Source organism: Erythranthe guttata, chromosome 5 (assembly GCF_056151865.1).
Source record: "Erythranthe guttata isolate IM_541 chromosome 5, IM_541, whole genome shotgun sequence".
Lineage (NCBI taxonomy): Eukaryota > Viridiplantae > Streptophyta > Magnoliopsida > Lamiales > Phrymaceae > Erythranthe > Erythranthe guttata.
The window spans coordinates 12,499,039-12,637,584 of NC_142537.1; the positions used below are offsets into that span (position 1 = coordinate 12,499,039).

At 33.7% G+C, this 138,546-nt stretch overlaps 6 protein-coding genes, 2 long non-coding RNA genes and 2 pseudogenes across 10 annotated transcripts; 9 read left to right on the forward strand and 1 right to left on the reverse strand.

Moving 5' to 3' along the window:
• Positions 1–12,819: 12,819 nt before the first annotated feature.
• On the forward strand, positions 12,820–13,280 carry LOC148770654 (uncharacterized). The gene is made up of 2 exons (XR_016031262.1): positions 12,820–13,014; positions 13,182–13,280. It is a non-coding gene; the product is annotated as an uncharacterized LOC148770654 (long non-coding RNA).
• A 20,558-nt stretch (positions 13,281–33,838) lies between these two features.
• Positions 33,839–34,872, forward strand: LOC148770655 (uncharacterized). The gene is made up of 2 exons (XR_016031263.1): positions 33,839–34,071; positions 34,290–34,872. It is a non-coding gene; the product is annotated as an uncharacterized LOC148770655 (long non-coding RNA).
• A 7,498-nt stretch (positions 34,873–42,370) lies between these two features.
• On the forward strand, positions 42,371–44,479 carry LOC148770656 (labd-13Z-ene-9,15,16-triol synthase, chloroplastic-like; annotated as a pseudogene). Its single transcript, XR_016031446.1, has 2 exons — positions 42,371–43,232; positions 43,648–44,479. The product of XR_016031446.1 is annotated as a labd-13Z-ene-9,15,16-triol synthase, chloroplastic-like (transcript).
• A 24,136-nt stretch (positions 44,480–68,615) lies between these two features.
• On the forward strand, positions 68,616–70,793 carry LOC105976277 (labd-13Z-ene-9,15,16-triol synthase, chloroplastic-like). Its single transcript, XM_088818829.1, has 2 exons — positions 68,616–69,582; positions 69,997–70,793. The coding sequence occupies exons 1-2, from the start codon at positions 68,683–68,685 to the stop codon at positions 70,624–70,626; spliced, it is 1,530 nt and encodes a 509-aa protein (XP_088674955.1). The 5' UTR covers positions 68,616–68,682; the 3' UTR covers positions 70,627–70,793.
• Positions 70,794–73,241: 2,448 nt separating this feature from the next.
• Positions 73,242–74,312, forward strand: LOC148770657 (uncharacterized). Its single transcript, XM_088817973.1, has 3 exons — positions 73,242–73,708; positions 73,797–73,903; positions 74,020–74,312. Exons 1-3 carry the CDS (start codon positions 73,242–73,244, stop codon positions 74,310–74,312), a joined length of 867 nt encoding a protein of 288 aa, XP_088674099.1.
• Positions 74,313–77,802: 3,490 nt separating this feature from the next.
• LOC105972480 (uncharacterized) lies at positions 77,803–80,132 on the forward strand. Its single transcript, XM_088817974.1, has 4 exons — positions 77,803–79,158; positions 79,198–79,268; positions 79,368–79,767; positions 79,856–80,132. The coding sequence occupies exons 1-4, from the start codon at positions 78,106–78,108 to the stop codon at positions 80,027–80,029; spliced, it is 1,698 nt and encodes a 565-aa protein (XP_088674100.1). The 5' UTR covers positions 77,803–78,105; the 3' UTR covers positions 80,030–80,132.
• An 8,343-nt stretch (positions 80,133–88,475) lies between these two features.
• On the forward strand, positions 88,476–102,056 carry LOC148770658 (uncharacterized). The gene is made up of 16 exons (XM_088817975.1): positions 88,476–88,502; positions 88,580–88,605; positions 88,687–88,847; positions 88,935–89,025; positions 89,125–89,249; positions 89,344–89,428; positions 89,520–89,601; positions 89,768–89,826; positions 99,001–99,146; positions 99,248–99,301; positions 99,408–99,783; positions 99,926–99,998; positions 100,080–100,337; positions 100,487–100,605; positions 100,738–100,841; positions 100,996–102,056. The coding sequence occupies exons 1-16, from the start codon at positions 88,476–88,478 to the stop codon at positions 102,054–102,056; spliced, it is 2,847 nt and encodes a 948-aa protein (XP_088674101.1).
• A 376-nt stretch (positions 102,057–102,432) lies between these two features.
• LOC105968282 (uncharacterized) lies at positions 102,433–103,200 on the forward strand. The gene has a single exon (XM_088817976.1). It carries the CDS (start codon positions 102,433–102,435, stop codon positions 103,198–103,200), a length of 768 nt encoding a protein of 255 aa, XP_088674102.1.
• Positions 103,201–103,236: 36 nt separating this feature from the next.
• Positions 103,237–103,989, forward strand: LOC148770659 (uncharacterized). The gene has a single exon (XM_088817977.1). The coding sequence runs from the start codon at positions 103,237–103,239 to the stop codon at positions 103,987–103,989; it is 753 nt and encodes a 250-aa protein (XP_088674103.1).
• A 21,267-nt stretch (positions 103,990–125,256) lies between these two features.
• LOC105958406 (labd-13Z-ene-9,15,16-triol synthase, chloroplastic-like) lies at positions 125,257–127,589 on the reverse strand (annotated as a pseudogene). The gene is made up of 2 exons (XR_016031448.1): positions 126,642–127,589; positions 125,257–126,070 (listed from the first exon to the last, which is right to left on the reverse strand). The product of XR_016031448.1 is annotated as a labd-13Z-ene-9,15,16-triol synthase, chloroplastic-like (transcript).
• Positions 127,590–138,546: the final 10,957 nt, after the last annotated feature.

Below are 138,546 nucleotides of genomic sequence, written 5' to 3' on the forward strand. Positions count from 1 at the left end.
TTATAATCCATGAAGTATGTGGCCGCAGCTGTAAGTGTCGTGAGTACAGAAATATGTTTCTCTAAGTTAAACACGAACGGATTTATATAATCAAGAACGTCCACAGAGTTATTGAACTCATAAAGAGGTCTCAACGAACCAATGCCTCTAGTTCAATCGGGATATATATATCGAAGTGATCGTATTGTATGCTAACTATATCACACGGTTCTTGCAAGCACTTCATTTGTATCTAGGGAATCATGACGCGTAGTTTCTAGACGCCAATCTTGATTTTTTGGGTAGTTAAGTGATAAGGGGCATAAATTATTTTCTTAAGCCTCGAATAAGATACCGACGCAAACGTGCGCTACAGATAGGCTCGTATGTATCTTATTCTGAAATCTCGGCACATAAAGTTTTAATTTTCAGAAAATACTCTGAAATTGAGAGATTTCCCTGAGTCATCTCGGCGAGCTCATTCTCAAAAAACCGCAACCGCATCGTATTCTTTTGAGTGAACAACCTTTCAAGTGTCTCCCACACATGTTTTAACGATTTTTCCTCAAGAACAAGCTCGATGTACTCCTTGCTGATAGATGTCCGCAAAGCAAACAAATATTTGCCGCATTTTATCTTCCACTTCCTCTGCAACTCAACATTCTGTGGTGTATCTTCTGGAATTACCGATTCATCACCAAAGATAAGATCCTACAAATCTTGCCCTTGTAGATAAGCTTCCATACATAACTTCCAGTAACTATAATTGTTACCATCAAGCTTATCTACAAATGATGCCATGCCTCTACTATTCATCTCACTGAGTAATAAAATCAAACACTTGGTAGGAAACCAAGCTCTGGTACTATGTAAAGAATAAAACTCAACAAGCCATATATAGAAGAAAGAGAATAAATTTATTATTCAGAATAGTAGAGAAAAATTGAAGTGATGAAGAAACTCAAGTTACAGACTCTGACTTTTATAGATAAATAAAAAATAACTAAATACCTAAATAAACTCGAACCACTTTGACTAAACTATAAACGTGCTTCTTAAATAAAATGATAAATAAAATAAACTCTGACTTATTCATAAATCCTAAAGACTAAGATAGATTAGTAAGTTTGACTAATTCTCAACACCGTCGCCTACGGCGGCGAGGAGCTGTAGTACTGTACTATTTCGTCGAACCATCGTGTGGCTGGGAAAATGCGGGTTAATCGACAAGAGGCATCTTCCGGTACTGCAGAAATTTAACGCCTGGTGCGCGCTTGTCAGAAGTGAGTTTGCAGGTGATGGAGTTGAGAAAAATTGACGAAGAGGAGAGGTGTGTGGTGCCCCCACAAACCCGATTCTGCTATAAGAGAGTGGTGTATATTGCGGGGAGTGGTGGTGGTTTGGTGTCCCCGGCCGTGGACGATGGTCGAGAACGGTGATGGTAAAGTTTGAGAAGTTAAAATTAAATATTATTCGATTTATTGTTTTGGTTTATACTTTTTTTTTAATTAAAAAAAAGAAAAAGAAAGAAAGAAAAGAAGTTGGGCGCAATTCTGTCCTTTCAGACAACAAAAAGGAAGAAAAATTGCAGAAACAACCAGTGAGACACACAATTTGCGATAATGTGGATTTTTGCCTTTGACTAATAAATAGGGGGTATTTAATAATTCTTTTACGACAGGTGGGAAACGCGCAGTTGCGATTTTCACAGTGGTAGCAATTGCAATAAGCTCCTCTATTTAAGGATATTCGTAACAAACTACTTAGAGAAACATAATATAGTTAAGTGTATTCTCTTAGGTTGTTTTTTCGCACATTTGGAAGTTGTCTCTCGTGCACGTGTCTTGTTCACGTAGGTGCACATCGGTACACGTTATGGAGAGTTTCTGTTTTTTTCTCGATTATTTCCATTTAAATTGGATGGTTATGGCAAGATGATTATGCGGGATAGAGAATATAGAAAAAAAAGAACGACCGAGTGAATATAGAAAGGTCAGCCAATGAGTATATAGGAGCACCAAGGACCGAACCAACCCACATTTTGTCCTTCATTCTTTCTTCTGTGTAATTCAGAAAGGTGAATAATCCATAATGGTTCTTCATGCTTCTTCAAACTTTGGATTTTTGTCTCTCTTTATGCAAGATTCCTTCAATTGATATCTTCAAAGTTCTTAACTGATACTAGATATTATATATTATGTATCTTTTGAAATAATAAACTAGAATAAGTGTATTGAGGAATATTCTAGAAGGTTAATTCATATTTTAGCTTATTCATGTATTTGGTTTTAATTAAAGTTCGTGTACTAGTTAAGAGGGGAAGAATTAAATTAAATATACAGTAATACATGTACTAGACTAGATTCATGTTGGGAAAATCTAGCCATTTGGAACAAGTCAAGTTTTCAAGATTAATAGAATTCTCCTATTCTTCTCCACTTCTCATGCGTGTGTGTGAGTGTTGAGTGAGTGTGCTCTCCATTTTTCTAACAGTTACAACAGGGCTTATTCACAGTTGGTTCGTCATAGGTAATTGTTTATTCACTTATTTGTTCAATTTTATTCTTATATCTCAGTGTCTTCTATTTTGGTTCAATTGTCATAACCAAAAGTCGATAATCTCAACAATAATTTGTTGAATCATTCGTCTTCAATAAAATGTCATGAAGTTAGTACATTATGGCTTCTTATATAAGATATATACCTTTCTTTTGAGCCCTCGCATTTTGTTGTTCTGTACAATGCAATAGTAGCAAATTGTTCGGACCAAATTTGATAACGGGAAAATTCTGCTTCTTGATATGCACAGAAGAAGTTTTGCTGCTCATACATCAGTTTGGTATATTATATAATGCTTGTTTGAATTATTTGTACCTCCATATAAATGTTTTTGCTCATTGGATCTAGCAGAAAGTGCAGCTGCACTTCAGAAAGTGAGCGCAATGTGTGTGCATTTCTTTCATTTGCAGTTTATGTGCATATTTGGAGTATGAAATGTGTATTTTATTATGAATACAATCATCAAGTAATTGTAAAATGCTACTTTCCTTGTGGATTCTTTTTGGCTAAATCCAAACATTCTTGATTTGGTAAAATAAAAGATTAAAATCAAATTAAGCAACGGTTTAAAGATATCTTTTAGCTTCGGAAAATGCACATCAGCTACCATTATCATCCACTTCAGTATTGCGAATGAACACAAGTTGAAGGAGACTGTGGAGTTATCACCACCAGAAGAAGATTCAGCTACAATTACCACTTTACCCCGGAGATAATTACGTTACATTCTCTCGTCATTCAGTATTTAAAACATTAGCAACTCCAATGATCGGCTCCAATTACGACTTTACCCCCGCTTTCGCTGTTTCACCCTCATGTCTGCCCGGAGCCAAAACAGAGCCCCGATTCTTCATCTAATGTGACAGCAAGGATCGGCACACGTGAATTTACGAGTTTTTACTGTGAGGGGTTCGATGCAAAACACAAAGATCCAAAATTTGTGTATAGTATATTTAGACTCAGGAGAAGTTTCAGCCATAAATTAAAGCCACTTTTGCGAAGTGTTTATGCATTTCTTCCGTGTGCAGTGTATGTGAATATTTTGAGTATAAAATGTGTAATTTATCAATAAAATGTTATTAACAAGTACAGATAATTAGTTAGAAAAATCATGCCAATTAGGAAGTTGTTTGATGTGTTATATGTTGGATTGTGGTGGCGTTTTCACCTATTTCTCCGATGTTTAGAATGTTCAAGACTCATTTTTATTTTTATAATATGAATTGCACCATACAAATACCTTCAAATGTTGCCCAAATAGTTGTCGAGTTAACTTTTGAGTTTCTCGAGTGCCGAGATGAATTATCGAGCGAAAATGCCGGTTTATTCATTTCGTCTGGTTTTTCTTTTGGTGCGTATCGTCCAAGCATTCGATAGTAAGGATGGTTTGCAAAAGCTTCTTAATCATTTGCAAGATTGTGTTTCAGTGCACCGGTATATGAAAGCACACCTTTTGTTTGTGGATTCCATTTTGCGCGTCTCAAAAGTTAGGGTTTCGTATAAGATGTTGTTTTAAGCAATGAGGCATTGGATGCTGTATTTTGTCGAAGAGGCAAAATTATCACATTTGGATGGTTTGTGCATGTGTTTTTCGTGCGCAATGTGTGTGCATTTGTTTCGTCAACATAGTGTAGTGAATGTGCACATTTTGAGTATGAAATGTGTATTTTATTTATAATCATTATTACTATAAGTACATATAAATAGTTACTTAAAATAATATTATCAAGGATAAAATAGTTATAACATGCTTAAAAAACTAAATAAATAATTTACATAAATAAAAATATTAAATTTGAACTTTTATTGAAACAAAAATCTATAAAATATATAAATTGAAACATTATACTTTAGAATTTTGACATTTGGCATCCACGTTGGCACTCTAGTCATCGCATATGTGGCATTACATATTTCATTAATGCCAAAATGAGTTTTTTAGTCCTGTGAGGGTGCATTTGGATGGAGGGATTTGGAGGAGAGATTTAAATTCATAATAACAAATCCCTTGAACTTATTTAGATTGAGGAATTTGGAGATGAATTTCAAATCTGCATCCCTCCTTTTTAGTTGTTTTGGAGCAATTGAGGTGGGTTTCAAAAGACTCCAAATTGGAGTATTTCAAATATCTTCCCCAAATCAATCCCCCATCCAAACCCCTCCATCCAAATGGACCCTAAGTTTACTAGTTGGGATGTTTAGTCCACCACATCTCAAAATCATAATTTTAGTCATGTAAATTACAAAAGTTTAGAATTTCGGTCATATGACGTGCTATAACGCGTAATTCAATGATTGGTTTGAATGAGTTGGCATTTAATTAATAAAAATATATAAATTAAAACTAAACTAGATGATGTGACCGATGCATTGGATGATTTCGGAGGGAAATAAAATATATCATCAAATTATTTTTTTTTACTTGATGAAGGAAATAAGCACTTTTTAGTATTTAATTTTTTAATTTAAATTTCATAGTGTTCAATTGATAAAATTAGTAATTAAGTATATTATATTACTCCTATATATGAATATTTGTTACTCGATAATGCATTTTATATTTTGATGCTCTAGAATGCTTTTTTTTTTGTACATTTAATTTAACAAAGCTAACGAAGCTTTAAATATATTATATTAATTTTTTGGTTAATTAGTAAATGTGTGTTTGATTTTTTATAATAATTTTAACTGTGCATGTCATTTATACAAAAGTTTCAATAGCAGTATTTTTTTTCTTTCTTTTTGGTTGAATTTTATTTCTTGTTCACTTTCATTGTGTTCGCTAGGTATAGATTTGTACAAATAAAATATTTAGATAAATATAAATTTAACTACTATTTTTATCATTTAAAAACTATGAAATATTAATTAAACATTAGTTATTAAGTAATAAATAAATATGATGGTATATTTTAAGGGATAATTAGCTGGAACCCCCTTATTTGGAACTTATATGGCTGGGGATCCATTTTGTTAGTTGATTATAGCTATAGGTCCCTTGACCAATAAATTTAATATAAATTAAATTAAATTATTTTTCTATTGACATTAATACCCTTAATTATTATTTATATTAATGTAGTTAGTTATTGAATATATGAATAAAATCCCACATTTCACTCTCCCATTTAACTCCTCTATCTCTCTCTCCTCTCCCTCACGTCTCCCCCTCCCTTTCTTTTCTCTTCTCTAACTCCTCTTTCTCTCCTATCAATCACGTTTATCTCTCTCCTTTTTTTATTTTTTTATTTTTTTTATTTTCTATTTTATAACAGCAAAAATAAATAGCAAAATTGCAAAATACTTGTGTCAAGTTACAACAACAAATTGCAAAATACAATTAGCAACATACAAACTGCAATTTATAACAACAAAAATAAATAGCAAAATAAATATAATACGGAATCACCTACCATATGTCAAAAATATTTGTTTACAGATGTCTTTTCACAACAACACAATATGGAACTAATGATAATTTACTCAAACATCAGATGTTCAAGTTTATTCTTCCTCGAACAATATAAAATATTTTTAAAATATAAAATATGAAATAAAAGATGATATAACAAACCAACAAACCATTTTTATTTAGGAATAAAGCAGTACATTAAATACAAAATCTTGTAAGATACAAATCAATAGATACAAGCAGTGTTGCAATATAGTCTATAAACAAACTACAATCTATCATAACTGATTATGGCTGGGTTGATGTCATAACGGACATAGTCTCGACGTCCGACTGAATTCACAACTTCCAAACGTGTCAGTAGCATCAACCTTTAATGAATCTCTTGGTCGTTTTCTTCTGGCCTATAGTTGCAGCGACGGTAAAATACAAGTTCAACCAAAAAAACTTCCAATTAAAATATGCACAAATTTGCATCAATGCATATTACAATATCAAAACGCATCATAGAATCCCGATAGAGAAATACAATATTCGAAGTTGCAACAACGAGATGCAAAAAAATACAATTACTCGTAATATGCAATACATTATGAAACGGCAAAATACAAAAGATAAAAAGAAGCCACACACGCATTAACTTTAATATGAGCTTAGGAAAAGAACCAAAAAATATGTGAAACCTTTCATAGTTATTCCCAAAGAAGAAAAAAAAAAACTAATATTAATTTGCAATAACGAGCTGCAAATTAAAATATGCAGAACTGCAAAAGTGAAAATGAAAACCGTCTAAAGGGACAACATCAACAAACTTCAAGTTGCAGACAACAACATAAAAATATAAACTTCAACAACATCAACAAAATAGTGGCAACAACAACCAAATAATAATATGCAAATAACTATATCCAAATACAATTGTCAACAACAAACTGCAAAATGCAAACGATCAATGATAATAAGTTATTTTCAACAAGTATTTTGTTATGATAGATGAAACCATTTGTTAAGACACCAAACTGCAAATATTACAGTAAAATGCAAGTTATACTATGTGATACGCGTTTTCCTCACGTATAAATTACCGCAAGTATACGGTATCGCATTTTGCAGAACAGTGGTTCCGGATATCGATCCACAGGGACCTTGTAGATTCAAATGCTGAGTAGTGTAATTATATTATCGTTATATTATCTAGCCGATCGTAAAAAAGTGGATTGGTGAGAAACCCTAATTTAAAAGCATGCAAGAACGTAAACATGCAAATATAGAATGTACGTAAAATAAAGTAACGACAATTCAACGCGGGGGGACTTTGATTTAAAAGGGACTTCTAGGGCCAAATCCACCTAGGTATAATCAACAACGATCGACAAATTCACCATCTAAAATTATGTTCCTATTCGTTAACCCAGACGCTAATATACTCTAACCCCCGTCTCCAGTGTAGCTAGAGTCTACCCACAGGTCCGACGTCTCCGTTCAGAACCTGCTATTAAGAGAGCATTTAGGTCAAGTCCTTAAGGGCTACCCGAAGTGCATCACGTCTCCGTTTCCACACCCCGGGCTATGTTTTCCTAACTTCAAACAAGAAATCCTCTCTCGAGTTCATTCCTATTTAATATCAGTCTGAGAGCTGATCAACACAATCAGAAGCATTTAATACAGGAAAACATAAACGAAATCAAAACACGACAAATAGAAAGTAGAAATGACGATCGAAATCAATAAATACAAGGCTTCATTACCCTAGAAGAAAATGTTCTTAGTTCATAACAAACATAATATCAAAAGAATGTACAAAGGAAATGAAGAACAAAACGTAAAGAAATTGCGTAAGAAAAAACCCAAGTCGGAACCCCCGTTGATGATTCCCGCGAAGAACCGTCGAAAACCGTAAAAAGTCGAAGAAGAATGAAGAGTGAGGGCTTGCTTCTATTTATAGTAAATTGCAAAGCTTCCTCAAGAAGCTTTGCAATTTAAAATATCTGCCCTTGAAAAACGTGCCAGATCGCGATCCAATAAAGCCAGATCGCGATCTGGCTTCTTTAAAAAAAAAAACGCGAACCGCCTCCCAGATCGCGATCCAGGAAGTGCGGATCGCGATCTGGGTCTGAATCTTGTCTGCCACTGGAATTTGTCACCAGATCGCGATCCGACTTTCCTGGATCGCGATCTGGGTCTGAACTTTGCACACTACTGGAATTTGCCCCCAGATCGCGATCCGACTTTCCTGGATCGCGATCTGGGTCTTAATGACCACTTTCTCGGCTTGAAAAAATCGGTTTCGCTTCCAAATGGCTTCGACTTGGCAACAAAAGCTAACAAAACCTAAAAAAGGAAATAAAACAAGAAACGCAATAATATACACAAATAAAGCCGAAACTCGGACGAACGAAGACCAAAACTCGAAGATTTGATAAGCAATAATCGTGCAAAACGAACACTTATCACTATGATAACAACAAAATTGAAATGAAATATAATATAAAAGCATAAGCAACACCCAAAATAAACAGCAAAGTGCAAAATGTACAAAAAACAGCAAAATCAAGGGCAATACCCAAAATAAACAGGAAAGTGCCAAAGTGCCAATTGTAATTTCAAATAAACAGCAAAGTGCCAAAGTGCCAATTGTAATTTCAAATAGAAATACACAGATTCAAAATTGCAACAGAACTACCAACAATACAATAGGTTTGCAAAAATTGACATGGCACCAAAGTTTAATGAAATATACAAAATTCAATATACAATACAACAACAAGTGCAAAACACATAATAAACATCAAAGTGCAAAATAGACATAAAAAGAGCAAAATAAAAAACAAACAAAAAAATATTATTTGCAGAAAACAAAGTTATTACCTGGGCTCGTAGGCTCCAAATCTATGTCTTTGACTTCATTCATAAAAACACCCATTGTATTTCGTCAATGAATCGCGATTTTAAAAAAAATACAAAAAAATGAAATATATAGCAAATTACCTGTACGTTTCCGATTGTGCGCCATCTTCTCGGTTTCAAAACCTACATCAATCTCAGCAATAAGGTGCTATGATTACAGAGTTTTGGTTGAACGAAATGGAGGAGAGTTTTTGCATGTTTCAATTTGACGAGATTTGCAGATCCTTCTCTTCCGTGGCAGTTTACAGAATTACAGTTCTCCGTCGATCTGAGAATTAGGCCTATTGGGTAAATTGAAAGAGAACGATAAGTGAGTAAATTGAAAGAGAACGAGGCAGTTTCTCCCTTCGATGGCTGTGTGAAGATATACAACATTTTTTGTCGATTTGAGAATTAGGGCTATTGGGTCAATTGAAAGAAATGAGAGGTAAGGTTTTGCAGTTTCAATCTCACGAGATTTCTTTGCCTCTTTTTTAGCTAAAAAATCTGATTTGGTGAATAATTATTTTTAAAAGAAATTTTCCTATTTTATTGCAAAGGGCAAATCAGCCAAAAAAATTAATAGGGGGGTTTAGAAAAATAGGACTTATGACTTGGACTAGGACCTATACAATCTTAGAGTGGAGGGTTTATAAAAAATTACCCCATATTTTAAAGGGTTAATATGCTAAGAGTCCCTTAAATGAAACCTAATTTAAATTAAATGACAACCTTAAATTTAATCTTTTAATTAAATCCCTATTTTGAAATAATATATGACCCACATCCCTAATTTTTATTTTATTCCTAGTTTGCCTTTATACCCTAAATATAATATCCCACGTTTATTCAACTAATCATATTTTTTTTTTGTTTTCTCTCTCGCATCTCGCCGCTCCCTCTCTCTCTCTCGCCTCTTCCCCTCAGATTTTTTTTTTGTTTTCTATCTCGCCTCACGCCTCTCGTCGCTCACTCTCCCTCTCGCCTCTTCTTCTCCCTCTCCATCTCGCCTCTTTATCTTCCGGCAAGGCGTTGTGGTGGTCAAGACGACGGCGAGGGGTTGTGGTGGTTGAGGCGATGTTGGGGGTTTGTGGTGGTCGAGGCGGTGTTGGAGGGTTGCGGTGGTCGGCGGTGTTGGGGGCTGCGGTGGTCGGCAGTGTTGGGGCTGCGGTGGTCGGCGGTGCTGGTAGTCGTCGGTGTGGGGGGCTGCGGTGGTCGGCGGTGTTGGCGGCTGCGGTGGTCGGCGGTGTTGGGGGCTGCAGTGGTCGGCGGTGTTGGGGGTTTGTGGTGGTCGGTGGTGTTGGGGGCTGCGGTGGTCGGCGCTGTTGGGGGGCTGTGGTGGTCGGCGGTGTTGGCTCCTAGGGTTTGACGGCTGCTGTGTTTACGATTAGGGTTGGCGGTGTTGTTGGCTGCTAGGGTTTGGTAGTACACCGTAGTAGACTATAGTACACTGTAGTATACTATAGTATACATGGTATACTACAGTATTGACAACAAATAAATTAAAAAAAAAAAATTAAAATATATGTAGCTTGAATTAACAAAAACGAAAAATAATTTTTTTTTTCGTAATTTTCAATATCATGTAGGATTTGTTTTTTAATAATAGTGTAAAAATGTAAAAATTATAGTACACCATAGTATACCATAGTGCACCATAATATTTTTCAAATTTGCTGAATTATCTAACAATTTTTTTTCCCGTACTTTCCAATAAAATATAAAAAAATAAGGAAAAAAAAACTGTTTATAATAATATAAAAAATGTTAGAGTGAAAATTGAAAAAATAAAGATGATTGAAAGGGCATTTTCGGAATAAATTTTATAAAGGATGTGAAGCAAATGTTTAGTTGAGCTTGTCATTTAGTTCTAATTAGTTTTATCACTAGGGACCTATATCTTAAGACCCCTATTTTAAATATGCTAAATATTAAAACATAACAAAAAGTAAATATATAAATAAATACGTTAATTTTTTCCCATTATTTTGGCATTCAGGATCAAATTTCCTTCTAAAACCATCCATTTCATTAGCCACATCATCTAATTTATTTTTAATCTTTTATTTTTGGGAAAATGAGTGACCCTAGTATTAAAAATATATATGAGTAGGTCCAATGAATTTTTTCGCCCTAGTCAAAAATCCAAATTCTGATCTTAATTTGTGAAACCCTCCTAGAAAATTTAAAGTACATATTTTGCTATTTTAGTTGCCCTAACCGCATTAACCGTCTCTCTCTTCCACTCACACCCACATTCACCGTTACATCTCTCTTTCTATCTCTCTTCATCTCTCCCTCTCTCTAACTCTCTCTCGCCAAATATCTTTCAATTGTATTTCCTCGTGCCGAAGAAAATCATCTCTGATGGCCAAATCAAGCTCGGCGAAATCGGCTGGAATTGTATTTGGAGCCTTGGCTTTCGACTGGCTCGCGATAGAGCTCGCGCTCAAGTCGTACCCGGAACCCGAAACACGAAAACTTGTATTTTTCATCAAAGAACCTTCCTAAATTAGAATCTCAACTATTTTAATATTTCTAAACTAAATATAATTTCTTTAAGAAAATTATTATTGTAAATTGAAAAATGTATTATTCTTACATCCGTCACAAATAGAAAATGTGTCTTTAAAGAGAAATAAATAGAAAAAAAAGATAAATAAAAAGAATAATAGGTAAGATTAATTAATATTCAAATTTCAAGTGTCAATATTTTGACAAGGAGACCTTAACATAAGTAACACAAGAAAAAAAAAAAGTAATAGTTTTAAACGAAAAATATGTAGAAAAATCATTAAAATGAAAATTGTTTCAACTATCACAATAAAATAAGAGAAAACTTAATATGAGCATGTATGAAGTTATATATAAAAATATTTTAGTTATGTTGTTCTTCATTTTATATTCGTATTCATTTCAATTTTTAAAATAATTTTATTTTAGTATTCATGAATACATAATCAGAATATTATTTTTTGTACTCACTTGATCTTACTTAATATTTTTTTAATTTTAACTATCATATCTAAGTCTAATTTTTATTATTATAAATTTATATAATATGTAAAACCATACTACTAGGTGCAACGCAGGTGGTGCTTGCTAATATTTATAAAAATTGTCTATATATGTCATCAGATTACCATGCACTAAATTCGACCTTATCTTATTTCTAACGCTCACGTCATTCTTATCTAGAACACGGAAAATCTTATCATCTCTTTAAACGAAAGGAGAATTTTTTGCCTATATATTGGTTTCCCACATTGTTTCTCTGCAACTTTCATTTTGCTATTTATTCAGTGTTAGACTAGGTTAAGAGAGAATGCTTATAAACTAAGCAATCACTTCTTCTTTACTCGTTCAGGAGCAGTTGGCCAAAACCTTGCCATCGGAGATTTGTGCTGTAAAGATCTGGTAGTAATTAATAGGCCACACAATCTGTAAATTTACTTATTTATGACCTCTCATTCATTTTCGATTGAAGCACATTACTTGTTTTTTTTTTTGGGCATTAATTATCAATATAACCGTAATTCAAGTACAATTTCGCGGTCCTTCCGATTCAAGTATGAAACTAGAACCTTTCGAATTGATTTTCGAAATATTTGATTTTTTTCTGAAACAATTAGCCTAATATTAATTGTATGCACACATGTTTTAGGAGCATAGAATTTTCTAATACATTTTTGGAAAAGTTTAATTTTTTTGGGAAATTGGAATTTCTGGAATTTTTTTATTTATAATTTCCATTTCTAGTCCAAACATTTTCAAGAAAAAAAAATCAGAAATTGGGCTGTGGAGAATGAAACGAAAAATATAGTTCCAAATTAAAAAAAAAATATTGATCGGATCGAAGGAATTCAAAAATTCCATTACGATTTCCTCCACCGTTCTGTATATAAATATTTTTTTTTTACTGAGATACGTGTATATCAAAAATTGATGAATGCTTTATCTTGTATAAGTAGCCATGGTTGTAATTTTCAGTTATATTCATTTGACAGTTTGTACCCATGGCTGGTTCAATGGGAGGTCAACACTCGAAGAGAAAAATAAAGTCTAATTCAATCGGGCAACAAATCCCGATGATCGAACCAAAAGACAAGAATCCTCAGTCAAAATATATGCAACTCCTCGTGCACTCAACCTCGATTGAATCGAACTGCATGAACTAGGCAATGAGAAATCAATATATGTTTCTTGTAAATTTAATCAACTTAATTTTCCTCTGTTTTGCATCAAATCTTGCAAATTTTATTTGCTATACGTATTTTTTACTAACATATCTGGTTTATCTTGTATAAGTATTCATGATTCTAATTCAGTTATATACATTTTACAGACTATGGCTTTGGCTCGTTCAAAGGGAGGTAAACACTCGAAGAGCAAAGGCAATACTTAATCGAATAGGTCTGATTCTGAATTGAATGGTGATCCATCATTAAAGAAGGTCGGGATAATGAAAAAAAGATCAATTTTCACGCATGCATTATAGTCTTCGTTTTCGACTCTTCTGAAGTTCCCTCTAGTTCCCTAATCTCGGAAAATTTATTTGCTAGGCATATTTCAGAGAGAATCATTCCTATTTGTAAAAGGAACATGTTTCTAGGCGTTATTTCCTATATTTGGATCTCATTGCACAAAAAAAGAAAAAAAAGGAAAAAATAATAATAAATAAACCTATATTTGGATCTCATTGCACAAAAAAAGAAAAAAAAAGGAAAAAATAATAATAAATAAAAACTAACATTGAAAATATCTCTATAGTTGTTCGCCCTATTCCTCTCTCTCTGATCAATCCCAAATTCAGGGGTGTATTTTCTTCACAATTATGAGTTTTATCGATTTTGATTAATGACCGGTGAGATTAGAACGAATTAGATTAAATTGAACTAATTCCGAACTGGTGAACTAATTAATTTGTTAATAATATTTCTGGTTCTTTAGATTATATGTTGTATTGAATTTGTTAGATTATGTTGTTATATGTGAATTGTCTATTAAGTCTTTTATTTAATAATTAAGTTTCTTTAAAGGATAAAATTATATTTTTTCTCTTTACTCAACCCCTACATATTTAATCGTGGGGAGGGGTGTTATTAATTTCATGACGTAGTAGTATTTAATTGTGGACTCCGCTCTAGTAACGGAGTTGAGTAATGTTGAATCCTACCAACCAAACATCTTGCTAACTCCTACAATTTAATTAATCTTAACAAATAGTTGCAAGCAAACGAGGTACAGTGTGTATGTATGTTATTAGACCTAATCTCAGGGAAAATCACTCTAATTACATAATAGTGGTCTAAGGTAAACATATAATTTCAATAACATCAATGGTCACTATAATTACTCATTTACCTTTTACTCGTAAGAAAATTATTGGTAAGATAGATAACTATAATGACTCATGTCACAAAACATATCCTATTTAAATTTTCAATATCAACAAAATATAATATGATGATGGTATAACAACACTGATATGCCTAATTGGGCTAGCCCAATATGGCTACAATTTCTCTACTTACTGGGCCACGAGCCCGATTTAGAAGAACACTATTACAAAAGCTCAATCACCTTCAAATAAAGTTTGAGCCCAACAAATTAACCCATGTCCAACCAACAAGGTATAAATAACGATTTAATTCATTTGTTAAAGGTACGCCCTATTTATCTAGGCAATTTTACAATTCATATGTTGTCAATTACTTCTACTATCCGCACGTCAGACTTGAACGTCAGAGGGGTTTCCGCCGGATTAACCCCCGGCCTAGTTCACGTGTTCTCTGTTCGCAGGTATCTCAGGCCCATCTAGCATGTGAGAAGTGATCCACTTTACTCTCTCATCTCCCTCTATCTCAACTACTTAAGGTAATCTATTTGTAGCATCATCATAATGGCAAAGTCTGTGGGAAGGCATGCAAGATAACGTAGCGCGCATGATGTCCCTGAGTCATCTACTCGGAGAGAACATGCCAATGCTAACAACCTCCCATCTCGTGGAGGCTCTGGCTTGCGACCTCATCCTCGTAATCAGCATCCACCTCATGAGGTACAGATAAATCCCCCGTAGGATCCACCACTCCCCGCTCCTCGCACGGTTCAGATAACCGAAGAGGCCCTTCAACACATGATTACGGAAACTTCAGCTCGTGCTGCCACTGAAGCAGTGGCACAATACATCGCCACAACGGGAGTCCACGCCCCCCTTGCATTGTTAGAGTATGTGACCAATAAGCCAACTAAGTGTTGTGTTTTCTCACGCTACTCGTAAATAATCTATTTCAAATTAATGGTAAAATGCCTTTTGGCATTCTATATCTCTTATCCCATGCAAGTAGCATAGATATAGTCCTAACGAGTTACTCTATTACTGTGAGTTGATCTAGTAGAATCGTGAGATAACTCAGCAATGTAATCTAACTGTTAAACCTTGTTTCTAGTCGATGGGTTACGCCAATAATGAGGATACCGGTCTTTCCCTTTTTAGACTAGCACTTAGTGTATGTGTACTGCGTCTCATCAGTCATCGGTGTTGTGACATCGGCATACTTGAGTGGGTGCTCATATTAGATGAGTTCACTGAACTCCCTCGCCTAGAAATCTATAAGTGGTTCCCAATCATCGAGTAATAGGTTTCTATGATATAGTTGTGCACCATTAGTCCTTAAGACCCAGACATCACCGTGACTTCACTAGAGGACAACTGTATCGTGACCTGTCCCTGAGTCCCACCGCGGACTGCTCCAAGGGCCAACGTTCGTGCAGTCCGAAATCTAGTGTGAAGTCTGTGCATTGTAGTAGGGGATTCGAGCGCTTGAGTAGTCATGGATGTCCTGTGTGTTCTGTCGGTTTGTAATCCATGGAATCTCCGGCCGGAGTTAATAGTGGGGTGATTAGGGAAATGTGTTTCTCTAAGTCACACACGAACGGATTATAACACCTAGAACGTTCGCACGGTTATTGAACTTAATAAGAGGTCTCGGTGGACCAATACCTCTAGTTCAATCGGGACATTTGCTGCGAAGGGATCGTACTGTACGTTAACTATATCACAAGGTTCTTGCAGGCACTTCATTTGTATCTAGGGAATCATGATGCGTAGTTGCTAGACGTCAATCTTGATTCGCTGGGCACCGATTTGATCGGCGATTGAGTAAAATGAGTTTTACCCTAATCGGGACTCTTGGGAGGAGTTCGTATAAGAAAAATGTGTTGTTCGAATCACAAAGAGTTGTGAGCCCACGGCTAGCTTACACCTGAACCATTGAGGGTCATACTTCTCGTGTAACATAGATCCTTGAAAAACAACAAGCATAGATGAATGTGTTAATCTTTGCGTAGTTGGATGTCAATATGATTGAATCTAAGATTCGTAATTGTGGATTACGAGTTGGAATAAACGGAGAGAAAGAGATATGCGTAAATTTAGTGAACTTTCTAAATTGGGAAGTTTCCCGATTTAGCAGGTCCACTAAATTAGAAGTTTCCAAATTTGGAAATTGAAAATTTCAAAGAGGCACTCGTATCGACGAGGACTTTATGCTCGTCACAAATATAATTTTGTTATAATTTTGTGGACGATCGTTTATAAGAAACGAGGCCGACGAGGGGGTGGGCTTAATGGATCAGTGGGTCAAGCCCAATGACTTAAGCCCATGAGGGTTATGAACCCTACTATAAATACAACTCATATGATGAGTTGAGATCAGATTTTACAGCCCCAAACCCTAGCCGCATGAAGCACGGCCGTCCTCCGCTTCACGGCTGCAGCCCCGCTGCTGCACCGCCGCACCGCCGTCGCGCCGCCGCTCTGCCGCCGCCGCCGGTTTCTTCTCTTTTCTTCCTCGTCTTTATTCCCGTTGTTTTCTAACTCTTCTGTATCTAGTGCTGCAGTTAGAGTGGGTCTAGTTGTACGAGGTGAAACCTAATTGGAGAGGAAGAACGCAACTCCACCACCGCCAGCCCCGCATGCGCCGTCGCCGTTGCCACGCGCCGCCGCCGCTGCACCTCATGTGCCGCCGTCGAGATCAGATTGGACCAGCTGCTGTTCGGTCGGTTCTTCGCAGCCTTGGAGTTGTTTAATAGCAGCTTGTACGTGTCTTAGTTTATAGATTTCGATTCGTCGAAATCTCACGCTTGAAGAGGTAAAATCGAAAACCTCTGCGAATTAATTCATAATTGGATTATGTGGATTAATTTGTGAGCATGACAATTATATGAAGAATGTATGTTTTCGATTTCATGATGTCGTATGCAAGCATGCTCGTCTTTGTTTTTCGTTTTATTTCATTTCGATTAAAATATGAAAAATTACCATGTGTATGGCGGAAGCGTTAAGCTACGTTCAATTAATTGATTTATGCATGTAATCGAACATTGAGTTCGATTAAATTTTGTTTTCCGCTGCGTATACATGCATCGATCCCCAACAGTCCACCCGTGGCACAACGACCTCCACCGACACCGGATAACACATCCACCTCAGACCCTAGGTCTCGGATGCAACAATCTACTCATCGCCATAATGCACGAACAGGGCGACAAGACCCACGTTCACCTTCAAGAGGCAACGCCTCTCGCCAACGAGTACCTCCACACAATGCTGGAGATGATGAGATTAAAAGTCGCGTATCTCGCTCAAATCACCTTCCCCACATTGGTTATCCTATTGGTAGAAGGGAAATACCTCCATACTACCCTAACGAGTAAAGGTCTCGAGTCTACCACAGTACGATGGAACTAGTGACCCACATGAGCACCTTGAAAAGTTCTACGCCATGGCAGATCTATATGGCCCAACTGATCTGGTGATGTGCAAGATGTTTTGCACAACGCTCTCTGAACGAGCATTGAGCTGGTTCAACTCGTTGCCCACTGGGTCAATTGAATCTCTCTCCCAACTAACGGATCGCTTCACCGACTATTTCGCTATCAACAAAGAGTACGCTAAGACTCCCGCGTACCTCTTCACTATCACCCAAAGAGAGGGTGAAACCCTCAGCAACTATATTCAATGATTTGTAAAGGCAGCTCACGAAGTTCCTAACGTTGGAGGAAGCATGCTCTCTGGAATCATTCAACAAAACTTGAATGAAGGTATTCAAGGAATCTATTGCAGAAAGACCTCCAATCACTTTGGAAGAGCTACTAAGTCGCGCTGAGAAACACGTGTGCATCGAAGAGGATACGGCCCTCCCTCCTCCCAAGAGGAAAAGACATGACGATCACTTCAACACCCGGCGACGAGATGGCCGACGACAATCATCGACATCTCGTTGACAATCTCCTTCTACGTCCCTGGACTTCCAATGATTTCAATGACACTTGGAGTCTCTCGAGCCCATAACATTGTGAGTGATCGTATCATCTTAAACTGGGGGGCTATCATAACTTAAGGATGATGCATCCCCTCACCTCTCCACATCAATTAGACGAAACACCTACATCATCTACTTAGTACAAGTTTAGTTATTTCGAGCGATTCGCTCCCTTCTTGTTTAGTTACATTCGCCTCAAGTAGGCCTGTAACCTTCACATTTTCAAGCAATGAATAAAACAAGTTATTTCCCTTACACTCGATGTTAGTGCTCTGCCACTATATAATTATTAGCTCAAGTCAACATTAACCCTGTGAATATTTAGAGATGTTATGATAATCTATATAGTCTGGCCAACTTGATTTCATAAACTTCTCTATCTGTCTTCATTGGGTCCTACATTTAAAATATGGCCACGGTCCTAACATACTTACGATCCATGAGGTCTAACAAGGGGCACGATCCCCATCAAAAAATCTTGAGAGACTGATCCCCATCAAGTACATCACGCACAATGCTAAATGTAAACACATATAAGTAACGTGTCAAACCAATGACAATGTCATACAATATAAACGTCAAATGAAATTGTAGTGGGCAAACCCATCTACTTCAAGTATGAAGAAAAAATAAAGGACCTACAATTTCGCGCCCCTCGAGCCACAGGCCATTAAAAAAAAACGAGCACCTTGGAATTTGGATCGCGCATAAAAAAAAGGAAGAGGTAGACTGGGCGCGTGCAAAGAACGTGCGCGTGGGGTGTCGCACGTTGTGTCAGTCGCGCGCCTCGGTTCTCGCACGCGATAATAATTGAAAAAAAAAAAGAAAAAAGAGAGATAAGGGCGCGTGCGCAGCAAGCGCGCATGACATCACACGCTTCTCAAGCCCCTGTTGCACAAATTCTCTCTCTTCGCCTTGGGCTTCATGCACAGCTCCTCCTCACAGAAGAATCGCGCGGCTCTCCCTCTTACATGGCAGTCGCGCGGCTCCATTACCCGGCTCGCAAGCCTCCTCCCCTCCATCCAATCGCGCGGCTTCCAAGGCACTCAAATCGCACGTCAGCTCATTTCCAATCGCGCGTTAGCTCTCAATCGCGTGCAACTCCCAATGCAACTCGTCAAATTGCACGTGGATTTTAATGCGCTCCACTAAATTGCGTGTGAATTCCAATGCGCTACACCAAATCGCGCGTGGATTCCATTTCGCCACACCAAATCGCACGCGCACTCTAACGGATAAATAAAAAATATTATTTCTCCACACCATGCCAATGATTAATGGAACACTACAACACCGATCTACTCTCGACACGATCCGATATCCTTTCCGACTTGGCTCCCACATTGACTCGAGAGTGGGGGCTAATGATATGCCTAATTGGGCCAGTCCAATAACGCAACAATTTCTCTACTTACTGGGCCACGAGCCCGATTTAGAAGAAAACTATTACAAAAGCTCAATCACCTTCAAATAAGGTTTAGGCCCAACAAATTAATTTCTGCCCAACCGACAAGGTATAAATAACGATTTAATTCATTTATTAAAGGTACGCCCTTTTTTTATGAGCATAAAAACCAACTTCCATTAGATTATTTCAAAAGGAGGGAAGTGTTACAAAGTCTGTTGGTACATCTAACAAAAGAGCAAAAACGATCCTTATACAAGGGTTCAAAAAGACAAGCTGAAGCAGTATCAAAAAACACAGCTTTGTCAGGATCTAAAGATGCACCAAGTTTAGCAAGAGTGTCAGCAACACCATTAACTTCCCTATAGCAGAACATTATGTTGACATGCTCGAATTCTTTAATCATTTATGTTGCGGCCTGGAGCAGCGTAAGCATTTTGGTGTGATGATTCTCCTTCCTGTTAAGAGAAGATAATAGATGAGATGAATTCGTTTCAATAAGAATCTTATCAATATTCATATCTTTCGAGATTTTTAATCCCATATAAAAGGCCCAAACTTCAGCTTTATTATTCGAAGCAATACCAATATTCTTAGCAAAAGCAGTAATAAAATCACCAAAATGATTATGAATAACCCCCCCTATACCTGCCATACCTGGGTTATAAAGAGACGAGCCATCAATATTAAGTTTAAACCATCTCTCAAGAGGCGGTGACTAGTTCAGATTAATATTATGTTGGATGGTATTAACCTTCGGATCTTTAGGTACCAAGTACTTGCCTGTATTTGACCAAATTTTTGTATTATTAATAGGTTTGTTTTGGAAGATAGCTTCGTTACGAGCTTTCCAGATGAGCCAAAAAACAACAGCAACTTTGTTCGATAGAGTTGGTTGGTGGGATAATGAGTAGAACATATTACATAAATGTAACTTGTTTTTTTGAAAGAGGTTGGGAAGTTTTAAAAATAAAGGTTTGAAACACGGGCATTGTAGGCAGATGTGAAAGACATTTTCAGGTATTTTATTACAAAGAGGGCATATATTAGATTCTAAGATTTTCTTTTTGAACAGAAAATCCACAGTGGGGATGCTATCATGCGCAAGCTGCCATATAAAGAACTTGATTCTATGACAGACGTTAAGATTCCAGATGCTATTCCATGGGAGGGATGGGTTGATTAAAGGATGCAAAGTATTCATAACGTAAAAATACGCACTTTTTATGGAGAAATTGCCGTTGTTGGTGAAAGCTTATTTAACTGTATCATTATTTTGAGTAAGAGGGATATGAGTAGCAAAATTTTTATTTATGATGTATGTGGGAAGCAAGTGAATTATAGAAGAGAGGTCCCAAGATTTTTTAAGGTTAATAAGGGATGCTACTTTCAAATTTCTGAATTCCTATGGAATATGAGAAATATACTCTACAATGCTGAAATTATCCAGCCACTGATCAAACCAAAAATTAATGTTCTCACTTGTGCCAAGAATCCACATGCAGCACTTGTTAATCCATAGAATGGTTTTCCAAACGATGCTATGATGGTTTTTATATTTAGGGGCATTCAGGAAATTAAGATTATTAAAATATTTATATTTCATACATTTAACCCAAATAGAGGATGAGTCGTTAAGAAGTCTCCATCCTAACTTCATTAAGAAGTTTTGATTAAGATAGTGGAGGTTCTTAATCCCAAACATTCTTTGGATTTGGGGAGGCAAATATTACTCCAATTAATGGGACATTTTTTATTAGTATTGAAGAGTGAATTTTGTCGATAGTACCAGATGGGATTTTAAATGAATTCATAGTGTAGTTAGGGATAGTATTAAGAACATGTTTTATGAGGGTATATCTCCCTCCATAGGAGAGGTATTTGTTATACCAATTTGATATTTTAGTTTGTGTTTTGAAAATGATGTCATAAAAAGTCGTTTTAGTAATTCTTCCTATAATCATAGGGAGACGAAGTTATTTATCGGAATTGCTTCCTTTCTTAATGTTAAGGGAGGGCAGAGCGGATCTCACGTTGCCGTTGATTAGGGGTGTTTTTAGAGAAGAGTACTTTGGATTTATTCCAGTTAATGTGAAGACCGGCATCGTCCGCAAAAGCCTGGAGAGTGTCTTGGATAAATTTAACAGATTTCGCATTAGTTTTAGAAAACATAATGCAATCATCAACAAAATAAAGAATGGGGATATTGAGATCATTTTTCGAGGATTTTAGGGCGTCAAAGTGGTTATTATTGCAGCCCTCAATGAATTTTAAAACTAAAAGGTTAAGACATAAAATAAAGATATATGGTGAAATAGGGTCTCCTTGCCTAATTCCTCTTTTAGGTTTCCATTTTTCCGAGATTGTGCCATTGATAGTAATGGAATAAGAGACAGTTTCAATACAAGTCATGATCCATTTGATAAGTTGGCTACGAAGGTTAATTTTATGGAGAACAAGGCGAATGAATTTCCATTCCAGTTTATCCTATGCTTTATCAATATCAATCTTTAAAGCCATGAACGAGTTTTTAGTAGATTTGGATCTCTTGCTATGAAGTAACTCATGGGCGAGCATAATGTTATCTGAAATGTTTCTTTTAGGAACAAATGCGTTTTGGTAAGGGGATATAAGGTCATTAAGAAGAGGACGCATCCGATTAACAATAATATTCGAAATAACTTTATAAACCACATTACAAAGGCTAATGGGGTGGAAGTGGTTAAGTAAATATGGCTTTGGAACTTTTGGAATAAGAAAAATTCTAGTATTGTTAAGATAGGGAGGTAAGACATTATTTTCAAAGAATTCAGTTAGGCTAGAGGAAACTGAATTTCCAACAATGTTCCAATATTTTTGGAAAAATGACCATTTAACCCATCGGGACCCGGGGCTTTTTCCTGTCCGATTCTTGTAAGGGCATCCCATATTTCATTTCCAATTATGTTTTTTGTGAGATTTGAGTGAAGATTGATATCAATCGTAGGACATTCAATATTGTTTAAGTATGTGGGATCATTATGATCCGAACAAAAAAAGTTTTGGAAATGGTTAATGAGTTTTTTTTGGATATCACTTGATTCGTATATCCATCCAATGTCTTCAAGTTTATAACTTTGGATCATATTTATTCTTTTCCTACTGGTAGCAAATGCGTGGTAAAATTTTGTGTTATTGTCTCCTCCTTTTAGCCACACTGTTCTGGATCTTTGTTTCCAATAGATCTCTTTTTGTTTTAGGAGGCATTTGTGTTCTTTTTGGAGATTAAGCAGGTTATTATGCATGGATAAGGTATAATTATTCTCAAGAGACTCGGTAGTTTTATCTATGAGAGTGGTGATATCATCAATTTTTTTTTTTTCAATGTTGCCAAAAACTTTATTTTTCCATATTTTAGCTTTAGACTGAAAAATTTGACAGTGGTTGTGGAGGGATAATGTGTAGATTGGGAGAGGAGGGCTCCATGATTCTTTAACTATGTTGATAAAGTCTTGGTGTTTAAACCAAGCGATTTCGTATTTAAAAGGTTTTTTATTTGTATGGTTTTGGTCGTGTGTATCAAGGAGGATTGGAGAGTGATCCGAAAAGCTAGAAGTAAGATGGTAAATTTTAGTGTTAGCATAAAGATTAATCCAACCCTGTTTAGCTAATGCTCTATCAATTCTTTCATAAATAAACGATTTACCAAAACGCTTAAGGGTGGCCACTAAATCCCAAATCCTAAGGCCGCAGTTTAAGACAGGTTCGGAAGTTATTGATTTTATTGAGGGATGCTGATATTTCCCCCCTTTTCTCATTTGCATGTAGAATGCAACTGAAATATCCAATAGTTATCCAGTTATAAGAAAATGAGTTCACAATGTTTAGAAGATCGTTCCATACCTATGTTTGCCTATAAGGGCCAGGGTGATGGTAGACAGCTGACACCATGAAATGAGGGGTACTTGGATTGAGAGATGCCAATGCACGTATAGCTCTGTCAGTGACTCGCACTCGGGATAGAGTAATCTGGTGAGAGTTCCATAGCATCCAGACGCCGCCTGCGAGACCTGAAGAGCAAACCAAAATGTGGTCATCAAGTGGAGATTCTGGGCGATAAAACTTGCTCGATTTGCATGCATTTTAGTTTCCAGTATGATAAGAATGTGGGGGTTGTATCGATTTATGAGGTCTTATGTGGCAGTGATAAAAGTAGGGTTATTAGCCCATCTACAGTTCCAAGAGAGGATCACATTTGGATGAATCTAGGACAGGTTCGTTTGGGTGCATTAATGTAGTCTGGGGTGGGTGGTGGCCGTTTTGTGGACTTGTGGGCATCATCACCAGGCGGTAGTTGAATTCCATCATGTCGAACAACACCTCGGGTTCTTGGCCTATTTCCTACATTATTTGACGCGCCATAGGGGGGCGTATGAAAAGATGAGGCAAAATGTGAAAAGTCTGAAAGATGTAGACATGGGGTCCCAGGGAAATGAGGCGGTTTCTCAGGCTGGTTGGAAGGGCAGGTGGTAGAATGGGGGGAGTTATGTGGGGTGGTCGTGGATTTGGTTGGCGAGGAGTTCTCGGCGGAGGCGGTGAATTCAAAAATCGGTTCAAAGCCCGGTGGAAAGGTTGGTTCATCATCCTGGTCGGTCTTTGGTTCTGGCGGTTGTGGTTGTGGGAGATATTGCCGTTTTGCAGTGGCATTGATCTGGGAGGTGTTAACTGGCCGTTCTGAAGTATTTGTGGTAGGTTTTGTTGGGGATCAGGCACGTGTACGCAGCGGAAAATAAAAATTTTATTTTATTTATATAAACTAATTTATATAAACAAGCATGTGCACAATAAATTACAATTAATTGCGTACCTTTTCCCTTCTAATCACCGACAAACATGCTCGCATATATAATTAATTCAAATGACATAAATTAAATCATCATAACATGCTCGCGAAATTAAATCAAATAATTAACATGCTCAACGAACGATTCACATAAACACATAATCGAACATATAGATTCATGTGATTCAATAATCAATTAACATACAATAATCTCAATTAATATAAATTAATCAATACATGTATATGAATTAGGGAAAACAATATGTTACCCTTGAAGCGTGAATCGAACGAAGACTCGAGAAGATGGCTAGCTGCTATTCCCACTCCTACTGATCCAACCTGTTTGCTGATATGAAATTACAGCCCTGCTCCGACTTCAATATCTCGATTTTTATTTACCATATGGACAATTCCTTCTGTAAGATTGTATATTTATTAGTCATGTGCTTCTATCAAAATATCACGTCCAACCGATCACCGGTTGATTTATAGCTAATTTTCTCGCTGGACTACACAGAAAATCCGAGAGCAGTTTTTCAAAATTGCCTTCTCGCATCACCGGCTTGTGGCGGCGCGTGGGGACGACCCTATTGGCGGCGTTGGCGGCATAATAATCTTCCTCCTCTTAGGTTTCACCTCGTATATTCAATCCACTATCCACGCAGCACTAGATACGTGATAGGCTAAGTACAACGAAGAAGAACGAAGGGAAAAGGAAGATGCCGATGCGACGGCGACTGGCGGCGGCGCAGCGGCTAGTGGTGGAGGTAGGATTTCGGATGCAAGGTGGACGGCCGTGGGGAGATAAGCTAGGTTTCAAGCTTGTGTTATGTCGTTTTTTGTGTGTCTTTCACAAGACATATAAATCCTATGTATATGCTCATTGTGAAAACCCTAACAGGCCTTAAGTTGGGCTAGGCCCAACAACTTAAGTCCACTCTCTTTCTCGGCTCGTTTCTAACAAACGAATGCTCACAAAAAATATAACAATTATATTTTGACAACGAGCACAAATTCTCGCCGCTACGAGTACCACTTTGCAATTTGCCAATTTCCCAAATTGGAAACCCTAATTTAGGACTTGTCCAATCGGGAAACTTCCCAATATAGAAAGTTCACTAAATTTTCGTCGGATTCTTTTCCTCTACTTATTCTCATCCGTAATTAACAATTACGAATATTGGACTCAATCACATTGACTTCCAATTACACTAAGATTAACTAATTAATCTTAGCTCATTGCATTAAGGATCTCAAGTACACGAGCAGTGTGACCCTCGATGGTTTAGGTGTAAGCTTGCCGTGGGCCCACAACCCATTGTGGTTTAAACTCGTCCCTAGAGTTACAATTAAGTTGAATCTAGTTTCAACTTAACTACCCAACGAATCAAGATTGGCGTCTAGCAACTACGCGTCATGATTCCCTAGATACAAATGAAGTGCCTGCAAGAACCTTCTGATATAGTTAACGTACAGTACGATCCCTTCGATACATATATCCCGATTGAACTAGAGGCATTGGTTCGTCGAGACCTCTTTATGAGTTCAATAATTGTGTGGACGTTCTTGATTACATAATCCGTTCATGTTTGACTTAGAGAAACACATTTCTCTAATCACGACACTTTCAGCTGTGGCCACAGACTTCATGGATTATAAATTGCATGAACACATACGATATCCATGACTAATCAAGCGATCGAATCTCCTACTACAATGCACAAACCTCCCACTAGATTTTGGACTGCACGAACACTGGCCCTTGGGGCGGTCCTCGGTGGAGCTCAGGGACAGGTCACGATACAGCTGGTCCTCTAGTGAAGTCACGGTGATGTCAGGGTCTTAAGGATTAATGGTGTACAACTACATCATAGAAATCTCTACTCGATTATTGGGAACCACTTAGAGATCTCTAGATTGAGGAAGTTCAGTGAACTCATCAACTTATGAGCACCCACTTATGTATGCCGATGTCACAACACCGTTGACTGATGAGACACAATACACATACAATAAGTGCTAGTCTCAAATGAGAAAGTCCGATATCCTCATTAGTGGCGTAACCCGTTGACTAGGAACCATGTTTAACAGTTACTATACTTAACTAAATAATCTCACGATTCTACTATATCTACTTATAGTAATTAAGTAACTGTAAGAACTATATCTATGCTTATGCAAGGGACAAAGATATATAATGCCAAAGGGGGTATTTATCATAATACGAAATAGATTATTTACGATAGGGGTGGCAATTTGGATCCGGTTCTATGGATTCAATCAGATCCGGTTCGGTCCACATGGATCCAGTTTGGGTTAAATCTAGTAGGAATAAACCGAATCGAACCAAGTTGTAGTTTTTAAAAAACTGGATCCATGTGGATCCACTTTAGATCCATTGAAAGTTGAAGTAAAAATAAAGTGGGTCATATTAGATCCAATCAAAACCCAATTACATACTAAAACAATTTTCTCAAAACAAAAGTCAAACATTATTTTATTTTTATTTTATTTTATTTTAATTATGAATAATAATCAAAATCATTTTACAACAAATGTTAGTGTGTGTGTGTGTGTGTGTGAGAATATGTGTTAGTGTGTGCGTGTGTGTGCAAATATGTGTTAGTGTGTGTGTGTGTATGAATATGTGTAAGTATGTGTGCGTGTGTATATCTGTGTGTGCAAATATGTGTTTGTGTGTGTGTGTGACTATGTGTAAGTATGTGTGTGTGTGTGTGTCTGTGTGTGAAAATATGTGTTAGTGTGTGTGTGTAACTATGTGTAAGTATGTGTGTGTGTGTGTGTGTGTGTGTCTGTGTGTGAAAATGTGTTAGTGTGTGTGACTATGTGTAAGTATGTGTGTGTGTGTGTGTCTGTGTGAAAATATGTGTTAGTGTGTGTGTGTGTGAATATGTGTAAGTGTGTGTGTGTGCGCGAATATGTGTTAGTATGTTTGTGTGTGTGTGTGCGAATATGTGTTAGTCTGTATGTGTGTGTGTGTGAATATGTGTAAGTGTCATTTTATAGCAAATGTTAGTGCGTGTGTGAAATGTGTATGCATGCGTGTGAGTATGTGTAAGTATGTGTGCATGTGTGTGCAAATATGTGTTACTGTGTGTGCGTTTGAATATATGTAAGTATGCGTGTGTGTGCAAATAGGTGTTAGTGTGTGTGCGTTTGAATATATGTAAGTATACGTGTGTGTGCAAATATGTGTTAGTGTGTGTGTCTGTGTGTGCACATATGTATTAGTGTGTGTGTGTGAACATTTTTATGTCTGTGCGTGTCTGTGTGTGCCAATATAGGTAAGTGTGTGTTGTGAATATGTGTAAGTGTGTGTCTGTGTGTGCGAATAAATGTGTGAGTCTTTGTGTCAATATGTGAGTGTGAAAATTGATGTATAAAACCACATGTGTTAAGATACACATCTCTAAAAGTTGAGATATTCAACTTCATAAGTTGAGTTAAAGATGCAATGAATCCATGTGGATCCAATCCGGTTTGGTCTTAATCTGATCCACATTAAACCCATTTATATAAGTTGATTTTGGATTCAGTTCCTTTTGGATCCGATCCACATGGATCCGGATCGGATCCAGTCCAAATTGAAAAATTGCCACCCCTAATTTACGAGTAGCTTGAGAAAACACAACATGTAGTTGGCTCTTGGTCTCCTACTCTAACAGGTTTTGGGTTTGGTTTTGTCTCACTAGGGTGATCGGAAGAAGTTGTAGTGTTTGGGGGAGGGGTGGTTGAGTGTCTGGCGGAGAGGGTGTTCTGGGTGGAGTGGGGAGTTTTCCGATGGTGGTGTGTTCATGGTGTATTTGATTTTCAGGTTTTTCTTGGAGCTTTAGGGAGGGTTGAGTTGATGGAGGAAGGGTTATACTTTGCATGGTATTTAAACAGGCTTCTTGAGGGTTAGTGCTAGGTACTGTAGACGCATCATCATGAGTTTCACATTTTCTCGAAAATTCAACCGTCGCTTTTTTATTTTCATACGAAATATATTTTGGTGGGTTTCCAAGGTTTGTTTTTTCTGCAGTGGGCTTTTCGGTTCTCTTTGTCTCTTTTTTATTTTGTTTTTTATTCAGAAGATTTGGACATCTTCTAGATTCTTCTTTTTGTCGCCACGTGGTGTCGTTTTTTATGGACTTTGTTATTTGATGGCACGTGTCTCTGGTTGGAAATTTTGATCCTGTGCTGCCGTTCTGGTCGTCGGGGGTGGTTGTGTCGCCGTCGTCTTTTTGTTTAGTAAACGGATCTCCTTCCATGCATGCAATCCCCGTCTGAATAACCTCTTGAATATCGGTGGTGTTTAGAATTCCGAACATGTTATCATTATTTCTTTCATATTCATTATTTTCTGACCTCGAGCTTTTCCCATTATCGGGACTCGTTTGGTTTTTCATTTTCCATACTTGGGTGTTGTGTTTACTTTGATCTTTATTATTCCTGTTCTATCCTTTTGGGTATGAACTTAGCAGATTTCTAGACGGTCTTTTACCTGTTCTTTATCTATCTATTATGCTCCATTCGTTTTTATCTTCTAGCTTATGTGTGGTTGTGTCTTGGTGTGTGTTGTTATTGTTTGGTTCCTCTACTTGTGTTATTTCTCTACACTGATTTGGAAAGTGACCTATGCGTCTGCAGGAGGAACAAAAACATGTGTTGAGCTCATAAGATATTTTCTGTTTGAAATTATTTATATACACAAAGGGAGGGAGGGGCTTTGCAGTTAGAACTTCTATACAAACTCGTGCGTATCTTCCTCTTAACATTTCGTCTGTATGTATATCCATTTTTATAGGCCTGCCAATCGCATTTGCAAGTTTAAATAATGCAGCTTCTTGGAAGTATTCGACTGGCAGATCCGGAAACTGGACCCAGATAAAAAGTTTTTCTTCTTTAAAATTTTGTTTTCTGAAATTTGGTTTCCATTGAAAGGTAGCAAGATAGTACTGAAACATATACCACGGGCCACCCGCTAGCGCCATGAAGTATTCCTCTGCTTTAGAAAATTTTATCACATAAAATCCTTCTCCGAGGTCTGTAGTGTCTAGAATATCCTTAGTTTTCCATATTTTATGAAGTCGAAAATTAATATCCACAATAGATTTTTTGAGACCCATAGTTTGTACAATAAGGCTTCTCTTCCATGGTTTCCTTATTTCTGTTAATTCATGATCTGAGAAAGAGATGTGTGGGACTTGATAATTTCATGGTGGGTACTCTTCCTCAGCATCCATTGGAGAGTCTTCCTCAATATATTTTAACCATGTAGGAAAATAGACATGTTTGGATGTTGTCAAAAGTCTATGTTTGTAAGATATATTCTCCTGTGAAGAGGGATTAGCACTAGTTTTCAAGAATTCTGTTTGAATACCATGCAAAGAGTAACCAGGGGGTCGGGTGTTTGGATGGGATGATTAGGCTGACGAGGTAGTGAGGGGGTGTGATGTTGGTGGTATAGCAGGTGTTGTGGTTTTTGAAAGGATGGTGGTATAGGAGGTGGAGGTGGTTCCACCGGTGGGTTGGAATAAAGGTGTTGTAAAGATGATGATGAAGACGGTTCCATTCTAGAGAGAGAATTTTTCAACTCTGTTTCTCGGGGATTTTTTTTTAAGGTACGCCCTTGTTATCTAGCTAATTCTACAATTCATATGCTTTGACTTGAGCGTCAGAGGGGTTTCCGCCGGATCAACCTCTGGCCTAGTTCACGTGTTCTCTGTTCGCAGGTATCTCAGGACCATCTAGCACGCGAGAAGTGATCCACTTTGCTCGCCCATCTTCCTCTATCTCAATTACTTAAGGTGATCTATTTCTACCATCATCAAACACCATTGTAATAATCAGATTATAAATCATGCACCAATTATTACTTGTTAAATAGTTAAATCGGATATTACTACATGAGTTTCACATGTCATATATGAGATGACTAACTCAAGATACTAAAATAACTATGTCCTACTGTATGGAGTTGTCTCTAGCTTCCTGTTTTTTAAAGCTATTTTATAATTCATCTTTCATTTAGTGGTATTAGGGGTGAAAATCGGACGGAAAGGATCAACAATGATCTTTTTCGGAAACTTTTCAACTTTATTCGGGATTCATAAATCCATTCTGATTTCGGCATACCTCGGAATAGGCGGAATTTCGGAAAATTTAGAAATTGCATTATTTCAAATAATTGGAATTTTTAGAAATTTTTTCTAATGTTTTTGTAATTTTCCGGCAAGAATGAAGAAATCCAAAAAAAAAAGTTAAAAAAAATGCAATGTAAACAAAAACAACATAAATCGTTCAACTTCTTGCAAAATATGAATAGAAAAATATTTAAAAAAAGCCACCATAACAAATAAAAAAATAGTTCTCGCAAATGTTCCTATGGTCTCAGAAATGTAAATGGTATTTTATATATATATATATATATATATATATATATATATATATATATATATATATATATATATATATATATATATATATATATATATATATATATATATATATATATATATATATATATATATATATATATATATATAATAATAATAATAATAATAATAATATATGTTTCGGAACTAAAACCAGATCGGATATCGGAATTGTGGAAATTGGAATTAAAAAGAAGGTTCCAAATTCATATTTTTTTATGGAAATCGGTGGAATTCGGAAATTCCTTTCCAATTTTCACTCCTAGGCAGTATGAATTTCGATCTTGAAAATATTTACTTCACTTTATTTTATATATTATTAGATAATATAATATTTTTCATCATTGAACCTCTCCCTACACTAGAATCTCAATTATTTTAGTATTCCTAAACCAAATAAAATCTCTTTAAGAAAATTATATTGTAAATTTAAAGATATATTATTCAGACACTTGTCACAAATAAAAACTATATCTCTAATGAAAATTGAAAAAAAATATTTATAAATAAAAAAAGTAATAGGTAAAATTAAATTAATATTCAAATTTCAAGTGTTGATATTATAACCATGGAGACCATAACATAATTAACACGAGAAAAAAAAACATAATAGTTTCAAAAAATATTTATGTAGAGAAACTCAATAAAATAAAAATTGTTTCAACGCAACTATCACAATAAAATTAGAAAAACAGTGTGTATATATATATATATATATATATATATATATATATATATATATATATATATATATATATATGGCAAATTACCAAAACCCCCCTGAGGTAAGCCTAAATAACGAAAATCCCCCCCATGTTCTCGTAATTACGAAAACCCCCCTAAGGTATGCAGACGTCTTACGAATCGCTCTAACGGTGTTAGACTCGATAGAATCTTTTTGATTCTCCCGAATATTCCTCCGATAATACCAATTTTGCCCTTGTACACGAAATTAACCTTAGGGGGGTAATTGTAAGCATTTTATTTAATGAGGGGTCATTATGAATGTACAAAATACTTATTTTTCTTAAATTAAACCCAAATATAATCAATCATTATGAATGTACAATGTATTTTTATTGGATTAAAAAAAATCAATGAATGAGATTTCAAAATTTAATTATTTTTTATATATAAAATTAAATATTTTACAATTCGAGAAATACAACCATGCATCATTCAAGCTGAAAGCATAAATCCGTATGAATACTCCTCTGGATAAATAAAATCAATTAAAATATATAAATAAAAAAATATATAAGTGTCTGCAAAATACTTATTTTTCTTAAATTAAACCCAAATATAATCAATCATTATGAATGTACAATGTATTTTTATTGGATTAAAAAAAATCAATGAATGAGATTTCAAAATTTAATTATTTTTTATATATAAAATTAAATATTTTACAATTCGAGAAATACAACCATGCATCATTCAAGCTAAAAGCATAAATCCGTATGAATACTCCTCTGGATAAATAAAATCAATTAAAATATATAAATAAAAAAAATAAAAAATTATAATATCAAATTATCAATACAAATTACAAAGTAATAAATAAATTTATAAAAGCAATAAATCATGAACTGAAAAGGAAGTCAGGGGGGATTTTCGTTATTTAGGCTTACCTCAGGGGGGTTTTGGTAATTTGCCCTTTATTTTTTACATATTTAACAGAAGGATATAATAGACATTTCACGTTTTCGGTTAAAAAAATTCGGTCAACCGTTAGTCAAGGGGGGTTTTCGTAATTACGAGAACATGGGAGGGATTTTCGTTATTTAGGCTTACCTCAGGGGGGTTTTGGTAATTTGCCCTATATATATATATATATATATATATATATATATATATATATATATATATATATATATATGTGGGCTAAATACACTTTGCACCCCTGTAGTATAGCTCATATAACACTTACCCCCTTAAAGTATCATTTGTAACACTTACCCCCCTCCACATTAATTATTTTATATTTTAAAATTTAAAAAATAATAAACATAACAATCTAATAATTAACGGTTCATAGAAAATTGAAAAGTAACTAAAATTAATTGTTGAAAAAAAATTAAAAGTAATATATATTGGGTAATAATGAATGAAAATATATTTAAAAAACTTACTGAAGTAAAATAAATTTAAATACTTAAGATTTCTAATAGTTATGTATTGATTTCTTAAAATTTATCGATAGAGTATTTTTGATTAATTGGTCCAACAACAATTAGATGTCATTTATTGAATAAGTATCCGACGCAAGATTATATTTTTAAATTTTGAAATATTGTATTTTTTAACAGATATTTTTAATTGTATAATTTAATTATTCTTTTAGTTATTCCTTTAATAAAATAATTTTTTTAAGGTGTTAAAATTTAGGGTAAATTACAAACACCCCCCCTGAGGTATGGTCAAATTACAAAAAACCCCCTCTTGTTTGGATAATTACATCTACCCCTCAACTATGATTTTTTCTTAGACCTCCACCTTTATGATGCCAAATTCAACATAGTCATCTAGATTCCGTGAAAGGTGCTCTAGTTTGTACTCTTTTTGTGTAAAAAATACAGTTTTCGATGCACCACAAACTGATATATACAAGCTAAAAATCACATATTATGGTCATCTTGCTTAATAATGTAGAGTTTGAATGGGATGAAACGGGTACAAAAGTGATAATATTCCATATAATCTCGAAGATTCCACTAAATTTGATGAGTTGAGGGGGTGGTTGTAATTATCCAAACAAGAGGGGTGTTTTTGTAATTTGGCCATACCTCAGGGGGGTGTTTGTAATTTACCCTAAAATTTAAAATACAAATTAAATTGTGCTTGAGGGGGTAAGTGTTACAAATGATACTTTAAGGGGGTAAGTGTTACATAGGGTATACTTTAGGGGTGCAAACTGTATTTAACCCTATATATATATATATATATATATATATATATATATATATATATATATATATATATATTATAAGGCATTAAATTTGACCTTATCCATATTTCTAATGCCCACGCCATTCTTATCTGGAACACGAAAAATATTATCATTCCATTTAATGAAAGGAGATTTTTTATGCCTATATATTGGTTTTCTATATTGTTCCTCTGTTCATTTTGATGTTTATTCAATGAGTGTGAATTATAATAGGTTAAGAGAGTAAGCAATCACCCGTTCTTTGGGAGCACTTGGCTACAAAATTCTGACCATAGACTTGTCCTGGAAAGATCTGGTAACTAATTAGGCCGTAAATCTGCTTTTGATAAATTCTATTTTATATTTTCTAATTCTCATTCGTTTTCAATTGGATGCATTTTTTATTATTTTTTGGGAATGTATTTCTTAAAAAAAAATTGTTCATCTCGCATATGTTTAAATTTTACATATATAGCTTCGCATATGTTTAAATGCTTTATCTTGCATAAGTTATCGTGGTTATTCATTTTACAGCCTACCGCTCAGGCTCGTTCGAAGGGATTCGGTAAACACTCCAAGAGCAAAGGAAAATCCAAATCAAATGGCACTACCAGTAAAATAAAAAAGGAAGGCGTCAAGTATTTAATTCTAAGTTTGCTTTGGCACAATGCCACAATCGAGCAACAATACGGGTGGACCGAATAATATCAAGGACAAGAATCCTCAGTCAAATATAAGCAACGAATTAAGTTCAAATATGCTAAAGCCATAGATTCGTTGCTCATATCCGCACATTGGACGCTTTGACGGTGCGTGCTCGATTTCGAACGATGCGTGCTGGATTTCGCAACCAAACCGACCGATTATTTTGTGGGATTGATTGCAATGGATAATGATGCGGATATGAAGGGCTCTTCAGCTAGGATATAAGAAGTTGGTGAGAGAAATAATCCAATTGATGGTGATTATGACCTATAGTTTAATCCGAATTCGAAGCCGAATAGGAATCGGAATTGTGATGGGGAATATGATCGGTACATGATTGATCTGGGTGAAGAAGAATCAAATGGGAATGATTTTGATGAGAATGTGAATGAAGATAGAAGAATATGATGGTGATGAGAGTGAGAGTGAGAGTGATTTGTCGCTAAATATATACATAAGTGAAGATGAAATTACTGTGAAGTACTACAAAGTTGTGAACAAAATATCTACCAAGGACCTGTTTGGTTGAGGAGATTAGCCAAAATTAACTAAATAGTAAAGTTTAGTTTTATGTTTGGTTAGCCCTATTATTTCTGGGTCGATCCGTCAAAATAATTTTATCATCGCATATCTTAGCTAATTAAGAGATAACTGCTGACTTGAAATTTGAACATTAATTAATCTTATCCATTATGCTTTTTATTTATCTCTTTTCAATTTTATTTAGAGATACATCTTCTTTTGTAAACAGGTCATAATAATATACCTTTTAAATTTACAATAATAATTTTCTTAAAGAAATTATATTTAGTTAAGGAATGTTAAAATAGTTGAGATTATAATGTAGGAAGGTTCATTGATGAAAAATATTCCGATAGGGTTCTAACGGACTATTGGTTTCAGAAAGTGGTGGAGACAACAAAGAGCTATGGGTGATTTAAGAAATGTTCGGGAATGTTCGGGGAGTCATGTCACCCCATAGCTCTTTGTTGTCTTCACCACTTTCTGAAACCAATAGTCCGTTAGAACCCTATCGGAATAACGTATCCAATTCATTATCCCATTAGAGTTTCTGACTACGTCTCAGGGGGCTGAGTGTAATTATCGATACCACAGGGACCTTACAGTTATTCAAGCATACCTCAGGGGGGTGTGTGTAATTTACCCTTAATTAAATTATCTAAAAGTACATATAATAAAGGGCAAATTACCAAAACCCCCCTGAGGTAAGCCTAAATAACGAAAATCCCCCTCACGTTCTCGTAATTACGAAAACCCCCCTTGACTGACGGTTGACCGAATTTTTTTAACCGAAAACGTGAAATGTCTATTATATCCTTCTGTTAAATATGTAAAAAATAAAGGGCAAATTACCAAAACCCCCCTGAGGTAAGCCTAAATAACGAAAATCCCCCCTGACATCCCTTTCACTTGATGATTTATTGCTTTTATAAATTTATTTATTACTTTGTAATTTGTATTGATAATTTGATATTATAATTTTTTTATTTTTTTTATTTATATATTTTAATTGATTTTATTTATCCAGAGGAGTATTCATATGGATTTATGCTTTTAGCTTGAATGGTGCATGGTTGTATTTCTCAAATTGTAAAATATTTAATTTTATATATAAAAAATAATTAAATTTTGAAATCTCATCCATTGATTTTTTTAATCCAATAAAAATACATTGTACATTCATAATGATTGATTATATTTGGGTTTAATTTAAGAAAAATAAGTATTTTGCAAACACTTATATATTTCATGAAGAGTATATATTTATGAACCCCCTCATTAAATAAAATGCTTACAATTACCCCCCTAAGGGTAATTTCGTGTACAAGGGCAAAATTGGTATTATCGGAGGAATATTCGGGAGAATCAAAAAGATTCTATCGAGTTTAACACCGTTAGAGCGATTTGTAAGACGCATACCTCAGGGGGGTTTTCGTAATTACGAGAACGTGAGGGGGATTTTCGTTATTTAGGCTTACCTTAGGGGGGTTTTGGTAATTTGCCCTATAATAAAACAAAATTAAGTCTTTCAAGATCGAAATCAATATCGCTAAATAAAGATATGAATTACAAATATGTAGTAATAAAAAAACAGGGAGCTAGAGACAACTCCATACAGTAAAATATATGTATTGGGCGAATTGCATATAACCCCAAGGAGGATGACTTATTTGCACTCCTACCCAGACTAAAATCACTCGTACAAAGACAAAAAAAAAAAAAAAAAAAAAACTCATCCCCTTGGCTCTTGTTCAAAATACCCCTCACAATATAATTTACATCAGCTTTATCCATCATGTCCCAAGTTAACAAATATTACACATTAACCCCATATTTTTATAAATATATCACATTAACCCCATTTTCACAATTGTTTTCATGAATTTTTTTCTTTCCAACCGCTAACTGGGGTTAACCGCCAGTCTCCGGCGTTGACTTTGTTTTTTTTTTTTTTTTTTTTTTTTTTGTTTTTTTGGATTTTTTCCCATAATTGTTTTTCCCGTCAGTCGTCGGCATTGACATTTTTTTTCTTTAAATCACTACATTAATTTTACTGTCAAACAATAAAATTAGTGTCTGAGACAGTAATATTACTGTCTCATACAGTAAAATTACTGTTTGGGACAACAATATTGTAGGCTAAGACAGTAACATTAATATTAACACAACAACATTACTATCTGAGAAAATATTATTAATTTTCAGATAGTAATAATACTGAAAATATTTTTAAAAACGTTAAAAAGAAGTTCAATGTCGGGGATTGTCGGTCATCGACAATGAAGGTCAGAATTGGTAATTGGTAAAATTGGGGATAAATTAGGGTATAGATCATCAAATTGGAGTTGAATTGAGGTTTCAGGGAGTTAGGAGAAATTTTTGTGTATATGAAAAAGTTTTCTTTATTACAAATAAGTTTGAATGAGGTGGATATATTTGCAAGACAAATAAATAGGATATCCGTCTTCTTTCAATCCATTGGAAGGCTTTAATATCCTTAAATAGTGTTTAAGGAGTGTGCTAAACCGAGCTTAGTTTTATGGGACATTATATATTAGTATTATTGTGTTTAATGCAATATAATTTATTTAAAAGATGTAGTTATCCCAAATTTTCAATAATTATATTTATAAAAAAATTTACAAAATAAAGATATCCAGGATTTAAAAAAAACAAAGATATAAACTAACTGAAATGTTAAATGTCATTTTAATTTTACTAATATCATGTTGACTTCTAACATGATTTTGACCATGTTTTAGGCTAAATTATGCAACTTGAATAAACAAGATTGAACGTCGGATGAGACAATTATGCATGAATGGATTACACTTTGAATTTTAGACGATGTTCATTGATTCATTCATATCGTTTTCATCCAACATCCAATCTTGGTGATTCAAGTTGGATTAGAAAGTTAACTCATTAAAGAACTAAACATTCAGTTTGAGTTTTGCCAAATTCAACCTTAAGACGAGTCAAAATCACGTTTGAAGTCGAAACTGTATTATTAAAAATGAACGACGGCATTTATCACATTGCCATAAAATAATCATGAACTTTAACTCAACTATTTCATTTATATTTGCAGTCAACCAAACTAACAAATAAATTATTATAACTAACGTAACTTACGCATTTCAATAAGTTATCATTAGTATATATAATTAACAATATATAACTTTTAGAACACTTTTATTTAGTCACAGACTTTTTTATATTCTAATTAGTATTGTTTCTATTACTTTCTATCAAAATTCTTAAAATATTTTGAATTAAATTGTAAAATAATACCATTTTATATAAGAATAAGGACGAATGGCAAAAAGGCCTATCAAATGAGACTTAAATGCATTTTAGTCCAAAAAAAAAAACAGTCTCTCAATTAAACTCGTACCTTCCATATTATAATTTTTATTAATTCCACCCATTATGCTCTAACTTCATTAATATTACACATTGACCCCGGATTTAAACAAATATATTACATTAACCCCCAAAAATATTTTTTTTTCTGAAATGTTTTTTTTCCGGTCAGATTCCGGCGTTGACTTTTTTTTTTTTTTTTTGAAAACTTCTTTTTTCTTGAAATTTTTTTCCGGCCGGTCAACCACCATTGACCGCTGGTCTCCGGCGTAGACATTTTTTTTTTGTTTGAATGTTTTTTTCCTTAGAAAAAAAATATTTTAATTAATATTACTGTCTTGGCTACTAAATTACTGTCTCAGACAATAATATTACTGTTTAGGACACATATTATGAATATTATTTTGCCAAATAGTAATATTGTTAATATTATTGTCTAAGACAGTTAGCAGCCAAGGCAGTAATATTAATTCAAATAATTTTTTTTATGGAAAAAAAAAATCAATTAACAGTTAAATTACTGTCTCCGACAGTTAAATAACTGCTGGAGACAGTAATTTAGCAACGAATACAGTAATATTAATTAAAAATATTTTTTTAAGAATAAGAAAGTTAATTAACAGTTCTATCTCCGACAGTTAAATAACTGCTGGAGACAATAATTTAGCAACGAATATAGTAATATTAATTAAAATATTTTTGAAGAAAAAAAAAGTCAATTAACAGTTAAATTAGTCTCCGACAGTTAAATAACTGCAGGAGACAGTAATTTTGCACCCAAGACAGTAATATTAATTAAAATATTTTTTTAAGAAAAAAAATAATTATAAAAAAAAAAAAAAAAGTCAACGCCGGAGACCCGGCGGTCAACGGCAGTTGACTGGCCGGAAAACAAATTTCTGCCGTTGACCGCCGGAAAAAAATTTCTGGGAAATTTTTTTTTTTTTCAAAAAAAAAAAAAAACAAAATCAACGCTGGTCAACGGCGGCGGCCGGCGGTCTCCAGTGGTGGCGGGTCAAAATTGAGGTCAAAATTGAAATTATGGTTAAAATTGGTTAGTTGATGAAATTGGGCTAAATTGGGGTGTAAATCATGAAATTGGAGTTGAATTGGGTTTCAATGAATTGGGGGTAATTTTGGTATATATAAATGGATTTTCCTTATTTGCAAATAAGTTTGAATGGGCTGGATTTATTTGAAAAACAAAAAAGTTGGATGTCCCTCTTTTAATTAAGTGGTCTTGTCATGGGCCTATTTGCCATTTGCCCTAAGAATAAATCCTATATAGGAACATATCTTAGTATTGTTATCGTTTAATGGAAAATAATATATTTATGCAAATTTTCTAATTTTCAACAAAGTACGTCCTAGGATTCGTTATGTAATAAATAGTAAAAATAAGTATACGGTTTCTTCCTAAATTTCCTGTAGTTGTTTCATCCATGTTTTCTAATAATGTAACCTAGGCTAATAAATGAAACATTTAACTCCAAAACTAATTATATGGAGAATTTTTCTTTAGTATAATTTTATTTTATCGTTAATATATGTTGATTATTCAATATTCATTCTTTGATGAAATATCCCAAAATGTCTAACTTAACTCAACAAAACTTCTACTACATCTATTAAGGAAAAAAAACGTAAATCACGTTCGTAGCACGTGGTACTTACTAGTATAAAAGAAAAGCAGAAAAATCATTCTTTAACTTAATCGTTGGAGCTTCTACATCAGGAAACAACCTCCTGGTATTGTAGGTTTGACGGCCGACCCAATTCCCTGATGAAGTCAAAACTTAAAAGTCGACGTTGCCAGACCAGGCTGATGTCACGACCCTCGTCATCACCACGAGAAAACGGAGTCGGATCACTATTAAACACATTGAAGCTCAATCCATTAACCTTATACTACAGTCTTACAACACATTATATTTAACATATAGAGTTAATTGCATTTACTACCCTTATGAAAATCACAACTGTGCGATTCCCCCCTGTCATAAAAAAATTAACAAATACCCCCCTACACTTACATTTAGACTGCACACTCAACCCATTTATCTTTTCCCCTTTGACCAGACATAAAAAGACCAAAATACCCCAAGGAGATTTGTTATATTACATGTTCAAAATATTTTCATTATGTTTAATTTTAATTCTATTTCATTTTTATTTAAATAAAATACACAAAAATATTATTGAATTAAATATAAAAAAAATAATTAAAAAATAAATAATGTTTTAGCCTGTCCTCAGCCACCCATCCAAAATCATAATAACTCTTCACCCACCGCCATTGTCTGTTATTTTTCCCACTTCAAATCCAAACCCTAGTAGCTCTACTTTCAAGACCAAACCCTTGACAAATAATAATCCATCCCTAACTCAAGACCAGCTGCTTTTGTCGCCGCCGCCCGCCGAGCGATAATCTAGGCCAAATTGTTCCATATTCGCCTCCGCCTCCGCCTCCAATAACTTTGTCTTTGCCGTCGCCGCCACCGAGTGACAATCCAAGTCTAAGTGTTCCTAATCATTATAATGTAATCTTCTTTCCTCGTTGTCTTCTATGTTCTTCGCCATGAACGTGTTTACTGAGCAACCCAAATACCGGTGACAACAAGAACTGTGACTATGAAGATGAAGATATTCGTTGTTTTACCCACATAACACCTTTTTTTTTAATATTTATCTTTTTTGATTGGATTTTAATTAAGTTCTAAAAAATTGCAATTTAACCTCCCTTAAGTTTCTGCAATTTTTAAATAAAAATTCAATTTTGTTCCTTAACTTTCAAAACTATCTATTTAAGGACAGGAATGTTTTTATTGCAAAACCCCTGGGTATTTTTGTCATTTCATAGGCAAAAGAAAAGAAAAACTCGCACAGGCAGCGAGTGAGCCTCACGATCTGCCCTGAGGGGGGCTTTTGCCTTTGAATAATAAACATAGGGGGTATTTGCTAATTTTTTTATGACAGGGGGGAATCGCACAGTTGCGATTTTTACAGGGGTAGTAAATGCAATTAACTCTTAACATATAAGTCCAACCTTTGAATTAATGATATAAACTTTCTAGGGTAAATTCTACTTTACCCCCTCGTACTCTGCCCAAGAACCACTTTACCCCCTCGTACTCTCAATTTTATCGATTTACCCCCTTGTACTTGTACAATTTCCCAATACAACCCTCTTCGTCAACTTTTTTCGATTTTGACTCTAACGCCATTTGGTCAAGAGTCAAAATATTGACGTAAATATTGATTTTTTTCGATTTTGACTCTCGTGATTAGAAAAGAGAAAGTTTCACACATTCATATTTTTTTTTCTTTGCACTGGGTGGAATCGATCAATTTTTGGGTCTTGATTTTTACTAAGTTAGGGGTTCAATTTGGGGATATCTTGGAAGTGGAAGTGGTGGGAGAAGAAGAAATGACAATATTGACTGAGGAGAAACGACGTGTTATAGGCAGTGGCAATTTTGTAATTTACAGATTTGATTAAACGGCGTCAGAGTCAAAATTGACAAAAGTTGAAGGAGAGGGTTGTATTGGAAAATTGTACAAGTACAAGGGTAAATCGATGAAATTGAGAGTACGAGGGGGTAAAGTGATTCTCGGGTAGAGTATGAGGGGGTAAAGTGGAATTTACCCAACTTTCTAAAATATATAAACTTATGTATCATTGAATTGGACGTCAGATCAATAATACAGCACAAATTAATGACTGGTCATAAATGAATGTCATACAAATTATTGAACAATGGCTTAAAAAATCTCAACTACCAGATGCTCATCATCTTGAGATTGCCAAGTTTAATTTATAAATAATTTATTAGAAGTTGATGATTCAAAACCATATAAATAATAAATATTCAATATAGATATAATATTTTTCCATGTTTAACAAGTCATGATGTATTACAAGTTTTCTTTGACTTTATATCCGATATATATATATAACCCAAGCAGTTAGAGAAGTAGCCCAAAAGAAGAAAAAAAGAAGTAACAAATAATGGATGGGCTGTATGTAGTAGCACCTTCTCAATCTCAATTTTGTTCATGTCCATTTTATGGTACACCAAAACCTCACAAGGTAGAAGAACAAATCCTCCCCTGCCACCTGGTCCCCTCGGGCTTCCAATCCTCGGATATTTGCCGTTTCTCGGCAACAATTTATTCCAAAAATTCACGGAATTGGGACACAAATATGGTCCAATATACAGTATCTCTCTCGGGAAAAAATTCTGTGTTGTAATAAACTCACCATCACTCTGTTTTCGCAAATCGCGACATTCCTGCAGTAGGAATCGTTGCGACTTACGGTGCGAACGACATCGTCTTCTCCGAGCTCAATTCAAAGTGGCGAGCGATGAGAAAAATATTCGTTCAAGAGATGATGAACGCCAAAAGTCTCGATGCATCCTATAATCTTCGCAAGGATCAGGTTAGAACGGCAGTTAGACAAGTCCACGCTAAGATTGGAATGCCCGTCGAGATCGGACCGTTGATTTTCCGGACCGAGCTAAAGGTCATGATGAACATGTTGTGGGGCGGGAAATTTGAAGGCGAAGAGGGCGAAAGAATTGCGTCTGAGTTTCTGGCCGTGGCACCGAAGCTTGTTAATTTGTTCGGAAAGCCGAATATTTCCGATTTCTTTCCAATTCTTGCTGGGCTTGATATTCAAGGAGTAAAAAAACAGATGGAGACTTATATGCAAATTGTCGACAAGATTTTCGAAACCGTTATCACCCAACACGAAATGAATTTATCCGGAGAAATCAAAGAAGGGAAGAAAGATCTTCTCCAAATCTTGTTGGAGATTCAAAATAAGAAAGATTCAGAGATGTCAATCAGTCGCGCCGCAAACAAATTAAGGCAATATTTATGGTACGTGCCTTATTCTTAAGTTACAATTCAGGTAGAAATTATTCGTATATCACTATGTATATCATTTATTTGAGAAAGCCGTTGAACTAAGTTGATTTTACTGCAACTATCCATAATTACCAAAAACCCCACTGCTGTTTGTTTCCGTCTTGCATTGTCCCCTTGTGGTGCAAATTTTAACTTACAATTTTTGATTTCATGGAATATTTCACAAAATACCAACTTTAACCTAGGGGGATGGTAATATTTATTTCATGACAAGGGTAATTGTTTTTTTATTCTTTAAATTAAATATGACCATTTTGTATCAGAGAGGATCTTTGGTAATTGAGGGGTTTTTTGGTAATTAGACCTTACTTCAGTGTTTTCTTTAGCAATTTACCTCATTCAAAAGATTTGCTTTGTCGAATTTTAGGATACAGTGACAGGAGGGACCGATACTACGGCTATAACACTTGAATGGGCAATGGCCGAACTTATGAATAACCCGGTTGCGATGAGCAAGGCGCAGAAAGAATTATCGGAAGTAGTGGGATTGAACGACATTGTTGAAGAATTCCATATTCCAAAATTGAAATATTTGGAAGCAGTTATAAAAGAAACAATGAGGTTACATCCAACAATACCTCTCTTGATTCCAAGGTCTACTTCGCAATCTTCCACCGTCGGAGGATATACAATCCCGAAGGGTACTACGGTCTTTATAAATGTTCGGTCTATCCAAAGAGATCCTTCGATTTGGGACAAGCCATTGGAATTTAGTCCGGAGAGATTTCTTGACGACACGATTGAGAAATGTGATTATAGAGGTAACTATTTTCATTATCTACCGTTTGGATCGGGAAGAAGGATTTGTGCCGGGATGCCCCTTGCGGAGAGAATGCTGATGTATTTGCTGGCCTCATTTTTGCATTCTTTCGATTGGACATTAGGACAAGGGAAAACACTTGATATGTCCGAGGCGCTTGGGATTGTCCTGAGGAAAGGTACACCGTTGATTGGTGTTCCAAGTCCTCGGTTATCTGTTTCAGACCTATATGATTAGTCACACGTTGGTTAAGAATAATAATTGTTGCGGTACTTTCGTTCTGTTTCTGTGATTTTATTGCTAAGTACTGTTTTATTGTTATGTAATTTTACTATAACAAGAATACGTTGTTTTGATAAAATATAAATGTTATTAGTATTCATGTAATATAATAATGTATTTAAGGGTAATTTTGTATTTTGAGTGTTTTAGTAAATAAGAAATAAGATCTTAAAGAAAAAAGGTTGGGTTGAGGTACTTTTTTAAAAACATCTTATAAGCTTCCTAACAGCTTATTTTTGAAAAATAAGATATTTTCTAAAATTTTTACCAAACACTTTTAAACAGTTTATGATGTTTTAAGGAGCATATAAGCTTAGCCAAAGAGGCTCTAAGTTTCTAATGCTTCATTATCAAGAAAGACCTATAAAAGCCACAATTTCTTACAACATTAAGGGGGGACAAAAATTGGGCACAAAAGAATAAGAAGACAACTACGAACAAGGCGGAGATCTGACGGGGATCTGACAAATCTACAACATCATTTTCTTCTCTTATTTAGAACTATGCTCTTTTATATTTTTATGATGTTTTTCGTAGGATTAAGTAGTAGCTAATTTTCATCTAGAATTTTGTTGGAAACCCTATGTGGCGATTTTGAACCTACTTTTCTAATATTATGCAAGCTTGATTTATTGATTATTTCTTCTATGTGATTTTATTTAGTGCATGAATCTGGTCAATTTATTTTGCATCTTTTCTTCAGACCTGTGACCCGATTTTGACCTTGTTTGAGTCCTAATTAGGGTAATTTGTGTGAGATAATAATTGTAGTCCGTTGAAATAGCTTTCCAATCCACTAAAATCAGGTGATTTAGAGACCGAATGAGAGGGATATGCTCGAAATAGTGGACACTGTCAAAGCTGTTGGGGGATTCCTTCTTCCAATTTGATTTTAATTCTTTAGTTGCAGTTTTCCTTTCTTTTTGATCATTTTCCCTTCATGTCCACCTAATTCACGATTTCACCAATAAAATAGAAAATCTATCAATTAAAGCACGAATATAATTAAATTTAATCAAAAGATCCACGTAAAACAAACGTATTGAGTGTAATTACTAGACTTAACAGAAAACTGTCATCATCTAACAACTATGAATCTCTCCAAATAGAGCTATTATTTCTTTAACATGTTGTCGAGTCAAAAGGATGTTTGGCGAAGTTGCCGATGTGCGGAAACCAAGAGAGTAATTGAAATATATCAAATTTATAAACTTTTTTCCAGAAAAATATGAAGTTTATAATTATCTTTCATAATGAAAGGAACGGAAAAACCGACTTGGTCAAATTTCGTTTTTTAAATCCCATGGTTATTGTCTCATAACAGTCAATCTATAGGAAGATATGTCACAAGATGAAAGACGCGATCTACAAAAACATATTCGTTAAAATCTAGTCATTATAGTCACGAATTTCACAAGTATTTGGGTATGTGTATTTTCTACCAAAAAAGTGTTTACGACAAACATATACGATAGTATTTCAAACAGTTGTTTTTAAATATTATTATTGTCGTTAGGGAAATTGCAATTGCAAACTACATTTGCATCAATATTGTAACTAAACTCAACAAACCAACACACTGATCAGAAATTTATAGTTCACAAATATTAAATTACCAATGTAATACATGTACACACTTAATGAAAAAAAAGTACTCAAACAATTTACTTTACATCAGAGAAAAAAGAAACACTAAGACAGAAATAAAAACAAACGACAATCAATTCAAAACAACATTAGACAATTGAGATTCAACGAAATCCCAAAAACCAAAAAAAAAAAAAAAAAAAGAGAATTGTACTAAACAGTAAATAAGTATCCTTCATAGATATAATAAGGGTAAATAGCACTCAAACTCCCTGTGGTTACAAGTTTTTTGAGATGACCTCCTGTGCTCGTAATATCAGCACATAACCCGCATGTGGTTTAAGAAGCCTTCATTTCAAACAGACGTCTTAAATGCCGTGGTTTTTTTTTTTTTCTTCTTTTCCTTGACTTCGGACGGCTGTCTGGAGTTTTATCACATTTCTCGGATGGCCGTCCGAGATCTTGACCAGTCCTTCTGACGTTGACTTCTGCAATGTTGTCCACCTTTTCTTCTAAATTGCAGTTTTTACCCTTAATGTATTAAATTCTTCACTTCGTGCCTAAAACACAATAAATCAAAACATTAAGCACCCAATATCAATAAAATACACCTTAAAACTCTAATTATAGGATACAATTAAGTGTAAAAATATACACCTAACACACCCCAAACTTGAACTTTTGCTTGACCTCAAGCAAACTAATCATAAGCAACGAAATCAACTAATGCATCTCATCACATAGATTAATGACCAACTTTATGTTTTCAGAACTTGCAATTGTAGTGATAATTCCTAAACATTCGCAAGCTTGTAATTCGAAAGCACTTAGTTACTTCCCATTGTCAAAAATCACAAATCATGCATTGCTTCAAGCATCCAATATTTAAAAATTAAAAATAGAAAAAAATTATGCTTACATACATATGTTTGACTCCAAAAATACTCACCAAATTCTTCTACTCTACTACTACCGAATATTAAGCTATTGGGATCATTGGGGCTTTTTGGCTTTCAATTGTTAGGCTTTTTGGTGGGAGAATTATACTTTTGGTCCCTCATGTTTGGCCCGATTTCACTTTTGGTCCCCCTTGTTCCAATGTGAACAAAGTTCACCTCCAAGTTTCATTATTAAATACTTTTGGTCCCCACCGTTACATGTGCGTAAACAAGTAACGGAAAACACTACTATGGGGTGAAAATTGAAATTTTAAATTTTTTTGGGGCTAAAAAATAATTATAAATTTAAAATAGACTACTTATAATTAATTTTTTTATATAAGTATAATGAAATTTATTTAGTTAATTTTTTTATTATTAAAAAAATAATCGTGAGTAGTATGATTAAAACTAATATTAAGTATAATTCACAATAATTTATTTAGTTGATTTCTTTTTTTTATTATTATTAAAAAAAAAAAAAAAGACCCGATAGGGTCACTTCGGATTGTTTAAAACCATTGTAGAGGTACTCATTTTCCTTGTGTTAGTCCCTCAAGGTTTCAACGATGCCCCAAAACTATTTATCATAGTGGAATAACAAAATCTTCTTGGCCCAAAAAAAAATTATCATTAAAAAGTTAATTGTAAGTAGTATAATTATAATAAAATTAAGTATAATTAAAAATAATTTGTTTAGTTAATTAATTTGTTTGCTATTATTTTTTTTATCGTAAGTAGTATAATTAAAAATAATATTAAGTATGATTAAAAATAATTTGTTTAGTTAGTTATTTTATTCTGATATGTTAAATCCCACACCAATTTTATCAAATCATACACACAATTGAAAAATTTTCTCTCTCTAAAATATCATCTTCTCCTTCCATCCTTCTTCTTTTTCCCTAACGTTTTTCACAAAATCACACACTAAAAACGTCCGTTTCATTCCAAGTTCGAATTTGAGAAAAATATTCATGTGTTCAAACTAAAATAAAGTTGGAATTTGAGAAAAAAAATCGTATTTATATGAATTTAAATAATTAAAAAAATAATGAAATTGAAAAATATTAAATAAACCTAAACTCACTTTTTATGATTATTCACGTGAAAGATAAACAAATTTTGAGTGAATTGAAAAAAAAATCATCATAGAAAAAAGTTAGAGAGAATATAAGTAGAGAGAGATTTTTTTTTTTTAATTTATGTGTGGGATTTAGTAAATTTTAGTGTGAGATTTAGTATGCCCCTATTTTATTATTAGAAATTTAATTATAAGTATTATTATTATAATAATATTAAGTATAATAAAAAATAATTTGTTTCGTTAATTTCTTATTTTATTATTAAAAATTATAAGTAGTCTATTTTAAATTATTTTCGGTTACTTGCGGGAAAATTATATTTTTCGTCCTCATACTTTACCCACCTTTTCAAATTGTCCCTAAACATTTTGGAGTTACAAAAGTAGTCCTTAATCATGCCATTTTTTGACAGAATTCGTCTGCCGTTAATTTTTGCAGTTAAGTTGGATGGAAAATGGCATGTGCCTCTCACATGCCTTCAATTTACAACACTGCATGAATATGGACTTTTAACAAAACGCATTGCGTCTTGTTAAAACAGATTTTTCGTAATTAAAACTTGATTGAAATTCGAAATTATATAAATTCTAAAAAACAAAATCGATATATATTGCTTTAAAATATTTTGAGAAATGTTATTTAAACAATTGAAATATTGTTTTAAAAAAGATGAAATATTGCTTTCAAAATCAAGATTTTCGTAATTCAAATGAAAACATTGTTTAAAAAAATGAAAATTTGATCCGAATAGGCGGAAGAAACCTCCATTTCAATCTTTACCCTAATTTAATAATGTAAAACTTGATAAATTGTTTCGAAATATTTTTAGAAGTATTGTCTAAAATAATAATATAATCTTTTAAAACTGGAATTTCTTGAATCCAAATGAAATTATTGTCTGAAATAAAATAAAAATTCTGATCGTAATAGGCGGAGTAAGAAAACTCAGTTCCAATTTTCACCCTTATTTAATAATCTAAAACTCGATATCTTTTAAAAATAAATTCAGAAATATTGTTTTAAAAAACATAATATTGTCTAAAAAAATAATATCGTGTTTTAAAATTGGAATTTTCGGAAATTGAATGAAAATATTATTTTAAAATAAAATAAAAATTTGATCAAACTAGGCAGCATAAGAAAACTCTTTTCCAATTTTCACCCATATTGAATGGTTTAAAACTCGACATATTGTCTCACAAATTGGGATTTTTGGAATTGACTTGAGGTGAAAATTGGAATGGAGATTTCTATTTCCCCAATTCCTATCGGGTTGTTTTATTTTTGTTTGAAACGATATATTTTAATTGAATTCCAAAAATGCCGATTTTGGTACAATATTTTAAATTTTTAAACTATATTTTTATTTTTTAAACAATATTTCCGAAACGGGTTGATTTTTTTGGAATTTACGTGATTTCGATTTTATATTAAATTTTAATTAAAAATAATAATTATAAAAAATATGTTTTAACAATACACAAGGCGTCGTGTTGAAAGTGCATTTTCATGTAATGTTGTAAATTGAAGGCATGTGAGATGCACATGCCATTTTCCATCTAACTCAACTGCAAAAATTAACGGCGGACCAATTCTGTCAAAAAATGGCATGATTAAGGACTACTATTGTAACTCCAAAATGTTTAGGGACAGTTCTGAAAAAGTGGGTAATGTATGAGGACGAAAAATGTAATTTTTCCGTTACTTGCTAATGGACATGTAATGGCAGGGACCAAAAGTGTTTAAAATTGAAACTTGGAGGTAAACTTTGTTCACTTTGGAACAAGGGGGACCAAAAGTGAAATCGGGCCAAACATGAGGGACCAAAAGCGTAATTCTCCCAAATTTTGGTTCAAAGTAGGAAATATGGGTATAAGTAGCTATGCTTCTCGAATTGAGGTGTTTTTGCCAAAATGTGAAAGATAGGCCTTTGAAACAATGAATTCACCTCTAAAGATTTAATGAACTCGATTCTCAAGAGTTCAAAAGGTTCTACTTTTACTCTTGGGAGAATGGATCGAGCTTTCAAAATAACTCAAATCTTAGTCCTCTTTCTCTCTTCCAGTCTCTTCTTTTATTCTTCTTCTTCTTCTTCTTTCTTTTTTTATTTTATTTTATTTTATTTTATTTTATTTATTTTTATTTTTATTTTTATTTTTATTTTTATTTTATGTTATTTTATTTCTTTCGAAGAGAAAAGAAGGACATTAATGAATTTTTCCAACCAAACTCCAAGGGGTAATTTCTTTATCAAGTATTGCTAAAAGAAAGAACACCGTTTCTCCAAGGCCCAAATCAAGGTTCTACGGATAATTTCGATAAAATGTCGGCTTGCAAAGGCTCAAACGGTTCGTAGAAGGCCCAGATCACTCACTATACAATATTGCGTATCATAAATTTCCGTAAGTTGCCATCGAGTATTAGAGGCGTACTTTGGCGTCTATTATCAAAATGATTGATGAAAAATATCTCTCAATTATTATCCAACTTTCAATCCTAGGTCACGACATGTTATTTAAAATTGACTTATCCTGTTTGTTCGAGGTTTAATTGGACACTAAGAGCTATAAAGTTGGTTGTAGTCGAAAGAAAATGTCCCATTCAAGAATGAGTAGTTATTTGTGTCTCTATTTTCAACCCAAATATTTAAGAAATCGATGAGAATTTGAAAGATAGACTAATATTCTTATGTATACGTGGTCAATAAACCCAAGGATCATCATACTACAAGAGATATCCATAGTATGTGCTTCTCCACAATTGAGTTTATCCCGAATTCATTATATTGAAGTTAGTTAAATAGAGACTTTGTCTACTTAAGATAGATATTCGATGTTCTTAATTCTTTTGGCCATATCACATTGCTATTATTGATCACAAATGAGGTTTCGTAATCCCTTTGAATACTCTATCGTTTGTCTTATCCATTGTGAGACTCTATTTTAGCTTCTACCATCCACTTTTGTTTACCTACTTTTTGAGGTTCTTATTTCTTTCGAAATTGATTCAACTCTTATGAGATTTATAATCTCGTTTCAATTCGGATATACCTTTCGTCAGACTTCTCAGTCCTTTGAGTACTACATCACTTGATTTGGCTTATCTTAATCTCGTTTTCATTTATGATCTAGGGTGAGACAAATGCCTGAGAGTTCATTTACTCAATTCTTTTATCATTTTATTGAATCCAATTTTGCTTCATTGCTCTATGTGGAATCTTCTATTATGGAGTAAGAGAACCATATTCTCTTAGATTAAACTATTATGAGATTTCTATTCTCATTCGTTTTTATTACACTCTTGTGAAATTTCTCATCTTATTTAAATTTGGTTATACCTTTTGTTAGATTTCTCATTTCTTTGAGAACTCTATCACTCGGCTTACTTGAATCTCGTTTTCATTATTGCTCAAGGATGAGCCAAATTTTCTGAGACTTCCTTTATTCAATCTTTGTATTCATTCCATTGAAAATGGCTTTGCTTGCTTGCTCTGGAACCTTCTGTTCCGGTGCGAGAGGACCATATTTATTCTCCCACTCGCATCGGTTCAGCATGAGAATGAGATAATGTACTGACTAATCCCATTTCTAATCATAATTGATTCTTCCTTTCTAGTTTCAATATTTTATGGTCTTGATTACCAATTTTTCTTGAGGTCTTTAACTCTTGAATATCTCATCTCGATTATTGATCATGAGTGAGATTCCTCATCTCACTTAAATACTTTATGATTTCGGTTCCATATTATTCGTGGTTTCTCATTTCTTTGAACACATTATGATTCAACTGTCCTATGTTGCTTCATATTATTCCAGTTCTATTGTCGATCATGACCATTAATAATTTAGTGCACAAGTTTTGACCTTCCTTTTGACTAGCACTTATTCAGATTTTGCGGTTTTCACCTTGAATTGTTTTGCCGAATATCCTATGATATTGAATTTCATGCACCAAGTATCCTTTCAAAGCTTGTGATCCTTTGTTTTCTATACTTGACTTGTCCATGAAAAGTTTGTATAGTAATATGACTTCGAACTTCGAGAAAGTATGTCCACTCTTGAAATATTTTGAGCTATTCGAGTTATTGATTTTATTCGTTGAGGCACATCAGAGCAAAATGCTATGTTGTGGGGGCCACCTCTTGAACCTAAGGGACAAAGTACTGCATTGGTTGGAGCCATCTTTTCTTATTAAACTACCTTTAGAATTATAGTCTTGACAATTCATCAATATAGTCATCTATGTTCACTGGTTATTTGCAGTTCTATTCGGTCAATGTTAGGATCTAAACACTGTGTGGAATGAGTTTAAAGTACGAGCACTGTAGACGATTGCATCGAATCGAACACGATGAGTTAAAGAACGGCTACAAAAATGTGACCTATTTTATTAAATAAATTAGAGAGAGGCCATGATCAACTTTCGATACATATAAATTTCCTGATTTGTCCGCCGGTTTCAGGCGTTGATTTTTTCAAAAAAAAAATATTCTTTTATTCTTTCTGCCGCCGCTGACCGGAGGCGTGGACTTTATTCCTTTTTTTTTTTTTAATGTTTTGTTTTTTTCTTTAACATCCTTTTGCCCCGTTTAAACAACTGTTGTTGTGGTTTACAGTCATATTAACTATATTACTGTTTAACACAGTAATATTAACTATACTACAGTTTAACTTACTCTCTAACAGAGTAATATTAACACAATAAAAATCACTATTATTTATTAATAGAGTAATATTAATATGTTGACCGTTCAACAAAGGCAAACATAGTAAAAGAAACCAAAAGAAGTAATATTGATGTGGTTGGGAGTAATATTACTGTCATCTAACAGTATTACTGTAACACCAATAATATTACCGTCAACCACATTAATATTATTGTGTTTACAGTAATATTATAATAGTAGACAGTAATATTATTACGTTAATCGGTCAACAAATCAAACAAAACAAAAAAGTCCAAAAAAAATAATATTGATGTGGTTGACAGTAATATTATTGTGTTTACTGTAATTTTACCGTCAACGACAGTAATATAATTACGTTGACCTCTCAACAAATCAAATTAAAAAAATAAAACCAAAAAAATGATAATATTCTTGTGGTTGATAGTAACTGTAGTAATTATACTGTCAACGGCATTACAATTACTGTCAGTGACAATATAATTACTGTTAATGACAGTACAATTACGGTCAACGTTCAGCGGTCGACGTAAAAAAAATGGATACAAAATTAATGACCAAGTCAAAACCATTTTTCTTTTCAAAGCTCACAGGTTAAACCAAATCATGTAATGTACGTAATAGTCCCTTATGGACTCTGCCCGTTACCGCACACAGTCGGTTAAGTTATAGTTCCTTATGAACTCGGCCCGTGACCGCACAAAGCGATCCCGTTATAGTTTGATCGATCATGAGCTCCGCCCGTGACTGCGCACAGCCAGTCCCGTTATAGTCCGATCAACATGGACTCTGCCCTCTTTACGGGGTGCTACCCCGAAGGAAAAGTTACCTCCTGCGCAGGTTTTCGGTCTTTCACTGCGGAGCTAGTCAAACCCAACTTAATTTCATTTCACCACGTACACGTCCACAACCAGTTCGAACCGTTTCACTTTATCAAAACACCTTCCCAAAACCAATACTTTGAAGTAAAGGCTTTCAGAAAAGATCGATTGGAGTAAACAAACACCATAAACCACATGTACATTCAAATAATATTAAAAACTTTAAAACCAAAACCCCTACCTGGAATTCGTCAAACCAATCCACATAAAGGCATCACGTCGTTCAGCAATACTCATAAATAAAACCTAAGCAATAATTAAAATAAAATTTTAAATTTAATTATACAATTCATCAAATTAGAATAACTCTCTGCCAATATATGTGTATCCTACTCATTGCAATCCATACACCATCGTACTATCACATATACACCCATATACTACACATATACTCTCACGTTTTAAAACCGCCGTTCTCTTTCTATATGTAACTCTATTTTCAAGTTTAGGGTTTCCTAGCCCACTAACTAAGGATTTATATCTTATATATAAAAGGGGTAACGTCGGTTTCTTTTTTAGAGAAACCCTAGGGTTTTTTGGGATAAAATCTTTTTCTCTTCCCTCCTACTCTCTTCCGTATCCCTCATCTTCCAAAACCGCCTTCAACTTCTGATCCACGTCTCCTTCCTCCCCACACTTCTCTCCTTTTTCTTCTCCTTCCACGTCTATTTCCTCCCCCCACTTATTTTTCAGTTTTTTTCCTTTATAAACGAATCAGCAACTATGAACATTATTCATGCATACAGCTTTCGAGATTCCCCTCAACGTCTCTTCCATCTTCGGCGGCGGTTATTTACTGTAAGCAAGGCTTACATACGCCCTCAATTTAATTTTTTACATCCCTCAATTTATTTTTTTACATGAATGTAATGTACGGTCATTCTGTTGATATTTTGTCCTGCGTGGAAGTTTAATTCATGATTCTCTTACAGGATGGCTCAGAATTCACTTATCTCAGCCAAATCAAATGTGGTAGCATAGATTGGGTGATTAGAGTTCGTCTCTTGCATCTATGGATCGTGCCTAATAAAAGCATTGAGATGGTTCTCATGGATCAGAATACGTCGGGTGATCAAAAATATCTTATCGGTTAATTCTATTAATAGTTCCTGTAAACTTTTTGGTCTATATTTTATTCCACAAATTTATTATGTTAGTTTAACCTTCCAGATGTGATCAGTCATCTTATTCCACGGTCTGATACTAAGGAAATACAAAGGGATGGAAAGACTCACAAGCTAATGGGTCTTATTCTTCAAGATCTAGAGTATTTCCCCTGCTAAGTCTAATTTGTTTATTATAATTCTGTATTTTTTTTTTTAATTTGATTCCAAAGTTGAATCATATTTGCATCTTACCACATAAATATATCTCATTTAAATTACATGGCCATCAAACTAAATTGTAGTTTATGGGACATTTGAGGAAAACAAATGTATTTTTTGCTAAATCCATGTTCATCAAATAGGGAAAAAAAATAGGGAAAAAAATTTCTAAACTAGACCAGAAATTTAAGTAATTGTTTTTGATAAAGCAATTCCATGTTCATCAAATAGGGAAAAAAATATTCACGTTGTTAATCAGGCAAAATATGCAACAATTTTTATATTCGTAAGTCATACCTATCATATGGTGTTTCATTTTTTGATTTGTGTACATATTTAATATATTTATAATTCATGTTTCTTTTAATATCAATTGTAGTTCTTACTAACTTGACAACGCATTTTTCTACAATATTTTTTGCTTCAATATATTTCTTATCAAAATAATTATATACAATATTTCCGAATAATTTTTTTCTAAAAAAAATTAACCGTGCATCGCACGGGTAGATTACTAGTAATTAAATAAACCAATAAATTCTATAATCATATAATAATAAAAACAAATAATAATTAACCATTAATAGATAATGAGGAAATATGCAATACACCCCTCAAATGGAAAATATTATGAACTAAACTTAATTGACTTTAAAGACTTTTTCCTACACCCATTTTTTGATAAGAATTTGTGAGACCCCCCTCACCCAATATGAGAAGACAAAATTGCCCTTTCTCTCTATTTTACATTTCATATCTCTCGCTTTTCTCATCTCGATCTCCCCCTCTTCTCTCGCATTAAAAATCTCTCCACGCTGCCAATCAATTTCTCTTCCGTCGATCAATCCAGGCGTCGCTCGTTATCATATATATCCAACGACATAAACATTTATTCATTTGGATCTAACTTTGGAAGTTCGTCGATTTATTGAAGATTCAAATCTTGTGGGAAATTTCAGATTTTAATTGGGATATGTGGTGATTTTGGATTTGTTGCTGCTGGGTTTCAAACTCCGTTGAGTTGCTGGTCTGGAACTAATTTTCACTGTGATTGAATTTTATTGTTATAAGTTTTGGAGAATTAATAGGTGACGAACTTTTGTGAAATGGGCGAGAAAAAATCGAAATCGTCGAATCAAAATATTTTTTGTCTATTGTAGTTGATAAAAATAACTAGAGTAGTCATATATAATCGTTTTAGCGTTATGTGTTGTAATTGAAACTCAATTATTAGAAGTCATGTTATCAGTGAAACTCAGTTACTCATATCATGATATAGTCACGTTCTAAATTATTCACTACAAGTTGACTACGATAGCAAGATTCAAACGGTGAACTTTGAGGGTTTCATTATTTTGTGTTATTGTTAGTTTTGATTATACAACAAATCATTTGCAAATTCGTTGTTTAGATTTTTTTTATCGTGTACAAATGTGTAGATATAGTTTCGTTGATTGTATGGCTTGGTTAAAAAAAAACCAGAGTAGTCACGTATAGTAGTCTTGTGGCTGCAAGCGGAACATAGGTGCTTTAGGTGTGTGGGTTGACCTCTCGTTTCGTATAGTATCGTACTTGTATACAATCATATTTTCATTCATATTTTCACACAGATATGTACAGATTATCACACAATTGGTTTTTTTAAGCATTTTGTTGGTCTATTTAGTAGGACTGTAAAATTTAACATGGAACCGGGTACATACATTTATATGTAGTCACATTCAAAGGTGTACACTTATCCTGATAAATATTTGTAGTCGTATATTATATTTTTTTTTTAGTTATATGCGGTCAAGTTGTTTGTCTAAATTAGTTTTATTTTACGACGAACATATAGAAGGAAATTATTGTCGATAATCGAAGGAAAAATGTAGGGAGAAACAATTTTTATTACATTTTGAAATAAGCAGCACTGAAATAGAAAAAAGAAAAACTCCAGTAGCCTTCTGAATTTGGAATATAATACACAAGTACGAAAAAAAAACAATTCATCATATTGAGTCACATTATTCATATGTGACTCCCATCGTACAATTTTTCGTCCTCCACACAATTTTTCTCACTCTCGAACAGTTGCTCGTTGGGATCATCGGCATTCATTTGTTGTTCCTCTAACGCCAACTTCTTTATAGCATCTGTCAAACGAATGTTATTGTTAGAACCACAAAGTGCATTGAATAGAATACCAAATACTACATTAACAGAAATATGACTACACATGACTCATATATGACTATTACAGAAATACGATATATCTGACTGCTTTTGTAATTTATTATATAATTTCACATATAGGATTATAAACGGCTAGGTTTTACATGACCATACACTAACTAAGCATGCCAACAATGTGATTACACACCGAATAATATGAATACACATAACTTCGAAGACATTGATAAACTGTTTGCTTAGTTTATATTCTTCAGTTACGATCAAATTAGCTCAAGTGACTACGTCTGAAAAAAGATACTAATCATACCCAACACCAAAGAAAAATTCTTATCAGCACCAAATATGACTATACATTACTATAGTGTAACTATACATGACTACTACAAAGAAAACCTACATATGACTGTAGTTGAAATTTTTCGTAGATATAACTACATATGCATTCAACTCACACATTAACACAATGAAAAAACATGACTTCACACAACTACACACACAAAACATAATATCAAGGGACAAAATAAACAGTACGACTGTATATGACTACATCTGTATTAACACATTGACTGAACATGACTTCACAACAGGACTGTATATGCCTATATCTGATTCTACCCACACATTAACACAACAACATCACATGACTCCAGAAGACTACACCCATAGAACATACATGCAGCATAAATGAACACACTTCAGATTTGTACCATTGTGGCTATATCAGTTATTTTGTACCCATTCAGCATAGAAGCAAAATCGTATTCAAATACTAGGTTTATGTTACAAATCCTTACCAGCGTCGAGATCCATAATGTCGCGAGAGATTGGGGCCTCGTTTGCGGTTCAAGAGTGATTTTCTCTTACTAGGTTTATGTTACAAATCCTTACCAGCGTCGAGCTCCATAATGTCGCGAGAGATGGGGGCCTTGTTTGCGGTTCAAGAGTGATTTGCTATTCACTTGGTTTTAGATTTCAATAATGTAATAACAAGTGCATATGACCAATGACACAACATATTTCTACACATATGGACTTCATAATAAAACATTAGGAGGTCCTCATCAAAAAATACAACAGTAATTGAACACATATATGTTTTACCCAGACAATTAACACAATTGCAGAACATGTGACCTCATAATATTAACACAGGACCCGCTGGTGAGAAACATTGTCACATCTAATACCAACACAATTTGAAAAATGCAGATATACCAAACATGACTATGTATTGGTACAACTATGTAGAACCTGCACACTTAACAAATGGGCAGAATATGACTCAATATGACTATAAGACATGGTCTTCTGGACTCAATATGCCTCAATATGACTCAATATGACTAAAAGACAAGGCATACTGTCAGGATCTGCATATGACTCAATATGACTATAAGACATGGTCTTCTGGACTCAATATGACTAGAAGACAAGGCATAATACCAAGAGCTGACTCCTATTTGACTATCGGAGACTCATACTGGTAACAAATATTATCGCACCACATTTACACAAAAATTTCAAACATGCACGCATTCCAAACATGACTGAATAAGAAATGAAAATTTGTTTAAATTGGCTACGAAACTTATTTGGATCTCCTGAAATAATTTATTTATTTTTACCAGTGTAAAAAAACAAAATCGCACCCAAATTTTAGCTATTTACCAACATCGAGCTTCCTGATATCTCGAGGCTTGGGTCCTCGTTTGCGCTTTGAAATTGCCTTCTTATGCATATTTAGGGTTTAGATTCTGAAGTGACTACTAATGGCGGAGTTCAAACTGTATATGACTATCAATGGGGGGTACGGATGGAGGGTTGCTGAGCAAAATAGGGTTTGATTTTAGTATGTGACTGGAGTTTTGAAGCGAATGTTTATGGTGGTGGAGGATTCAATTTTGTGCGGCGGTTCAGCGATGGTGATTCTCGTTTTTTTTTTTTCCGTTTTGGTAGCAGTTTTCTGGAAAGAATAATATAAAGCAGATTAAGCGGCATTAGACGCCTTGTTATTAGGGATTGTGATGAAAAATAGGTTAATTATTAAGGAGCGTGTTAATTGGTGGAAGGGTATCATTGGGATTATATTTTCTAGGGGTTTATCACAAAGAAAGAATAGATGGGTGGACATATCACTAGTTTTTATCTATAGGAGGTGGTTATTGCTAATGACCCCATAAAATAAAAACTAATATTTCACGGTCATTATACCTCAGGGGTTATTGTAATTTACCTATAATTTTATCATGACCTATCTTATGTAATTGGGAGATAACTACTGACTTGGAATTTCAATATTAATTAATCTTATTAATTATTCTTTTTATTTATCTCTTTTCAATTTTCTTTAGAGATACATCTTCTTTTATGACTGGTCAGAATAATATACCTTTAAATTTACAACAATAATTTTCTTAAAGAAATTATATTTAGTTAAGGAATGTTAAAATAATTGAGATTCTAGTGTATGAAGGTTCATTGATGAAAAATATTAAATTATCTATAAGTACCTATAATAAAAGCGAATTAAGTATTTCATGATTGAAATCAATATCGCTAAATAAAAGATATGAATTACAAAATTGTAGTAATAAAAAAACAAGGAGCTAGAGACAACTCCATATAGTAGGATATATTTATTCGGCGAATTGCATATAACCCCAAGGAGGATGACTTATTTGCACTCCTACCCAGACTAAAATCACTCGTACAAAAAAAAAAAAAAAACTCATCTTTTCGGCTCTTGTCCAAAATACACCTCACAATATAATTTACATCAATTTTATCCATAATGTTCCAATAACAAATATTGCTCATTAACCCCAGATTTTAACAAATAAATCACATTAACCCCTATTTTCACAATTTTTTTCATGAACTTTTTTTTTTCCGACCCGCTGATCGGGGTTGATCGCCAGTCTCCGGCGTTGACTTTGTTTTTCTTTTCGGATTTTTTCCCGTAATTGTTTTTCCCCTCAGTCGTCGGCATTGACTTTTTTTTTTTAAATCACTGCATTAATTTTGCTGTCAAACAATAAAATTAGTGTCTGAGACAGTAATATTACTGTCTCATACAGTAAAATTACTGTTTCAGACAACAATATCGTAGGCTGAGACAATACCAATAATATTAACACAACAACATCACTATCTGAGAAAATATTATTAATACTAAGATAGTAATAATACTGAAAAAATTTAAAAAAAAATGTTAAAAAACAGTTCAATGTCGGGGATTGTCAGTCATCGACATTGGAGGTCAAAATTGGTAATTGGTAAAATTCGGGATAAATTAGGATATAGATCATGAAATTGGAGTTGAATTGGGGTTTCACGGAGTTTGGAGAAATTTTTGTATATATTAAAGAGTTTTCTTTATTAGTAAATAAGTTTGAATGATGTGGATATATTTGCAAGACAAAGAAATAGGATATCCATCTTTCAAATTAAGTGTTTTTGTCATGGTTTTTGTTTTTTGCAATTCCCCCATATTTATTCATGTATCTTGAGTTATTCAATTCATATATGACATGTGAGACTAATATAATACTATATGATGGTGTTAAGATCTACACTCTCAAGACCTCACTCCAAAACCCTACTCCTTTAAGACCGTAAGAACGTACACGAGACGACGGATCTTGGTCCGGTGGCAGTAAGATTACAAACCATTAGTAGAAAAATGGTTTTTTACTACGACCATTAACCGTAGCACAAGGTATCAAATTCGTAGTAAAAAGGCTTTTGCTACGCATTTGCTACGAATTTGCCCCGTAGCATATACGGGCGTGACAAAAACTTTGCTACGGTAAATAACCGTATCAAATACATTTTTGCTACGGCAAATCCTAGTATTTACTACGACTTCAAAATTGTTCCGTAGTAAAAAGTACCTTCTATTACGGCTTTTTACCGTAGCAAACAATTTCGTAGTAAAAAGCAAAATTTCTACCGGTGAACGGAATTTAGTTAATGTAGAAGAGAGAATTTCCGAGAGAGTATCAATATATTATTAAAACGTAACACTATTAGGGTTTCTTGCGTTCATTTATATACAAGACCAAAGATCAATTAAGATCATTTAATTATGTTATTAATTGATACTAAATGTTGACCGTAATTGTGCTGTCACTGACACTAAATTAACGTCATTATACTGTAATGACAGTTAATTAACGTAATTGTACTGCCGTTGACAATACATTTATGTTATTGTGCTGCCGTTGACCGTAAATTAATGTAATATTATTATTTTTTTATTTTTTGTTGTTTCTTTTTATTTTGTTTGATTTGTTGACAAGTCAACGTAATTATTATTGTCAACACAATAATATTATTGTAATATTATTAATGTAATATTATTATTTTATTTTGTTTGATTTGTTTAAAGTAAAATAACTGTAAACACAATAATATTATTGTCAACAACATCAATATTATTATTTTTTAGGTTTTTTGTTTTGTTTGAGTTATTCACGGAGTAACGTAATAATATTACTGTCTATTATTGTAATATTACTGTAAACACAATAATATTAGTGTGGTTGACGGTAATATTACTGTTGTTATAGTAATATTGCTGTCAACCACCTCAATATTATTATTTTGTTTGGGTTTTTTTGTTTGTTTGAGTTATTCACGGAGTAACGTAATAATATTACTGTCTATTATTGTAATATTACTGTGGTTGACGGTAATATTACTGTTGTTTTTTTAATATTACTGTCACTCACAGTAATATTAATTCTTTTGGCTTTTTATTATGTTTACATTTGTTGAACGGTCAACATAGTAATATTACTCTATTACACAATAATAATGAGTTTTGTTGTGTTAATATTACTGTGCTAGACATTAATATAGCAATATTACTCTGTTAAACTCTAGTTTAGTTAATTTTACTGTGTTTAACAGTAATATAGTTAATATTACTGTCAATCACAACAATATTGTTGTTTAAATAAAAACAAATGTTACAGAAATTAAAAAAAATCGAAAAAGTCAACGTCGGAAACCGGCGAAAAAATCCGGAAGAAAAGAAAAAAATTAAAAAAAAATAAATAAAAAATTGAAAAGTCAACGCCGGAGACCGGCGGGAAAAAGAAAGTTAAAAAAAAAATTTTTTTGAAAAAAGAAAAAGTTTTGGGTCAAAATTGAATAATTTGTGAAATTTGGAGCAAATTAAAGTATGAGAGGTTATTTTAGTCATTTACAAAAATCTGGACCATGTGTGAACTTATTGATAAAAGAGTTTTTTGTCTTGATCTCTTTATGAATAAGTACCCATTGATGGGCTTATTTATAGTGACTCCATATATATATATATATATATATATATATATATATATATATATATATATATATATATATATATATATATCCTTATCTTTTAGCAATTTAAAATTGGTTTTTTATAAGTCATGAATGAATAAGTTGAGCTATCCATACTGATGATGCTAATTACTTAGATCACCTGGGGTGGTGTAGAAAATGAAATGGGAGAGCAAAGCGGATCAGTAGCTTGACAACTTGATGATCGTGAGGTACCTGCGATCATAGAACACGTGAGCTAAGCCGGGGGTGGATCCGGCGGAAACCCCTCCGACGCTCAAGTCAGACGTGCTGATCGTAGAAATAGTCCAGAGAATACGTATTGTAGTATTGCTCAGTTAATAGGACGTACCTTAATAAAATGAGTAAAACCTCTATTTATATGTCGTTTATTGGGTTGGGTTTACTTTGTTGGGCCCAAGCCTTACTTGAAGGTGTTTGGGCCTCGGTGATATTGGTCTTCGATATTGGGCTCGTGGCCCAGTAGGTAAATAACTTGAAGGCCCATTGGGTTGGCCCAATTAGACATATGCCAAATTGCGCGTAGATTTTGACTACCCTCTACCAAATTGCGCGTAGATTTTGACTCGCTTTACCAAATCGCAGGTGAATTTCAGCGCGCTTCACCAAATTGCGCGAGCTCTCTAGCGCGCCTACCAAAATGCGTTCGCTATCAAATGGAAAATAAAAAATTATTTCTCCACACCATGCCAACGATTAACGCAAGACTACAACACCGATCTACTCTCGACAAGATCCGGTACCCTTTTCAACGTGGCTCCCACATCCTCTCGAGAGTGGGGGGCTTGCGAGACAACTCCCACGAGGAGCCCACTCGCTAAGTAATACAACCCGCAGCGAAACAACTCCCACGAGGAGACAACTCGCTCGGCCATACAATCCGTTTCGAGATAACTCCCACGAGGAGACAATTCGCTCAGAGCGACCTCAGTCCGTGCGCTCCTCAGTCGCGCGCCATCCGATGCTCCTACAACTCCCTTGCGAGACAACTCCCACGAGGAGCCAACTCGCGCAGTAATACAACCCGCAGCGAGACAACTCCCACGAGGAGACAGCTCGCTCGGTCCTACAACCTCTTACAAGGAAACTCCCACGAGGAGCCAACCCCCTCGGGTCTCAAAACCACAGCGAGATAACTCCCACGAGGAGACCATTCGCTCCGTCCTATAGCCCGTTGGGACAACTCCCACGAGGAGCTAACCCCCTCTAATCTCAAAACTACAGCGAGATAACTCCCACGAGGAGTCCACTCGCTCAATCCTACAACTCGTTGCGAGGCAACTCCCACGAGGAGCCAACTCTCTCGGATCTCAACACCACAGCGAGACAACTCCCACGAGGAGACCACTCGCTCCGTCCTATAAACCGTTGCGAGGCAACTCCCACGAGGAGCCAACTCCCACGGGTCTACAAAACCACAACGAGATAACTCCCACGAGGAGGCCACTCGCTCGACACTACAACCCGCAGCGAGACAACTCCCACGAGGAGCCAACTCGCTCGACACTACCTCAGGGGTGTTTGTAATTTACCCTATATATATATATATATATATATATATATATATATATATATATATATATATAACCCAACCAGTTAGAGAAGTAGCCCAAAATAATTTGTTTAGTTAATTTTTTTTATTATTAAAAATTTAATTATAAGTAGTATAATTATAATAATATTAAGTATATTAAAAATTAATTTGTTTTGTTAATTTTTTTTTTATTATTATTAAAAATTATAAGTAGTCTTCTTTAAATTTAGGGTAAATTACAAACACCCCCCTGAGGTATGGTCAAATTACAAAAAAAAAACCCTCTTGTTTGGATAATTATATCTACCCCCATCAACTATGATTTTTTCTTACACCTGCACCCTTATAGTGCCAAATTCAACATAATCATCTAGATTCCGTGAAATGTGCTCTAGTTTGTACTCGTTTTGTGTAAAAATACAGTTTCCGATGCACCACAAACTGATATATACAAGCTAAAAATCACATATTATGATCATCTTGCTTCATAATGTAGAGTTTGAATGCGATAAAACGGGTACAAAAGTGATAATATTCCATATAATCTCGAAGATTCCACTAAATTTGAGGAGTTGAAGGGGTGGTTGTAATTATCCAAACAAGAGGGGTGTTTTTGTAATTTGACCATACCTCAGGGGGGTGTTTGTTATTTACCCTTAAATTTATAATTATTTTCAGCCCCAAAAGATTTTAAAACTTTAATTTTCACCCCAAAATAGAGTTTTCCGTTACTTGCTAACGGATATGTAATGGCGGGGACCAAAAGTGTTTGAAATTGGAACTTGGAGGTGAACAAGGGGGGCCAATCGGGCCAAACATGAGGGACCAAAAGTGCAATTCTCCATATATATATATATATATATATATATATATATATATATATATATATATATCCGCCTTCATTAATAAGGTGTCATTTTTCAAAAGCTCGCTTAGGGCCCCGGAAATGTCAGGACCGGCCCTGCGTCCGGCTATAGTACCTGGTTCTCGAAACAATTTTACTATGGTCTCACTTTCCCCATCTCATCTTTTTTTACCGAGATAGCTCAATTGTACGAAGTATCTTTAAATCAATTTCATCGGAACTGTATTGTGATGATGGTAGGTTTTAGGATGCTCCTTCCCGTTTCAAAGGCGTCATGGTCTTAGAGAATTCGAGTTCTTACCATATTTCCATTTCCTCCCATCCTCGTTTCAAGTTTATAATGCCTCCTGATACGGCCCGTTTTGCCCACTTGGGCTAAATCCACACAAATATAGTACGCCCAATAATTAATGGGCCTGAGAGGACAATGAGGCCCAAAATAAGTACAAAAGAGGCTGAATGGCTCATCTTTCATGGTTTATATAATATTATAAAAGAAAAGCAGAAAAAACATTCTCTAACTTGATCGTCGAAACTTCTACATTTGGAAACAACCTCATAGTGTTACTGGTTTGACGGCCGACCCAATTCCCTGATGAAGTCAAAACTCAAAAGTCGACGTTGCCAGAGACCAGGCTGATGTCACGACCGTCGTCCTCACCACGAAAAAACGGAGTCGGATCACTATTAAACACATTGAGCTCAATCCATTAACCTTATACTACAGTCATACAACACATTATATTTAACATATAACTATAAGTCCAATCTTTGAATTATTGATATAAACTTTCTAAAATATATAAACTTAAGTATCATTGAATTAGACGTCAGATCAATAATACAGCACAAATTATTTGTATGAAAGTCATACAAATTATTGAAAAATGGCTTAAAAAATCTCAACTACCAGATGCTCAGCATCTTGTTGAGATTGGCAAGTTTAATTTAGGGGAAACTACAGTTTGCACCCCTGAACTATGGGGTCTGTCTCGAACACCCCCCTAAACTACCAAACGTAACAAAATAGTCCATGTCTTTAACAGTCAAACATTAAGAATTTAACACCGTTAGAAATAATGGGCATTTACATTTTCACCCTTATTATTTTGGGTCCTTAAGATATAGGTCCCTAGTGACAAAACTAATTAGAATTAAATGACAAGTTTAACTAAACATTTGCTTCAAGTCCTTTATTAAATTCATTCCGAAAATGCCCTTTCACTCATCTTTATTTTTTCAATTTACACTTTGCATTTTTTTATATTATTATAAACAATTTTTTTTTCTTATTTATAACATCGTTTTTGAAAATTACGATTTTTTTTCTTCTTTTTGTTAAATAATTCAGCAGATTTCAAAAATACTAAAGTATACTAATACTAAAGTATACTATAGTGTACTATGTTATACTATGGTGTACTATCGTTTCTACACTATTATTAAAAAATATTTTTTTTCTACAATATTATTAAAAATTACAAAACAAAACTTGTTTTTCCTTTTTGTTAATTCAATATATATATATATATATATATATATATATATATATATATATATATATATATATATATATATATATATATATATATATATATATATATATATATATATATATATATTTTTTTTTTTTTTTTATTTGTTGTAATACTATAGTAGACTATGGTATACTATGGTGTACTACCAAACCCTAGCCGCCAACAACACACAACCCTCGTCAACCCTAGCAGCCAACATCTGCAGTCGTCGCAACCGTAACCTACCAATTTTGGGAAAACCTAGATTTACGATTTTGAACCCAAATCGAGAAAAATCTCTTGAAGATCAAGATCGAATCTCTACCATAACCACATCCCCGCCGCCATCTCGACCACCACAACCGGCTGCCATCTCGACAACCACAGCCCACCGGCGCCGATTGCTCCACCACAGCCCCCGCCGCCGCCCACAACACCTCGCCTCCATCTCAACTACCACAGGCCGCCGCCGCCTCCCCCATCCCAGCCCCCCGTCGCCGCCTCCTCCACCCCAGCCCCCGCCGCCGTCCACAACACCTCGCCACCATCTCAAAACACAACCCGTCGTCGCCACCTCCTCCACCCCAGCCCCCGCCGCCGCCCACAACACCTCGCCACCATCTCAAAACACAGCCCGCCGCCACCGCCTCCTTCACCACAGCCCCCGCAGCCGCCTCCTCATCCACCACAACCCTTGGCTTCGACTATTACCAAATTAATTAACAAGAGAGATGTATGGAGATAGAGAGGTGAGAGAGAGAGATGGAGAAAAAAAACGAGATTGGAAAAAGAGATTAGAGAACGTGTGAGAGAGGGAGGGAGAGAGAACGTGAGAGAAACCAAAAGAACGAAATAAATCTGAATGGGAGAAACGGGAATATGTAGGTTATATAATTTAGGGTATAAGGGCAAGATAGGGATTAAAAAAAAATTAGGGATGTGGCTCATATATTATTTCAAATTAAGGATTTAATTAAAAAAATGAATTTGAACTTGTCATTTAGTTCAAATTAGGTTTCGTTTGAGGGGCTCATAGCATATTAACCCTATTATTTTATGCTGCAAAATTAAATTAGCGGTGTCCAACCGACGTGGCATCATCCTCACCATGGAAATTATCATCTCACATCACATTCATGTGTAACAAAGTGTCCGGCTGTTTTGTGTCGATGGATTTCGCCGATTTGTATTTGTTTGCGAATTTGGGTTTATTCATCGAAATCGGAGTCAAATTAAACGGCTACGGGTTTATGCAGAGGCCATTTTTTATTTGGAGATATTTTCATATTTGATAACGAAGGAGGCGGCGTATCAGCAGTAGGTGTTGTTGAGGATGGAAAGAGAGGCGTGTGCCCATTTATACATTTGCAATGTGAATTTTTTGTATCCCAGAAAACTAATGAAATAAAAATCTTCTGGTGAGGGAAAAAAATACAGAGGTGGGAAGAGGTGTCGTGATACACAGAGGTGGAAAAGTTGGACAGATCTTTTCCTTAATTCAATTATTTATTTGTATAAATAATAATGTATATCTTTCGTTTAAAAATATAGAAAAGTCACTTACAACTAAATAATATGAAATGATTATTAAAAAACTTCATAAAAATAGAAATAATTATTAAAAAAAACATAGATAAAGCAATATTTATAAATAAATAAATGTTGTGAGATAAATAATTATTGGAAATAAATAATAGAACTTTAGAAATGTGTACAATAAATTTCAGTTGACTAAAATTAAAAAACAAATTGAAATAATTTGAGAAATATATCTCTGAAGACAAGTGAAGGGGTAAATGTGTCCAAATAAATCCATGTGATGGTTTAAGATCTGAAAAAGCAAAGTCAACCCTCCACATCAGCAACAATTAACGGAATGGCCTAGCGGTTGGAGCAAGAGAGCTTGGGTCAATTGACCCAAGTTCGAATCCCCTTGTCAACGGTCGCTAGGTCGAGCTTGTCACACATGGTTAGCCTAGTGTGGTTTACATCTCTCGTATGGTTTGCAAGCTATTATACGAGAGTGTAGGTTTACCCAGTGCACCTATATGGTTGGTTGCGGGTTCCTGCATTACCAAAAAAAAAAAAAAAAAAACAATTAACGGAATGGCAAACGGAGGGATTGTTTTGTTACATTTTACAGTATAGGGGGTGTTTAAGACAAGCCCCATAGTTCAGGGGTGCAAACTGTACTTTCCCCTTTAATTTATAAATAATTTATTAGAAGTTGATGACTCAAAACCATATAAATAAAATATTCAATATAGATATAATATTTTTCCATGTTTCACGAGTCCGATATATATATATATATATATATATATATATATATATATATATATATATATATATATATATATATATATAACCCAAGCAGTTAGAGAAGTAGCCCAAAAGAAGAAAAAAAGAAGTAACAAATGGATGGGCTGTATGTAGTAGCAACCTTCTCAATCTCAACTTTGTTCATGTCCATTTTATGGTACATCAAAACCTCACAAGGTAGAAGAACAAATCCTCCCCTGCCACCTGGTCCCCTCGGGCTTCCGATCCTCGGATATTTGCCGTTTATCGGCAACAATCTATTCAAAAAATTCACAGTATTAGGACACAAATATGGTCCGATATTCAGTCTATCTCTCGGTAACAAACTCTGTGTTGTGATAAACTCACCATCACTCGTAAAAGAGGTTGTTCGCGACCAAGACTCTGTTTTCGCTAACCGCGACATTCCCGCTGTAGCAATCGTTGCCACTTACGGTGCGAACGACGTCGTTTTCTCCGAGCTCAGTTCAAAGTGGCGAGCGATGAGAAAACTATTCGCTCAAGAGATGATGAACGCCAAAAGTCTCGATGCATCCTATAATCTTCGCAGGGACCAGGTTAGAACGGCAGTTAGACAAGTCCACGCTAAGATTGGAAAGCCCATCGAAATCGGACCGTTGATTTTTCGCAACGAGCTAAAGGTCATGATGAACATGTTGTGGGGCGGGAAAATTGAAGGCGAAGAGGGCGAAGGAGTTGCGTCTGAGTTTCTAGCCGTGGCACCAAAGCTTGTTGATTTGTTCGGAAAGCCGAATATTTCCGATTTCTTTCCAATTCTTGCTTGGCTTGATATTCAAGGAGTAAAGAAACAGATGGAGACTTATATGCAAATTTTCGACACGATTTTCGAAACCGTTATTACCCAACACGAAAGGAATTTATCCGGAGAAATCAAAGAAGGGAAGAAAGATCTTCTCCAAATCTTGTTGGAGATTCAAAATAAGAAAGATTCAGAGATGTCAATCAGTCGCAAACAAATTAAGGCAATATTTATGGTACGTACCTTACTCTAAAGTTGCGATTCAGGTAGAAATTAATCGTAGATTAGTATATAACATTTATTTGATAGAAAACCCTTAAAGTGAGTTGATTTTACTGCAACTATCCATAATTACCAAAAACCCCACTGCAGTTTGTTTCCGTCTTACATTGTCTCTTTGCTGTGCAAATTTTAACATACAATTTTTTATTTCATGGAATATTTTTTCGCAAAATACCAACTTTACCCTAGGGGGAATGGTAATATTTATTTCATGACAAGGGTAATTGTTTCTTTATTTAATAAATATGACCATTTTGTATCAGAGCGGATGTTTAGTAATTGAGGGGCTTTTTGGTAATTAGACCTTACTTCAGTGTTTTCTTTAGTAATTTACCTCATTCAAAAGATTTGTTTTGTCGAATTTTAGGATACTGTGATAGGAGGGACCGACACTACCGCTATAACACTTGAATGGGCAATGGCTGAACTTATGAATAACCCGGGTGCGATGAGCAAGGCGCAAAAAGAATTATCGGAGGTAGTGGGACTAAACGACATTGTTGAAGAGCTTCATATTCCAAAATTGAAATACTTGGAAGCAGTTATAAAAGAAACAATGAGATTACATCCAGCAATACCTCTCTTGATTCCAAGGTCTCCGTCGCAATCTTCCACCATCGGAGGATATACAATCCCGAAGGGTACTACGTTCTTTATAAATGTTCGGTCTATCCAAAGAGATCCTTTGATTTGGGACAAGCCATTGGAATTCAGGCCGGAGAGGTTTCTTGACGACACAATTGAGAAATGTGATTATAGAGGTAATTATTTTCATTATCTACCGTTTGGATCGGGAAGAAGGATTTGTGCCGGGATGCCCCTTGCAGAGAGAATGCTGATGTATTTTCTGGCTTCATTTTTGCATTCTTTCGATTGGAAATTAGGACAAGGGGAAACACTTGATATGTCGGAGGCGCTTGGGATTGTCCTAAGGAAAGGTACACCGTTGATTGGTGTTCCAAGTCCTCGATTATCTGTTTCAGACCTTTATGATTAGTCACACGTTGGTTAAGAATAATAATTGTTTCGGTACTTTCGTTCCGTTTATGTGATTTTATTGCAAGTAGTGTGTTATTGTTATGAAATTTTACTATGAATTTTGATTTCACCGATACACATGTACGCGTGTTGGTGCAGATATGGCTATTGCCTACTTGTTTATCATCTACGTGTGATGTCGTTGGTAATTGTCACCTATCAAAATTGAGTCCTATTAAGTTTCTAATACTTCTTTATCAAGAAAAACCTATAAAAACAACAATTTATTACAACATTAAGGGGGACAAAAGTTGGGCACAAAAGAACAAGAAGACAACTACGAACAAGGCGGAGATCTGACAAATCTCCAAAAGGATGTTTGTCGAGCCAAAAGGATGTTTGGCCAAGTTGCCGATGTGCAGAAACCAAGAGAGTAATTGAAATATATCAAATTTATAACCTTTTCATTTCAGAAAAATATTAAGTTTATTATTATGTCGTTCATAATGAAAGGAACGGAAAAACTGGCCAAATTTCGTTTTTTAACAGTCAATCTATAGGAAGATATGTCACAAGGATGAAAGAGGCGATCTACAAAAACATATTCATAAAAATCTAGTCATTATAATCACGAATTTCACAAGTATTTGGGTATGTGTATTTTCTACCAAAAAAGTGTTTACCACAAACATAAAAGATAGTATTTCAAACATTTGTTTTTAAATGGGGTAATTGGCACTGTGCACCCTCCAAATACATCCATTTGGCATACTGCACTCTTAAATTGCAAATTTGACACTTTCCACCCTCCAATTAGCATTTGCTTGGCAAAATGCACCCTCATTAACTTTCTGGCGCATCCAATTGATCGAAAAAGGGAAAATTACATTTTTCGTCCGCATACTTTACCCGCTTTTTCAAAACTGTCCCCGAACATTTTGGAGTTACAATAGTAGTCCTTAATCATGCCATTTTTTGACAGAATTGGTCCGCCGTTAATTTTTGCCGTTAAGTTGGATGGAAAATGGCATGTGCCTCTCACATGCCTTCAATTTAAAACACTACATGAAAATGGACTTTCAACAACACGCATTGTGTCTTGTTAAAACAGAATTTTCATAATTAAAACTTGATTGAAATTCGAAATTATATAAATTCCAAAAAAACAAAATCGATATATATTGTTTTAAATTATTTTGAGAAATATTCTTTAAACAATTGAAACATTGTTTTAAAAAATGAAATATTGCTTTCAAAATCAAGATTTTCGGAATTCAAATGAAAACATTGTTTCAAAATAAAATAAAAATTTGATCCGCATAGGTGGGATAAGAAACCTCCATTTCAATCTTCACCCTAATTTAATAATGTAAAACTCGATAAATTGTTTCAAAATATTTTTAGAAGCATTCTCTAAAATAATAATATAATGTTTTAAAACCGGAATTTCTTGAATCCAAATGAAAATTATTGTTTTAAATAAAATAAAAATCTGATCGTAAGAAAACCCCGTTCCAATTTTCACCCTTATTTAATAATCTAAAACTCGATATTTGTTTTCAAAATAAATTCAGAAATATTTTAAAAAAAAATATTATTGTGCAAATCGGAATTTTTGGAAATTGAATGAAAATATTATTTTAAAATAAAATAAAAATTCGATCAAACTAGGCGGCATAAGAAAAATCATTTCCAATTTTCACCCATATTGAATGATTTAAAACTCGACATATTGTCTCACAATTGAGATTTTCGGAATTGTCTAGAGGTGAAAATTGGAATGGAGATTTCTAATTCCCCAATTCCTATGGGGTTCTTTTATTTTGGTTTGAAACGATATATTTTAATTGAATTCCAAAAATGCCGATTTTGGAACTATTTTAAATTTTTAAACTATATTTTGATTTTTTTAAATAATATTTCCGAAATAAGTTGATTTTTTTGGAATTTACGTGATTTCGATTTTATATTAAATTTTAATTAAAAATAATAATAATAAAACATATGTTTTAACAAGACGCAATGCGTTTTGTTGAAAGTCCATTTTCATGTAGTGTTGTAAATTGAAGGCATGTGAGAGGCACATGCCATTTTCCATCCAACTTAACGGCAAAAATTAACGGCGGACCAATTCTGTCAAAAAATGGCATGATTAAGGACTACTATTGTAACTCCAAAATGTTTAGGGATAGTTTTGAAAAAGTGAGTAAAGTATGAGGACGAAAAATGTAATTTTCCCATCGAAAAACACATTTTTATCAATTTCTGGCATGCTTTTTTTTTAGCATTTTTTTTCCGATCCCATATTCCGAGTAAACTGCAAAAAATACCCCTGTGTAATCTCTAAATAGTGAAAACCCCCCTATGAGAAAATAAACTAGCAAAAACCCCCTGTGAAATTATTTAAATAGCACACTCGGTCCTTTTATCATTTGAAGGTTGATTTCATATAAAAAGACACAAATACCCCTGAAATTTTGCAATTAATAAATTCTTATAATTTTTAAATATTTTAATTATTTTATTTGTGTTATATCTTAATTATAAAGGTATAATGGGTCTTTAATTTATTTTTATTTTTATTATCACATAATGTTTGTATATTTTACAAGAATCACCTCTCTTGTAAATCAAATGGTGACAAATGGTGAAGTCATGGAAACCCAAAGGGTTGTCGAAAAAATTATGCGAAGCTTGCCGGTGAAATTTGATCATGTTGTTGTGGCTATCGAAGAGTCACAAGATCTTTCAACAATGGCGTTGGAGAGTCTACAAGGACGATTGGAGACGCACGAAGCAAGGATCCTTCAAAGAAATCCTCAAATTACTTCTCTAGATCAAGCATTAAAATCCCAAGTTACATCCACGGGAGGCCGTTTCTCGTTTCATGGTCGTGGCCGAGGTCATGGCCAAATAAGAGGAGGAAGAAACTCTTACAACAATTACCGTGGACAAGCCAAATCAAATGATGAGGCAAAAGAGGCCGAGGCCGAGGATCATATAAAGGTACAAGGCCTTACGTTGAGTGTCATTATTGTCATAAACCGGGACACAAAATCAATGATTGTTGGAAAAAATATCCAGAAAAAGGCAAGAAGTTGGTTATTTGCATGAAAATAAAGTCGAAAATATTGAGACTTTATTGATTGTATCTAATGGTAGCTTTGAAAATACTTGGTATTTGGATAGTGGTGCGAGCAAGCACATGACGGGGAATAAAAAAATATTCTCAAATCTTGTCGAAGCTAGCCATGGGACAGTTACGCTTGGAGATGGATACACCTACGCATTAGAAGGTTTGGAGAAATTGTCTTCAAAACAAAATCCGCAAAAGTCGAAACAATGTCCGAGGTTTACTATGTACCTAACTTGGCAAGTAATTTGCTAAGTGTTGGTCACTTGATGAGGAAAGGTTTCAACATGTTTTTCGACGACTTCACTTGCGTTTTGAAAAAGAAGGATCAACACATTGCAAATATCGGTATGACCGGAAATAATATTTTTCCGATCAAACTTGATAATTTTGAAGCATCTTGCCATTTAACTGTGAAGGACAATGTTTCAAAGTTGTGGCATGACCGGTTCGGGCATCTTAATTTCCAAAGTTTGAAGGAGTTATCAAACAAGCAAATTGTTCAAGGATTGCCAAACATTAAAGCCATGGATGGAATTTGTGAAGAATGCCAATTGGGGAAGCAACACTGAGAGCCATTTCCTTCCAACTCAAATTGGAAATCAAAGTCACCATTGGAGTTCATTCATAGTGACCTTTGTGGAACATTTCAAGTTCCCTCTCTCGATGGTAATCGGTATTTCTTGTTATTTATTGATGATTTTACAAGAAAAGTTTGGGCTTATTTTGTGAAAGAAAAATCCGAAACTCTTTCATGCTTCAAAGATTATAAAATCCAAGTTGAAATTTTTTTCGGTTGCAAAATAAAAATTTGAGGAGTGATCGTAGTGGAGAATATTTATCTTCTTTATTTGAAGAATTTTGTCGAATCCATGGGATTAGACATGAATTGACGGCCCGGTATACACCGCAACAAAATGGCGTGGCGGAGCGAAAAAATCTAACAATCATGGATATGGTTCGGTGTATGTTGAAAAAGAAAAATATTCCATCTGAGTTTTGCGCTGAAGCGGTCGCTTGTGCCGTTTATTTGATCAACCGATCACCGACGAAGAGCTTGGAGAATTCTACTCCAAATGAGGTGTGGTATGGTAAGAAGCTAAATGTTAGTCATCTTAAAACATTTGGTTGTCTTGCATATTCACATATTCCAAATGCTATGAGGACCAAACTCGACGATAAAGGCGAAAAATGCATTTTCATTAGGTATAATGAGAGGTCAAAAGCTTACAAGCTTTATAATCCTCAAACAAAAAAAATTGTGATAAGTCGGGATGTTCGTTTTGATGAAAAATCCTCTTATGATTTTTCAAAAAATTCAGAATCATTAACTTGGCCGATCCTTGGAGACGAAGAAGGCGATTCTCAAGCAATGCAACCAAATGATTGTGAAAATGAGTCTCAACAAAATTCACCATCACCCCCACCAAGAAAAACAAGGAGTTTGAGAGAGCTCTATGATGAAACGGAGGAGGTGAATGCAACAAATTCTATTTTATTTGCCTCCTTTACCGGGGAGGATCCAATCTCATTTGAAGAAGCATCAAAAGAAGAAAAGTGGAATCAAGCGATGAAAGAAGAGATCAAGGCGATTGAGAAAACTGAAACTTGGGTGCTCACACCTTTACCTTCACACAAATCTCCTATTGGTGTGAAATGGGTGTTCAAAACAAAATCCAATCTTGATGGTTCCATCAACAAATACAAGGTGAGGCTTGTTGCAAAAGGATACAAGCAAAAAGGAGGAGAAGACTTCAACGAGGTATTTGCTCTCGCTCCAAGAATTGATACAATTCGCTTAATTATCTCTCTTGCGGAAATTTTAACTAAGTCACTTGGAGGTCCCGTTTTCTCGAAAATGTTGAAGGTTTGGGAGTCAAAAGAAAATTCAATTTACGGGAGGCAATGTTGGAATAAATTGAATAAATGTGAATTCAATATTGGAATTAGTGGCAATTCAATATTGGAAAAAGTGGGCATTCATGTTGGAAGAAGTGGAAGATTGAATGTTGGAATAAATGTGAATTTGAAGCACTATTGTCTACATGTATAGACAATTGTCTTTTGATTTTCCTAAGTAATAAATTAGAATTAGAAGAGTTGTTAGTCTAAAAGTCATCTTGTAATTTATTAGTAGATTAATGTACTCATCACTATAAATATGGAGTGCTAGAGATGATTGTAAGCCAGAAAAAACAAAAAAACAAAAGGAGAAGTAATTTTTCCATCCACAAAACACTTGTATTTTACTTTCTCTACTCAAAAATATTATTTTTTCAAGTCTTCACTAAAATCCAAATTCGGGATTAATCATTTTTATCCTATCCTGGTGCCTACAAAATATAACAAAAAGAAATCTATCTATCTATACTTTCTTACAAGAGCAACTCCAATGGGGGAATCAAATGGAGTATTAAATGATAAAACTTCCATTTTGATTCCCAAAACTCAAAATTTCTTCTCCAACGGAAGCACCAAAGGGGTAGTTTTTTTGATACTTTATCTTCTAGAGGTGCAAAAATGCATCCAAAAGAACCAAGTATCAAATATTCCTACAAATTAGGAACTGCAATTTCAACGTAAAAAGAATAAATTTTCTAACAAATTCCGATGGAATAGGGACCAAATATATCTTTTAATTTATGTTTAATACATTTTTTAAAATAAAATAATTTATTTGGTTCCTACGGATTGGAGCATATAAGTTTTTTCGAAATACCAAAGTATTATTTCAAGCATCAATTAATGGTTTAGATGTCTCATTTTCATAACTACCATTGGAGTTGCTCTAAAAGTGGGAATAATAAGGGAGTTTCTTCCATTTTTTGATAGTTCAAAAATACTCTCTTAAAATGCTAATAGTTAAAGGACATTTTAAGGGCAAAAAGAAACTTCTACATGTTTGTAGCCCACACTCACGACGACCAACAACGAAATACAGTCTATTTGAATTTGTAACCGAAGTGAAAATGTGAAATAATAACTCTTATAGATGGAACGTGAAAATATATATAACAGAGCAACTCCAATGCTAGATATTAAAATTGAGTTATCAAATACTCATTTGATATTTGAAAATTATTTGAATATTGATTTAAAATTCATCTACTCCAACCATGGTAATCAAATTAATTATCAATTGGAAGTTTATTGGTGGTTTTATTTGTAATTGCCACGTGTCAACTTCTGATTGAATGGTTAGGAGGTTATATTTTTGATAACTCAATTTCCAGCAAGTATTTGTACAACCCAAAAGATGAATTATCAAAGTGAAAACCTCATTTGATAACTCCATTGGAGTTAAAGATTTCTATTTTGAAGTATGTAAATGGGGGTTAAATGTTTGAATACTCTATTTCAAGGTAGTTAAAATCGAGATCTAGATCTTAAAATCGTACGATTTTAAGATTTTAGACACTAAGAAGGAGTAAGATCGGACTAAAATCGTAGGTACCTCAAAATCGTGTAAAATCGCGTTTCAAATCGTTAAAATCGTTAAAAACGCGATTTTAATGCGATTTCGGCGATTTTATTTTTTGTCTCAGTTTGGGCTGAAATTTTGAGTTTGGGCCCAAAAAACTCTATATTTAATTAAAAAAATCCAGCCCAATAGCAAGTAAATTAATAATATTATAGGCCCAATTTTATTTTGCCCTAAAACATTTCAACGGGAAGAAAATCTCTTGAGAGAAAACCAGAGTCTGTGACTGTGAGTAACCAACGGAAGCGGCTGACCGTGAGGAAGGCGGCAGCAAAGGAGGCGGTGGTACGGCGGCGCAGCGACGAAGGAGGCGGCGCTGCTTACTGGTGAGTGTTCTTTTTTTTTTTTTTTTTTTTCCTTTTTTTTTTCTTTCTTCTGCATCTGTTTGTGGGCTGAGTGTTCTTTTTTCGTTTTTTTTTCTTGTTTCTTTCTTTTTCTTTTTTTTTTTCGTTTTTGTTTCTCATGTTCTCTGTTTATGGTGGTGGGTATTTTTTTTCTTTTTTATTTTTTTCTTTCTTCAGTCTATGTGTTTGCAAGGTAGAAGCAGAAGCTGGCTGTTTTTGAAATTAAATATCGACAATTTCTCGTCTTTGGAATCAAATAATTACTTACACATTATTATTTATTTTTCAGATTATTACTAAAATGTCGGGGGTTGCTTCTAGTTCTTCAGTTGTGTCTAAGAAAAAGAAGAGTAATTCGAAGAAGTCTAGTGGAAGTAGTGGGAACATGGCATTGACATTGACAATAATGCGAAGAGATCTCAATGCAAATATTGTTCTAAAATTTTTTCCGGAGGTGTCTATCGTTTGAAGAATCATCTTGCTGGTACAAATGAAAATGTTATTTCATGTTTAAGTGTGCCAGATGATGTGAAGACTCGTATGATTGAGAATCTAGCAACTCTTGCCGAAATTAAAGAGAAGAAAAAAAGGAAATTGTACGACACCTCGGGTTCGATGAATGAAGCACACCCGGGATTCATGGATCATGCTTCAAAGGGGAAAGAAAAAGCAAGTCCGTACCAAACAACTATGAATCAACTACTCAAGAAGGATTTGCGAAAAAGCGCATGCAAGCGAATAGCAAAATGGTTTTATACGAGTGGCATCCCTTTCAACACAGTGAGAAATCCCGAGTTCGAGAGAGCATGTGAGGAGATAGCTCGACATGGTCCAGGTTTTAAGGGTCCCTCTTACCACGAGATTAGAGAGACTTTTTTGTCTGAAGAAGTCAAGGAAATAGACAATTTCCTTGATGTCAACAAGGACGAATGGAGTAAGATTGGATGCACAATCATGTCGGATGGTTGGACTGACAGAAAGAGAAGATCGATCTGTAATTTCTTGGTTAATAGTCCTAAAGGAACTGTTTTTTTGGAGTCAATCGATACATCTTCCTTTGCCAAAACAGCTGAAAAGGTGTTTGAGATGTTGGATAAAATTGTGGACAAGGTTGGGGAAGAGAATGTGGTGCAAGTGATCACTGATAATGCTGCCTCATACAAAGCAGCTGGATCGTTGTTGATGGAGAAAAGGAAGAATTTATTTTGGACACCGTGTGCAGCCCATTGCATAGACTTGATGTTGGAGGATTTCGAGAAGAAGCTGCAAACTCACCGAGTAACAATAAGGAAAGGTAGAAAGATCACTACATTTATTTACAATAGACCAAATCTCATCTCTTCGATGAAAAACTACACCAAAGGAAGAGATTTGATTCGGCCAGCTGTTACTCGGTTTGCAACTGCATATTTGACTTTGGGTTGCCTTAGTGAACATAAGGGTTCTTTAATTACAATGTTTTCTTCATCAAGCTGGAAGGGAAGCACACATGCTCGTTCGGAGAAAGGCAAGAAAGTTCAAAAGATTGTGTTCGATAATAAATTTTGGAGTAATGTTGTGACATGTCTTAGGGCTGCCTTACCACTAATCAAGGTACTACGGCTGGTGGATTCAGATGAGAAACCTGCATAGCCATTCTTGTACGAGGAGATGGATTGTGCAAAAGAAAAGATCCAAAATAACTTCAACAATGTGAAATCAAGGTAAATTAATAATTTCATACAATTTTAATTAATTTGTCTATTAATTTATTCGTGAAGACTTGAGTTTTCTTATTTATGTTTTTTTATGAAATTTTATAGATATGAGCCTATATGGAAGATCATTGACGAGAGGTGGAATAATCAACTCCATAGGCCATTGCATGCAGCAGCCCACTATTTAAACCCTAGGATTCATTATCGTCCAACTTTCAATGCTAATGAAAGGGAGGTTAAAAATGGACTTTTTGATTCAATTGATAAGTTGGTAAAGGATCGGTTTGAAAGGCACACCATCATTACACAACTTGATGCATTCCACCACGCACAAGGCATGTTTTCTAGGGAAGATGCAAGAGCATTGTTGGGGAAAAAACATCCAGCTGATTGGTGGAATACTTATGGAGATGATGTTCCCGAACTTCAAAAGTTCGCTATAAAGATACTTAGTCTGACTTGTAGTTCTTCGGGATGTGAGCGTAATTGGAGTGCATTCGAGATGGTAAATTTTTTTTTTCATTTTATTATAATTTATAATATTTTTATTAAACTTTCTTAATTTTTATATTTATTTTATGATTTATTTATAGGTCCATACGAAGAAAAGAAACAAATTGAGTCAAAAGAAAATGAATGATTTAGTGTACATCATGTACAATTCAAAGTTTTTTTTTTTTTTTTTTAAGAGAACGACACCCAATGAGGGTGGGGGGTTAGGCTTGACCCCCTACCTGTTTATAAAACAAAATTTAAGAAGTACATAATGAGTTTCGCTCAAATTGCTATTGCCCAACATATGGCTAATAATAGCAATTGACAAACAAAAGACAATAGGTAACTAACAAAACGTTAAGAAAACGGGCAAAACAGGTGGCCCAAATAATAAAAAGGACGGGGTGGGAATGATCATAAAAGGTCGGGGAAGACCAAGGTAGACCGTTCGCCTCACCACAACAGCCGAGGCCACTTACACTTTCGCCAAAAATGGGCGAAACAGGTATAACGGCTGCGAAATGTGTGGCACCATTCGGCAAACAGTCTAGTCTTGATAGACCCAAACAATCCATAATCACCCCAACCCTTCCTAACATGTAAAGTTCACGAAAATTCATAAATTGCCAATAATATAAAAACGTGGAATGCGTGGCACCTATGTGCGAGACTGTCGTCGAAAGGATGGATATCCAAGCTGGTCCATCCGAATCATCTGCTGAATAGGTCGGGGAAGTTCCGCTGTTGTGAAGGTACGAGCCAACTCGGTCTGACACCCCAAGTTAGCTAATGCATCAGCTACTTTATTGCCCTCCCGGTAGATATGTGTAATCCTGTACTCCAAAGTAGAAAGAGAGTTCCGGATCGCCGTGAGAGAACTCTGAAGACTCCAATGACCTTGGTCCGTGTGCGAAAGAAGTCGAACAGCGACTTCTGCGTCAAGCTCGATCCAAACTCTAGTGAATTGCCTCTGAATAACAAATCGCAGCCCCGAGGCAAGGGCAGCAAGCTCGGCCGCAATACTGCTCGGGGCAGAGATCCTCTCGTGAAATGCAACTATGGCCTCAGCGTCCGAACCTCTGATAATCCCGCCAATAGCTGCAATCTGGGTGGATGCTCTACGTGCTCCGTCTGTGTTTAGCTTCACCCAACCCGGATCCGGTGGAAGCCAAACAACTCGATGAGGTGTGAGAGTTGGTGTTCTGACTCGGTAATATAGGCCCAGAGACTCAGCCACGTGGGGAATGCCAGTCCAGCTGTCCGCCGAAAGTAAGTTGGTTTGGTGAAGAATCCTGATGTGCTGGATGACCCTGTAAATGATGGAAGAAGCGCGAACCGTGATATCCTTGTGCTTGCTGTCATTTCTTGCAATCCATAAGTACCACAAGATCAAGCAAGGCACAATGGTCGTGATGTGTGTGTGGTGTGTGAGTGTGTGCGAAGTGAAGTGCTGCCAATAAAGTAAAATCTGGGGTATGTGCGTAGTGTGTGCAGGTGTATAGCCAAAAAGATAGAAAAAATGATGCCATACCCTCTTAGCCGTCGGGCTCTCCACGAAGATATGATCAATCGACTCAACAGAAGGAGACTCGACAGACTGAGATACAAGACTCGACACAGGAATAGATGGATCTGGACAACAATAGCACCTCGAGGCAAGAGAGGTGCCTCGAGACTGAAGTTTGGTATCCACTGGAAGACGCTGAAGAAGGAGACGCCAAAGAAAGATAGAAATTGTAGGAGTAAGACAAGATCCCCAAAATATACGAAGAAGAGGGGTAGGGGTATGCTGCTGTCGTATCAAGGCCCAAGCCGAGGTCAAGGAAAACTTGCCATCCGAAGAAGCTCTCCAAATGGGCAAATCACCCGAAGCACCAGAGATTGGGACCGAGCAAATCCTATCGATCCACTCAAAAGGAATATCCTCAGCAAGCTTGTTTCGATCCCACTGACCGTTAACCAAATAATACTCCACACGAACTGACGTTAGCCGACCACCATCAATAATGCCCGAAAGGGGACCATCGCCAAACCAGTGGTCGTGCCAGAAATAAACATGACCTGGACCAATCCGCCAAAATATTTGAGCTTGAACACGCTCTCGGACACGGCACATGCGCTTCCACACCGTGCTATAGAGTGAAGACACAACGGATGAACCTGGGAACCGATTCCGACAATACTTGTTTCGGAGAAAACGGGCCCAAAGAGAATCCTGAGCACGGAATCGGAACCAGAGCTTGTAAGTGAAGGCGTCAATCACATCCGTCAAACGCCTCAACCCCAAGCCACCCTCACCAACTGGCCGAAATATTGAGATCGATGTCGAAGAAGTAAATTCGGATGATGAATGGATTACGGAAAGAGGTGGAGGTGTTGAAGATGATGTTGTTGAGATGGATGGAGATGTGGGAGGGGAAGATGACCCTCATGGCTTTTTTGATGATGGTAATCCTCTTGATGAAAGTGATGCTAGTGAGCAAGATGTGGATGAAGATGAAGATGAAGATGAAGAAAGGGAAAGAAGTATGGAGATGGTTGAGGAAGATGAAAGTGATGATAATGAGAGTGGGAGTGACGATGGACTTGATCCTAATGTCAACCTTGAAGATTTAAGCTAGTAATTTAGATTTTAATTATGTTCAATTTATGTTAGACTATATTTAATTTATGTTAAGACATGTTCTGTTAATGTTTGGACTTTGGATGTTTTATATTTGTTTGGATTTATTTTATTTGTGATGAGATGATTTTTAAGTAGTAAGTACAAGCAGTTTATATATATATATATATTACGGATTGCAATTAATTTTACAAGCCGTGTAAAATCTTACGATTTTACGATCCGATTTTACGTTTCCGATTTTACTACCCCTCTCCGATTTCAAGTAAAATCCCGATTTTAACTACCTTGCTCTATTTAATAACCCCATTGGAGTTGTTGTTAGAAAGGACAAAAAGTTACCGAAAGCAAACAAAAAAAACTGCTACCATTGTATTCTCCACTAACCTATGCCACATTAACTCATATCTTTATATATAAAAAAAGGGCGAATGGCAAAAAGTCCCATCACATGACACTTAAATGCATTTTGGTCCACAAAAAAACAGTCTCTCAATTAAATTCATCTCCATGTGTTTAGTCTAAAATACCCTTCATAACATAATTTTTATCAATTTCATCCATTATGCTCTAACTTCCTTAATATTACACATTGACCCCGGATTTAAACAAATATATCACATTAACCCCTAAAATATTTTATTTTTCAGAAATGAATTTTTTTTCTGAAATTTTTTTTTTCCGGCCAGATTCCGGCGTTGAATTTTTTTTCTTCATAGAAAAAGAATATTTTAATTAATATTAGTGTCTTGGCTACTAAATTATTGTCTCATACAGTAATATTACTGTTTGGGACAATAATATTATGAATATTATTTTCCCGAACAGTAAGTAACATTATTAATATTATTGTCTAAGACAGCTAAAATACTGTTGGAGACAGTAATTTAGCAGCCAAGGCAGTAATATTAATTAAAATAATTTTTTTAAGAAGAAAAAAATTCAAAAAAAAAGTCAATTAACAGTTAAATTACTTTCTCCGACAGTTAAATAACTGCTGAAGACAGTAATTTAGCAACGAATACAGTAATATTAATTAAAAATATTTTTTTTAAGAATGAAAAAGTCAATTAACAGTTAAATTAATGTCTCCGAAAGTTAAATAACTGCTGCAGACAGTAATTTAGCAACGGTTACAGTAATATTAATTAAAAATATTTTTTTAAGAATAAAAAAGTCAATTAACAGTTAAATTACTATCTCCGGCAGTTATTTAACTGTCGGAGACAGTAATTTAACTGTAAATTGTTTTTTTTTTTCTTCAAAAATATTTTAATTAATATTACTGCTAAATTGGGTTGTAAATCATTTGGAGTTGAATTCGGTTTCAATGAATTGGGGCTAATTTTGATATATATCAAAGAATTTTCCTTATTTGTAAATAAGTTTGAATGGGGTGGATTTATTTGAAAGACAAAAAAGTTGGATGTCCCTCTTTTAATTAAGTGCCCTTGTCATGGGCCTTTTTGTGATTTATCCATAAAAAAAGGTTTTACCCGAAACCCTAATACCATTTTTTTAATTTATTTGTAAACCTAGGTTTATTTTTGTGCTCTTACTTTGGACGAGTCATTGTTTTTTTAAATTATTTTTGGGTTCATTTTAGATTACATGATTTATTAAAAAAAAAAAAGAATTCCCACGTTCCACCGGCTTCTTTGTGAACCGTCCCAAGAGAAACTTCTCACATGTGTGCAAAACGAGTTTGCTCAAGTTCGTGCGTAAAGAAACAACAACCGCAATCAAAATCGATAACTTCTCCGCAGTCATTAGTTTATGTTCAAAATGGTGTCTTTTTATTGGTTATTGATTTTCCTTTTTAATCTAATGCTTCATATTAAAAAACGTAAATATATAAATGGACATTCCACTTAATTTGGGTTAATTAAATTTTATGCACAATATTATATTAATTGCCAATAAAACCCAATTTTCAAATTTCATCTATCCTACATGGCAAAATAGTGTCTTTTTATTGGTTAATGAGTTTTTTTTATTATAATATTTTCATTAAAAAAACCGTGGGACTGAAATGCAATTATGTTCCACCACATATATCACATATTATTATTAATTTCAAAATAACCCAACTTACCATAGTCACCCATAGTATTAATGAATTAATTTCACAAGAATGAGTTTTAAATTTAATCTCTCCTACATGTCAAAATGGTGTTTTTTTATTGGTTATTGATTTTCCTTTTTAATCCATTGCTTCATATTAAAAAACGTAAATATATAAATGAACATTCCACTTAATTTGGGTTAATTAAATTTTATGCACAATATTATATTAATTGCCAATAAAACCCAATTTTCAAATTTCATCTATCCTACGTGGCAAAATGGTGTCTTTTTATTGGTTAATGAGTTTTTTTTTATTATAATATTTTCATTAAAAAAATCGTGGGACTGAAACGCAATTATGTTCCACCACATATATCACATATTATTATTAATTTCAAAATAACCCAACTTACCATAGTCACCCATATTATTAATGAATTAATTTCACAATAATGATTTTTAAATTTTATTTCTCCTACATGTTTATTTTTAAAGTAGTCTACATAAAATAGTAATTACATCAATTTATATTAATTACTTTTTTTGTTACCTTTTTTATATTCCCTAACTCTACTATAAATTAACATTCAACATGATGTACATTCTTCAACTTTTCCACATATTTTTTTTTTTCTGTTTCGGAGATATGGAGAGAATTCTTGAAAAAGAATTGCATTGGTATCACCTATATGCAATGGTATATTCATCATAGTCTCTTTTTTAGTGTAACAATGAATTATTGTTTTATTTTGTATTTGATTTCTTCAATCAATTTTATATGTAGCCTTTAAAGAATGCTTTTGTTGAGGCTTCTCGGTTGACCGGATTGTCTACTATCAATATTCGATACGAGGAGGCAAATCATTTTCAAGTTGTGGTATCTTCGCGCAAAAAACATGGAAAAATGTATATGTTGTTGACTAAGGGTTAAACAGAGTTTTGTTACGCACATAACATAGTTTGCGGCAACACGTATTCTTTTTTTTTTTAACCAATGGGATGATGTACTTGAGGTGTGGCACGGCCAGCCTTTCCAACGATATGATATGTCTTCGCCCTCCTTAAAGTTTTATTATTAATAATATGAGTTGCATCGATTTATAAATAATTTCCATTTTTTTTAGTGTTTTATATATCATGTTGAAAGAGCATTGTATACCATTAAAATAATTGTGCGCATCCACACGAAAACGAATACCCATAAGTTAATTAAATAAATATGTAGAAACGATAAAACAATTATAATATATTACAAAAATAGTCACAATATATACATATGTTTGAATTTTTTTTTTCCCTAATCCGTTATATATATATATATATATATATATATATATATATATATATATATATATATATATATATATATATATATATATATATATATATATATATATATATATATATATATATATATATATATATCCGTAACAATAGAAAGCTTTTTTTATGAAGATGTAATCTTTTATATTTATGTAGGTGATCTATATTTAATATAGATTAGGCATATAAATATATGCCTAATCATAATTTATGCATTTTATTTATTGAAAATTGGTTAATTTTATTTAATTACATGGAATATGAATATTTATTAACTATAATTTATTTTAATTTCGGTACTATTAAATATAATTGTATTTTATTTACTATAATTACGGAATTAAAATTTAGGAATTATAATATTACTTCCATGATTGTATTTCATTTACTATGATTTAGGAATTATTAAATATCATCATATTACACGTTTCATTTCATTGTTATTCTAAACTGCAGGATAATATTGTTCTCTCGATTCTTCATCAGCCGACCATCGTTCTCTTTTTGTGAATCGTGAGTATAATATTATTTTAGAATAATATTTTACTTTTTTTTTTAATTTTTTTCTTTCACGATACCCGAGCATATGAATTAATGTAAATTATATATTATACTTTAGGGCATATTACAAATAAGCCCATCAGTGGGAACTTATTCATAAAGAGATCCACACAATATTTTCCTTTACCAATAAGTCCACACATGGTCCAGATTTAACCCCTCTTACTTTTATATGCTCCAATTTCATCCTTAACTTAATTTAACTTCAATTTGACCCCAAATTTCACAAATTATTCAATTTTGACCCAACACTTTTTTTTTCACAAATTTTTTTTTTCAAAAACTTTTTTTTTCCCGCCGGATTCCGGCGTTGACCTTTTTTTTTTTTTCTTCCGGATTTTTTTTTCCGGATTCCGGCGGTCAACGCCGGTCTCCGGCGTTGACTTTTTAAATTTGTTTTTTTTTTTTTTTTCTTTCTTCCGGATTTTTTTTCCGGATTTCGGCGTTGACTTTTTTTTTATATTTTTTTTTTAATTTTTTTTCTGTAACTTTTTTTTCCGTTTAAACAACAATATTGCTGTGAATGACAGTAATATTAACTATATTACTGTTAAACACAGTAAAATTAACTAAACTGTAGTTTAACACAGTGATATTGCTATATTAATCTCTAGCACATTAATATTAACACAACAAAATTCATTATTATTGTATAATAAAGTAATATTACTATGTTGTTCGTTCAATAAATGTAAACAAAATAAAAAAAACCAAAAGAATTAATATTATTGTGAGTGACAGTAATATTACTATAGAAACAGTAATATTACTATAGCAACAATAATATTACAATAGTAGACAGTAATATTATTACGTTACTGCGTGAATAACTCAAACAAACAAAAAATCCAAACAAAATAATAATATTGATGTGGTTGATAGGAATATTACTATAACAACAGTAATATTTCCGTCAACCATAGTAATATTATTGTGTTAACAGTAATATTACAATAATAGACAGTAATATTAATACGTTACTCCGTGAATAACTCAAACAAAACAAACACCCCAAAAAAATAATAATATTGATGTTGTTGACAATAATATTATTGTGTTTACAGTTATTTTACTATGAACGACAGTAATATAATTACGTTAACTTGTCAACAAATCAAACAAAATAAAAAAAAAATAATAATAAATAAAAAAGTATAATATTGCATTAATTTACTGTCAACGGCAGCACAATTACATAAATGTAATGTCAACGGCAGTACAATTACGTTAATTAACTATCATTGACAGTATAATTACGTTAATTTACTGTCAGTGACAGCACAATTACGGTCAACGTTTAGCGGCGGACGTGGAAAAACAAAACAAACCAAACAAAAAAAAAAACTTTAAAAAACACTAAAAAAAGAGACCGCCGGAAACCGGCGAAAAAATCTGGAAGAAAAGAAAAGAAAAAAAAAGGAAAAAGCAAAAAAAAAAAAAAAAAAAGAAAAGTCAACGCCGGAGACCGGCGTTGACCGCCGGTCAACGCTGGAAACCGGCGAAAAAGTCCGGAAGAAAGAAAAAAAAAAAAAAAAGTCAACGCCAGAATCCGGCGGCAAAAAAAAAAGTTTTTGAAAAAAAAAATTTTAATAATTTGTGAAATTTGGGGTCAAATTGAGATTAAATTAAGTTAAGGATGAAATTGGAACATATTAAATTATACTCCAAAAAAAAGTCAAAATTGAATTTTTGTGGTCAAAATTGAACTTTTATGGACAAAATTGATTAATTGGGGTTACAATTAAGAATTGGGTATAAATGGTTGGGGGTAATATTGGCATATACATGAATGTTTCCTTTAGTTATAATAAATATTAAAGAGATGGGCTTATTGGTGAAAGAGATATGTCCCATAAACCTAGAATAATAAACATGCTTGGTTGGGGACTTTTGCATAAAAATCCCTATACTTTATTCATATTTTGGAATATATATCATTGAAGAGTTGTTATCTGATATTCATCTTTTATTGTTTGATTTAATTCACTAACAAATTTTTGATTACGTGTATTAAACACATATAGATGTTAAGGCAAGTAGATCTCATTAGAAACTTGGGAGGTGAAAAAAAGTCATGGAATCTCAAAATCCATGTTTTGCACATTTGGAAACAACCAAATTATTTTAAGAAAGATTTTCAAGACATGGAGATGATATTCATTGATGAACAGGTGATTATTTTATTTTAATACGTCAAATATGATTGTTAGGAAAATATATTTTTCACATTTGTTTTTTCATTACGCAGGGTAATACAGTGCAAGCTTCCATTAAGTATACACTGTTATACATATTTGAGTCTAAGATCAAAGTGAACAGATGTTATGTAATGTATAACCTATCTGTTTTTTGTAGTGTCAAGACCTACAAGCATGCCTTGAATGACTATAGAGTCACTTTTGAATATACATCTATTGTGAGAGAAGTTGACGTTCCGTCTATTCCAATGTATTCATTTATGTTCACACCTTACGCAGATATACAACAAGCGTCAAACAACAATGAGTATACGATAGGTATTAAATTTTTCCATTGATTTTTTTCTTAATATTTAGCATTTATTTACTGGATGTATTCTTACAATTTTTTAATATTAATCGCAGATGTTATTGGTTCGCTTTTGTCGATATGTTCGTTGAATCACCTATCGGGTGGAACAAAACAAAACATTCCATTTGAACTTGAAGATATTGAGTATTTTCAAAAATCACTAAAATATATTTTTTTTGGATTTAAATCATTTATATTTTCATGTGTTTTACATATCAATTATCATTTTATTTGTTATGCAAGTGGTTCGAAGGTCAACTGTTTGTTGTGGGGAAAGTTTGTTGAATACATACTTCAACGAATTCAAGATATTGGTGTAGGGCCGTATATTGTTGTAATACAATTTGCAACGAATGAGATAAAGAATGGTATTAGTTTGTTCAATAATTTCTTTTATGCATTTGGTATAATGAATGTTAGCGACATTTATTACATTTCACTATTATTGTTATGTTTTCGTAGGTGAAGTTCAGGTATCTAACCATTGGCATTCATCACGCGTGCTTATAAATGAGGATATACCTGCAATTAATGAGTTCAAATCGAGGTTACAATTTTATATTTAAATGCATTAATTACGTTTTTTTAAAATTTATTTTTTTCATTACGATTTATTTGCATGTAACTTTTCATTTTAGTCTCATTCGGAGTAAACCAAATAGTGGTCAAGTGATAAGTCAAAAATCGTCGCAGTCTTCTTACTCGATGGAAGATGATTTCGTAAGACTGTCCGAAAAAATTTGGACGAACTGAGTGACACAAATGAGGTAATAACGATGTATTTGCTACATTATTTATTCGTACATTTTCAATAAAATACTAATAGGAATCATTTATCAAAATTGATTATAACTATACTTAACTAATGTTTATTTTCACATTTTAGCCTGGAAAATATGTTGTATTGGCCAGTATTAAGGGTCTTGTGAAAACATCAAAGTGTTGGTACAATAGTTGCATTAAGTGTAATTGATCTGCTAGACAGGATTCAAAAATGTGGTATTGTCACGTTTTTATAGCTCATTGGCCTACTGCTAAGCCAACGTATGTACTAGTAGTGAATTACCATCTTACATGATTATAATGATATGGATTGACTTGACTACGATTTCCCAAATTAATTAATTATAGTAGATATACAATTAAATTTATCTAATTGAGGATATTGAGTCCGCAATGTTTTATTAATTGCAAAAAATCCCACTTACCATAATTATCCATATTATTAATGAATAAATTTTAATTTATTGATTTTAAGTTTTACCTCTCCTACATGTCAAATTAGTGTCTTTTTATTGATTGATTAGTTTCCTATTTGTAATCAATAATTGGAAAAAAGAAACATTGAGGTGTAAATGCAATATTAATATTTTTTCCACATCATTAAAGAGTAAATAAAATATCAGATTAAAATCAATAGTCTTTTATCTTGTAGGAAAATAAAATGTGAGCAAAATAAATGGCCACTAGGCCAATTAACCAGAACTTTCTAAAGCAACACACTTAAGGCCACTATACACACTATTAATATTAAGGGCAAATTACCAAAACCCCCCTGAGGTAAGCCTAAATAACGAAAATCCCCCCCATGTTCTCGTAATTACGAAAACCCCCCTTGACTAACGGTTGACCGAATTTTTTTAACCGAAAACGTGAAATGTCTATTATATCCTTCTGTTAAATATGTAAAAAATAAAGGGCAAATTACCAAAACCCCCCTGAGGTAAGCCTAAATAACGAAAATCCCCCCTGACATCCCTTTCAGTTGATGATTTATTGCTTTTATAAATTTATTTATTACTTTGTAATTTGTATTGATAATTTGATATTATAATTTTTTATTTTTTTTATTTATATATTTTAATTGATTTTATTTATCCAGAGGAGTATTCATACGGATTTATGCTTTTAGCTTGAATGATGCATGGTTGTATTTCTCGAATTGTAAAATATTTAATTTTATGTATAAAAAATAATTAAATTTTGAAATCTCGTTCATTGATTTTTTTTAATCCAATAAAATACATTGTACATTCATAATGATTGATTATATTTGGGTTTAATTTAAGAAAAATAAGTATTTTGCAGACACTTATATATTTTTTTATTTATATATTTTAATTGATTTTATTTATCCAGAGGAGTATTCATACGGATTTATGCTTTTAGCTTGAATGATGCATGGTTGTATTTCTCGAATTGTAAAATATTTAATTTTATATATAAAAAATAATTAAATTTTGAAATCTCATTCATTGATTTTTTTTAATCCAATAAAAATACATTGTACATTCATAATGATTGATTATATTTGGGTTTAATTTAAGAAAAATAAGTATTTTGTACATTCATAATGACCCCTCATTAAATAAAATGCTTACAATTACCCCCCTAAGGTTAATTTCGTGTACAAGGGCAAAATTGGTATTATCGGAGGAATATTCGGGAGAATCAAAAAGATTCTATCGAGTCTAACACCGTTAGAGCGATTTGTAAGACGTCTGCATACCTCAGGGGGGTTCTCGTAATTACGAGAACATGGGGGGGATTTTCGTTATTTAGGCTTACCTCAGGGGGGTTTTGGTAATTTGCCCTAATATTAAGGGCAAATGGCAAAAAGGTCCATCACATAGGACTTTAATGCATTTTAGTCCACAAAAAAAACAGTCTCTCAATTAAGCCCATCCCCATGTCTTTAATCTAAAATACCCTCAATAATATAATTCTTATCAATTCCACCCATTATGCTCTTACTTCCTTAATATTACACATTGACCCCGGATTTAAACAAATATATCACATTAACCCCCAAAACTTTTTTTTTTCAGAAAATAATTTTTTTTCTGAAATGTTTTTTTTTCCGGCCTGATTCCGGCGTTGACTTTTTTTTTTTTCCTGATTTTTTTTCCGGCCGGTCAACCACCGTTGACCGCCGGTCTCCGGCGTTGACTTTTTTTTTTTTTTTTTAAATTTTTTTTTGAATTGTTTTTCTTAGAAAAAAATATTTTAATTAATATTACTGTTTTAGCTACTAAATTACTGTCTCAGACAGTAATATTACTGTTTGGTACAGTAATATTATGAATATTATTTTTTCCGAACAGTAATATTATGAATATTATTTTTTCGAACAGTAATATTATTAATATTATCGTCTATGACAGTTAAATTACTGTTGAAGACAGTAATTTAGCATCTAAGGCAGTACTATTAATTAAAATATTTTTTTTAAAGAAAAAAAATGAAAAAAGCCAATTAACAGTTAAATTACTGTCTCCGACAGTTAAATAACTGCTGGAGACAGTAATTTATCAAACGAATACAGTAATATTAATTAAACATAATTTTTTTAAGAATAAAAAAGTCAATTATCAGTTAAATCAGTGTCTCCAACAGTTAAATAACTGCCGGAGACAGTAATTTAGCAACGAATACAGTAATATTAATTAAAAATATTTTTTTTAAGAATAAAAAATCAATTAACAGTTAAATTATTGTCTCCGACAGTTAAATAACTGCTGGAGACAGTAATTTAGCAACGAATACAGTAATATTAATTAAAAAAAATTGAAGAAAAAAAAAGAGTCAATTAACAGTTAAATTACTGTCTCCGACAGTTAAATAGCTCCCGGAGACAGTAATTTAGCAGCTAAGACAGTAAAATTAATTAAAATATATTTTTTAAGAAAAAACAAAATTATAAAAAAAAAAAAAAAAAAAAAAACAGTCAACGCCGGAATCTGGCCGGAAAAAAAATATTTCAGAAAAAAAATTATTTCCTGCAAAAAAAAAGTTTTGGGGGGTTAATGTGATATATTTGTTTAAATCCGGGGTCAATGTGTAATATTTAGGAAGTTAGAGCATAATGGGTGGAATTGATAAGAATTAGGGTTAAAATTGGGATCAAAATTGAAATTAGGGTTAAAATTGGTTAATTGATGAAATTGGGCAAAATTATGGTGTAAATCATGAAATTGGAGTTGAATTGGGTTTCAATGAATTGGGGGTAATTTTGATATATATGAAAGCATTTTCCTTATTTGCAAATAAGTTTGAATGGGTTGGATTTATTTAAAAGACAAAAAAATTCGATGTCCCTCCTTTAATTAAGTGCCCTTGTCATGGGCCTATTTGCCATTACCTCTAATATTAATTTATGCGTGTCCTTGTCATATATAAATCAATTATTATTATTATATCGAAAGTCAATAATGAAATTAAATTCATATTCGTATTTAATAAAATGTTAAAAATATATTAAATAAATACACATTTTTATTTTTTATTTTAATAATAAAAAGTGTAATTTCATAATATTTTAAAATTTATATATTAGTTTAAGTCGAATTTTGAAAAATTTAATTCTATAATTATATTATATTTTCAAGGATAAATGCTAATTAATATATCAAAATATATGGAATGATATATTCTATATTTAAAGATTTCCATGTATCTTGGTCAAATAATTTATTGATAGATTCATTTGAATTATTAAATATTTTTAAAAACATTATTCTTATATTAATAAATTAAAAAAAAAAAACTATATTTTTTATTGTAACATATACATAAAAATAAAAATATTAGAAAAAAATTCGAATATAATTTATTCAAAGTGTTCAAAAGAAAAGAAAATTTACAATATTAATAATTTTCCCACATTATTATGTTTAAATTAATTTATATTAATCCCAAAATTTGTATGACAAAAAATCCAATTTTTTTAAAAGAGTAAAACAAATTAGATTAAAATATAGAAAGTCAATAATAAAATTAAATGCATATTCTTATTTTATAAAATGTTCAAAATATATTGAATATACACACATTTTTTATTTTTTATTTTAATAATAAAAAATATAAATTCATAATATTTTAAAAATTTATAGATTAATTTTAATTCGAATTTTCAAACATCTTATTCTATACTTATATATACTATATGTATAAGGATAAATGCAAAGTAATATGATTATCAAAATATATGGAATTATATAATCTATATTTAATAATTTTCGTGTATCTTGATGAATTAATTTATTGATAGATTCATTGCAATTATTAATGATTTTTAAAAACATTATTCCTATATTAATAAATTAAAAAAAAAACTTTATTTTTTTATTGTAATGTATACATAAAAATAAAAATATTATAAATATTATAAATTTACCATTACCATATTAGCATTATAATTAGCTATTAACATTATAATTAGCTTTAAAATTAGCATTAATATATTATGATTAGCATTAAATTATCATTAGCATATTAGTATTAATATTAATATTAGTATTTGTATTAGTATTAGGAGCAACATTAAGATTATGATCAAGATTAATATCGAGATAATGATTAGGATTAAGATCAGAATTGGGATCATGATCATGATTAGGATTATGATTATGATTATAATTCAGATTAAGATTATGATCATGATTAGCATTGGCATTAGCCTTTTATGATTAGAATTAGTATTAGAAATATCATATTACTATTAGCATTAACATATTAGTAATATCATTAGCATATTAGGATTTGTATTAACATTGGCATTATGATATATTAATATTAGCATTAGTATATTATACTTAGAATTAACATTAGCTTATAAAGATGAACACTAAACTAGCATCAACATATTAGAAGATTGACTTCAAGTATGTACAAATATCTAGGAGTTAGTTGTAACTAGAGATTATGATTCCTCGACAAACTGTTAGCCTAAAATTTTATATAATGTAATCTATGTAAGTAATGAAAGGTGTGGAAAATAAAACTCTTTCAAATATTTCTGCAAATATATTTTTATATAGTATCAGGTGGGTATTGACAAACGTCGTAAATTATTTTCTCTTCCTCCATGTCTACTGCATCTACCACAAACACTTCATCCCTTCCCATCTTAATCCTTCTTCCAGCATTAATGTTACTAAACTTACTCGCACAAATTATCCCATATGGAAAGCGCAAATACTTCCTTACCTAAAAGGCCAAGAAGTCTTCGGTTATATCGATGGAACAATTAAAGCACCACCTGCAACTCTTATCGTCAATGGCACCTCAACTCCAAATCCCGAATTCGCTCTCTGGACCAAACAAGATAATCTAATTCTTAGCACTATTAATTCTTCTCTCACCGAAGAAGTTCTTGCCCAAGTTTATCAATATGAAACCTCCCATGCCATTTGGCTTGCACTTCAAACATGTTTTGTTTCTCAATCTAGAGCCTAAGTTGTCCAAGTTCGGTCTCAATTAGCTACATCTCGCAAAGGTCATCTCTCTGCTACAGATTACTTCGTGCAAATCAAGAAACTCGCAGATCAACTATCTATGGCTGGCCAGGCACTCACTTCGGATGATATAATCACTTATATCTTGGTTGGTCTTGGACCGGAGTTTGTTGTAACTAGAGATTAGGATTCCTCGGCAAACTGTTAGACTAAAATTCTTTATAATGTAATCTATGTAAGTGATGAAAGGTGTGGAAAATAAAACTCTTTCAAATAATTCTGCAAATATATTTTTATATGTTGAAACAGATTTTCAAAGAGTCATCAATCATGTGGAGCGTGAGCTGGAGAGTTAGATTCGGAAATCTCGAACTCTCTTTGAATATCTGTTTCAACAAGATTAATATTGGGATTATGACTAAAATTAGGATTATGATTACGATCAGTATTATGATTCTGATTAGGATCAAAATCATGATCATGATTAAGATTAGGATTAAGATTAGGATTAGAACTGTGATTAGGAATAAGATTAGAAATATGATTTATATTAGGATTATGATTATAATTAGCATTATTTTTTAGGATTATCATTAACATTTGCATATTAGCTTTAACATATTATGATTAGTATTAGCATTGACATTAACATATTATTACCACCATTAGCATATATATTAGTGTTAAAATTAAGATTAGGATTACGATAATTATTATTATTAGTATTAGTATTAGAATTATGATAATGATTAGGACACGGGTTGAGATTATAATTAGGATTAGGATTAACATTAACATTACGATGGAGGATAAATATTAGCATTAGCGTTAACATTAGGATTAATATTGTTATTAGCATTAGCATTAGCATTGAGATAGTATCCGGATTAGCATTAGCATTACCAAATTGGCATTACCATTAGGACTAGGATTAGCTTTAGCATTACCGTATTAGGATTAATATTAATATTAGTATTAGCATTCACATTAGCATTAGCATATTATGATTAGCATTAGCATTTACATATTAGGATTAATGTTAGGATTAATATTAGTATTAGTATTAACATTCACATTAGTTTTAAAATTAGCATTAGCATTAGCATTAACATTAGTTAGTATTGGCATCAACATCAGCATTAGTATTAGCATTAGCATTAGTATTTTAGAATTACTATTAGGATTAGGATTGTGATAAGGATTAGGATTATGATTAGGATAAGGATTATAATTAGTATTAAGATTTGTATAGCATTAGTTTTAGGATTCAGAATATGATTTGTATTAGCGTTAACATTAAGATTAGTATTAACATTAGTATATAATTAGGATTGGTGGTAAGATTAAAATAGTATTAGCATTAATATTAACATACTAGGATTAGCATTAGCATAATATCAGTAAGATTAATATTGTTATTATCAGATTACTAATAGTAATAGTAATAGTCATAGTAATAGTAATGATTATAGAAATAGTAATTATAATAGTAATTTAATAGTAATAGTATTATTATTAGTATTAGTGTTAGTGTTAGTATTAGTATTAGTATTAGTTTAGTATTAGTATTAGTATTAGTATTAGTATTAGTATTAGTATTAGTATTAGTATTAGTATTAGTATTAGTATTAGCGTATTAGTATTACTATTAGTATTAGTATTAATATTAGTATTGGTATTAATATTAGTATTTTTTAAAGTAAACTATTAGTGTTAATATTAAAATTTATATTATTATAAGTATTAGGATTATTTCGACTAAAATTTGAAGTAGGATTATGATTATGATTTTTATTAGAATTAGGATTATGATTACAATTACTATTAAAACTAAAAATAACATTAGTATTAACATTATGATTAAAAAATAGAATTAACATTACCATTTGCATATTAGGAATAGTATTAAAATTAATGTAAGCATTAGAATATTTGCATTTCTATAACGATTAGGATTACGATTCGTATTATTATTAGGATTAGGATTATAATTAGAGTTAGTATTAGTAAGACTAACATTACCATTAGGATTAGAATTAGGATTATGATTATGATTGGAATTAATATTAGTATCAGGATTATGATTGGAATTAGTATTAGTGTAACGATTAGGATTAACGTTAGCGTTGTGATTAGGATTACCATTAGAATTACTAATAGTAATAGTATTATTATAAGAGTAGTCTTAATATTAGTATATTACTATTAGTATGAGTAATGATAATGGTAATGGTAATGGTAATGATTGATATTGGTACCAGTATTAGTATTGGTACTGGTATTGGTATTAGTATTAGTAATGGTAATTGTAATGGTAATGGTTAATTGGTAATGCTAATGGTATCGGTATTGGTGATGGTAATGGTAATGGTAACGGTAATGCTAACGTAATGGTAACGATAATGGTAATGATAATGATATCGGTATTGGTAATGATATTGGTATTTGTATTGGTATTTATATTAGTATTGGTATTGGTATTGGTATTGATATTAGTATTAGTATTATTATTGGTATTGATATTGGTATTGATATTGATATTAATATTGGTATTGGTATTGGTATTGGTACTGGTATTGGTATTGGTATTGGTATTGGTATTGGTATTGGTATTGGTATTGGTATTGGTATTGGTATTGGTATTGGTATTGATATTGGTATTCGTATTGGTATTGGTATAGGCATAGGTATTGGTATTTGTATTGATAATTGTATTGATATTGGCATTGATATTGACATTGATATTGGTATTGGTATTGGTATTGATATTGCTAATTGTATTGATATTGGTATTGGCATTAGTATTGGTATTGGTATTGATATTGATATTGGTATTGGTATTGGTATATTCGTATTAGTATTAGTATATTAGTAATAGTATATTAGTATTAATATTAGTATTAGTATTCGCATTTGTATATTAATATGAACATTATCGGATTAATATTAGAAAGAGTATTAATGATAGCATTAGTATATTAGGATTAACATTAGTATTAGTGTTACTTAGTATTATGATTAAGATTAAAATTAGCATTAATATTATCATTGGCATTAGCATATTAGGATTAATATTAGTATGAATATTAGTATAAATATTAGCATTATGATTAGAATTAGTATTAGTATCAGTATAATGATTGGAATTATAATTATAATCAAAATTTGCATTATCGTTAGCATTATAACATTAGGATTCGTATTAAGATTACCGTTAGCATTAGCATATTTGCATTTCTATAAGGATTAGAATTATGGTTCGTATTATTATTAGATTTAAGATTATGATTATAATTAATATTAGGATTAAGATTAGCATTACAATTAGGATTATAATTTGGATTAGAACTATGATTGGAATTAGTATTAGAACTAAGATTAGAGTCAATGTCAGGATTATGATTAGCAATAGCGTTATGGTTTGGATTAACATTAGGATTACTAATAGTAATAGTATTATTATCATATTAGTATTAGTATTAGCATTAGTAATGGTAATGATAATGGTAATAGTAAATGTAATTGTAATGGTAATGATTGGTATTGCTACAAGTAATTGTGGTGTCGATGCTATGTTAGATGTTAATATTGTTATCTTTGTACAATTATTGCTAAATAATTATAAATAAATGAATTTTATAATAAAGATGTTACGTTGTTATTACAACAGATGACTTTGAGTACTGTCGCAATGGTGTATCTACATCGTGTGAAGATCATTTACAAGTTACAAAATCTTATTATGTATCAAATAAAAGATGCGATCTTATTTTCTAGGACTAATTTTATGTCTTATTAAATGATTAAGTGTGCAATACATGTAGACAATATTCCAGTTTCTTCTTTCATTTCGATAGAAGTTGAATGTTTACTATTATGTTAGTTGTACCGTGCGGAATGGAAAGAAGATGGCTAGGAGTCATAAAACAATTGACTCTGTAACACGTATGTTGGATATGACATCATTACCCGCTATGTTGTTAGATGAGGATTTACAGACGTTAAGAGACATTTCTTCCGACAGCGGAGGTAATTATCTTTGTCATCATCTCATAACGTATCTCAGTGCTATGCGTTATTTGTCAGTATATTTTTCTACTGTAATGATAATTTTTTGTACATAAATGTAGATTCTGAATATGTTTCCAACGATGAGAATAGTGACGATGCAGTTGACGATACTGGTAAATATCATTTTAATTTAACAACTTTTAATCTTAACATTACTAATTATATAAATTCATTATTTTTTTGTTAAATGAATAATATTATTTAATTAATTTTGGATAGATTATGAAGATCTTGGAGACCAGACGTATGAATGTCCTTTTTGTGGTTCAATGATGTGGTACGGTGAAAGAATTGACAATCATAGACAAACAACCAGGCCCAAATTTGGCTTATGTTGTATGTCCGGGAAAGTCCAGCTCCAAAAAATAAGAGATGCACCTCCTACACTTAACAATTTAGTGTTTGGCACTGATCGGAGGAGCAAACATTTCCAAGAGAACGTACGATCGTATAATATGATGTTTTCTTTCACGTCGCTTGGTGGAAAAGTGCAGACATCCATTAATAACGGATCTGGTCCATACACATTTCTGTTACACGGACAAAATTACCATCTACTGGGCAGTTTATTGCCGGAAGAAGGCACTAGGCCTAAGTTTGCCCAATTTACATTTTTGACACAGAAAATGAGATTCATAATCGAATTGATGTCGTCAGGTAAAATTTTCGGAATTATATTCCTGTCCTAAGGAATATAGAGCTTACAAATTATAATTACATTATTTTTTATTTGACAGGTCCAGAAATCAATCAAACAGTCTTGACCCAGCCATCGTTGCATCGTTGAAAGATATGATTGACGGTAACAATGTACTTGCACAACATTACCGTGTTGTTCGAGATCGTTTTTCCAATGATCGCCATCAATGAGTAAAACTCATATTGGTCAAGAGTCGCAGTACTGATGGCATGACGTACAATCTTCCTAACGCAAGTGAAATAACAGGCTTGATCGTTGGTGACTTTGACACACAAGAGGGTGTTAGGGATATTGTAGTTGAGACGCGCTCGCTTCAACGAATCAGTGAGCTCCATCCTCTTTACTTGTCTCTACGGTATCCTCTTTTATTTCCTTACGGTGAAGATGGTTATCGAGACGATATCAGTTTGAGAGAATCTTCATTTGCTGATAATAGAAAAAGAAGGAAGGTAAGCATGCGAGAATTCTTTGCATACCTAATTCAGAAACGACATGGAGAACATTCGTTACTTTTGCATTCCAAGAAGTTATTTTAGCAGTTCTGTGTTGATGGATTTTCGATGGTTGAGTCACAGATAATTTCATAAGGTTCAATCAGGATCAACTTAGGGTTGACATGTACAAGGGTATCGAAGAAAAGATTTGTAAAGGAGACACTGAGGGTAAATCGGTTGGACAACGCATTATAATTCCAGGGTCGTTCACCGCAGGTCCAAGGTATATGTTTAACAACTTCGTTGATTCTCTTCAAATATGTAACTTGATTGGATTTCCAACCCTATTCATCACTATCACATGCAATCCCCAATGGCCAGAAATACAAAGGGTGTTAAAAGATACAAATCTCAGGCCGGAGGATCGGCCAGACATTTTGTGTCGTGTGTTCAAAATGAAGCTCGATAGTATGATGACGGAAATCAAGAAGGGCCGTATATTCGGACGTATTAGAGCATGTGAGTATTTAATTAGATATCCATTTATAATTAAACATTTAATGCGTTATATAAATTAGATAATTTAGTCATGTGCGATTTTAACTACTTTTTTGCTTCATTAACTAAATTAATTCATATTTTTTAATACCGTATGTTTACATTTTTTATGCAGATGTATGCACAATTGAATTTCAGAAACGAGGTCTACCGCATGCACATATTTTATTGTGGTTGCATAATGACGAAAAGCCCAAGAATCAAGAAGAAATTGACAGGATCATATGTGCTGAAATTCCTAACGAAGAAAACGACAGAAAGATGTACCAGTTGGTGGAGAAGTATATGATACGTGGACCGTGCGGTCAGGCGAATTTGAAATCTCCATGTATGAAAGATAGAGTTTGCACGAAGCGATTTCCAAAGCCGTTTGTGCAGTCCACTGAATCAGATGCAGATGGGTTTACAGTGTATAGGAGAAGGGAAGATGGCAGAACAGTTACGAAGAAGAAGACTACTCTTGATAATGGGTTTGTGGTCCCCTACAATCGTATATTGTTGAGTAAATACCGAGCTCACATTAATATCGAGCTATGCAACCAAAACAAGTCAATTAAATACCTGTTAAAATACGTAAACAAGGGGTATGACCGAGTCACAGCGGCATTTTATGAGACACGCAATACAGATGGCGGTGCTGAGATTCATGATGAGATAAAGATGTACTACGACTGCAGATATCTTTCGGCGTGTGAGGCAATGTGGAGGTTGTTTAACTTTGATATTGATTACAGAGACCCGTCTGTAATGAGGCTAAGCTTTCATCTCCCCGATCATCAGCCATTTGTCTTCAATGAAAACCAGTCGTTACAAAGTGTGTTGGATAGGCCATCTGCCAAGCAAACTATGTTCCCGGCGTGGTTTGAGGCCAACAAGAACTATCCACATGCAAGGGACTTGAGGTACGGAGATTTTCCACAACAATTCGTGTATAAAGAGGATTCTCAAACTTGGGCGCCAAGGAAAAAAGGATTTTCTATCGGTAGGATTGCGAATGTTCCCCCTGGAAAGGGAGAAGACTATTACCTTAGGTTGCTACTTAATATTCAAAAGGGATGCACGTGCTACGAGGACATCAGAAAAGTTTTTGACATCGTCTACCCTACGTTCAGGGATGCATGTTATATGTTGGGTTTGCTAGATGATGACAAAGAATACATAGATGCAATAAAATAAGTGAATACTTGGGCATCAGGGGATTATATAAGAAGGTTATTTGCGGTTATGCTGCTTTCCAATAGCTTAAGTCGGCCCGAACATGTTTGGCAAAGTTGTTGGTTGGATTTGGCTGAGGGTATTGCTTCAAACAACAACGTCTTCATAAAAATCCAGGTATGGCAATTTGTATGGCATTGTATTCAATTAGATTTTACGTATTAATCATTCTTTTAATATTGTCTCTCTACGATTTCAACTAGATGCACATAATTTATCCATTTTTTTTATTGTTGAAGATTTACATATATCGGATGAAAGCTTGAAGAACTATACTCTCACCGAAATAGAAAAAATATTGCAAAGCAATGGTAAAAGCCTGCAAAATTACGCGCCTATGCAAGTTCTAATCGAATACTCATATGAGGACACAAAAAACATATTGGTGTTAGATGAACAGGACTACGACCGGTTTGAAATGGGTAGAGAACTTCAACAGTGTCTTACTTCCATTACAGATAAGCAAAGAAAGGTTTATGATGTAGTCATGGATGCTATAACCAATGACAGTGGTGGAATGTTCTTTCTATATGGCCATGGTGGAACAGGAAAGACTTTTCTATGGAAAACTCTTTCGGCTGCAGTTCGTTCGAAGGGAGAGATTGTAATTAACGTTGCATCGAATGGTATATCATCGTTATTGCTCCCCGATGGAAGAACAGCTCATTCTCGATTCGGACTACCCATAAATGTACATGAGAGTTCCACCTGCAGCATATCGCAACAAAGTCCACAGGCAGAATTGCTCATAAGGGCAAAGCTTATTATATGGGACGAGGCTCCTATGATGCATAGATACTGTTTTGAAGCCCTTGACAAGACAATGAAGTCAATAGTACAGGCTGACAAACCCTTTGGTGGTAAGGAGGTTGTTCTTGGAGGTGATTTTAGGCAGATTTTACCAGTTGTGCTCAAAGCATCAAGGCAGGACATAGTACATGCTACGATAAACTCCTCTCCGCTGTGGAATTTTTGTCGTGTCATGAAGTTGACTAAGAACATGAGATTGCAGTCATGTTCTTCTCCATCTAATGTGGATGAGATAAAAGAATTTGGAGACTGGATACTGAATGTTGGTAATGGGGGATGTTGGGGAAGACAATGATGGTGAAGCTAAGCTTCGATAGAGATTCCAGATGACATGTTGATTGGTGATTCAGAAGATCCATTCAGAGACCTACTCGAATTCGTTTACCCGGATTTGTTGAGTAACATGTACGATCGAAATTATTTTCAAATGAGGGCAATTCTTGCACAAACTAATGAATGTGTCGAGTCTGTGAACGATCACTTAATGTATCTCCTTCCAGGAGAGGAGAAGGGGTACCTGAGCTCAGATAGTATGTGTAGGGACGAGCACACAATGGAGGATAATGCAGAAATTTATTCGACTGAATTTCTCAACACAATAAGATGCTCTGGAGTTCCTTCTCATGCGTTGGGGATCAAGGTTGGTGCACACGTTATGCTAATAAGAAACATCGATGAAGCTAGAGGATTGTGCAACGGTACCAGACTTCAAATTATTATAACTGGCATTCACGTTCTGAGTTGCAAAGTTCTTTCCGGAAAAAATATCGGTGACATGGTGTTCAATCCTCGGATGACTTTAATACCATCTAACTCCGGACTGCCAATTAAATTTCAGAGAAGACAATTTCCGTTGATTTTTTCTTTTGCAATGACGATAAATAAAAGCCAAGGCCAAACTCTTTCGCATGTTGGTTTGTATCTTCCTAGGCCTGTCTTCAGCCATGGTCAACTATATGTTGCAGTGTCCAGAGTTAAGAGCAGGTGTGGCATTAAGATATTCATCAAGTCGGATTCGGGTGAACTCACCAATGTTACTAGAAATGTCGTGTACAAAGAATTATTTCCTCGAATTCGAAGGTAGAAAATATTTTCATATTTATCATTTATTCATGTGACATGTTTTTTATTTTATTTTTAAAGAACTTATTCTTTTGCAGGTGTTTCTTATCTATACATTTTAATTTCCCCGGTGCAATGTTATTTTCAGTCATTTCCCTAGGGTGCTCGGTGCAATTCTTATTATCTTTAAAATTTATTTTTGACGATATACTAATATTTAATAGTATTCTTATATTATAACTATGAAGAACATGACACTTATAACATATTTTTATTATCGTTGGTCGATTACGTTATGTACTTAGATTCAGTGACCATAATAATTGTTATCTGCTTAAATTTATTTTTGAGACATGTATTTTCAGTCAAAAATATGTCGCCCCGTGCATCGCACGGGTGAATACTAGTAAGAAAAAAAGGAATAAACGGTGGCGGTGGAAAAAATGTTAATTGAATGAAATGTACCACAATTGGTAAAATTTATCACTCATAGCGATTGATAAAACTTCAACTATTTCCCAGTTTTTCAAATAGTAGAAGAAATGTTTAGGGTTTGTTTAGATATAGCTTCAATGGTAGATTACTAGATCCAACTTAAATTGTTCGTGTAAATTTTTCACCTTTTTTGATGCAAGGTTGTCAATTGTTTAATTTATGTATTTGTTCGTTATAAGCAGATATAAACTCGAAGCCCGAAAAAATAATTGCGTGTGGAAATAGCTAGAATTGAATGCCTTTGAGCCTATAATGTTCGAATGCAAGTTGTGTCAACCCAAACTCGATCGGCTTACATTGCCCGATTGCCAGTCTTCCTTACCTACACCCCAAAGCTATTATGTTGTTTATAGCTGTTGACATGGTCAGTCCGGTATAATTTAAGACTCTAGAAACAACTATACTTTTCTTTTTTTTTCGTATTTATAAGTAGTAGTGTGCTAAACACCGATGGAATTTTTCTTTTTCAATTTGTGGGTGCTCTAATCATTATAGGTAAAATTAAAACGTAACGGGGTGTTAGCACCTTAAATATAGTTCTAATCTACTTCTAACAAAAATATTTTTGTTTTATTTTGTTTTTCCCTTTTTGGAATGCTATCAGTGCATCGGCACGGGATGAAATACTAGTTAAAAATAATTATAAGGTTCACCATTGCAATATCAGTATAAAAGAGAAAATGCCCGATTCATCTGCTGGCCTGTTACATCTCAAAAACACCCTTTCATCACATACAAAAACAACATTTCTCTTCTTCATCTCTTCTCTGAAGTCTACAACAACCGTTTACAGGCTTCAAATTCTGCAAAATCGTACGTGAAAAAACATCTTCTTCATCAATAAATCGTATGTAACCGACCAAATTTAATTAAGGATTTCTCATGAACAAGCAGTCTCATTCATCAACAAGATGGTTTCCAGGTACTGTACATTCTGATTGATGCATAAATGCAATGTTTTGAAAACCGGACCGGACATCGACCCGGACGGCAATATCGATGCTACACCCGGTGATTTTAACCAGGCACCCTAATTGATAAGATTCCCACTACGGGTTCAGTTATGGCCCATTGGGTTTTAGAAAAATAATTATAAAATAAATTAAAAAGGACACATGTCAATAAGAGAGCTACCCGGTGAAAATCACCGGGTGTAGCATCGTATTCCCCGACCCGGACAAGCTACTGGGTTACGGTTGGACCGGTTCAACCGGGTCCAACTGATTTTTTCATTTTTTATTTTATAATTATTTATACATAAATTTTAAAGTACTAGACAGGTGCACGTGCGTTGCACGTGTCTAGTTAATTCTTTATTTTTTATATTGAATTTTGTATATTTATCCTAATATGCTATTAAAATTTTAAAATATCTTAAGTAAATAGTGTATATTTATCCTAATTTTTTAGTTTAAAAAATCTAGATTTTAGATTTCATGCTATGACCATTAACCTGAAAAATAAAATGAATTAAAGTTTCCATTCCAAATCTCATGCCGCAGCCCGAGAAAATATTTTAGAACATGCTATCTTGCAATTCAAAACTTTTTTAAATTCTTGTGGGACATATATTATAATTATATGTTTAATATAGTACATATGAAAGATGTTAAGAAATGATCAATTTTCTAAATACCCCGCGCAGTAATACCTTTTCAAATCAAGACAATCATATTTTCGAATTTTGCTAAAGTCCATCAGGTAGCTTAGTTAGAGAGATTAGGTAGAAAATAGTTATTTTAGATTGTAAATTAATTATCATCCTGAAACTCACCTGTCCTCAAAACCACATTCACTAAAAAATTGCATTTCTTCCACTCTTCCGCCTCTCCTTACCGGCTCTGGCAGCTGACCACCTATATTCCGCCACAACATCATTGGAAAAATTTTATTTTCACTTTAGGTGTTTGTATTCATTACAAAATTTCCAACTGAAATGTCCCTTTTTCAGCCTAAAATATATTTTTTCAGTCTAAATTCAACAACTAAGTTGTCTATTTTCAAGTCCGACTAAAGGACTTTTAGAAAATCAAAATACTCGGACGGATTGTTTGCTATACACAATATTTGAGGGATTTTTAGTCAATTTTCTCATGAAGAAAACATTAACTTTAAATCCCAGAATCTTATTTACGCAAATAAATTATTTCTATTTACATGAATGATCCAACGATTATGTACATTAAACTACTAAGAAAAATATTATTGTCGATCAAACCATTTAATGTTAGTTTATTGTTAAAATATAAATATATATAGCCTACTTATTTTCATGAAAAATATATTTTTTAAGGCTCAATAACGTCTATGAAGTTTTAATTATTATATACTAATAATTAATTTCAAGTACATATTGTCTCAACAAAGTTATAGTCATACGTATACCATTAAATATTCTTTTATTATCAACAATTTATTACTCTGTAAAGTATATATATTTGATATATTGTCCGTCTCTACAGTTATTGCATAACATAACTATAATTTTCTTTTTAATTGAGTACGTACTTTAATAATTCAAAATATACAAAAATGAATGTATACATAACTTTAAATATAAAAGTATAAATAATTTTAACATTCTTAATATAGTGAATAATGTATGGACCTCAATGCACACAAGTTAATTGATTTCATAAATGTATCTAGCTAGATAAAAAGTACTTAAATTTGCTAAAGTAGCTAACGATTCGATGGATCTCTAGACAATGCCAACTATGGAAATGGCAACAATTAACTGTTCTAGCAGGTACTGACACTAACGTTTCTCTGAGACTTGTGTACTGAAATATGTAACGTAAATAAGTTCATACGGTATAACATCTCAAAATATGGATTTAGTCATGATATGCCTAGTGCTTGAGTTTCTCGAGAGTCGATGACTGAAAAAATCCAATATTTTAAAGGCGAATACATGATTTTTTGTTTTTACAGGAAATAAGTAAATCAATGCCATTAAAACTTCTCTTTTATAATACTGAAGTATAGGATGACATAAAGATGACGATCACGAATCACGATCACGCACCTAAATTACCTTAGCAGCTCCGCAAAGATTCATACTCTGGCTGTAAGGTTTTTTAGGTTTCGTCTTTTTAGATCATTAAATTCTAATTTCAGCATATCAAAACGTAAGAATGATATATAATCATGTTTGGTACTATTAACTAATGTGTAAATTTTACATGCAAAAGGTAAAAAAAAGAAAATAGCATACTGCACACCTGGATTTTAAGGTGAGCACACTTCACTGAAGAATGTATACTTCATAAATAATTTTTTTGCTTATCGAATCCATTTATGTAGCACTGATGCAACAAACGTCTTTATGTAGCAACTGAGCATTTTTTTTTAATTTTCTTTTATTAGTATACAATCTGATTGTAGAAACGCGCATGTTAACGTACAACTGAGTGTCTGTAGCCCGTACAAAATGGAGAGCCATCTTTTTTTGCCCTGCCAGAATACCAAAGGTTTATATTGATGCCTAATATATATATTTGATAAAAGATGGTATTGTAACGTTGCATTGAAATGAATAGGGAAGAATTGTATCGGTTACAAATAAACATTAGTGTTTAGAAATTATTATCATTAGTTTTTTTAATTATTATTACTATATTATTTAATAATAATAATAATAATAATAATAATAATAATAATAATAATAATAATAATAATAATTAATAATAATAATAATATTAATTTCCAGAGGTACACTCTACAAATATATAAATATATATATATATATATATATATATATATATATATATATATATATATATATATATATATATATATATATATATATATATATATATATATATTATATTAATATTATTTAATTATTAATGAATGAATATTAATTATACTACCCAATATAATAACTATCCTGGTATGCTCAAGAACCGTATAAGTTACAAATTAAATAGGTGTTGATGTTTGATAATTTCTATTATTATTAAATAATATGATATTACCTATTTATCCACGTATGCCCTTACTAATTACCTATTGAAAAGGGTTTTTTTGTCCTCACATAAAAGAGAAGAAACTCACCCATCATTCCTCCTTTTATAGATAGTATAGAAATAAACCATATTTTATTTCACACACATTAACTCATTACTCATTTTCACTTAACATGTAATTAAACTTATTTCTCTTTTACACAGACAACATAGAACCCACACACATCACACCGAATCATTTTAAATATTATAGAAATTATAATAAAAAAATAGCATGTCTTCCAATTTAAAAAAAAATATTTTATTTAATTTTCTTTCAACTTGACATTAAAAAGATGTCGTTTTGACCATTTTATTTGTTTGTTTTTATAAAAAAAAATAACAATTTTGGGGGGAAAAAAACCCTGATTTTCACCCGGATTCCGATATTACGGTTCAACCGGCCAAACGGGACCGGACAAGACAATAGTTCGCGGTTTAACCGGTTCAACGGGTCGGTCCGATCCGGGTTTCAAAACATTGCATAAATGCATTTAATGACACCAATAGCCGATATACTATATATACCACCTTAAACAATGTCATCTTCACCAATGATATCAACTGAGTACCGACACTGGAGCATTTTACACTGATGATGCTAGAGATAGATCACCTTAGTGAGTTGAAGTAGAATGAGCTGGAAGAGCAGAGTGGATCACCGGCTCACGAGCTTGATGACCTTGAGATACCTGCGATCATAGAACACGTGAACTAAGTCGGGGGTTGATCCGGCGGAAACCCCTCCGACACTCAAGTCAGTCGTGCGGATAGTGGAAATAGTCCAGAGAATACAGTTGGTAGTATTGCTCAGATAATAGCTAGGACGTACCTTAAGGAATGAGTTCAAACCTTTATTTATAGCTTAGTTGAGATTGTCGGGCCCAAGCCTTACTTGAAGGTGATTGGGCCTCGGTGATAGTGGTTTTCGATATTGAGCTCGTGGCCCAGTAGATAAATAATTTGTAGGCCCATTGGGTTGGACCAATTAAGCATATCATACACATAGGTAAGTATGTACACGTATAATATTATTGCTTGTGTTTCTTTATATCTAAGTCGTTTGTTACACGCCAAATTATTACCTATCATTCTAATTAATATATTTTGGTTCTCATCATACAGAAGGCCAGCAAAACATGGCGAATTGTTCAGACCAACTAAAAGTCGTCCCAGGTCGGAATGGAGATAAGTTGTGAAACAAACTCTACATCTTAATTCAAAGGTTAATTAAAAAGCTGATTTTGATCAATTTAAGAAGTAAGTATATCAACTTTACGAATACTATTTTTCAGTAACATCCAAAACTATTTGCAGATGTATACAAAATTCAGTATATCATTCTTATCGTGCATATATATATATATATATATATATATATATATATATATATATATATATATATATATATATTCCTTTTTGGGTGAGTTTTCATTTGTCTATTTTGTGGTTTGTATCTTAATTTTATGTGTACTAATTAGAGGGGATACAAAGAAATAATTATTGGGTTTGTACATAGTTCTGAAAATTACAATTTGGTGCTAAAAGTTTTAGATTATTTACAAGTTAAATCAATTTGTATTTATTTTTATTTACATAAAGGTCATTGTATCAATTCACTCTAAAAGTTTAGAAAAAAAAAAATTTGCGCAGTTTGCGAGTGAGCTACACAATCAGATTCCGATGAGTTTTTTTGTCTTTGGCTTATGGCTTATGGTTTATGCTAATTTTTATAACTTATGAACTTTTTTTAGCCGTTCGAGATTACACAGAGGTGGTTTTTGCAATTTACTTTCTTCTTTTCTTAATCATTTCTTAAAATTGTTTCTTAAAACAAATTTGTACTCAAACAGAAATTTGAGAGATTTCGGCTTCATTCTACTTTGCACCCTTGAAATATGCCATTTTGGCATTTTACACCATCGAAAAAAATTTATAGCACTTCGCACCCTCGAAACACAATAAATCATGGATAATGCACCCCAATGAATTTTTAATGCTAATAAAGATAATTTAATATTTTTACTGGTATTTTTTTATGATGAAAAATGCCAAATCTGTTTTTTTTATGCATCAATTATTTTGAAATTATAAAGTGCAGGAATAAAATTACATCTCATCAACATATTTAAAAATTACATTTTTTTATCACAAAAAAAATATTTAATGAGAAAAATCATTCAACTATTTCACTATCAATTTATCTGAAAATCATATCCATTCCAAATATTTTACCTAATATTTCCACCAGTTGCAATAAAAGACCCATCAATCGAATAATTTAGCGATAAAAGTTTATTTTATTTTATTTTGTTAGAAAATATAATTCTTTTTAATAATCCTGTGTGATTTTTATTTTTTCGCACTTTGTGCGCTCTAAATTAGGTTGGAGGTTGAAGAAAATAACAATCTAATTTGTTTTTTTGTATTACGGAAAAAACTAATAAAAATTAAAATTGCTTTTATTATTCAATTCATGGTACGTTGTGAATGATTTATTGTATTTTGTGGGTGAAAAGTGTCAAAACGCTCCATGTGAAGGGCAAAGTGGGATTTTCCATTTTAAAAAACAAAATGAAAAAAATATATCAATCAAAACGAAGATGGTAGTCCACAAAAAGGGGTTTCAGAAAAAAAAAAAAAAAAAAGAAAAAAAGAAAATAAGTTTCATTTTTAATTTCTCATGACGAGGATAGGGTTTGAGGACCACTTGGATTGAATCTGGACGAAATAATTTATAATATAATAATATTATTATGAATTCTTGGAGATTAGGGATGATCACCCGTTATACGTACTCTCCGTTATTGATTATTAAGGTCTTGTAACTCATGACCTTTGACTAGCTTTTCTACACCTATAAATTAGGTGCAATGTATTGTATTTTGTACAATTGATGATATGGAATAACATATTACATATTCTCCCTACTTTATTCTCTACTTCTTGTATATTGTTTATTAGTTTCTCAACACGTGATCAGCACGATTGTTCTATTTTAATTTTCGAGTAAAGATGATCTAAAGAAGATAATTACTTCTCAACCATAGAAGATGAAAAGGGAGTTGATTTCAAATATTTTATTGTTGTTTTAAAATTATTAAATATTAATCATCTTAATTTTGTTGAAAATTGCAATTCACGAGTATGTACTTTGATGTCTGTTTTGGACTTGATATTGTCCGAATTTCAGAAAATTCAAAATACGAAACTTGTGGAATTTTTTGTTGGCTTTTCGGAACATTTTGAATCATCGAAATCGGATCTCGATCGAGAGAGATATGCTTACAATAATCAACTCTGCCAGAGCTGTCCCTAGTGCGAATTTTGAACATGATGTTCTAAAAAAAAGGGACGATTAAAGGCATAAAGCCTAGATTACATACAAGATTAAAAATCTCGATTGAGTATATTAGACTTTAAGTCTAAATGATAAGACTCTTGAACATTTGAGTTAGAGGGTATTTCCCATTTATAGTACTATTCTTTCCTGATCAATGTACTATAACAATTTTATTATATATTGAGGCTTGAAGTCCAAATCGAGCACGTGCAATGAAGTGTCTCGAAGATTTGAGTGGTATATTAAAATAAAAAAAATACAAAAAAAAACCACTTGCTCTCTAGTTTATGCAACTTGAAAAGCTCCATCAATCGAAAAAGAACTCGAAGTTCATAAATTTTAGGCTCGAAGTCTACTTTTAATATGAAAGCTTGAAAGCTTATATGGAGGAATATTAAATATAAAGGCTTGATGCCTAGATTAAATTTTAAGACTAGAAATCTCGATTGAATATATTAGACTCAAGGTCTAAGTGATGATACTCAAAATTGAATATTTGAGTTAATGGATATTTCCTACTCAAGGTACTATTATTTTACGATTAAGTACCAATTATAGGGCTCAAGACCCTAAATCGAGTATATAAATTCATGGTATAAAACTGAATCCCTGATATTTGAATAGTATATTGTACTCGAAAGAACTATTCAGTTTGTGGTACAATGATATATAAGAAAATTTGAGTTAATTATAGTACTATTATTTCATATCAAGTACTATAATGATTTCAAATCGAGTACATAATTTTAAACAATAAAACTCAAATCTTGAAATTATATATATATGGACTCGAAAAGACTATTCCTTTCTGATTCAATGATATGAGTCATATCACGCAATTTGAAATTAGATATATTCGATAGTTCAAGAACGAACGTAACTATAAGTTATGGATCATTGAAGTTGAAGATCCATATATGTGTATTGGAAATACAAGCCAAATATTTCATAACGAAAATGTGTCTAGAAGACACCGAGCAAAATTATTGTTTCATTTTCAAGAAACGAGTAAATATTTTGTTACCTGTCTGGTAAAAGTAACATAAAATAAAGTTACTTGTGGAGATATATAAGAGAGAAAACTCTCTAAGTTTGTGAATTGAAATGCTACCGCAATAGCAATATTTTGGATCTATATTATAATCATGAAATGGCAACATAAAAACTCAAGTTGCACTCATAATAGCAAAATCAAGAAATTTGATTGCATACTGTAATAGAGCAAGAGTTGTGAGCTAAAATTGAAATAATATAGAGCTCGTTGAACTGTTGTTATTCTTTGAAAGTGAAAACAACAATATTAAAAAAAAAATCGAAGAGATATATTGGCATGAATAGCTATCGTGGTGCTCAAGTTTATCCACTATAAATATTTATCTCATCATTTAAAGTGGAAGAGAGATGAGAAATATAAAAAATGATTGGTCATAAATCCATTTTACGATAAAGCATGTTGGTAAGCTTTATCAAGCACCAACAGAAAAACAAAAGAAATTGCGTTGATTTTGGAGTCACGATATTGACCAATTCAATTAAAGATTTTGAATCACAAAGTTTTAGTGATGCAAATTTCACTCCAAATCCATATCTATGGAGTACGTATATCCAGGGACGTACCCATGCCTATGGCTAGGGTGGCCCCCGCCCCCTCCCCCCCCCCCCAAGATTTTTTTTTAGCTGTTTTTTTTTTGGTATTTATGTATTAGTTAATACACTTTCGCTCCCCCCCAAACTTTTAATTTTGTACACTTTAGTCCCCAAAAACAAAAAAAAAACATTCTCTCTTAAATTACCCCTATATTTCTCTCTTTTACGATTCAGTCCAAATGTTTTTTAGAATATGCAGCTCGTTCCTCTCGTCATCTGCAATTATGAATCTATTCCAGCATTTTCAGTTATCACTAAATTTTTTAAAATTGCAGTCCCTGAAGTTTTCAAAATTTACAGTTTAGTCCCTAAATTTTCAAAATTTACAGTTTGGTCCCTGAATTTCAAAAATTTTGAAATTTGATCATTTATGTTCAAATCCAGTTAGATTCTCAAACCTAGTTACTTTAATCTAGATAACATGCTATATCACATGGTTTATTTATTATTTATGCTATGCAATATTTTGCACCTCTAATGGTAAATATTTCTATGGCATAAATTGTTAATTGCCATTTTAATGAGACAATTTTCCCGCCACTAAGGGGGAGATAAGAAGCATGTTCTTGTATAACGGCGTGAATTATATGAAATGATCTTTGTCTCATCTACATTTGTGCATGGAAATATTTAAGCACAAAAGAAAAAAGAAATCATTTAATTTGCAACAATTTAAATGTGTAAAATGCTGGATGCATTTATCGACAAAATGACAACTTGAAATTATTACATATGTTGCAAATAAGTGCAAGAGAAAGTGTCCAAGAAGGACACATAGCACATTAGATTTTGTCATGAAAGGCTTATAAACGAATGTCCTCGAAGGACAAATTTCACATTGTGATTGCATCGTGAATCCCTAAATGGGTGAAAAATGATTATGGTACACAACTAACCAATTGTACTTTATACATATAAGAGGGGGAGATATATATGTTGGTTCGAATGATTAACACCCGAAAAAGTGGGTGAATATTGTGTAACTAAAGTCTACTAGCGCTAGTAGCATCATATTACTTATCTCATTCGATGAAAGGATTCGTCTTAAAGACGATTTTGGGGTACGCCTCAACACCAATATCCATTACTATGATATGAGAATACTTGCCAATTATGGTGGCATAAATGAAATCCATATTTGGATGAGAAAATCGTTGATGATTACATGGTAGCTACCGAAATCATTTTAAATCGAACCATTATGTGCCAATAAAGAGTTGATTGGAAAATAAATCATGGTTAGCTTGCTCTCTAAGTGAATAGAGAGGAATTTGAGACATTAGTTCTCAATTTTGTTGTTGTACCGATATACTATCCTAAAGAATTGAAAATTCTTTTCGAATGAATATTCATGTACCAAATTGAATTTGATAATATTGAGTTTGAAAATAAAGTGGAGAAGTAGTCCTCAACACTCCCTCCACATTGTGAAACTCAAAAGCGCGTGTTTGTCCATATAGGACATTTTATTGAAATAAATAATGAGCTCAAGCACATAAAGTATTATGAAAAACTTTATTGATGCAATATAGAAAATTCTCTATAAGAGAAAAATACATGGTACATGAAAAGATATGGATCTCAAGAAAAGATCGTACCCACAAAGGCTACAATCCGCATTTATATGAATATAATTCTCTAAGGAGAATCCGGTACCGGAAAGTGAAATAGTGAGATCTTGATGGATAATAAAGAAATATGGGGAGTACTTAAGATGTTATCGAATAACTATATGCACAATTATTTCTATTATGTGAAAAGCTTGAAGCTCATAAATCTTAATAGATGTCGACATCTAATTGGTCATTAATATATGCATTCACAAATGCAATTGACCATGATGATTTGAAATTATTGATGAAATGAATTGTACATTGACTTGCGGTCATCACACATAAAGTTGTGAAAGCCTTTACTGCAAAACTGGGTAAAATCATTGCAGTAAATTTTAATGCCTTTTGAAAAAATATTGTTATGATGCAATCACTTTATGATGGTATTCAAAATACTTGACACGCATCATATGGATGCAATTACCGCATATGTATATATATATGGATCATAAAATTAATAAAGAACTGATAATGCGTTATGCATATAATCAGAGGTCTCGTGAGTTAGACTCTAGAAATGATCCATTTACATATTATTTCAAAATATGGTACATTCACCTCATTGAATACCATGTTAATGATCAAATAATTTGACTTACCATTATCATGGTATAGATGTGAATGATCTAAATCTTGTGGAGACTCACGAAGAGCTCACAAAGACGGTCAATTATTTGGTGACATAATTTGATATGAAAAATCTTGGAAGAGCAAAATTCATCTGTAAAAGAAGATCTATTAAATGGAATATTTATCCATTAATACACATAAGAGATGGATAAGTCTCATTAAATTGAGTGGTATTATGTTTGTCCAATAACTGAATATATAGTTAAAGATCTTTTAAGCCCTCGAGAAGATAAAGAAAGAATTGCAAGTTCCAAAAGTGTAAAATGTGTACTACACTATCTTTATGAAAAATCTGGTGGATCTTATAGAGGATATATAGTTGGCTATATCAAAATCAAAGAATAAATTCATATATCGGAGTTTTGCCAACTACATTATTGGGAAGATGATTAAAAGGCATATGTCGAAATCAGGGGAGCGTGATCAACAACGGCAACACTGTACTCTTATTTCTTCGTCCAAGTTTTTGTCCCATAGGGTTTTTTTTGGCAAGGTTTTAACGAGGCAGTATCACACTCACAAGCTTCAGATGGATATGTACTATTTTTCCTTCGTTTAAGTTTTGTCCCATCGGGTTTTCCTAACAAGTTCTTAACGAGGCATATTCCATAAATGGTGGACATCCAAGGGGGAGTATTATGAATTTTTGGAGGTTATGGATGACCACCATTACACTCTCTATTAAACCCACATTACCTCCACCATTATTCATCATTAATGTCTTGTAACTCATGACCTTTGACTAACTTTTCTACACCTATAAATTAGGTGCAATGTATTGTATTTTGTACAATTGAAGATATGGAATAACATATTACATATTCTCCCTACTTTATTCTTTACTTCTTGTATATTGTTTATTAGTTTCTCAACAAATATATTATAATATAATATAATAAAATTAATGATGACGACTGTTTCATTTGACAACAAACTTTAGGAATAATTAGCGGGAAGCCCCCTCAAAAATATTTTTATAGCCAACAAGAACATACATATTATGTTTTTTTTTTGTTTGGCTAAAAGTCATTGTGCACTTTCTCGCTCTAGATATAATACTGTGTTAAGAGTGTCTCTTACGGAAAAAACTAACAGTAATTGGAACGCGGTGATTTGCACAACTTAGTTATATCAATATACAATAACTTAGTTATATTAATAAGCAATAACTTAGTTAAAATAATCTGAAAAAATTAAAAAAACTAAAAACAACAGTTCACACATTCCATAAAACATACACAACTTACACATACAACTTAGAATACTTATTTACAGAGCTTAGTAACATTAACGAGCAAAAGTTTAGGAAACAAAACGTGTTTTTCATGTAATTTTACAATGAAGTTAGACAACTTAGAAAGCTTATGTGCATAGTTTAGTTACACAACTTAGTTAAAATAAGCTGAAGAAAAAAACTTCATTTCTCATGCGTAAATCACCACAAACATCACTATCACCAAACAATTCTTCATATTTTTCCGATTTGGTGTCCATGATTATTAGTTTACAACGGAGATGAATTAGTGTAACCAAGATCGTATACGTGTGCGTGTGTGTGGTTGCGTCTGTGTGTGATTATGTGTATGTGCTTGTGTGCAGTTGTGTGGCAACGCTTCGATGATGGCAGGGGGTGGAGCTGATTTGACGGAGTGTAGTGAAGTTGGATGTAATTTAATGGAGAACAGTTAGGATAGCGCGATGAAGGCGGTGTGAAGAACAAACAACTTATAGCAAATTGTAAAAGTCGGTATGTCCTCATTTCAAAGACAATCAGCGCTTATTGATATTTACCAAATCGGCCCTAAATTTTAAATCATCAACTATTAAGTTAAAATATTATGTTATACTTGTTAGGTGTTACTAATTCTATATAGTGATTATAAAATAGGATTAAGTGACACTAGAAAAAACTATTTATCACAATAAAAAATATGTTGTCACTTAATATATACATTTAGTGTATTTTTTTTTTAAATATGACAATTGAGATGTAACTTATTCACTTTTTTTTTTTTCTTACAGTGCATGAATTAAAGTATAACAAACATGATACAAACAAAAAAAAAAAGAAAAAATGAAAAATTCACCCCCACCTTGCTAGTATATTAAAAAGTGGGTGAGGTAGATAAAATTGAAAATAATAGGTGGAAGATTAAAACTATAAAAAAATAGTATTTTTTTTAAATTAATAAAATAATGACATTAAAAAATCAAAAACTCGATTGAACCGGTTCGACCTTTTATATAAAACCATAGCCCAAATAGTCGTCCGGTTCCATAATCGGCCTGGTTCTGACAGCAATGGAATTAACCATCAAATAATAATTCTTAAGTACTACTCTTTTAGTATTTTCTGAAATAAAATTATGAATTACACTTTTCTAATTAATTTTATTTTAATGAGAATGTTGCATTTCCACTATATTTAGTTTTGCTTTACACTAATGTTGCACAAATTTGTCCATATAATATTCTATTGTTTGTGTAGACGCATAAAATTAATTAATTGGTTAATTAAATTTGCCAATTAAATTGTGTCTAAAGTAAATTATACCTTGTCTTGCAAGACAAGTCATGGGGATAATTATCAATTAATTATTGGCCAATAGGATTATTTATTCTCTTCCAAGTTATAAGAGATAAATATCAATTTAAAGAGAGCCAATTAAATCGCGCCACGTCATCAAACAGACTTTAAGTAGGACTCTTATTCTACCACTATAAATAGGGACCCTCCCTACACAACTCAAAACACAACTGAAGAAGAAGAAAAACCGTAGGAGAAAATTCTCTCTACAATATTCAAGTCGTTCTTCAACAAATTCAAGGCGTTCTTCATCAAACATCAAATCGAGGGCGTTCTTGATTTCGGCGATTCTTCAACAAATCGAGATTTACACCTGAAAATGGGACGGCCGTGCCAACAGCAGAACTGGGCAGAAGGTTTCGGCGATTCTCGCGCGGCCGTGTGAGAATTGCACTGATTTTCGCGCCGCCGCGCCAAAGCACGCTGGAGACAATTTTGGACTTTTAATCACACAAGGAAACCTAAAATCATCTACCAAGTTGGGACATCTATTTAAGCCCAAAACCAAGCACGAATTAAAGACTTTGGAATACAATCTTGGAGGAAGAGGAGCGCGAAGAACGAAGATCGACGAAGACTCAAGCATAGTTTTTCTTATTTATTTTATTTATTCTATTTTGTTTATCATAAGAATTACGAGTAGCTAAGTTTTTAATCTATGATTTTATTTGAACCCTATGTGGGGATGGTGAACCCGTTTTCTTGAGATTATGCAATTATGATTTTATGATTATTTCTACTGCTTGTTATGATTGTTAGTGCATGAACTTGATCAATTTATGTGCTTTATCTGTGATTATTGGGATTGACTCGACAGAGCTATTTTGATAATTAGACGGTAAGTAGCTACGTTTTTAATCTAGGATTTTATTTGAACCCTATGTGGGGATGGTGAACCCATTTTCTTGAGATTATGCAATTTTGATTTTATGATTATTTCTTCTACTTGTTATGATTGTTAGTGCATGAACTTGATCAATTTATGTGCTTTATCTGTGATTATTGGGATTGACTCGACAGAGCTATTTTGATAATTAGACGGTAAGTAGAAGAGCCTTCGAGTAGTTTTCACCGGATGAGTGTGTCAATTGCATGTGGTGTCGTAGACATACATATATCACCTTAGGTAGCCATTTACGAGACTTGTTAGTTAATGTTTTATTTATAATTGGTTTGCATAGACATATAGTGAATCGTTTATGAATAATAGACTCATAATACACGCGGCAACGGGTTATGAGTAAATTAGTGTCTCGGGTTAATAATCATGAATCATATATTTCATAATTGAGGGGTTTTGGGTGAGCAATTCTTGCATAGGGGGAAAATAAAATCCTAGGTCCGTTTTTATTGATATTTTCCCGTGTTTATTTGCGTTCTTAATTAGTTTAATTGTTTGATTGATTTTATTTGACAACCTTGCGTAGGCTGGATAAAAATCATAATTGTTAGAATTTGGTACTTAGGATTAAATAATTTGAGTATTGCCTGTGGGATCGACATCCGACTCACACGAGTCCACTTTACTACTTGTTTGCGATACGTGCACTTGCGTGTTGGTATTTAGCACCCAACAGAGGGCGTTTTCCAATAAATCAAGATCGAAGGTATATTTAAGGGCCAAATCCATCAAGAACCCCAAGATCTTCAAGTCAAAACCCGTCAAAGTTCAGCGTCCGATCCGAGATTCAAGTCGCAAGACCCTCGAAGACGTTATTCAAATCCAAATCAAATCCGGAGAAGATCAAGTCAACGAGCCGACTCCAAAATTCAAAGTCAAAACATACATCATTCTAGAGAGAAGAATCAGAGGATTAAATTAGAGTTTGTAACCCGCAATATTTTATTTTAATTCAATAAATTATTTTTGTGCAAGTTTTTCTTGTTTGTTTAAATCGCATATAAGAATTTGTTGTTACAAATTTTGGCACGCCCGATGGGACATCTCTACCTCTCATCTCTTTTCTCTCTCGAAGATCCTCGAAGTGTTGCAGTGACTGCTCTACGTTCGCAAGGAAGACTGCTACTTCATATTCATCAAGTGTGGGCTTAGTTACAAGGAGTATGGCTAAGAAGCTTTAAGCATCCTCAGAGACTAGCTCGGCGCCCCAAACTATTCAGAAAGGCTTACCACCTCTTGTCAATACAAGCGCATACATGGAATGTTCAACAAGAGAGATTTCACAGCCCACGCCTCGTTCAACATCAATCTACTCAGATGTGGCATCCGTCATGACAACAAACTCTACAACCATGGAAGAGCAAATTGCAAGTTTAACAAAGGCCATTGAGGGACTTGCAAAGCATGTTCAACAACGAGATTCTCAAATTGCCAAGTTGATCAACAAGATGGACAAAGCCGATGCTAGTCAAGCTGTCGAGAATCAGATAGAGACTCAAGACGAAGTCGAGACATCCACAAAGCAACAACCAGTTGAAAACGAGAAGGCTCCAGCTCAAGAACTTCAAGTTTCTCCAGAAGCGATGATTCATGTAGATCAAGTGATGATGTTGATCAGTGGAACCATCAAAGACAAGTTGGAAGGAAGCTCGAAGTCGCCATCAACCTATTTCAAGCCATACACGCAAAGGATTGATGATCTAAAGATGCCAATGGGCTATGTACCTCCAAAGTTTCAACAATTTGACGGCAAAGGCAACCCCAAGCAATTCGGAGATCACCTCGTCAAGCAAATAAACCACTCCTTGACACGAGTTTAAAAGGTCTACAAGTCCAAATCAAATAAACTACTCCCCGACACGAGTTTAAAAGGTCTACAAGTCCAAATCAAGTGAAACACTCATCGACACGAGTTTAAAAGGTCTACATGTCCAAATCAAACGAAGTACTCCTTGACATGAGTTTAAAAGGTCTACATGTCCAAATCAAACGAAGTACTCCTGGACACGAGTTTAAAATGTCAACATATCCAAATCAAACTAAGGCTCTTTGATACGAGTATAAACTATCTATATATTCAAATCAAGTTAAGGCTCCTTGATACGAGCATAAACTATCAACATATTCAAATCAAGTCAAGGCTCCTTGATACGAGCATAAACTGTCTATGTATCTAAATCAAGTCAAGGCTCCTTGATACGAGCATAAACTATCTACATATCGAAGTCAAGTCAAGGCTCCTTGATACGAGTATAAACTATCTACAAATCCAAGTCAAATGCTCCTTCAGCACGAGCTTAAACTGCAAATGTTTCTCCTTGTCCACACGAGTGTAAACTGTGCATGACATCTCATAAAAGGATATATTTTGAACTACGTTATGACTTGATCCCTTTATAGGGTACGTAGGCAACTTAGAATCTCTCTAAGTCCAGTCATGATTTCAAACGTTATATGTGCTTTGCTAGATCAAGCTGCAATTGAAGTTGAACAATTATCGAGACTCATCCACTCCAAAATGCATTGTCCGTGAACAAGTCTCGAGGGGGCATTTGTAGACGCATAAAATTAATTAATTGGTTAATTAAACTAGCCAATTAAATTGTGTCTAAATTAAATTATATCTTGTCTTGCAAGACATGTCATGGGGATAATTATCAATTAATTATTGGCCAATAGGATTATTTCTTCTCCTCCAAGTTATAAGAGATAAATATCAATTTAAAGAGAGCCAATTAAATCGCGCCACATCATCAAACAGACTTTAAGTAGGACTCTTATTCTACCACTATAAATAGGGACCCTCCCTACACAATTCAAAACACAACTGAAGAAGAAGAAAAACCGTAGCAGAAAATTCTCTCTACAATATTCAAGTCGTTCTTCAACAAATTTAAGGCGTTCTTCATCAAACATCAAATCGAGGGCGTTCTTCAACAAATCGAGATCGAAGGAAGACTGAAGGGCCAAATCCATCAAGAGCTCCAAGATCTTCAAGTCAATCAAATCGAGGGCGTTCTTCAACAAATGAAAATCGAAGGTAGATTGAAGGGCCAAATCCATCAACAACCCCAAGATCTTCAAGTCAAAACCCGTCAAAGTTCAGCGTTCGATCCGATATTCAAGTCGCAAGACCCTCGAAGACGTTATTCAAATCCAAATCAAATCCGGAGAAGATCAAGTCAACGACCCGACTCCAAAATTCAAAGTCAAAACATACATCATTCTAGAGAGAAGAATCAGAGGATTAAATTAGAGTTTGTAACCCGCAATATTTTATTTTAATTCAATAAATTATTTTTGTGCAAGTTTTTCTTGTTTTTTTAATTCGCAGATAAGAATTTGTTGTTACAGTGTGATATAAGTTCTTATGATGAAATGAAATCTCATTTTATGCAATAATTATATGTAAAACATAATATAAATTATATAGTTTTTATTGGATATATTAATGGTAAATGATACATTGTCCTATAGATTGACTGACTGTTATGAGAAAATAACCATGAGATTTAGAAACGAAATTTGGCCAAGTCAGTTTTTCCGTTCCTTTCATTATGAACGACATAATAATAAACTTCATATTTTTCTGGAAAAAAAGTTATAAATTTGATATATTTCAATTACTCTATTTGAGGAGATAGGACTAGTTTGGGTTTCCACACATCGGCAACTTGGCCAAACATCCTTTTGGCTCGACAACATGTTAAAGAGGGCGCGAGTGTCCGTATTGGTAATGGAAATAATAGCTCTATTTTAGGAGATCCATAGTTGTTAGATGATGGCAGTTTTTTGTTTAGTGTAGTAACTACACTTGTTAGAATTATTTTCGTGCACATTAATTATTTATTTGTGTCGGATTAATCTCAAACAGTTTCAGATACTGCTTCACGGAGAGTTGCAACAGTTAATGAAACAGTAATAAAAGATAAATTTAATGTGGTTCGGATACAATTGTACCCTACAACCACGGGGACCTACAAATAAAATTTACTACTTTTAGTTTTACGAATACAATAATAGGACTTAATCAAAATACAAAGAGACCCTATTTGTTGACGTCGTTCTTGTATACTACTCAGAAGTATACATCTTCAATTTGCACCACGTCCTTTGCTCCGCGCGGTTGAACTCCCTACAAAATCCCTCAGTCGGCGGATCGACCTCCTCCCAAGATCTTCTAAGCTATTCTCCCGGTTCGTGAAAGAAGCAAACCTTGAATATGTTTTTCTTTTCGAATAGTACCAAATATAGGGAGCAGCCAAAACCAAAGAGCATAAACTATTTTTCTCTCTAACAAAAAGGACAGCCGTAAAGACGCCTGTACACCTATATTTATACTCCTTTTGGTTAATAAGAACCCTACAAGGAATTAGAGTCCATTAGGGTTAGAGTTCTTTATTGCGTAAAGAACAAGAGTTGTAAAACAAGAAAAAATTTCTTGTTAGAAGGTAACTCACAATATTAATAAATTAATGACAAAATAAGAATTTAAAACTTTAAGGAAACTTCCCCATCTTTATGATTAGGGGTGGGCATTCGGGTCGGGTTATTCGGGTATAACCCGACCCGGTCGGGTATTACCCGACCGGATCGGGTAATTTTTTATGAAACCGGGTTTTTTCCGGGTTCGGGTACCCGGTGCTCCCAAACCGGGTCGGGTCCGGGTATTAGAAATCCTACCGGGTTACCCGATCGGGTACCCGGTTGAATATTTTTTTTATATATATATATATATATATATATATATATATATATATATATATATATATATATATATATATATATATCAGTATATGTATGTGTAATGCAGTATATGTATGTATATGTCTATATATATGTATAGTCTGTATCTCTGTATATATATATATATATGTATGTCTGTATATATATATATACGTATGTCTGTATATATATACATATATGTCTGTATGTCTGTATGTCTATATATATATATATATATATATATATATATATATATATATATATATATATATATATATATATATATATATATATATATATATATATATATATCTTAAGTAAATTTTACTATTTATTTTTCAAAAATGAAAAAAAAAAAAAAAAAAAAAATAGGAAAACCCGAACCCGACCCGAATCCGACCCGAAATAATCGGGTACCCGGTTGCCGGGTACCCGGTTATCTCGGGTCGGGTTCGGGTAATATTTTTTTTGAAAAAAACCCGAATAACCCGACCCGAATAACCCGAATAACCCGACCCGACCCGAATGCCCACCCCTATTTATGATAGAGCATTTATTCAGACTTGAGAAACACGTTCTCTACAACGAATTTTAACTACACTCAATACATTTACTTTACGTGTATCTTTTGTTCAAATTTTATCATATTCGTGTTGTAATTGATAGATTTTCTATTTTATAGGTGAAAATCGTGAATTAGGTGGCCATGAAGAGAAAATGATCAAAAGGAAAAGAAAAAACAGCAAGTAAGGAATTAAAATCAAATTGGAAGAAGGAATCCCGCAACAATTTTGACAGTGTCCACTATTTCGAGCATTTCCCTCTCACCCGGTCTCTAAATCACCTGATTTTAGTGGATTGAATAGCTATTTCAAGAACTACAATTATTATCTCACGCAAGTTACCCTAATTAGAACAAGGTCAAAATCGGGTCACATGTCTGAAGAAAAGATGCAAAATAAATTGATTAGATTAAATAAAATCATATAGAAGAAATAATCAATAAATCAAACTTGCATAATATTAGAAAAATAGGTTCTAAATCACTACATGGGTTCCAACAAAATCCTGAATGAAAAATTAGCTACTACTTAATCCTACGAAAAAATCATAAAAATATAAAAGAGCATAGTTTTAAAGAAGAGAAGGAAATTATATTGGAGATTTGTCGGATCTCCGCCCTTGTTCATAGTTGTCTTCTTGTTCTTTTGTGCCCAATTTTTGTCCCCTTAATGTTGTAAGAAATTCCTACTTTTATAGGTCTTTCTTGATAAGGAAGTATTAGAAACTTAACAGGACTCAATTTTGACAGCTGACAATTACCAACGACATCACACGTAGATGATAAACAAGTAGGCAATAGCCATATCTGCACCAACACAGACACACACATACATGTGTATCGGTGAAATCAAAATTCATAGTAAAATTATATAACAATAAAACAGTACTCAACAATAAAATCACAGAAACGGAACGAAAGTAACGCAACAATTATTATTCCTAACCAACTTACGTGTGACTACACATATAGGTCTGAAACAGATAACCGAGGACTTGGAACACCAATCAACGGTGTACCTTTCCTTAGGACAATCCCAAACGCCTCCGACATATCAAGTGTTTCCCCTTGTCCTAATTTCCAATCGAAGGAATGCAAAAATGAAGCTAGCAAATACATCAGCATTCTCTCCGCAAGGGGCATCCCGGCACAAATCCTTCTTCCCGATCCAAACGGTAGATAATGAAAATAGTTACCTCTATAATCACATTTCTCAATCGTGTCGTCAAGAAATCTCTCCGGCCTAAATTCCAAAGGCTTGTCCCAAATCGAAGGATCTCTTTGGATAGACCGAACATTTATAAAGACTGCAGTATTCTTCGGGATTGTATATCCTCCGACGATGGAAGATTGCGAAGTAGACCTTGGAATCAAGAGAGGTATTGCTGGATGTAACTTCATTGTTTCTTTTATAACTGCTTCTAAATATTTCAATTTTGGAATATGAAGCTCTTCAACAATGTCGTTCAATCCCACTACTTCCGATAATTCTTTCTGCGCCCTGCTCATCGCAGCCGGGTTATTCATAAGTTCGGCCATTGCCCATTCAAGTGTTATAGCCGTAGTGTCGGTCCCCCCTATCACTGTATCCTAAAATTCAATAAAACAAATCTTAAGAATGTAGGTAAATTACTAGGCTAAACACTAAACTAATTTCAAATTGCCAAAAAATCCTTCAAGCGGCCAGAATCACCAAACATCCAAACACCCGATAGTAGTGGTCATATTTCTAAAACGAAAATAAAAATTAAAAAAATTACCCTTGTCATGAAATAAATATTACAAATTCACCTCTATGGTACAAATTGCTATTGTGTGAAGAATATTCCGTGAAATAAAAATTAAAATAAAAACTAAATTAAGGGTCAAAATTAGCAGCGCAAGAGGACAATGTAAGACGAAAGCAAATTGCAGGTTTTTTTTTTTTTTTTTGGTAATTATCGATAATTATGTTTTTTTTTTTAGTACATTGAACTGAGTTCAAGTGAATTATCAAATACATGCAGGTTTTGTTTTTTGGTAATTATCGATAATTAAGTTTTTTTTTTTTTTTAGTAAATTGAACTGAGTTCAAGTGAATTATCAAATAAATGTTATATAACTAATCTACGAATAATATCTATTATCTACCTGAATTGTAACTTTAGAGTAAGGCACTTACCATAAATATTGCCTTAATTTGTCTGCGACTGATTGACATCTCCGAATCTTGCTTATTTTGAATCTCCAACAAGATTTGGAGAAGATTTTTCTTCCCTTCTTCGATTTCTCCGGATAAATTCCTTTCGTGTTGGGTAATAACGGTTTCGAAAATCGTGTCGACAATTTGCATATAAGTCTCCATCTGTTTCTTTACTCCTTGAATATCAAGCCAAGCAAAAATTGGAAAGAAATCGGAAATATTCGGCTTTCCGAACAAATCAACAAGCTTCGGTGCCACGGCCAGAAACTCATACGCAACTCTTTCGCCCTCTTCACCTTCAATTTTCCCGCCCCACAACATGTTCATCATGACCTTTAATTCGGTGCGAAAAATCAACGGTCCGATTTCGACGGGATTTCCAATCTTAGCGTGGACTTGTCTAACCGCCGTTCTAACCTGATCCTTGCGAAGATTATAGGATGCATCGAGACTTTTGGTGTTCATCATCTCTTGAACGAATATTTTTCTCATCGCTCGCCACTTTGAATTGAGTCGGAGAAGACGATGTCGTTCGCACCGTAAGTCGCAACGATTCCTACTGCAGGAATGTCACGATTTGCGAAAACAGAGTCTTGATCGCGGACTACCTCTTTTACGAGTGATGGTGAGTTTATCACAACACAGAGTTTGTTCCCCAGAGAGATACTGATTATTGGACCATATTTGTGTCCTAATTCTGTGAATTTTTCGAATAAATTGTTGCCAAGAAACGGCAAATATCCGAAGATTGGAAGCCCGAGGGGACCAGGTGGCAGGGGAGGATTTTTTCTTCTTTCTAGTGAGGTTTTGATGTACCATAAAATGGACATGAGCAAAATTGAGATTGAGAAGGTTGCTACTACATACAGCCCATCCATTGTTACTTTTTTTGTTTCTTCTTTTGGGCTACTAATCCAACTGGTTGGGTTATATGTAGATATATATGTAGGTGATATAAAGTCAAACAAAACATGCAATAAATCATGTCGGAAAAAATACAGCTTTCATCCCTCACATCTGCACCGATTTTATATTTCGTCTCTCATGTTTACAAAAAAAACACATTTGATCCCTCATATTTCAAAAATTCAACAGTTTTAGTCATTTACGTTAATTTTCCGTCAAAACTAACAAAATCGAGGGTGTGCCCACTACTGCTTTAAATGACAAACTAACGGTAAATTGACGAAAATGACCAAAAATGTTAAATTATTGAAACATGAGAGACGAAATATGTATTTTGCAAACATGGGGGACCAAATGTGTAATTGGTGCAAACTCGAGGGATAAAAACTGTAATTTTTCCAAATCATGAATCGTGAAACATGGAAAAATATTATATCTACATTAATCTATGTTTTATATGGTTTTTGAATCATCGATTTCGAATAAATCATAAATTAAACTTGCGCCAACCTCTATATAATGAGCATATGGTAGTTGAGATTTTTTAACCCATGGTTCAATATCGTTTTTGCAATTTGTATGATTTTCATTTATGACCAGTCAATAATTTGTGCTGTATTATGGATGTAACGTCTAAGTCAAACATACTTAATTTTATATATTTTAGAAAAGTTTGTACATTGAATCTCAGCAGTCGCCGCAGGGACGGAAACAGGATATTTTGGTTTCAAGGACCGGGATTTTAAGAGGGCTAATGAAAATCAAAGGGGGAGGCGGGTTCGGGGACAGAGCCCCAAAATTCTTTTAGGGATATTTGTGAAGAAAACAATGGAAATAAGTAATTAGTTATAAATATTATTGTAAAAAAATATTTATACACATTAATAAAAAAAATTATAATACATAGAAATTCGATAGATTGAAAACTTAGAACATTGAGAAGTAAGAAAAAAGAAATTCTTGTTTTATGTTAAATTTTTTTAGTCGTGGATTTTAATGAGAATTACGGATTGAGTTTGTGAAAAATATATTTTATAGAATTGCTTATACTAGAAAGTGCAATTTAAAAGATAACGTAGTTTACGTGTCTCGAGGGGCGAGTCCACCCAATGGCTAGGGTGGACTCAAGCCCCCCTCACTTCCAATTTTTTTCATATTATATATATAAATAAATAAATATATATATATATATATATATATATATATATATATATATATATATATATATATATATATATATATATATATATATATATATATATATATATATATATATATATATATATATTCTATTTATTTTTTTAGTCTAATCAATTATATTATTTAAATCCACTTATTTTTAGTCCACTTACTCAAAGACCCCCTCCTGTATATTCTATTTATTTTTTTAGTCTATTTAATTATATTATATATATATATATATATATATATATATATATATTCTATTTAATTTTTTAGTCTAATCAATTATATTATTTAAGTCCACTTATTTTTAGTCCACTTACTCAAAGACCCCCATGTATATTCTATTTATTTTTTTAGTCTATTCAATTATATTATATATATATATATATATATATATATATATATATATATATATATATATATATATATATATATATATATATATATATATATATATATATATATATATATATATATATATATATATATACTGCGTGTCTCGTATGGTTTGCAAACTATTATTGAGACTGTAAGTTTTTCTAATACACCTATACGGTTAGGTGTGAGTTCTTTCATTACCAAAATAAATAAATAAATAAATTTAGAAGGTAGAAATAAAAAAATTATTTTTTAAAGGTCATACATAAGCATTTGTAAATAAAATAAAAAAATAAATATATAATAATAGATAAAAGTCAATATACAAATCAATTATTATTATCGTGTATATATATAATAGTAGTGAAATATGGACCACAACAGCTCCCCTTGCCCCTTCTAAGTTCATCAATGGTCGTCCCCACTTGTTTAGATGATTATTTGTTCAAAAATATCTCAAAGTTATACTTTTGTCGCCTGACACATCACTGAAGTGCGAACTACATCTACACTGCAGGAATTGAAATGTTAGAATGTAATAACTACATAAATCTATTTTGTGGCTGAAAAAATATGAGATACAATATGGAACACAATCATGTAAATAAGGCCAGATCAAGCGTGATGAAATCTCGGGGAGGCCTTATGATTGGGTCAGTTTGGCACATATGAGCCGGACTCTCCATATTCAGATTAATGGGTTAAAGATCCAAGCGGGCCATCAACTCGCTCAATAAAACTAAAAACCAACTTACCAATAAAATGAAGAGTCGGGCATCACAACGGCGGGATTGATAACCCGTGATCGGTGAGAGCTGAAAGGCCATTGACCTCCGCGAACTGTTTCGTTATATGTTTAGAGAAGAAAAATATGAATGAACGCGCGCTAGGTGGCGAGTTGAGCTCATGATTATGGAAAGATCCAATCTAAGGATTTTCTCCATAAACAGATTAGGCTTTTAACATATTTTACGCCATCATGTAATAAGAATAAAATTTTGAACCAATTAAAGGTTCTATGATAGGAAATGTCTATAGGAAAATCACTATATATATGAATACAGGAGCCCGGTTAAGGTTACGTTTTTTGGAGAACAATTAAAACAACTTAAATATCAATAATAGACTCACTTCTGAACTCTCTTCTTTCATATATCATTTTCCACCCGTTTAATTTATCTTCTCTAGCCAAAGACCGGTGTGAGGTGGACTTTTCGGCGTTCAAGGAAATAGGGTTTGAAAGGAGGTCTTGAGGGTGTAGATTTTACACCATCATGCGACGCCGTCTATGGAAATCAGGATTCATGTTGAGACGTTGATTTTCTAGATCCTAAGGAGATTGGATCTCCTAATACCTCTAAGAGAAGTACCTCAACTATTTTTTTTTTCTCCTTTTCCATTTCTTTTACATAAAAAAAAAAGTAATAATAATTGAAGCATAATGGTCGAAAGGGTAATTTGGTTGTTTTGTGAGTAGGAAAAGACAAGCGATGGGAATTGAAGGAATTAACATGAACTTGGAATCGCTATTAGGAATAAAGACACCCCATAAAGACCCAAACGAAGTTGTCAACTCAGATCCGGAGGAAGCTCCATCGAAGAAAACTACTGGAACGGAGGTAAGGAAGCGACTGCCGCAGAAAGTTTGACGAGATGAAGCCATTTCCTCTGACGTATTCATTATGGAGTCCAAGGGGTTGCAGGACCTAGACGATTAACATATTATCATTAAAGCCAAGGGAAAAATGTTGGCTAAGCAAAGAGAAGAAGCCCAGAGGCTCCAAGAAGAATTACTGCGGGCTAGGGATATTGTCGAGGAAGAGAATGAACAAAATCCTGAAGCGATTGAAAAAATACACTTGAACCAGTGAAGCCAGGACGTTTAGAAGAAGAACGTCGAGAGGAAACACAACTAATTGATGAAATGAAACGCGAGCTGCATCAACCGAGAGAGCGAAGAAGACACCAATGGAAACTCCAAAGCATATCAGACGCTACAAAGAACAAAGGCGTCACCACTTAGCGGTAGAAGATGAGGACAATGATATCTCAAATAGCCGAGATGATAACATGCATGTTCGAATGAGCGAATTGCAAACTCGGAAGGTGGCAAAGAGGCATGGCAAACACGAGGGAGTAGAAATGATGGCATTTCTAACAGGGGTCCTTTCACGGAGAATATCGTGCAATACCCACTACCCCACAATTCCAGCTCAATCAATCTCTTCTATGATGGAACTGGAGATCCAGAAGATCATTTAACGTACGGCGACACTGCACCTCTTTTTCGATGGGGTTGAATGTCGAGTATTTGCAACCAGGGTGATTAAAACCGCTCAATTTTGGTACAATAATTTTCACCCCAATCCAATTTCCTCATTCGACCAGTTCAGCTCACTTGTTTTGTGAAAATCTTACAATTCGCACAAGAATTAGAGGACAAATATGGTTTTGTGCAACCAGCGACAGGAGGAAGGAGAGGCCTTGCGAGGTTACGTAAGGGGATTTAGAGATACGTGATTAGAAATCCCAACAACACAGTAAAAATCTTAGTGAACGCGCTTGTCCAGGGTCTTGGAGAATAACAATTCTTCATGTCTCTAGCTAAGCGTAACGCGATCAACTTCGATGAACTACTACAACAAGAATAAAGTTCCATTAATCTTGAGGATTGCCAAAATATTAGGAAGGAAGATCGCCCCAGAGAAGATAGACGAACAGAAGGGCGCGATGTTACACCCCTGCAAACTCGGATCTATAATCGTTTCAGTGGACATCGCCCTAATCATCGGCGTGTATTAGTAGGGATCCAAAGCAGAGAAAAAGAGGTTAGCTATACTCAATACGGCAGCCAAATCCTTTGCCATGAGTAATCAGACCCAAGAGGGGTGAACGCTTGAATTTTCCCCCACCACCTCGGTGTGACTCTTTCGAAGAGCATGCCAAAGGATAAGGTTTTGTAACCTATTTGCGAACACCCCATGTTGCGATAGCCTAAATTCTGATATGAGCCACCTAGAAGGGGATCCCAAGACAAGTATGTTATGCACTTTCATAATCATCATGGTCACGAGACAAGTGTCTGCAACACATTCCGAGACAACGTAGAGAGAATGGTTAGAGAATGACTAATCGCCTGGTACTTAGCGAAGCGGAAAAGGGAGGACCCACTGACGGGGATGAGGTGATCGAACCGCCCTCCAAGAGAGGATTCATCAATATGATAGTGGGAGGACCCACTGACGGCGACATTAATCGAGCGATGAGAAGTCGACTGGATTTAATCGGGAGGGGATAAATCAACCAAATATTGGAAAGTAAAAACCATGTACCTTCAATTGAATTTGGCCTAGTGGACTGCAGCACGGTGGATTCTCTGCATAAAAAACACCTTATCGGTCAATGCTAACATCGAGGGTTACGATGTCTAGTGCGCTTTCATTGACACATGTAGTTCAGTTGACGTCTTATGTTATAATTCTTGTTACAAATAAAATTAGATGCAAATATTAAGCCGGTAACGACAGCAATATACGGTTGAGGGGCAGTTTGCCAGGTAGGACAAATAAAGTTAATGGTGGCACTGGGAGCCCATCATTTAATCAAGATGCGGACAGTGAACTTCTTAATAGTAGATGTGATCTCCCAATATAATATGATCTTCGTGCGACCCATGCTCGCCACTTTTCAAGTGGTTCCATCCACGTTTCACATGAAGCTTAAATTTCCAGTGGGATCACCAGTAGACAAATTCAGACCCGGGGTCGAAAGAAAGACTTGCGGTAAGAAACAAGGGATTACTTTACTAAAAGCTTAGTAAGGAAGTTGCATACGACAACGATAAAGGTATTTTTTCTTAAATAAATGAATGGCTAGATAGAGTCGACGTGAGGCACTATTCCCATAGCAGCAGCAGGTTGGATTCTCCAACTTTTGCAAATGAACGAGATAATAGACAGATGGCTTTCAGGCAGGCTTACGGGTTGACAGGTGAGGAATACAGCCAACCAATAGACCTTTTTACGTTTACTAAAAGCAATAGACGAGTTCCATCTAGAACCTATTAATCGCTAATGGAGCAAGTAAGACTGACTCTTTCAATCAAATACTGCAAAGCCCCGGTATTTATTGCCGGTCAGAATTGGACCATAACGGAATTTCGGTCTATACCGGCACTGTTGATTTATATGCCTATAGAAATCAATTAACCTAAGTTGTAACAGTTAAGTTGTGGAAACAGTATTTAGTTACAACTGTAAATCTTGTGTTGGCACAGTTATACTCTACTTAAAGTAAATAAACAAAACACAAGAATTAATGTGGTTCAGACACAATTGTGCCCTACATCCACGTGGACCTGCAAACACGATTTCACTAGTTCAGATTTAAAGTGTACACTAATAGGACTTAATAAAAACACTAAAGACTCCCTCTTTATGTAATATGCCGTTCTTGCACAAAACTCGAACTTCGTGTTTCTTCCAACAACAGCTCCACACCGCGTGCCTAGAACTCCTTTCTGGCCCGAACTCCCTTCAGTGACGCGGTTGATCTCTCAAGAGATCTATACAACAAATCTGTATATGTTGACACATCCAACGATGGCACAGTTCTGTTCAGCAGAACGTTTCAGCGATTCTTCAAAGCTATGGAGTGATTTTTCTCCCAACAAAAGTGTCGCAGTCTTTGTGAGGTGAGGAGCCTTATATAGGCGTGAGATCGTCTTCCCAAGACCCGTCTTCCAAAGGAACCGAATAACTAGGAAACAAAATCCTAGTCAATATCTAGTTCTAATCTAGATAACTATAAAAGATTCCTAACAAGAGTAAAGTACAAGGAAATAAATCTAAGTCCTAAAGTATTACAAAGGTAGGACTCTAAATTTCCAAAATAAACATGGGAACAAATCTTTAGCCAATCTTTACTTCCCAAGTGAGGCGGATTTCTTCCTTGGTGGAAATCTGGCGCCAACAATCTCCCCCTTTGGCATAGATTTGGTCAGAACCCATGTTTAACAAGAACTGCCCCTGCAGATAAGACGAAAAGAGAAAAGACTTCCCCTGCATTACATACAATTAGCACATAACATCACATACTGTCAGCACAATAGCAGTGCTACATAAGTATTCCTTGCAGTGAGACAAATAAGAGAGAGATATAGTATCACTCCAAAATTAACTCAAAAAATAGTTATCAATGCAGATAACAAGATAACAAATAGAGTCTAATATGCAGAAAAAAAACAATACTAGCTATTACAGACCAAAAGTAATAGCAGATAGTTTTAAGATAAAAGACATAAAAACGCAAAAACATAAATCTCTGCTTTAGTAACTAAAGCCAGAGAACAAATCATCATCATCGCGAGAGCTGGGCTGTGGAGGAGTGAGGAGGGATGCCTGCTTTTTGCCTTTGTCTTTGGTCTTGGTTGAAGCCGCAGGAGTTGGAGTTGTTGCTACTCCCCCTTTCTGACCAGAATGTGCCAAAGTCCTAAGCAGCTGATCCTGAATAGATGCAAACCCTTGAGCAAGCTGAGCCTGGATAGTCTCCTGAAAACGAGTGAGCTCATCCTTGGTGACCACATCAACTGGCGGCGGAACAGAGGCAGAGACAATTGGAGCCTTCTTCGCACGAGGGACTGTCTGAACAACTGAAGGATCGACATGAGGCAGATCAGCAAAATGTTGAGAGAGGACCTTACCATGGATAGTGATAGGACGGCCAGGAGGATCCAATAAAGTGGCATCACTGTTGGGGATCGTGCATGTATACGCAGCGGAATTTAAATTTTTTAGATCGAACTAGTTTCGATTACATGCATAAACTAATCACATAGTCAATGTACATTAACGCTTCCGCCATACATATGGTAATTATCGATTTAATTGAAAAACACGTAAAACCGAAAATTACGAAACATGCTTGTTCATCATTCAATAAAATCGAAACACGTAATCACATATTACTCATAATCATAAATTACAATTCATACAAACATGCTCGAATTAATTTATGAAAGTTTCGATTTATTTACCTCTTGTAGCGTGAGATTTCGACGAATCGAAACCTAGAACCAATCACGTACAAGCTGCAAATTACCAATCCTCGGGGCTGCAACTCACAGCTGGAACAAGCTGATCCAGCAAGCGACGAACGGCGGTGAGTGGCAGCAGCAGCGGCGGCGCGTGAGCGGCGTAGCAGCGCGTGCGGCGGTGCAGCGGCGGTGCGTGGATTCGTCGGGGCAGCAGCTCCTCTCCAATTAGGTTTCACCTCGTATTTTCGACCCACTCGAACTACAGCACTAGATAAACAACAAGTAAACGAGTTAGATAAACAACAAGTAAACGAAGGAGAAGAGAGGAGAAAACCAGCGGTGATCGGCGGTGGTGCGGCGGGGCAGCAACGGCGGAAGGGATGAGCACATAAAGGACATACTACAAGATGCTATGTATGCTGTAGTTTCGAAAAATATAACAAGTCACGCAAACCGCTTGTAAAATAATTCAATTATAAAAACATATGTCCCAACACTCCCTGCTTTTTGTAGATATTTTAAGATACAATATCATAAGTATGTCTTCAGTGGAAAACGAATACGGTCGATCGAAATTGTCACTTTCGTGAAAATATTTTTTTTTTTCGGAAGTGCAAAACTTAACTCCAATTTTGTTTGGAAAAGATTTTGAAAAATCCGAAATTGAAATGAATTTTTGTATTAAAAGTTTAACTACAAATAAAAAAATTAAAATTATTTAACTAAAATATATATTTTATGCATTATTTATATTTAAATATAAAATAAAATATAGAAACATATTCAAATGCAAGTAATACAAAATGGGTCGTGGGCCTGTGGCTTTTATTCTATTTCATTTTTTTCAACTTCACGCTCCATTACTACATCTTTATAGGATTAGGGATTTTATTTCTCTTCCACAGTTCAAAGGCGGTTAAAATTTTGTATTGCAGGGCCTCCGAGTTACGACGGTGGATGTGAAGGAATTGATGAGTTATGGTTGCAGTGCCCAACAATTTAAGGTATTCTTTTCCCTTTTGACGAGTGTGGAGACATTTAAGTTATAGTTTTATGGAAAATTGATTCAAATTATTGAAATTCTTGAACTCGTAGAAATTAGACTTTGTGATTTTATCCATTGACAGTGAGAGATCTACCGATTAATTCTCTCAATCCCAGTTTTGTTTCGCAATCCCCCCATTTTTCTTGATTGAAGTTTCTATGTTTTTTTTTGTTATTTTTTTTTGTGGACTTCTCGATGGTTAAGAAAAAGTAAATCAATTTTGGTAATTAAAATGGGTCTCTTTCATTTAGTGATTAGATGCGATTGATTGTGGTTTAATTGTAAAATATTAGTTGTTATTACCTAGTTGAAACATTTTAATTTATCCTTGGAGGTTGTTTAAGTGAATATGAGTTATTATGTTTCGCTTTCTGCGAATTGAAATATTGAGACAATAAATTCTTTTATTACTAGAATACTAGAAATTGCATTGAATCGGGATGTTTTTTTTGTTGCTTAGGTTGCTAACATTAGATTTAATGGTGTTAACTTGAGACTGCAGTATAGTTATTTTACATTTAATAGTCTTTGTTAAATTAGTTGGAGTGTCAAGGTATTAAAAAATGGAAAGATGCTAAGGGGATTGCTCGCTGGTTTCAGACTAAGTTTTGCAGTACTAAGTGTATTGTGTTTTCGATTGCGTTGATGTTCGCAAGTTGCAATCAACTATAGGGATTGGGCGGCTAGGGTTTGGTGCAAAAAATCTGATCTCAAACTCTTGTTTGAGGTCTATTTATACTAGGGTTTTCAACCCTTGTGGGTTTAAGTCATTGGGCTTGACCCACTGATGCATTAAGCCCATTCCCTCGTTGGCCTCGTTTCTAATAAACGATCGTTCACAAAATTATAACCAAATTATATTTGTGACGAGCTCAAAGTCCTCGTCGATACGAGTGCCTCTTCGAAATTTCCAATTTCCAAAATTGGAAACTTCTACTTCAGTGGACCTGCTAAATCGGGAAACTTCCCAATTTAGAAAGTTCACTAAATTCCGCATTTCTCTCTTTCTCCACGTTTATTCCGATTCGCAATTCACTATTACGAATCTTGGATTCAATCATATCGACATCCAATCGTTCAAAGATTAACACATTAATCCATGCTTGTTGTTATCAAGGATCTATATTACACGAGAAGTGTGACCCTCAATGGTTCAGGTGTATGCTAGCCGTGGGCTCACAACTCTTTGTGATTCGAACAACACATTGTTCTTATACGAACTCCTCCCAAGAGTCCTGATTAGAGTAAAACTCATTTTACCTAATCCCCGATCAAATCGGTGCCCAACGAATCAAGATTGGCGTCTAGCAACTACGCATCATGATTCCCTAGATACAAGTGAAGTGTCTGCAAGAACCTTATGATATAGTTAGCGTACAGTACGATCCCTTCGCAGCACATGTCCCGATTGAACTAGAGGCATTGGTTCACCGAGACCTCTTACAAAGTTCAATAACCGTGCGAACGTTCTAGGTATTATAAATCCGTTCGTGTGCGACTTAGGGAAACACATTTCCCTAATCACCCCACTATCAACTCTGGCCAGAGATTCCTTGGATTATAAACCGCCAGAACACACAGGACATCCATGACTACTCAAGCGCTCGAATCCCCTACTACAATGCACAGACTTCACACTAGATTTCGGATTGCACGAACGTTGGCCCTTGGAGTGGTCCGCAGTGGGACTTAGAGACAGTTCACGATACAATTGGTCCTCTAGTGAAGTCACGGTGATGTCTGGGTCTTAAGGACTAATGGTGTACAACTATATCTTAGAAACCTATTACTCGATGAATGAGAACCACTTATAGATTTCTAGGGCGAGGGAGTTCAGTGAACTCATCTAGTATGAGCACCCACTCAAGTATGCCGATGTCACAACACCGAGGACTGATGAGACGCAGTACACATACACTAAGTGCTAGTCTCAAAAGGGAAAGGCAGGTATCCTCATTATTGGCGTAACCCATCGACTAGGAACAAGGTTTAACAGTTACATTACATTGCTGAGTTATCTCACGATTCTACTAGATCAACTCACAGTAATAGAGTAACTCGTTAGGACTATATCTATGCTGCTTGCATGGGATAAGAGATATAGAATGCCAAATGAAATGTTTTATTATTACGAAAGAAAAACGATTATTTTATTACACGATAAAAGGAAAGACCACAGCCACAAGTTGGCTTGTTCGTCACCTACTCCAACAATCTCCCACTTGGCCTAAAGCCAACTACTCATAAATCTAAGTCCCATCGACTCTCGATGTTTCTCGTGGACTGATCCTGACAATGGCTTGGTGAAGGGATCTGCAATATTGTCCTCCGAGGTG

Bases quoted from the DNA above. Each gene is read 5' to 3' on its own strand.
- LOC105976277 (XM_088818829.1), top strand. From the start codon at position 68,683: ATGGATGGGCTGTATGTAGTAGCAACCTTCTCAATCTCAACTTTGTTC. The intron at 69,583-69,996 runs GTACGTACCTTA...GTCGAATTTTAG, and splicing joins AAATTAAGGCAATATTTATG to GATACTGTGATAGGAGGGAC.
- LOC148770657 (XM_088817973.1), top strand. From the start codon at position 73,242: ATGGTGACAAATGGTGAAGTCATGGAAACCCAAAGGGTTGTCGAAAAA. The intron at 73,709-73,796 runs GTTATTTGCATG...GTATTTGGATAG, and splicing joins CAGAAAAAGGCAAGAAGTTG to TGGTGCGAGCAAGCACATGA. The intron at 73,904-74,019 runs GTTTGGAGAAAT...TGATGAGGAAAG, and splicing joins ATACACCTACGCATTAGAAG to GTTTCAACATGTTTTTCGAC.
- LOC105972480 (XM_088817974.1), top strand. From the start codon at position 78,106: ATGATTGAGAATCTAGCAACTCTTGCCGAAATTAAAGAGAAGAAAAAA. The intron at 79,159-79,197 runs GTACTACGGCTG...AAACCTGCATAG, and splicing joins CTGCCTTACCACTAATCAAG to CCATTCTTGTACGAGGAGAT. The intron at 79,269-79,367 runs GTAAATTAATAA...GAAATTTTATAG, and splicing joins TTCAACAATGTGAAATCAAG to ATATGAGCCTATATGGAAGA.
- LOC148770658 (XM_088817975.1), top strand. From the start codon at position 88,476: ATGGAGATGATATTCATTGATGAACAG. The intron at 88,503-88,579 runs GTGATTATTTTA...TTCATTACGCAG, and splicing joins TGATATTCATTGATGAACAG to GGTAATACAGTGCAAGCTTC. The intron at 99,302-99,407 runs GTAAATATCATT...AATTTTGGATAG, and splicing joins CGATGCAGTTGACGATACTG to ATTATGAAGATCTTGGAGAC.
- LOC105968282 (XM_088817976.1), top strand. From the start codon at position 102,433: ATGCAAGTTCTAATCGAATACTCATATGAGGACACAAAAAACATATTG.
- LOC148770659 (XM_088817977.1), top strand. From the start codon at position 103,237: ATGTTGATTGGTGATTCAGAAGATCCATTCAGAGACCTACTCGAATTC.